This window comes from Chaetodon auriga, chromosome 17 (genome assembly GCF_051107435.1).
Source record: "Chaetodon auriga isolate fChaAug3 chromosome 17, fChaAug3.hap1, whole genome shotgun sequence".
NCBI lineage: Eukaryota > Metazoa > Chordata > Actinopteri > Chaetodontiformes > Chaetodontidae > Chaetodon > Chaetodon auriga.
Genome location: NC_135090.1, coordinates 345,650 through 489,828, shown reverse-complemented (window position 1 = coordinate 489,828; position 144,179 = coordinate 345,650). Strand labels below are relative to the sequence as shown.

At 42.7% G+C, this 144,179-nt stretch overlaps 1 protein-coding gene and 2 long non-coding RNA genes across 3 annotated transcripts; 1 reads left to right on the top strand and 2 right to left on the bottom strand.

The window, feature by feature from the left end:
* Positions 1-3,949: 3,949 nt before the first annotated feature.
* Positions 3,950-50,939, bottom strand: LOC143335633 (tropomyosin alpha-1 chain-like). Its single transcript, XM_076755191.1, has 10 exons — positions 50,754-50,939; positions 44,152-44,277; positions 38,141-38,274; positions 33,761-33,878; positions 33,202-33,272; positions 32,484-32,559; positions 29,987-30,049; positions 29,488-29,557; positions 6,764-6,842; positions 3,950-4,391 (listed from the first exon to the last, which is right to left on the bottom strand). Exons 1-10 carry the CDS (start codon positions 50,865-50,867, stop codon positions 4,388-4,390), a joined length of 855 nt encoding a protein of 284 aa, XP_076611306.1. The 5' UTR covers positions 50,868-50,939; the 3' UTR covers positions 3,950-4,387.
* Positions 50,940-63,086: 12,147 nt separating this feature from the next.
* On the bottom strand, positions 63,087-127,508 carry LOC143335700 (uncharacterized). Its single transcript, XR_013078444.1, has 5 exons — positions 127,410-127,508; positions 126,358-126,465; positions 125,564-125,665; positions 125,369-125,472; positions 63,087-63,584 (listed from the first exon to the last, which is right to left on the bottom strand). It is a non-coding gene; the product is annotated as an uncharacterized LOC143335700 (long non-coding RNA).
* Positions 95,999-101,050, top strand: LOC143335743 (uncharacterized). The gene is made up of 3 exons (XR_013078447.1): positions 95,999-96,304; positions 99,666-99,693; positions 99,789-101,050. It is a non-coding gene; the product is annotated as an uncharacterized LOC143335743 (long non-coding RNA).
* Positions 127,509-144,179: the final 16,671 nt, after the last annotated feature.

The window sequence follows — 144,179 nt, the reverse complement described above, 5'->3', positions numbered from 1 at the left end:
ATAGGATAAGAACTAAAGCGTAAGATAAACCCCTCTTACAAGAACTGCCATCCCATGTGAAGATTAAATGGTGAGTGAGAAGGAGTGCAGTCTTTAAATAAGGAGTAATCAGGTGTACTCCATCAGGTAAATGAGGATTGACAAAGGGAGTAAACAAGATCCAAATAGTGGTGTGGAAAGGAAAGGAACTGAGGTAAAGGAAGTGGGAAAAAATGAAAGAAAATAGGGATCTTTACTTCATCTGTCAATTTCTCTAGTGAAATATACAATCAAAAACTAAACCATAATAAACCAGGGACTTCAGGGGGAGCAGGAAGTGGGATCAAATTAGATACAGGCCTGTCTGGAATCCTGTCTTTTTTTTACAATTTCAGCTGTCCTGATGAAGCCATTGTTGCTTTGTAGGAGGCGGGCCACTTTTCCGACAGGCCAAAGTCCATATCCGTGTTATTGAGGTCAAGATTGTGTTGTGAGGCATTTCAATATAATACCCCAGCTCTTCTCAGATTCGTGGTCATGCTGCAATGCTGACATTGTATGGTCCAAAGGGGTTTATCCCTGTTGAGTGGAAAGGAGAATTAAGTAACCTGAGACGAGCAGCAGCTGGTTTCACTCCGCACTTTTGACATGAAAGCAGTTATGCTGATGATAGGGTACCACCACTCATCCTCTCAAGATCCCAAATTTCTGACATATTTAAGCATTGAGTCTTTCTGATTCATTGTGCAATATTTATCACAATCCTGAATGATCAATTTTGTTACATGAAGTAACAAGGATCAAGTACAACTGGACAGACTGATTTAGATTTCACTTGATGGCTTTGCCACAATCTACCTCAAACATGAATGAGTCCAGAGCTACTGCACTGTTCTGGGGATAGGCAGAGTAAGTCACTGTGGTGGAGGTGCTTTATGTAATTGGAGGCAAGCTAGGTCCTCATCAAAGCTGTCACCTGTGCTTGTCGGAGGATTCTCCTGTTCTTTCTGTACTTTCAGGTATTCTGGAAGATTAAGAAGTTTAGAAGGTTTTCCACTGGTCAGTCTTGAAACTGTTGGCATTTGGAATATTAGCAATGGCATTGATGACACCGCAGAAGTAAGACTTTTACAACTCTGATCATTATCAGGCGCAACAGACTGGTTTGGGCCAGGTATCTCATAAACAGAAATAATAAATGGAGACTCATAAATAATAGTAGTGCAAAACAGCAGGTTGTGATGTAATGGAAAATAACATCAGCACAGTGCTACATTAAATGATGCTGGTGTTAAACAGTCAGTCCCTAACCCTACCCCAGCTGTTGGAATGAAGGTTCTTTCTAACACAATGGATACAGCAGTCTGTTACTGAAAGAGCTGCTTAAGCCTTCCACCATCTCATGCAGGGGGTGAGAGGGGTTGTCAATGATTGATGTCAGCCTGGCGAACATCCTCATCTCCTCGATGGTGTCCAGAGGGCAGTCCAGGACAGAGCCAGCTCTCCTAACCAGTTTGTTTAGTCTTTTTCTGTCCCTCTCTGAGCTCCCACAGCCCCAGAAGACCACTGCGTGGAAAATTGCAGATACCACCACAGTGTCCTACATACTGCAAAGAACCTCAGTCTTCTTTGCTGGTGTCTTCCACACCAATGCCTGGTTGGTATGCGAAGAGGGCGAGCTCACTGCTCACCAGGTGACAGAGCTGGTTCAGTATGATCCTGTCCAAGGTCTTCATCAGGTGGGAAGCTAAGTCTACCGGCCTGAAGTGGTTAGACTCTCTGGGAACCACACAGGAAGTGTTAAAGTTATATACAAATAAAACTGAATTGAACTGAATTGAAAACTCTCACAACATGGTGGAAATAAGTCACATTAAGACAACAGGTATATGCTAATTTCCATCTGCTGTTCCTGGATTGCGCACATGAGGATAACACACTACCACAATAGTAGGAGCCTTTGATTATGGTAAAGCTAACTAGGTAAGTTACTTTGCTAGCATTAGCTGAGGTTGTTAGCTCCTAACTTTATTCAAGCATTAGGTAGCATTAGCTTCCTAAGCATGAGGGTGTAGATTAACACAAAATGCCAATAACGGCAATTACTGTAATAAACTAGTGCTAAACTCTAGGTTGAACATGTGGAAGTTATCTGAGGTAAAAAAAAAAAAGCAACTTACCGATCAAAAACAGGCTGTTACCCAATCAATGAATGACCGAACATGGAAGTGACGTCTTAACTGCACACAGACTTTGATGAGACTAACAGAATAAAATTTCCCAGAGTGTGGTAAATGCAATAGATGGGGGGCATTGTCTTTTGAAGACAAGAAAAAAAAGAACCTACAGCAATATGAAATGCAACTGATTTAAATTGCCACTTTGCATATTGAACGGCCAAAATGCAATATGCAATATGCATTTTGAAATAGCTCGACCAAATTGTGCATTGTGATGATTTTGTTATTAGTTTTACTTCCAGTTTTATGTTGAAGATTGTCCTCATATTATCTTTGCTTTACTTCCTGTGTTTTCCCACCTTTGTAATTGTTGATTTGTTTCATTCTATCCTCATTAGTCTTCTCTTCCTAGTATATTTAAGCCTGTGTTTTCCCTCAGTCTGTGCCAGTTCGTTGTTGTATATTGTGTGTCAAGATTTCTTGTGGTCTGTAGTGTTTCCCAGTGTTTCCAGTGTTTTTGTAAATTACTTTGTTGGTTTTTTCCCCTGGACCTTGCCTGTCTTTGGATTTGACATTTGCCTGCTTCACCACACCCGTAAACCTCTTGTTATTGCCTTTTTTGTGAATAAATTATGTGAACTGCACCAACTCTGACTTGATAGTTTGTATCTGGGTCCAACCCCTTGCTTCATTGTTCTCCCGGTCTGCACAATTGCCAATGGCCAATTGATTTATCTTTCATCCTAATTTTTTATCAAAATAATTTAAGATGAACTGAGGATTGTATTGTCACTTTGCATATTGAATTGGCAGTTGCAAAATGCACTTTCAAATTGCACACTGAAGTGCCAATTGCAAAATTCATGTTGGGCATTTTAATATCAATGTCTATGAGGACTGACTTGCTTTTGGAACCACCCTGAAGTGGCACTTTGACGAAATGTAGTTTTTGGCTCCATTTTTCAGCTCTGGAGGTAGCCACTTGAGTTACAATCAAGTGATCCTACCCCATGTATATTAAGGGAAGACAAAATACTTCTTGACAAAAAACATCAGTATAACGCTGAGTGCATTTTGGAGATTTAAATCAAATAAGTCAATTGACTGTTTAATATTACTGATGTATTAATTCCACCTTCTTTGAAGAATTGGGATTGGAAGCTCCCTACATCTATTTTTGGAGTTGTGCGAGATAAACAATTTTGTCTTACTTTATGAAGACCATGCATTATAGTGCATTATGGGGGCACACTTACTACTCTTGATGGCTGATATGCATATAAGTAGTGTATTGTATATATATCTCAATGTATTATAAGACCCATCAGTCAACCTCTAGTTTCTGAGTAGTCAAGAGCACCCAATAGACACTTGAAGTTATAATTCATTTTAAGTAACTATACTAAATCTATAATGTTTTATGACTGCTCATATAGTGCATCAGAAAGAATTATGTGTTTATGAGTATAGTCATAAAGGCATCATGAATGCATTATAATTCACTGTGAATGCCCCCATAATACACTACGGATGTGGTCCGCATGGAAAATGTTATTTAGGTAATAGACTTTTATTTCAATGCTGTTTTCAATCATTATGATGAGCAGTGAAACTTCACCAGGAACTCACAGGAACATGTTGCATATTGGGATTAGTTCTCTAAACAATTTTCTAGAGCTGACTTGCAGTTTCACATAAACAACATCTAAAGAGCTACTCCAAATTGAGTCATTTTGTGCCTAAATAATCACAAAAAGTTCTGCAAGATTCTGTAAGGACTGAGCACTTTAAACTGTTATAGTGCTATTATAACTTTAACATAGAAATATTAAAAACATGGGTGTAACATAAACAGCCACAGACACAGATGCATTAATTCAAGAATTTCTCCCCTCTACTGTTTAACACTGGTACAGAGCAGAGCTGAGACAGAAGTACAGTGAAATCAGACAAAGCATCCTTAAACAGAAAACCTCCAATGAACAATGGCTATTAGATGACTAGAGACTGACTGAAAAGACATAAGTTCAGCAGGTACACTGAGAAAGTACTGAGAAGAAATTACAATATTTCAACAGTTGAGGAATGGGGACAGATTGATGGACAGAAAAAAGGGGATGGGGATGGGGGAAGGACAGAGAAAAAAGTAGAGCCAAGAGACGATGTTCAGCAGCAAAAGGGAGAGTCTTGACACCACAACCTGACAGGATGTTTGAGCTTCTGGACATTTAGCTGAAAGTACAAAAAGTGAGACAATGTGTTCATGTTGTTGTATGTTTTAACTAACATGCCTCAGCAGTGCAAGTACAATCGTACAGTTGAAGGTCATTAAAGTTTTCAGACCCATTTCACAAAAGTGAAAGTCTTTTTGTTTTGATTAGCCATGGTTTCTCTCTCTCTCTCCCTCTCACTAGATTTTCCTCTTAGTGATATTGGTGCATGTACTAAATGTAGTATAGTTGTCATGTTTAAGGTGAGACTTAGTGAATTGGAAGCATTGCTGCACACCATGAAAACTCAATTGTTAGCTAGCTTACTTAGCCAGGCCTCAGTAGCTGGTGCAGAACAACCAAGTGTAGCTCCTGCTAGCCACCCCTCAGCACCTCCTGAGCATTCAAGAAATCAGGGAGGCTGGGTGACTGTCCAAAGGAAGCATACCCCTTCACCACCAACCAGTTCATGTTTCGCACTCAGCGACACACCCCAAGAAACCAACTGTGATAAGGCAGCTCTATTTCTTGAAACACCAGCTACCATCATTAAATGTATTCCTGGAGCAAGAGCGGGTGACTTTGAATCCTATGTGAAACTACTAGCTAAGGATAAGCATAAATAGTTTATTATTCATGTCGTTGATAGTGACAGGTCACTAAAATTTATGTAGAAACAGAAGTAAACAGAAGAGGAGTTATACATAATAATCTAATTAAAATGACCAATATCACTGCAATACTATTGGACAGGAGTATTAAATCATCTAAAGCTGTATTAGTAAATTATTAATATCAAATCATATTATTGATTTAGCTAGTCTTAGTGAAACCAGGCTGTGTCATGTTAGCCTAAATGAATATACTTCCTCAAGACATATCAGTACTCATTCTGGAATAGCCTCTTCCCAGAATCCTCCTTTATCGAATCATCATTTAATAACTTTTGAATTCCTATTACTGGACTATATGCCACTGTGCAAAAATTCCTATATTAATGTCTATCTGATTGATTCCATTGGCATTTATTTCAATACCATGCCTCAATATAATGGATGATTACTATGCTAACATCGGTTCTTCTCAAATTGCTTATCTTGTTGATAGTGCTGCAGGCTGACTGCATGTGACAGTCAACTCAACTGCCTCTACTTAGCTCTATCTTATACCCCCAAATCTGCAGATAAAGGCAAACATGACAAAAACATGAAAGAAAGTGGCATTCCACCAAAAGTGAAGAATTTTGTTAAGCCTGGAGAGACAGTCAGCCCATTACCCATCATCAATAGAAGGAAATAAGAACAACCCCTGGTTTCTATTCAGCATTGTAGCCAGGCTGGTAAAGAGTAATCTCTCTTGAGCCTTGTATTCTTATAGGCCTAGGTAGTAACAACATCATGAGCTAATTTCATTATAAAATTCTAATTATTAGAGACAAATTCATCGCCTCTTGCCCTCACCTGACACCGATTTATCTTCAAACACAGGAACCTTAGAAATAGCTGTTAAACCTGATATATATTACACTACATACATTTTTCTCACATTCACCAACTGGAGCTGCCACGAATAAACACTGCTATCCTTCTAATTTGCAGTTTTCTGTGATTATTCATGGTCATTGCAAAACTCTGGCACATCCTCTCTCAAAAGATCTGGAAAAACTAAAATATGATCTCTGAAAAGAGATCATATTTCTCCCATCGTGGCCTGTATGCACAGGCTCCCTGTAAAATCTAGAATAGAAAAACCTTGTCTTTACCTGCAAGTCCCTAAATGGTCAAGTATCATCATATCTTTGAGCTCATAGCAACCCATCACCCCTTTAGAACACTGCATATTCTGGCAGGATTTAATTGGATTGAATTGAAATAGTTGCTTCATAGGTCTCCCATGTCCTCATGCACTCAGACCGATAATCACCCATCCAAAAAAGATATGGAGAAAGTTGTAAACATCACTTTTCAGCCTGGTGTTAATTTTTTTTTTGAGTGTGCATACTTTTTTTTATATTATGATGTATAAAGATATTATTATTAAATTCAGATGTTCATTTTAACTGTATCATTCATCTCGAAAACAACGAAAACAAGATCAAGGAGCTAAATGGCTTGTCTAGATCTTTTCCTTTTCAGTATATCACAATACTAACGCCTAAAGCTATTTTCACTGTTGCTATAAAGAGATATAATATTAAACATCTGACTAAATAAACATGCTATACATTAAGTATTTTATTTTTGTTAAATCAAAAGGAACATATGGAGATGGTTTTTCCTCTCAAATATTAGAAACTCAGAGACAGATTGGTGTACAATGCAAATGAAGACGAATTTTACACTTGTAGGCTCAATAAGCATGGTTCTCACTTACACATTTTATAACACTACTTACATAGAGGTCATGTCATTAAGGGCATGATCCAGTTCCTCACTGATGGCTTTGTACTTGAGTTTCTGTGCATAAAGCTCATCTGCAGGTCCATACAGGAAAGTTGTGTTGCAAAGGAAAGGGAGAAAAAAAGAGCAGAGAAGCTGAAAATAGTATTGTGGAAAATTAGACATTCATAATCATAAAGAAACCCATGTAATGTATCACAATCTAATAGAATAGAAAGTTAAACCCTGGTTAAAACCTTGGTTAAACTTTTGTCCACATGGGTGACACATGCAGGAAGTGAATATTAGGTAGACCTTTCAATACAATGCAAGTATACAGAGGTCTGTCACAAACAAATACGTCCAATTGTAATGATCAGGCCCTGTAAGGTCATCTCATGTGTTCTCATCCCATGATCTTTAACCTACATGAATGTCCTTCATAGCCTAGAGCCGTAAGGATAACATGACTGGTGAGAGCCACTTCTCCAATTCTCATAACAAAAAGGCAGATGGCACTCTGGTTGTTGACAGTCTTGTCTCCTCTTCTCTGTTTGTGATGTCTATTGCATTTAGATACGTGCTTCACACAACACACACTCATACAGGTTGTTTAACACGTGTCCAGAACAAGATATGGTATGCCCAGGCCTTGGGAACTGACCAATTATATTCTGTAACGTATATCTGATTATTGTACTGGATTTGGTCAAACCCAACATGATAAATGTGAACTTTTGTCTGACAACTATGCTCATTCTGGCGAAGATCCTGCGGGAGCTCTGTCAGTCTGAGACCAGCGCTGTATTACTTTATATGTGACCTCAATAAATACTTTGACTGTGAACTGAAGATTGCTTTGGACCATTCTTGGGCTTTCAACAAAGAACCAGGCTAACACGATAGTCTCTTTCAATTAATATGCCATCTTGACTTAAAGTGATATGATTTGATTTAAAAAATAATTCCTCTTGTATCTTGATGCACCGCAACTTTTGGTTTTCATATGACTACAAAGTCAGATAAATTCACTTACATTATCTGTTATTAACAAAACCGATTTATGCCAAACTGCCATTGGCGTTGTATGTTCACTTATTTAATTCATCGATATCGAAGACTTTCATTTAGCCAGGAAAGATGGTCTTAAAACATGCAGCAAGGCCCTCTGCAATGCCAGGCAGCCTATTACTCATCATTAATAGAGGAAAATAAGAATAACCCTAGGTTTCTTTTCAGCAGTGTAGCCAGACTGACCAGTCATTACTCTATAAACTGTGTTACTGTAGCTCTCAGTGGTAATGACTTCATGAGCTTCTTTAATGATAAAAAGCATCTTTCATCCCCTATTTCTTCCCTAAGTCTCGTTACATCAGACTCATATCAGAGAGTAGTTGTGGTATATAAAGCACCAGTGAACAGATGATCACTCCGTTTGACTCCTGCTCCCGGTGCATGTGGTGGCTGCTATTGTTTGGTGTGTTGGCAGGTATGTGAGGAAGTAGTGATGGTGAGATAAAGCTTCTTGAAGACTTGAAGCCTTCCAGCCAAATGGTTCAGAAAAAGGTTAATTTCTTGAGGCTTCATATCAGAATCAGAATCAGAATCAGAATCAGAAAACTTGCCAAGTACGATTTTACACATATGAGGAATTTGTTGTGGTGAAATTGGGGTATGACACATCTACTAAAATAAGAGCACAAAATATGACAATTTAAATATATATACAGAAGTCTGTTTTTTGTTGTTTGCTATTTGTTTGCTATCACAGTCTGTTTTTCAGAAAGAAGTCCAAGTTGAGCGTTAATGTAACGCATAGAGTTGTATTTATATCAATGTGACAAAATGAGTCCGAGGTGGAATGTGAAGAGTGTCGGGGGGGTTCTGGGCCTTGTTGATAAGGCTGACAGCAGACGGGAAAAAACTGTTCTTGTGGCGTGAGGTTTTGGTCCTGATGGACCGCAGCCTCCTGCCAGAGGGGAGTGACTCAAAGAGTTTGTGTCCAGGGTGAGAGGGATCAGCCACAATCTTTTCTGCACGCCTCAGGGTCCTGGAGGCGTACAGGTCCTGAAGAGATGGGAGATTGCAGCCAATCACCTTCTCTGCAGACCGAATGACATGCTGCAGTCTGCCCTTGTCCTTGGCGGTGGCAGCAGTGTACCAGACAGTGATGGAGGAGGTGAGGATGGACGCAATGATGGCTGTGTAGAAGTGCACCATCATTGTCTTTGGCAGGCTGAATTTCTTCAGCTGCCGTAGGAAGTACATCCTCTGCTGTGCTTTCCTGATGAGGGAGCTGATGTTCGGCTCCCACTTGAGGTCCTGGGAGATGATAGTTCCCAGGAAGGGGAAAGACTCCACAGTGTCAATAGTGGAGTCACAGAGGGTGATGGGGGCAGGTGAGGCTGAGTTCTTCCTGTTGTCCACAACCATCTCCACTGTCTTTAGAGCATTGAGCTCCAGGTTGTTCTGGTTGCACCAGGTCACCAGATGGTCAACCTCCCACCTGTAGGCAGACTCGTCGCCATCAGAGATTAGTCCGATGAGGGTGGTGTCGTCCGCAAACTTCAGGAGCTCCCACATGTGTTCCCACATGACGCACACACAAACCAACAAATTGCCAACACTAACCCACAAAGTGTGAGCGGATCCATTGCGGTATATGTATCGCGCCGATACTCGAGCCAATTCATGAACCAGCGAGGCTTCGAACGTCATCAGTAACGTCATTCACCCTAAACGACACAAGCATCGATACATGCTTCACTAAACACTTCCGGGATTTCTCAACACACGTTCTGAACCGCAGATTGAAGAGGAACCATGCGGGTTCCGTCCTGGCCGTGGAACAACGGACCAGCTCTTTACTCTCACAAGGATCCTGGAGGGGGCCTGGGAGTATGCCCATCCGGTCTTCATGTGTTTTGTGGACTTGGAGAAGGCATATGACTGGGTCCCCTGGGAGATATTGTGGGAGGTGCTGCAGTTGTATGGGGTGAGGGGGTCACTTCTCAGGGCCATCCAATCTTTATATGCCCAAAGCAAGAGCTGTGTTCGGGTACTCGGCAGTAAGTTGGACTTGTTTCCAGTGGGGGTTGGCCTCCGTCAGGGCTACGCTTTGTCCCCAATCCTGTTTGTGATATTCATGGACAGGATATCAAGGTGTAGTTGGGGGGAGGAGGGTCTGTAGTTTGGTGTGCTGAGGGTCTCATCGCTGCTTTTTGCAGAGGACGTGGTCCTGTTGGCATCATCGGTCTGTGACCTCCGGCACTCACTGGATCGGTTCGCAGCCAAATGTGAAGTGGCTGGGATGAGGATCAGTACCTCTAAATCTGAGGCCATGGTTCTCAGTAGGAAACTGATGGATTGCCTACTCCAGGTAGGGAATGAATCCTTACCCTCAAGTGAAGGAGTTCAAGTACCTTGGGGTCTTGTTCATGAGTGAGGGGACAATGGAGCGTGAGATTGGTCGGAGAATCAGAGCAGCAGGGGCACTATTGCGTTCACTCTACCGCACCGTTGTGACGAAAAGAGAGCTGAGCCAGAAGGCAAAGCTCTCGATCTACTGGTCAATCTTTGTTCTGACTCTCACCTATGGTCATGGGGGCTGAATCATGACCGAAAGAATTAGATCACGGGTACAAGTGGCCGAAATGGGTTTCCTCGGGAGGGTGGCTGGCGTCTCCCTTAGAGATAGGGTGAGAAGCTTGGTCATCCGTGAGGGTCTTGGAGTAGAGCCGCTGCTCCTTTGCCTTGAAAGAAGCCAGTTGAGGTGGTTTGGGCATCTGGTAAGGATGCCCCCTGGGCGCCTCCCCAGGGAGGTATTCCAGGCATGTCCAGCTGGGAGGAGACGACGGGGAAGACCCAGGACTAGGTGGAGAGATTATATCTACACACTGGCCTGGGAACGCCTTGGGATTCCCCAGTCAGAGCTGATTAATGTGGCCCGGGAAAGGGAAGTTTGGGGTCCCCTGCTGAAGCTGTTGCCCCCGTGACCCGACCCCGGATAAGTGGTTGAAGATGAGATGTTGAGATGAGACGTTCCAAAGTGTCGACACAGTTCAACCCATCACTATGAGGAAGCCATTTTATTTGTGACAGTAACCCTTTAATTCTGCACTTAGTTGATTCCCCTCTTTCTTCCTAGTTGGATGGCCCACAGTGTAGTGACCCCATATTCAAGGTGGTGAGTAGGGTTATGGGTATGGTAGTGCCTTGTTTTGCCCTTAGGGCCCTGTTTTGCCCTTAGTGCCCTGTTTTGTCTTTGGTGCAGTGTTTTGTCTTTTTTTTTACTCTTTGTTTTTGTATTGTTTTATTTTTGAGTTCTTCTTTTGAATATTAAAATAACTGGATTGCTATAGTTCTTAATTTTGCTCTCAGTTCTTTTCTTTTAGTGGAGTGCCATTTTGTTGGGGAGACTAGGCACTCCTGGTGAGGTTCCTACACCTAATGTCAATGAAAGCACTGGGGCACAATTGTTGACTACACCATAATTGCTGTGAGGATTGCTGTGTTACTGTGTTTCACCAAGGTGAGTAGTAGTCTGCCTCTCCACTAGTGGCCTCTGCCCACTGTACTTTTAGTTTGCTTAGTTTATGTTGGGCTGAGTTTTAGATATGATAGATAGATATAGATATGATTTTTGTAATAAGTATTTCTAAACCCCTTATTGCTATTGTTACGTTGATTTGACTTTATTTTGATTTGTTAATTCTTTCCTCTTTTGCAGCTCCAGTCCCTGCCTGTTTAATTTTGGACTGTGAATAAAGAATATTTGGCTTATTCAGAAAATACGTCTCTGTCCTGTTTCAGAATCGAACCTGTATCCTACCAGTTTTTTTCCAACCATCACATCTCAATGATCAGAGAAAGGAAAGGATTAAAACGGAAATGAACACATACATTGAGGAAAATGACAATGGTGAAATGGACCCAACAATACCTTGGGATGCCATGAAGGTGGTTATCAGGGGAAAATTAATAGCAGAAACAGCACTATTAAAAAAGACTAGATTAGAAACACACAAGAAAAACACTAAAAATTTAAGACGTTTTCAGAATATGAAAGACCAAAATATATACAAAGAAATTAAGGTTTTAAAGACAAAAATAAATGACATTTTACTGGATGAAGTAGAAAAATGAAATACATTTCTGAAACAGAGCTATTATGAAATAGGCCCAAGAGTTACTAAATTACTGGTAAAGTGCATGAGAAAACAGCAAGCAATTAATGGTATTCATAAAATAAGAGACCCCCCCACACAGGAGCTGTTACGCTCACCAGAAGATATAGAGAAAGTTTTTCGGGAATATTATAGCAAATTGTATGCCCAACCTATGTCAGCAGGAGAAGATGAGATGGAGGAACTTCTGAATTCTTTGGACTTCTGGTTCTTCATAAAACAAAATGCTAACAGCTGAAATTACAATGGAGGAGGTGACAGCTGCAATTAAAAAGTTGAAGAATAAAATAAGCCCGGGCAGTGACGGTTATCCTGCAGAATGGTTTAAGGTATTCAGGGAAGAACTGGCACCATTACTTTTGGCATCATTCAATTGGACACTTAAGAAAAACAAAATACCTCCCTCATGGGATGAAGCAATAATTTCTATACTCCCAAAACCTGGGAAGGATAAAGAGCAATGTGGAAATTATAGACCAATTTCATTACTGAACGTAGACTATAAGATATACATATCAATTATCTCAAACAGAATCAACAAATTTGTAACAGACATCATATAAGAAGACCAAACAGGATTCATTAAAAATTGACAAACACAGGGTAACATCAGGAGAATGCTACACATCGTAGGTCAAGCTCAATGGGAAAAGCAGAGCACCTTAGTGTAGACACAGAGAAAGCTTTTGACTCTGTAAATTGGAAATATTCCTATAAAGTATTAGAAAGATTTGGATTTGATAGTAAATCAGTGCAATGTATAAAAACACTTTATCATCAACCCAGTGCCAGAATCAAAATTAGTAGTAGCCTGACCGACAAGATAAGTCTCCAAAGATTAACTAGACAAGGTTGCTGCCTGTTGCCGACTCTATTCGCTTTCTTTATTGAACCATTAGCCCCAGCAGTCCGACAGGAAGATGAAATTAAGTAACTAGAAATGGTATGGAACTAAAGATAGGGCTTTTTGCTGATGACGTCATAGCCTACCTCAGACAGCCAGAGGACTCTCTCCCTGCACTGATGAAACTATTTGAAACATATGGGCATCTCTCAGGATACAGGATAAATATATCAAAAACGCAGGTTCTTACATTACACTATACCCCATCAAGGTTGATACAAGAATCATTCAATTCCAATTGGAATCAAAAAACAATCAAATATTTGGGAGTCTACATTACTAAAAGTTTAACCCAACTGTAGAAGGCAAATTATAATAATATAAATCGAGATATCCAAAAGGACATAGAAAGATGGTCTGCTTTACCATTACATTTCAGTTCACGAACTGAGGTAGTCAGAATGAATATACTGCTGAGGCTTACCTATAGAAGTCCACAAAACTCAAGACGGAGGGGTATGGGTCTCCCAAAACTAAAGGAATATTATCATGCGGTCCAATTTAGATACACAGTATGCTGGTGCAAGCTGGATTACCTGGCTAAGTGGAAAGGTATGGAAAAGGAATTTGATGGGTACCCAATTCAGAGTATCATTGGAGATAAAGAAACCTACAAGAAATACAGGAAAAAATAGACCCAATTACCTCATTCACTTTGGAGTTATGATTCAGAGTAGTCCAAAAACACATGTGCGTGCGCACTCTACTTGCGTTATGTTAGGCAAGTGCTCAGCTGCTGCCATCGTTTGAGTCATTATTTGTTACATATCCTTGAACATTCTCTGTAGCATTTTTGTATGTACAATTTATTTAAGTGTATCAGTCAAGATATAATTTGCCTGTTGAAGTGTTACGCCGTGTTCCCACCAAATGCGATGAAAGCGATTCAATCGCGCGTCAAATGAAATCGCGTCGCGCTACACGCTCCAATTTTGATGCTGGTCCAATATGCAAAGAAACGCCTTGTCGCGGCATCGCGTCGCGCAACGAGCCCGCCCAAACAACAACATTTCTTCCACCATTTCATTCTCTCGTAGACCATGGCTGAGATAACCACCATCGCTAACCACCATAGTCCATACACCTCGCTCACGCTCACCCAGGCCTGGTCTCTCTTGTTCCTGACCCTGTAGAGGGGACAGGAACTGTCATACAGCTCTGGGTGAGCGGTGACGGCAACAATTAGCTGCTCCTCCATTCTTTCTAGCGGTTTGGTTTGCGCAGCGAGGGAACACCAGGACGTCCGTACGTCAGCACGTCGATGGCGATCTCAACACTGATAGGCTGTCGCGAATTCGCTGCAAAAGTTCAATTATTTCAACTCGAGCGATGAAGCGATGACGCGATGGGGTGACGCGATGGGAGCAATTTTCGTGGCCAACGCGTCCATCGCGCCGCGCGATCGCGTCCAGCACATCGCCCGGCGCGATGACGCCTCAAATCGCGTCTTTGCATTGACTTTGTATGTAATCTTGTCGCGCAATCTTGCGACATCGCGTTTGGTTGGAACACGGGGTTAGAGTGACTATAAGAACATTTTTGTTGGTATAGTTTGTGCAGTTCATCCATTCTTTGAGTTTACATTTGTTATATTTTCGAGTTTATATCCTTTATAATTTTGTAGACAAGTCTTTAGAGGTTACCCTTTTCAGTCATAATTTGCTTGTTTTTTCAGTGTCCTTCAAATCCTTTTTTTCCATAGTTGATAGAGTTAATTTCATGTTAAATATCGTTTAATTTATGAGCACCTTTACACTTTATGGAGTTCATCCATGCTTTGAAACAAACTTTGAGTGTGTAAAAATGTAAATGTTCTGAAACTATTCTGCTGTTTGTTGTCCATGCATCACGTATTGTTTGGGGGGGGAACCTAGGGCAGCCAAAGGGTTAGAGTCGGCCTGGGTGTAACTCAACTTCTAATCAAATCATACTCAGGAATTTCGTTTAAAATTATATCGGTATTATACAAAGCATTGATAGCAAATAAAAATACTAGTTATGTAAAAGAAAAATGGGAATCAGACCTCGGGATAGACATTACGGATCAACAATGGCAAGAGATGTGAAAAACACATCAATCATGTAACCACCAGCTCACAGACATGGAGGGAGTTCTCTTGGAAAAATCTGATACGATTCTTTATTACGCCTAAAACCAAGAACAAATATTCCAAGACCAAGTACATGTGTTGGAGAGAATGTGGTGAATTAGAAGCAGACCATGGTCATATTTTTTGGAAATGTAATAAAATAGCAAGGTTTTGGGGAATAGTACACGATGTCCTGCAGAAGATACTGGGTTATAATATCCCCATGAACTGTATGACTCATACAGTTATACATGTGTGACCTTGATGAAGGACGTATACATATTGGAGATAGATATTTGGTAAAAATATTATTGATCGCACGTAAGAAAACTTTAACTAGAAACTGGTGTAAGGTAGACCCACCCAATCCAGGATGGCAATTATGGAGGAAATCTGCATAATGAAGAAGATGACATTTCGTATGAGACTACAAGCAGTGCAGGGAGAACAAAAATGGGAAAAATGGACTATATACAAAACTCAAACAACGATAGACATGAGGATCTGGAAAATGAGGACTGAAACGTTCAAGAATGTGACCTCCCCTGTTGTCTATTGTGGCAGGGACGGCATGGTCCGTCTCCACTTGTTGGTTTTTTAATATAGTGAGAATATAGTGAAATGGCTGGGTGGGCTCGTTTCTTTCCTCCCCCACCCATCGGATGTCACTAGGCTGGGTGCAATTTCACCTTGATGATGGGGCGGGGCTGTGCTCAGCTTTATCTGCTGAAGGGCCACGCGCCTCAGATGTGCGTCATTCTCTGTTGCTGGAGCTGGGTTGTATGCGGGAGCATTGTTTGGCGTGGCTGGGTGGATCCACGTGGCTGTCTTAAGACGCTGGTCGCTGAGCTTCCTCCTTCCTATTCATTCATCAGGTATGTTTCAAGGCCACTGCGGCGTCTTGGAGTCGTGGTAGTGGCGTGCCTGATGTACTTTTCCTGCTTTTTTTAGTGGAGTCGGCCGTATTCTTGCCGGAGGTGAGGGGCTGGGAGTGCGCTTGTGGCGCGGAACTGCGCGTAATAATTCACGCACTGCGTTGGATTGCTGAGGTAGGCTGAGGCGCTTCTGTCTGGCGCCCCTCACGCGGAGCCGCGCAGGACTCTTACTCTGGTTTCTGCTTGCAGTGTTAAGCTGGGTCTCTTCACGGCTACCTCGCCTGCTACCTGGGAGGCTGCACCTGTTCTGTCGAAGTGCCTCCACCTCTGGAGCGGCCGCTGCACTACTGCTGTTCTGTCGCTGCGCTTTTGCTACTGCTCGCTTGCAGTTGTTTTAATCTTTTTATCGTTGTTATTGTTAGCGTTAGTTCTTTCTTTCTTTTTCCTTTTGTCTGTTTTTTCTTTTATTTATTATTTTTAAGCTTTATCAATTTAGTTGTCCTTATTTGTACATGTTCTGATTGTTGTAGGGTGCTTATGGTTTGCAGTTCGTTTTGTCATTAGTTATTGTTAAGTAGGTTTTGGGGATTTGGGTTTAGTTATCCCTCAATATATGTTCTTTGTTAATTTTTTTTTTTTTTCTCTGTTTGTTGGGCAGGCGCTGGGACTGACTGAGCCCCCCCGTGGTGGTGGTCCCTTCACTCCTTGTAGCCGTGCACTTGGGTGTCCATTAATAGTGTGTTTCTTTTTTTTCACGTGTGGTGTGCAGTGTCAGGACCCTTCCCTTTCCCCCTCAGCTAGTCATCTCTGCCTGGTGAGCCCTCAGCCCTGTGCCCTTTTTTTGTCTGTTTCTATTAAAAAGTTGTTATTAATACATTTTCATTTGTATATTTTCATGTGGAATCACGTCAGTTTCTGGTGCCTGTCGGACCTGTGTGACCTGTGGTCAGTATTAGCATCTTTCCTGGGGGTGAAATGCCCCTAGGTGGCGTTGTCGGACATTCATACTTAACTAAAGTAAAATATAACCCTCGTCGCATTGCCACACTATGTTTTTTTGTTTTGTTTTGTTTTTTGGATTATTGTCTTTTGTGTCAGTGTTGTTCTTTCACTGATTTGTAAATGAAAACAACAATAAAAACTAAAGTGAAAAAAACTGTAAACACACTACAAAGCACATAGGCCAGGGATCGAACCACTGATAAGTGGTAGTAGTTGTGATTAGTGTATGACTGCTCTACCTCCTAAGCCACAGCCACCCCCAATAAGTTGATAAAGAACAAAAAAACAACAAGAAACAGTGTGAAGAAAATAATTTCGTGTTGTTTGGAGAACTGTTAATCATTAATTGATTATTGATCACTGATCACATTATGATATGATGACAACTGATAAAGTATTTATTGTAGGTGACTTTAATGTACATGTTGACGTTGATAATGACAGCTTTAGCAGTTTATCTCAGTATTAGACTCAGCTGCCTTCCGTCAGAATGTACATGAACCTACTCACTGTTTTAACCACACCCTCAACCTCGTTCTGACTTATGGTATTGAAGAAATTGAAGACTTAATAGTCTCCTCACAGAATCCTCTTTTACTGGACCATCATTTAATAACTTTTGAATTCATATTACCAGACTACCCACCAGTACGCAGAAATTCTTATACCCGGCTCCTGTCTGATAGTGCTGTAGCTAAATTTAAGGATATGATCCCATCAGCATTTAATTCAATGCCATGTCTCAATACAACAGAGGACTCCTACGCTAACCTTAGTCCCTCCCAAATTGACTAACTGGTTGATAGTGCTGCAGGTTCATTGTGTATGACACTTGACTCTGTTGCCCCCTAAAATGAAGATAATAAAACAGAGGAGGCTAGCTCCATGGTATACTCCTCAAACCCACAAATTAAAACAAACTTCACGAAAAAATAGAAAGGAAATGGCATTCTACCCATTTGGAAGAATTTCGGTTCGCCAGGCAAGAAAGACACAGGAAAGCCCTCTGCAGTGCTCGGGCAGCCTATTACTCTGCACTAATAGAGGAAAATAAGAACAATCCCAGGTTTCTCTTCAGCATGTAGCCAGGCTGACAGAGAGCCATAATGCTGTTGAACCATGTATTCCTTTAGCTCTGAACAGTAATGACTTCATGAGCTTCTTTAATGATAAAAGACAGAATTCATCAGCACCTGCCGTCACCAGGTACTGTTTTGTCTTCAAACACAGAAACCATAGAAACTGTTATTAAACCTGTCGCAGTTTTAGACTGTTTTTAACCTGTTGACCTTTACCAAATAATTTCAATAATTTCGTCATCAAAATCATCAACCTGTATTCTAGACCCCATCCCAACTAAGCTGCTTAAAGAAATGTTACCTTGAATTGACTCTTCCTTATTAGACATGATCAATCTGTCTTCAACAGGCTAGGTGCCACAGTCCTTTAAAGTAGCTGTGATAAAAATCTCTACTTAAAAAGCCTACTCTTGATTCAACCTTCCCTTTCTCTCAAAAATTCTTGAGAAAGCAGCTGCTAATCAGCTGTGCGACTTTCTACACAACAATAGTTTATTTGAGGATTTCCAGTCAGGATTTAGAGTGCATCATAAACACAGCACTGGTTGAAGTTACAAATGACCTTCTAATTGCATCAGATAAAGGACTTGTCTCTGTACTAGTCTTATTAAATCTTAGTGCTGCATTGGACACCATTGACCATGGTATCCTATTGCAGAGACTGAAACACTCCATTGACATTAAGGGAACTGGGTTAAGCTGGTAGCTGAGAGCTACTTGTCAGATAGCTCTCAGTTTGTACACATTAATGATGACTCCTCTGTGCTCTCTAAAGTCAGTTATGGAGTTCCGCAGGGTTCTGTGCTTGGACCAATTCTATTCACCGTATACATGTGTAGGAGAACCAAGACCTCTAACTGACCATTTTTCCTTGCATTCCTTCAGGAGAGCTGGAGTGAAAAAAACAGTTCAACTACAAAAGAGTTACTTATCATTTAAACTGTTTGCAGAGAGGTGCTAATGTAGAGAGACGAGATGTCTGGCCCTGAAGCTTTCCTTCCCCCATTCCTTCAGGGGAACTGAAGGAGAAAGACACTCAACTTCAAAGGGTTACCTATCACTTAAACTGTTGCCACGAAGATGCTAATGTTTATAGCTCCACACCAGATAAAGGCGTTAAAACCATCTAAATGGACAATCAACAAACCTCGAGAGGCCCCCAAGAACCAGGTAGTACTGACAAGTTGTAAATCAGACATTCCTGTTGCAAACTGTTTTGTGTATCTGTGTGCTTTCTTTTCTACCACATCAGGATAATGCAAATGATATGTTTGAGCCATCTTTGGATGTTCCCACAGCACTAAACTGCACTAAACAGTATGGTATCAATGTTTTTCCCGTGTTTCTAGCTTGTAAGATGACAAAACTATGACCTTAATTCTCATAAGCATTCTTGCCCAGGTTTCTACCATGGAACCATACTGCCATCTAGAGACAAGAAGCAGTTAGGTTTCAGATACGTAACATGAGACAGTTATAATTAGTGGGGCTTAAATCACCAAATATAATCTGCCTTTCCCTGTTCCTTTGTTCTATTAGCAGTTATACTATTAGTCATCATAAAAGTTAGTCTCAGTATTGAAGAATGTTGGCATTAATCAATGAAATCTGTTTGATGCATGTATATTGGTGTCAACATACTGAAACGGGTGTGTTTTGGACCCAAATGCAGTACAACGGAGAGCAGGTATAGTCGGTAATGACCTTTATTTATTACCACCAGAAACAAGGTATGGACCAGAGCAAGTAACTCGGAATAAAGTTCGTTGTCCGGGCTGAGCGTTCTCACAGTGTCTCTGAGGCTCAAGCGAGGGAAAGAGAAGTGGCTTACCAACGCCGCTGATGATGAGGAGGAAGCTCCGCAGTCGAAGAAACAGCTGATCGCGCAGCGGTGCCGGCGGGCAGCGGAGTAACTTGCTTCAGCTGCTGATGGCGAGGAGGAAGCTCCGCAGCCTGAAGAAACAGCTGATCGAGCAGCGGTGCCGGCGAGGACAGAGCAGAGGCGTAGTCGGAGCCAGGCGGGGGGGTCGAAGCCAGGTGAGCAGTCCACGGGAGCAGAAGTACTGATGGGGAGCAGGCAAGAGGAAAGTCGAAGCCAGGCGGATGAATCGCTTCCAGCAGAGCAGACAGACACCAGAGACGCTGAGGCAGAGCACGAGGTCAGGGACGGAAGGCAGGTGAGTTTACCGGGAGGCAGACGAGGAGAGCAGGTCGGGGACAGGCAGAGTCGGCAACGGGTGATCAAACAGGACAACGCTGGAAAGTCTCGCATACTGCAGAAGAACAATCTGGCAAGGAGTGAATGTGCTGGAGAGATTTATATGCAGGGCTGATTGTGATGAGCTGCAGCTGTGTCGGCAGGTGAGCAGAGTGGAGCTGATGAGGTGGGCGCGGCTGGCAGGTAGAGTGGAGCAGAGGGAGTGAGAGTGGAAAAACGCTGCAGCTGAGTGATCGGAGGTGGATGAGAAACCGAGATTGTGACAGAACCCCCCCCTCAAGGGACGGCCCCCAACGTCCCAACCAGTGCTAGTGGAGCCGGGTGGGTGGAGGGGACCTGGAGGAGGGCTAAAATTCTTCTGAGGCTTCCGTCCCAGCCTCCTCGCCCTCCAAGAGCGAACCGTCCTCTTCCGAAGCTGACCCCCCATCTTCCTCCTCAGACCCAGATGTCCCAGATGCAGGAGGGGACTGAGGGTTGGCGTTGGGCCCCCCTTGTGCCGAGACGATGTTGGAGGGCTGGTCAGGGTGTTGCCGATGGAACTCCCGAATGAGCCGTGCATCCAGGATCTGACGGGCCGGGACCCATGTCCGCTCCTCCGGACCGTACCCCTCCCAGTCAACGAGGTACTGCAGGCCTCTACCACGACGACGAGAGCGCAGCAGGCGGTGTACCGTGTAAGCAGGCGCCCCGTCAATGATGCGAGGAGGTGGGGGTGGCTGAGAGGCAGGCAGCAGAGGACTCTCCCGGAAGGGCTTGACCCTTGAGACGTGAAAGGTGGGATGGATCCGCATGGTACGAGGCAACTTGAGCCGAACCGCCACAGGGTTGACGACCCTCTCAATGGGGAATGGTCCGATGAACTTGGGAGCAAGCTTCTTTGACTCCACCCTCAGTGGAAGGTCCCGTGTCGACAGCCACACTTTCTGGCCCACCTGGTAAGGGGGAGCCTGGGAGCGGCGACGGTTGGCGGCTGTCGAATACTGATCTGCGGTCCGAAGGAGTGCGGACCTGGCCTGTGTCCAGGTTCGGCGACAGCGACGGATGAAGGCTTCCACAGATGGGCAGGCGGTCTCCCTCTCCTGGGCTGGGAACAGGGGAGGCTCAAAACCGTAGGCACACTGGAAGGGAGAGAGCCCAGTGGCAGAGCTGGTGAGGGTATTGTGGGCGTATTCAACCCACAGCAGTTGCTTTGACCAGGTGGCAGGGTGCTTGGAGGCCATGCAGCGAAGCCCCGTCTCCAACTCCTGATTCATCCTCTCAGACTGACCATTGGACTGAGGATGAAACCCAGAGGACAAGCTGGTGGAGGCTCCCATGAGCCGACAGAACTCCCTCCAGAATGCTGAGGTGAACTGGGGGCCTCGATCTGAGACCACGTCAGATGGAAGGCCGTGGAGCCGGAACACATGCTGCAAGACCAGCTCAGCAGTCTCCTTGGCCGATGGGAGCTTGGGCAGGGGCACAAAGTGAGCCATCTTGCTAAATCTGTCTACTACTGTCAGAATGGCAGTATAGACTCCTGACCGTGGCAGCCCGGTGACGAAGTCCAGCGAGATGTGGGACCAGGGTCGATGAGGCACAGGCAGAGGTTGCAAGTGACCAGCAGGGGCCCGTCGTGGGGCCTTGTTCTGGTTACAGACTGGGCAGGCATTTACAAAGTCTCTGGTGTCCTCGTCCAGTGTGGCCCACCAGAACCGTCGTTGCAGGACCTCCTTGGTTCGCTGAATCCCCGGGTGACAGGTGAGTCGGGAGCCGTGGGCCCACTGCAGGACCTCAGACCTCAACTCCTGAGAGAAGAACAGGCGGTCTTGGGGACAAGAGCTGGGCCCCGGCTGATCCTCCAAGGCAGCCTTCACCCGCTCCTCCACCTCCCAGGTAAGGGCGGCCAACAGGCGGGGAGTGGGAAGGATGTTGTCCGAACGGGAGGGGTTCTCCTCCCAGACCATGTACTGTCGGGACAGGGCGTCAGGCTTGATGTTGCGGGAGCCTGGTCGGTAGGAGAGGGTGAAGTTGAACCTGGCAAAGAACAGGGCCCACTTGGCCTGGCGAGAGTTCAGTCTTTTAGCAGAGCGGATGTACTCCAGGTTCTTGTGGTCGGTCCATACGAGGAAAGGGGTCTTGGTTCCTTCCAACCAATGGCGCCATTCCTCCAACGCCAGCTTCACTGCCAACAGTTCACGGTTACCGATGTCATAGTTCCTCTCCGCTGGGGACAGACGCCTGGAGAAGAAGGCGCAGGGATGCAGTTTTTGATCCTCCGCAGAACGTTGAGAGAGGACGGCCCCCACCCCCACATCAGAAGCGTCCACCTCCACCACAAACTGTCTCTCGGGGTCAGGGATCAGGAGAATGGGGGCCGAGCTGAACCGCCCCTTAAGGTGCTGGAACGCCTCCTCGGCAGCTGGGGTCCATCGGAAGTGAACCTTGGAGGAGGTGAGAGCAGAGAGGGGAGCAGCCACCGTGCTGTAGCCCCGGATGAACCTTCTGTAAAAATTGGCGAACCCCAGAAAACGTTGCAACTGCTTGCGGGAGTCAGGGACCGGCCAGGAGGTGACAGCAGAGACTTTGGCAGGGTCCATCTCCATGCGGTTCTGGCCGATGATGTACCCCAGGAAAGAGACAGAGGAGGCATGGAACTCGCATTTCTCTGCCTTGACGAACAGGGAGTTCTCCAGCAGGCGATGCAGAACAGTCTGGACGTGATGTATGTGCTCTTGCTTGGACCGGAAGATCAGGATGTCATCCAGGTAGACGAACACATACTTGTTGAGCATGTCCCTTAGAACGTCATTGATGAGGGCCTGGAAAACAGCTGGAGCGTTGGTGAGTCCAAACGGCATCACCAAGTACTCATAGTGTCCTGTGGGGGTGTTAAAGGCCGTCTTCCACTCATCCCCCTCGCGAATGCGTACCAGATGATAGGCGTTGCGGAGGTCCAACTTGGTGTAGATGGTGGCCCCTTGGAGCAGTTCGAAAGCTGAGGTGATGAGGGGGAGAGGATAGCGGTTCTTCACCGTGATTTCATTCAGGCCTCTGTAGTCGATGCAGGGCCTCAGGGAACCATCCTTTTTGTCGACAAAGAAGAACCCTGCACCAGCAGGAGACGAAGAGGGTCGGATGATCCCAGCAGCCAAGGCGTCACTGATGTAGGTCTCCATGGCCTCCCTCTCAGGTGCAGACAGGGAGTAGAGACGACCCTTGGGAGGTGTGGAGCCGGGCAGGAGGTCGATGGCGCAGTCGTAGGGCCGATGGGGGGGCAGAGAGGTGGCCCTCGCCTTACTGAACACCTCCCGGAAATCGTGGTAGTCAGGGGGTACCATGGAGAGGTCTGGGGTAGCACAGGGACTGGCAGGCGGAGTGGGAGCCACTGCCTGTCTGAGGCAGACCTGGCGACAGGAGGGGCTCCATCCCAGGATGGACCCCGTAGACCAGTCAATATGGGGGTTATGGCGGCAGAGCCAGGGGTAGCCGAGGATCAGCGGTAGGTTGGGAGACCTCAGGATATGGAAGCGGATGGTTTCTTGGTGGATGCCAGACAGGAGCATGGTGACCGGTGTGGTTTGATGGGTGACGGTCCCCAGAAGATGACCATCCAAGGCGCTGGCCGGCACAGGACGAGGAAGAGGGTCCTGCCCAATCTCCAGCTGACGGGCGAGTTCCTCGTCGATCAGGCTGACATCTGCCCCAGAGTCAATGAAGGTGGCGAGGGTATGGGATCCCCCTGCGAGCAGAAGCTGAACATGGAACAGTGGTCGTGAGTTGGGGACAGAGTTCTGGGACCGGCTCAGCAGGATGTCCCTCTTTACTGCTGAGCCCTCCCTTTTACTGGACACCTGGAAACGAAGTGACCGGCTTGGCCACAATAGAGGCAGAGATTCCCTCGGCGTCGTCGCTCTCGTTCCTCAGGCGTTAGGCTGGTGCGTCCCACCTGCATAGGCTCCACCCCCCCATGAGCAGGTTCCGAGGGAAGGACGGGGGCAACAGGATACCCACGCTGGCGGACGAAAGGTCGATGGTCTGCTGCCTCTTGCCGTTGCTCCCTCCTCCTCATCTGTATACGCCTGTCCAGCCTCGTGGTCAACTCAATGAGTCCATCCAGGGAACTGGGGAGGTCAAATGAGACCAGCTCATCCTTAATGTAAGGAGCTAGTCCGTTGAGGAAAGCGTCACACTGGGCAGCAGTGTTCCAGTCACTGAGACGAGCCCGGGTTCTGAAGTCTATGGCATAGTCGGCCACAGTCCGATTCCCCTGCCTCTGGCTCATGAGTCCCCCTGTAGCATCAGGACCCGAGGAAACGGGTCCGAACACCTTGCGTAGCTCCCCTGCGAAGGCCTGGAAAGAGGCGCAGGCTGGCGTGCCTCTCTCCCACTCTGCCGTTCCCCACAAACGTGCCTTTCCAGTGAGGTGGTTGATGGCGAAGGCGACTCCTGCTCCCTCTGTGGCGAAGGTGTGGGGTTGCAGGGCGAACAGAATAGAGCAGTTAGTAAGGAAAGGACTGCAGCCCTCAGGGTCCCCGGCATAGCGTTCTGGCGCCCCCACCCGGGGTTCGGAAGTGATGCTCGAAGATGGCCCCGGGGGAGGAGCAGGAGGGGCTGGAGCTGAGGCAGCGGCGGCGTGTTGAGTCATTGAGGCGGCCATCTGTTGTACCTGGGTGGCTAGCGAAGTTAGCGCTCGTTCCAGAGCCGAAGCTGACTGACGAGCCTCCGCCGCGTTGGAGGCGAGCTGAGCCTCATGCTGCTGGAGCATTCCTTCCACCCGGGCTAGGCGAGACTGAGGAGAGGCGGGATCTGCTGGGTCCATTTCTGGCCAGATTGTACTGAAACGGGTGTGTTTTGGACCCAAATGCAGTACAACGGAGAGCAGGTATAGTCGGTAATGACCTTTATTTATTACCACCAGAAACAAGGTATGGACCAGAGCAAGTAACTCGGAATAAAGTTCGTTGTCCGGGCTGAGCGTTCTCACAGTGTCTCTGAGGCTCAAGCGAGGGAAAGAGAAGTGGCTTACCAACGCCGCTGATGATGAGGAGGAAGCTCCGCAGTCGAAGAAACAGCTGATCGCGCAGCGGTGCTGGCGGGCAGCGGAGTAACTTGCTTCAGCTGCTGATGGCGAGGAGGAAGCTCCGCAGCCTGAAAAAACAGCTGATCGAGCAGCGGTGCCGGCGAGCTATTTTTGGATGAAATAACAGTGTTCACCTATAAATCATTCTAAAGCAAGCAAAATCCTGTTTGTCACAGACACACTCCGGAGCGCCAGAGGGTATATCCCCCCGCAGCCCATGGCAAGTGCTTATTTCTTTGTTCTTTACTGACACTCTTGTTCTTTACTCACGCCACTTCTTCGCCATTTTAGTTTTTCTTTAGTTCTTGCAACTTCAATTTTTGCTTGTCGGTTGTCTTTTACCCGCCTATTGGCGCATTATTGTAATCTTTTGTCTACTTTTGCTTGCCACATTAAACTGCATAACTTTTTCAGAGTTAAGGCAGAACTCTTCTTTTCCTTAACCATGAAAGCCAAATCACGTGATAATATTTTTGTAGATATTTTCGATCGGCCATCGAAAGTACTCTCAACTTTATTATCAACCAAGAAGTTTTGCCATATGGTCGTCAACCTCTTTGAACCAAAGTCCTGCAGCCAGCGTCAACCCATCTGTCTGGCTCAAATAGCCACCAAAAGAGCTGCTCCTCATCTGTTACTGACACCAAAGGCCTTTCAGCCCCTGAAGCATCTCTGTCTAACACTGGCTCTCCACCGCAGTTCAACTGGTTCCCCTGTTGGACTGCAGCGCAGATTGGAGCCAAGAGCGACAGACTAGGGCCCCCCCTTCATGTCTGTTCAGGACAGGCCATAGGGTAGGGTTAGGTGTCGTAGTGTAACGATTTGGTCCTTTAGGGTGATTTTGTGTGTTCTCATCCTGTGATCTTTTACTGCACTTGTGTAACCCAATGAATGTCCTTGTACCGTTCAGCCTTGTAAGATAACAGAACTGGCAAAAACCAGTCAGGATAACAGGAGACAGATGACAACTCTGTGATGACTCTTCTCTTGTCTGTCAGTGACGTCTGTTGCATTAGATCCACGCCTAAACAACACTCACACACAGTTTGCTTATCACATTCCAAGGACAAGATGTGGACAGTAGTTGGGCTGTCCACATCTTATCACATTCCAAGGACAAGATGTGGACAGTAGTTGGGCTGTCCACATCTTGGTAACTGGCCAATTACATTCGGTCGCGCAAGTCCAACTTCTGTACGGGGCTGTCTTAAGCCCAAGAAGATAAATGTGAACTTTAATCAGAAATCTGTGCTCATTCTGACAGAGATCCTGCGAGAGCTCTGTCATTCTGAGACCAGCGCTGCTATGCTTTACCTGTGACCTGTGAACTGAAGATTTCTCCGGACTGTTCTTGCACTTCCAATAAAAGAATTGGGGCTAACAGTAGGCTATGACAATCTCAATTTTCATTAGACTTGCTTAGTCATTAATTCAAGAAATTGAATTTTTTCAACTTTTTCCAGCTGAGGAAAAAAAAAACCTTTCAAAAGTAGAAATGACACTCAATGCGAGATGGAATTGGTTGAAAACGCTTATGGTTGTCTTGTTGAAACTTAACTGCAGAACCTGTGTATCCTGTGCCATAATGTAGAGAGATCTGTTGCTGTTCTAAGATGGATTTTACCCACTGTTTTCTTTAGCTTCAGCTCCACTGTGTAGACCTTGTGGTATATGTGTACTCATAAATGAAACAAAACATTCACGTCCGCATTTTTCTTTAACACTACCTCTCACTATTGCTAAACTCATTCCTTTTATTATTTTGCTATACCTTCTTCATTTAGTTGTTTGTGTTAGATCATATAATCCATATTATTCATCATATCATTCATTATTCATATCCATTCTCATTACTGTGTCAAATAAATAACACTTTTGTTAGGATCCTGTTTTATTTTGGTAGCATTCCCTTGTGTGTCTTAGTTTCTTTACTTCCTGTGTGTTTCCCGCCTTTGTTATTGTGATTGTGTCCACCTGTGTCTGTTTAGTTCCCCCCTCTATTTAAGTCTGTGTGTTTCTTTTGTCTTTGTGGGATCATCCCCTTGCGTGTGGTTTTCTTGTTCCCTGAAGTTCTGTGAGTATTCTGGCCTAGTCCTTGTTTTCCTATTTTGGTATATGTCTCATCTCATCTCATCTTCAACTGCTTATCCAGGGTCGGGTTGCTGGGGCAACAGCTTCAGCAGGGGACTCCAAACTTCCCTTTCCCGGGCCACATTAACCAGCTCTGACGGGGGGATCCCGAGGCGTTCCCGGGCAAGTGTGGAGATAAAATCTCTCCACCTAGTCCTGGGTCTTCCCCGTGGTCTCCTCCCAGCTGGATGTGCCTGGAACACCTCCCCGGGGAGGCGCCCAGGGGACATCCTTACCAGATGCCCGAACCACCTCAACTGGCTCCTTTCAAGGCAAAGGAGCAGCGGCTTTACTCCGAGTCCCTCATGCATGACCGAGCTTCTCACCCTATCTCTAAGGGAGAGGAAACCCATTTCAGCCGCTTGTACCCGCGATCTAGTTCTTTCGGTCATGATCCAGCCCTCATGAACATAGGTGAGAGTCGGAACAAAGATTGACCAGTAGATCGAGAGCTTTCCCTTCTGGCTCAGCTCTCTTTTCAGTGCGGTAGAGCAAACTCAATATCGCCCCTATGCTGCTCCGATTCTCTGACCAATCTCATGCTCCATTGTCCCCTCACTCGTGAACAAGACCCTGAGGTACTTGAACTCCTTCACTACCCAGAGTAGGCAATCCATTGGTTTCCTGCTGAGAACCATGGCCTCGGATTTAGAGGTACTGATCCTCATCCCAGCCGCTTCACACTTGGCTGCCAACCGATCCAGTGAGTGCTGGAGGTCACAGACCGATGATGCCAACAGGACCACATCATCTGCAAAAAGCAGCAATGAGACCCTCAGCACACCGAACTACGGACCCTGCAGATACCCCCGTAGTTGGCACACACTCTCTGGTCCCGTTATTTAAACAAGGGGACCACCACCCCAATTTGCCACTCCTTAGGCACTGTCCCAGACTTCCATGCAATGTTGAAGAGATGTGTCATCCAAGACAGCCCCTCAACACCCAGAGCCTTCAGCATTTCTGGACAGATCTCATCAATACCCGGGGCTTTGCCACTGTGGAGTTGTTTAACTACCTCAGTTACTTCCACCAGGGTAATTGATGCTGATTCCCCATCAGCTTCCAGCTCTGCTTCTACCATAGAGGGCGTATCGGTCTGATGCAGGAGTTCCTCAAAGTGCTCCTTCCACCGCCCGACTACATCCTCTGTTGAGGTCAACAGTGTCCCATCCTTACTCTATAGAGCTTGGATGGTTCCCCGTCTCCCTCTCCTGAAGTTCCGGACGGTTTTCCAGAAACACCTTGGTGCCGACCGAAAGTCCTTCTCCATGGCTACTCTGAACTCCTCCCACACCCGCTGTTTTGCCTCCCCTATATTGGAAGGTGCTGCTCGTCGGGCCTGTCAGTACCTTGCAACTGTACCTTGCAATCCATTTTGGTATATGGATTTTGGTTTTGCTGGCCTTACCTTTTGTGTTTTTTGAATTCTTTGAACTGGTGGATTTTTGCTTGCCTTCTTTTGTTAATAAATCACTTTGAACCGTTTTTACTAAACATCTTTTGTCAAGACTGCACTTTTGGGTTCACACCTTATTTTTTCTTGCTTGACAACCACAAATCGTAACAACTTTTCATCTTTAAGTCATTGTCATTTTCCTTTTGAGCTGGAAATAGATGATCACTGTATCAAGAGCTTATGCTTCAGATGATGAGACTTACCTACCATTAATTCATTAATTACTATTAAATCAGCATTGCCATGGCCGAACATCCACTGCCACTGCTACTATTATTACATCCACTGTCACTGTTACGATGATTGCATTTCTGTCTGTCTCTGTCTCACTCTCTTTCTCTTGCTCTCTTTTTCTCATCCAACCAGTCAAGGCAGATGGCCGCCCACCCGGAGCCTGGTTCTGCCTGAGGTTTCTGTCTGTTAAAAGGAAGTTTTCCTTGCCACTGTCGCCAAATGTTTGCTCATGAGGGAACTGTTGGGTCTCTGTAGATAAAAGAGCTCGGCCTGTACCAGCTGTATATGGAAAGTGTCCTGAGACATTTCTGTTGTGATTTGGCTCGATCCAAATAAAATTGAATTGAAATGAACTGAATGGAATCATGAGTGTTTAGAATTTGCAAAATAGTGGACAGCATGACTTTGTGCATGTGCTTTCTTTTTCTGGACAGTAAGTGAATTTAATATGTATTTAAAGGGTGCATGTAAGAACGCTGGGAAAAACTGTAATAAATGTACCTTCCAGATCATCAATAGTCTTCTCCAGCTTGGCCACAGATCTCTCAGCAAACTCAGCTCTGGTCTCAGCCTGAGATGACAAAGCACAAACAAACCTCTGATCAGATAACATCTAAGGCCAACAAATTATAATAAACAGAATATTCAGAGGTATGAACCTTTTGTGTCTCAACACACACTGAAATCATTAAGCATGCGTCCCGTGCATGCGTGGGTTCTCTCCGGGAACTCCGGCTTCCTCCCACAGACCAAAAACATGCTCATTAGGTTAACTGGTGACTCTAAATTGTCCTTAGGTGTGAGTGTGAATGGTTGTTTGTCTCTATATGTTGCCCTGCAATCGGCCGGCGACCGGTTCAGGGTGTACCCTGCCTCTCGCCCGTTGACAGATGGGATTGGCTCCAGCCCCCGCAACCCCGAAAGGGATAGTCGGTATAGAAGATGAATGAACAAATTCATTGTTGACAATATTGTACGGTTGTAATTCCTTCTTACTCACCTCTTTCAGCTTGTCAGTCAATATCTTGATCTCTTCCTCATACTTGTCCTCCTTCTGAGAATACTGTGGTGAGAAATATTATTCAGTTGCAGATCCATATGAAAGCAGTTTGACATGTGACTCCCTATCAACTTCTTAAAGAAGAAAAAGAAAATTACTTTACTGTAACCTGTGTTGAATACAAACTAGACCAGTGTTTTGAAAAAGATATTTGTTTCCACAATACCTGCGCAAAGCAGCTACAGTAAGGTCAGTGTTAAGGAAGGATCATGGTTATGGTAAAAAACAAAAACAAGCAAATATTAATGAACACCACACAAACTCAGGCTTCCAACAGGAATGTCAGTTCACTACACACCCATCCATTATGTGAACTTGCACACCTTTAAATCTTGCTTCTGAAAAACTGAAATTTGCCACTTAACATAAATTGTGCATGGCATAAAAATGGAGTATGAATGCAATTCCTATTGCCCATTGCTGTCACCAAATTTTGGTATAGATTCTCCAAGTAGTCAACCTGATTAGTAACTAATCCTTTGGAATGAGTTGAGCTACTGGAACTGCTACTGGAACTGAACAGATCTTTAATATTATACTTTATTGCTAGGTATAGGACTTTGTTTGTGTCACTTTTGGAAATACAGTACATCTCACCAAGAATTCCTTCAACTATCACAAAATTAAGTAAATTCAAGATCACTCAATTCAAGATGACGTAATCGAGATCTACCATGAATACCATGAATGGTGATTACCATTGTCCCATACGTGTATTCAGAAAGACAAGGTCTATTGTTATGTCTGGTAATCTAGATATTTTGTAGGACCCAAAAATTGGCAGAACAACGCACTTGAACCGGGAGCCGTGAACAACTAACAGTTTATTATAATCACAAAAATAAAGATAACAAACACAACCAAACAATCCTGAAACTTGTGAACACAAAATCAGCCCTAAACTAAACAATCAACTACACCGTGGCGAGTGGGTAGGAAAACAGATAACACTGGGAACAACTAACTAAGGTAGGAACCGCAAGGGAAAAATACACTAACAAACCAAATCAATAATCACTGAGATAACCACTAACAAAGGAAGCCTGCACAAGGTGACAAGAGCACAACAAGAGATCAATAGACTAGAGAGAAGGCTGGAAAGTCAGGCAAGGACAATGACAATCTGGCAGCGAGGCGAAGCCGCCACGCTGCTTAAGAACAGGTGAAATTAGGGAGATGAGCCTCAGGTGCGCTGTCTGCCTGCAGCACCACCAGGCCACACCTCCACTGCCGAAACAGGAGGAGAAAACAAGGAAACGTAAGCACAAGCATAAAAAATAAAACACATAGAAAACCAACTCATAACAACTATTTTGTTGCTAAAACTGTTAAAATACTTTTACAATAAAAGAGAATTCCAAACCAAGGTTAAAACATAAGCCTTTTGAAGAAATTTCATTATTCAAATTTTATTAGCAGATAACCTTTGTAGCCTAATTAATTTTCCTCAACAGCTGTCAACAACTCTCACTCTCTGTTGACACCCCTACTTCCCCTCTTTTTCTTTATTTATAAATCATATCAATCAATACATTTCACACAAGTTACATAAATCAAATGGGGATCTTACAAACATACAGTCAGGTAAATGCTCCCCACAGAATAACAGAGCCACCAGACTCCTCACAGGCAAAGAATACAAGACTCAACTGTTCCCATAGACCTGAACAGAGATGCCACTTCACTCACAGTTATTCAAGTACTCTTAATGGCTGATGTTCCTACCATTTGTGCCATTACAATAATCCCGCAAGTCAAACTCAGCATTTTTATACTTTCTGTAGGTGTGGTAGTTTGGAAAACTTGGGCTTTCATTATGTGCTGTGGAGATGTGTGGGGGTTGTGTTTCCTGTGTTTCCTTTTTTGGCAACGACTGGGCGCCTGGTGGCTGGGAGTTGGCTCCTACTCACCTGGGACTGGCACACAATCACAGTCAGCACAGTATAAAGACTGTGGACTGCTGACAACTTGTCGTCAGATTGTTTCTGCTGCTTGGTGGTATTGTTGGCTGTTTACCAGCGTTACTAGTGTTTGTCTCCAGTGTTTCATCTTGTATATCTTTTTCCCTTTTGGATCAGTGAATTCACAAGCGCCATTCTCCAGCTTCAGCGTCTCTGTCACCACAACACCCAGCCTCTTGCCTCCACCTGCCTCAAGCCTCCAACCCTCTATCACCACCACCTTGCTTCACCTGTGCCTTCATCACCACGTGCCCTCCACGCAAGTACTCACACCACCTGAGCGCTGTGTACTCCCCTGCTGTTCCCAGGACTTCCCAGCTACAAGTTTGTTCTTTGTACATTCTTCTTTAACCTTACTCCCTGTCTTGAATTGAGTCCAATTCCCTCCTGAGATGCAAAAGGCATCTCCATTTATTGTGTGTTTCTCCACTAATTTATGCTGTCATGCTATTTGAGTGCACTACCCTTGCTCCTACCTTTTCAGCCTGGGCCTCCAGAGACTTCAGGTTGTTGGTGACGTTCTTCAGCTCTTCCTCCAGTTCAGCGCATTTACTTGTGCGGTTTTAATTTTGGGGATAGATGAGGAGAAACATGTGATGGTAAGTACCTAAGATTAGTTTGGTGAAAAGTTTGACCAGTGGTGACAAGTGCACATTCTAAATGTCCAATGTGTAGGACTGAGATGCATTGAGATTGCAGGTTACCAAATGAATACCCCTCTCCTCAGCCTCCCCCACAGTGGCTGCTAAAAATGTGAAAAATGCAACAGGCCCTTTTTGGAGCCAGTGTTTGATTTGCCCGTTCTGGGCTATCGTAGAAACATGGCAGTGCAACATGTCATACTCCAAGGAAGAGGACCTGCTCCCTATGCAGATAAGAAAGGCAATTAAAGCACAATCATTCTAATTTTCAGGTGATTATACAATAATGAAAACATAGTCATGATTATTATAGTCCATTTCTAGCATCAGACCCCCTTAAATCCTACACACTGGACCTTTAAGCGACCATTATAAAGAGAGATAGTGGTGGACGCAGTATTTAGGGCCCTCACTGAAGTAAAAGTAGCAATACCACAGTGTAAGTATACTCCATTACATCTAAAAGTCCTGATACTAAAATAGAATTACAAAATTATTATTAGCAGCAACTGAGTGGATTATATATTTTCTGTCTGGAACCTTCGATACTCACGCCTCAGCCAGCTCTGCCCTCTCCTCTGTACGCTCCAACTCTCCTTCTACAATCACCAGCTTCCGAGCTACCTGAACAAATTAATTTTATATATATATGACATAAAAGCACAATGAACTGCTAGTTACCAGTAAAAATGATTTTTATGCAGGACTAGTCAGTTTGAGTGCTGATCTCAGTGTCACAACATTCTTCCATGGTACCTATGGCTCATTGTAAATTAATTACATTTCGAACACCGGCTATGACATTTTCATCATTACTGCTGTAATAATAATAATTTTAAAAAAAAACAAAAACAAAAACAAACAAACACCACTGTAGAGGTACTCACAGTAAGAGTATGACGCTACTTTATAATTTGTATAAATGCAGATATACATAGTTGTTTTTTCTTCTGTATCTTCTGTATCTTGTATAGTTTTATATTTTTATTTTGACCTCTTTATGTCACTGTGCTTGCTCTTTGTAACTTGCCGGCTGTAATGACTAAATTTCCCCAGTGTGGGATCAATGAAGTCTTATCTTACCTTCCAGTGGCCAACAGCAGAAAACTCACCTCTTCATACTTGCGGTCCGCCTCCTCAGCGATGTGTTTAGCCTCCTTCAGTTGAATCTCCTGTAGCTCCATCTTCTCTTCATCCTTTAGAGCCCTGTTCTCGATCACCTTCATACCCCTGAACACACAAACCATCACTTTTTTCTTACAAATTTTCTATTGTGTGAAGCTCAGAACAAAAAGTAAATTACATACTAGACTTACTGCAAAGTTACAGATGAAATACTAATTGTTAAGACATCACACAACAGATATCTTACTGTAACTCAAGGTAGCACAGTTGAAAATAAAACAAATAAAACTTCGGTCATATGTTTTGGAGAGGTTTAGCTTTGTCAAGCAACTAAGACTGTAACCAAATCCCAGGAAAAAGTTAGGGACTGTATCCATCAAAGCATTTTCCCCAGCTGAATATGCCAGGCATTCTTCTGAAAATGCTCAGCTTTGTGCGCTTTTTCAGCTGAGATGTTTTCTGATGTTATCTGAGAAAGTACCTCATTTTGCAGTTTGTGTTTCAACAAATACTGAATGTAAACATGGTGACACAAGGTAGAGTTTTTGCTCTGGGCCTTGCTGTGGATGAAGGGAAGGCTGGGGTAGAAAACATCTCGGTGAGTTGGGTTTCATGACGCAAATAGGTCCTCTTATACCCACCAGAGATTCGCCAAAATCATTTCCACAAGCTTTGGGTAATCTGCCATTACAGGTTCCATGCTGCCTGTTTCAGCCTTCCCAGGGACTGCAGTCGTATCCACATCAGAATCTGCCCAACTAAATGCCTGTTGAAAAGTTAAGGGTTCTGGGCCAGAACAATATTATCTCAACATTAACGTGTGACAGATCTTTTACAGACTGAACTTGCTGGCTTGTAAACCAGTACTGCAGAGGTCTCATGTTGGCCAATGTGTTTTTGGAAACACGGTGAGCTGTTGGCAAAGACTGCTGAGCAGGAGCGTAGCAGAGGGCCGAAAACCCCCTTAGCGTGGTATAATGAGCGCATATCACGGACTGGAGTGATGTATTGCTTTTATAAAACGGTTACCAATAATGGCAATATGAAAGAGGAATACACAATAATTTTCAGAAATACATATTATCTAATAAAATAGCCCCGCTGTGAAAAAAATAGTCATAGTCACTGTCAAGGTGACTATGACTATTTTATATTTCCTGTGACTGACCATGAACATGTTTGAATGTTGTTAACACCTTAAAAAAAATAGACATCAAAAACAGCTTCTTTTTGCTGCGTACTGTAACAGTTGGTTGTTGTCATGGAAATATTGTTGCTTCCCTGAAGTGGAGTGATATGCTGTGATAAGGCTTTTAGAATAGTAGCTGTGGTATACGCTCATTATATCACAGTTAACAGCCAATCAGATTGCCGGATTTCACCTTTCCGTTTTAAAAAGTATGTTTGAATTGTAGCAGAACTGACCTGTAACTGACCATCTTCCCCCTTTCTTGCATTCCTTCAGGAGAAATGGAGTCAACAACATCCCAGCTTTTAAGAGTTATTAACCATTTGGACTGTTTACAGGGAGGTGTGATTTCGGAGAGACAAGATGTCTGACTTAGAAACACCTCTTCCACATTCTTTCAGGGGAGCAGAAGATACAACCAGTTCAACTTCAAAGGTTATCTTTAACCCAGGATGTTTCTCATGGAGATGCCAATTCTTTCTTGATAGCCCCATGGGAGACAAGGACAATAAAACTGTCTGAATGAAAAGTGCCAGGTCCCAGACGAACCTACAAAATCAGATAATGCTGAGAGGTTGTAAATTAGACATTCCTGAAGCAAACTGTTTTGTATGTCTGTGTGCCTTGTTTTCTATCACACCAGGATAACGAAATCTATATGTTTGAGTTAAATTTTGATGTTCTTACAGTACTAAGCCCATAATCTGTGTGATATCAATGCTTTTCCTGTGTTTTTGGCTCATACGATGACAAAACTGTGATTTTGATTCTCCTAAAACGTTTGTCTTGTTAGGTGGCACGGTGGCACAGTGGCAACACTGTCGCCTCACAGCAAGAAGGTCCCGGGTTCGAATCTCGCTGCGGGCACTGGGTGTGTCCTCCACCATGCTTCGGTGCCTGCTGCTCGAGGAGGGCCTTTCTGTGTGGAGTTTGCATGTTCTCCCTGTGTTCACCTGGGGTATCCTCCGTAAAAATATACCCCCACTAAAAACATGCAAGAAGATCACCACCTGACCAATGGTGACACAGAAGAATGGGTCCCCGGGCGCCGGTCTGGCTGCCCACCGCTCCTGGTCTGCCGCGGAGGAAGGACGACCAGGATGGGTCAAAGGCGGAAGACAAATTTCACCTCCGTGTGCTGTGTGCATGTGTGTGTGACAATAAAGGGGAATGTCTCCCCCTGATTCTTCTTCTTAGATTCTCTTCTTCTTCTTCGTCTGAGTTTCTACCATGGAACCATACTGCCATCTAGAGGTTCGTAGCAGTTAAGTTGTCATATTAATATAGTTATACCCTTAGTCATCATGTTTATTAGGATGAGTATTAGGAAATGTTATCATGTTTATCGTTGAATGTTGTCATTATTTATCCAAGGTGTGTGACGCATGCTGTGAACAATGTTGACATGCCATTGAAAATTGATTATTTAAAATATATTCGATTGACCATAGTGAGAAGCAGATGAGCCCCTCGTATCAATCATTAGTTAATTCTCGCTCTGTGAGGTGAAATCACGTCGCATGCCACCATCCGACATGCATGACGGCCTATTGATTAGACACGCCCTGGAGCGAGTATACCGTCTGCAGCATGTAGTGGACACTCAGGTTAGTCTAGTTTCTCTTGTTAGTCAGTTTTCATCTTTTGTTAGTCTTCAGTCTTCTTTTTGTCTTTGTCTTAATTCATCTTCATTCGTCCGTCTTACTTCTTTATTCAGAAAAATGTTTTTTTCTAGTTTTTTTAATCTTCATGAAACTTTCATTTTTGCTCGCCACGGTAAGCCACATGATTTGTTTTGTTTTTGTGTTAAAATTCTAGTAACATAATAATAATTTTGGAGACATTTTTGACCGGCCATTGAAGAGATTCTCTATTATTAATCTAAAGTTTGCCATATAGTTGCCAACTATCCGCACCGAAGACCTGTAGCCAGCTGACCCACTTGTCTGGGTTAAATAATCATCAGATGTCGTTCCTCATCTGTGACCGACACCGGAGGTCTTCCAGCTCCTGAACATCCCTGTCCAACATCGGCTCTCAATCGTGGTTTGCTTGATTCGTCTGGCAGAACGCAGTGCAGATCGGAGCCCCGGACTACAGCCTGGAGCCCCCTTCGTGTCAGTTCGGAGCAGACATCCAAAGGAGTGTCAGTGGCAAAGTAGGCATACTTATGTGGGTTTGAATAACGAGTTGGGTCCGTATGGTTATGATATTGTCAGTTGTCTTAAATTTTCTCAACCATTCATTCAAGAAATTAACTTTACATTCATGTCCCATTTTCCTCAAAACTACTTCTCACTATCAGCAAACTCATTCTGCCATTATCTGCCATAAGTTTCTCTCTGCAGTGGTTTGTGTTACTTCGTATCATCCATATCATTTGTCGTATTATCCATTATTCATATTCATTCCTTTATTGTGTTTAATAAATAGTACTTTTCATACAAGTCGTGGTCAGACGGTGTCCTTTTGAGCTGGATATAAGCAATCCCTGTGTCGAGAACTTATGCTTCAGATAATCAGACTGATCTACTGTTGGTTCATTCGTTGTCACTACATCAGCATTATAAGACATGATAAATAAAATCTTTCTTTGCTGAGGAAAGTTGGTGCCCCGTATTTTATTGACGAATGCAACATTAAGTTAGAGGTTTAATAAACTAATTCCCCTACAGAAATGTCACGTGTAATCCTCCAGGTATTGGTGAGAATGTGTGTGCTTTCTTTTATGAGGAGTTTGCTATGTTTAAGGTTTGAGCACATGCCTTTTCAGGACTGGGGCTTCTTAAAGAGTAACTTAACACCTTCTGAAAATCTTGTTTTCGCTGAACTCTAGTGGTTAATAGTGATGTGCAGGTGTACACCTGGACTTGTGACCAGTGACTTGGGTGTGGTTACAAGTGCAACAGAGCATACTTCTGAGGTGAAATAGGCTTGAAACATTCAACCAGATTTGGCAGTAAAGCATTGCTTTTCAGCCTGCTGTCAACTTACTCTTTAATTTTACTATCCCAGTGGCATGTAAATGACCCATGGAAAAGAGGCAAACCATTCTGAATCATGGTATTAGTGTCAGCCATCTCAAAGGTACACATCACTCACCTTGTAATGCTGATCATATATGATCATATATATGCACAAAGCTGTTAACAATTATTAAATTACAGTAAGAATTCACCTTTCACTCTCATCAGCAGCCTTCTCAGCCTCCTCCAGCTTCTGCAGTGCCGTTGCCAGTCTCTCCTGAGCTCGGTCCAACTCCTCCTCCACTAGTTGGATACGCCTGTTCAGGGAGGCTACTTCTGCTTCAGCCTGAACACAGATAAACATGCAGCAAAGCAGACTGAGTCAGAAAAACCAGTGTCCTGTCTACGGCTGCACAGGTCTGATGTGCCAACAGGGCAACATAGCTTTTCCTGATCTTGTTCTGAATACCAATGCTAACATCAATTATACGTTTATTCTGAATCCAATATAAAAGAAAATGTGTTTTCTTTGAAGATGTAGATAACTACTCTTTCATAATTTCAGCTACAAATTTCATTCAACCTTTAAATGGGTCACAATAAGTGCTACTTTAAATGTTGTAGACATCGTTTTGGTATTTGTCATAGTTTCAGAGATATCATTTTTTAAGGTATATGCTGTTTTCCGAACGCTTGGATCTGTATAATGAGTGTGTATTGTAGTGATGTGTCGTTCGCGAACGTAACGGCTCTTAGAGCCGGCTCTTTGAAGTGAACGACGTCTCGGAGCCGGCTCCCCACCAATCAGGAGCCGGCTCCGAGACGCTTTTTTTTTTCTCTCGCTTTTTTTCTCTTGAAGCCGCACGTGATTGGTCAATATGCGTGGTGTCGTCTCTGTGTCTGCGCCGCTTAGTGCACTGAGCAGAGGGGGGAGGGGCGGCAGTTACACACACACACACACACACACACACACACAGCAGCAGCAGCAGCACACGAACGGGTCAAGAGAGGAGAGAGAGTGCAAAACGGAGGACATTTACCCACAAAAAGTAAGTCCAGAAATGAGTGAAAGCAGGAAAAGGAGCCAAATCTGGACTCACTTTAATTATATTGATGGCTCCAAAGCAGAGTGCATTGTCTGCATGTATGTATCTGAGTATATAAAAAGCTAAATTTGTTTTGTATTTTATAATTTGTTTTTTGTAGAGAGAGATCTGTAGAGTAAATATTTTAATTTATATTTCGTTGTGTGTTTTTCAGGGATCCTGTGTTTCACTTTTAATTTGTTAAGTATAAAAAAAGCTAAAAGTTTGTTCTTGTATTTCATAGTTTATTTATTGTTGCACTGAAAAGTAAATTTTTTAAATTTACATTTTGTTGTGTCGTGTGTTTTTCAGGGATTCTGTGTTGCTTGACTTTAAAGTTGCTTAGTATAAAAAAGTTAAAAGTTTAAAATAGTTAAAAGTTCACTGTAGAGTGAAAAAATAAAGGCATATTTATAATATAGTAGTATAATACATTTTTTTTTTACATTATTCATTCATTTTGTGCATAATGTTACATTATTATTGGTAATATATCGATTAAAGCAACAAAAAAATCTGAAGAGCCGTTTGGGAGCCGAAAGAACCGGCTCTTTTTAGTGAGCCGAGCCGAAAGAGCCGGTTCTCTAAAAAGAGCCGGAATTCCCATCACTAGTGTATTGCATGGAACGTTGAAGCTCGAGCGGGTGACGTCATCGGTTAGAGTGGGAGAGAGCCGAAAAACCTTCCAGATTTTTGCTCTTTCCACACTCCTCCCAGCCACAATTTACACTCTACACGCATGATTTTTTCCACTGTTGTAGACAAATTTGTTCTGTCTCTCACAATGTGCTCCAAAAATCTGAGCGATTTACCGAAGTTGAATTAGCAGCCTCTAAGTGCGGCCATGTCTGTCTCTGCTCTCCATTGACTCCCATACAAAGATTTTCTGAGACAAGCGGACCGGACCCCTGTTTTTAAATCGCACGTGTCGACAAAATATTTTGTGTAGAAACACCGAAATCGCACCCAATTGTTCAGGAAGTCCTTACAGCGATGATGGTCTGTGTATTTTTCTGATAGGAGCTACCGTTTTGTCAGAATCAGCCCAAATGTGAGACCAGTGCAGAGGCAGCAAATCGCTGTGTTTCTCCGTCTGAATGCGTGTGTGTCTGTTGCGCTGAGAGCGCACGCGTGCCTGTGCACCTGTTTCAGTGTGTGTGTGTGTGTGTGTGTGAGGTCGTTCATTGAACGATGGTTTATGAACTCGTTCATATTTTGGCCGAACGTGAACTGGCCGTACTGGATTACTGCCTGATGACTGTTATTATGAACTCGTTCATTCTGGTGTCTGTGAACGGCGCGCTCTCTCAGTTTAACTTCGTTCAATACGGTGCCAGATTTCTATTTCTATTTCTATATCCCAAGCCATAAGCCGGCAAAAACACACCGTAAACAGGCGTTAATATTTGGCGGAAAAAACACCCTATCTCTCAACACCGGCCACCAGTCTCGTACCGTCGCGTGCGTCATCAAAACAGAAGGCGACAGCGGCAAGGAGCCGACACAGCAATACGGAGGCGTCGTATGATCATTTCAACGAGTTTTATGACAAGGTCAGTGTTGTGCCTGAACGCGTTCATTGAACAATACTTCATGAACGCATTCATATTTTAGGCGAACGTGAACTGAACGTACTGATGCACGTTACTATGAACTCGTCCATTCTGGTCTCTGTGAACGGCGCGCTCTCTCAGTTTAACTTCGTTCAATAGGGTGCCAGATTTCTATAGAGCTTCCAGGCGAAAAGCCGGCAAAAACACATCGTAAACGGGCCTTAATATGTAGCAAAAAAAACACCCTATCTCTCGACACCAGCCAACAGCGTCGGACCGCCGCGTGCGTCACATGGGATGAAAGCTGCAGCTGTTACTAGTGTGGACTGAATGGACAGCAACAAAGCATTAAAGCAGCAATGGGGAAATGCTGTCCCCTCAATGCTATTCTAAATCATGGTTGGATAAGAATTCAAAATTGACTATGAAGATGAAATCTGACGCATAGTTACAGTGTTAAAACTGATAAAATAATTGCTGTGTGTGGGTCTATATGGGCTGTGTCCACAATTTTGAAAAATATAGCTCACAGCAGCATATGGAAAAAAAACAACAACGATGAACTAATTCATTTTTCGAACGGTGAACATAGTTGAAAATGTTTAATTAAGAACTATGAACTGAACTACCTCATTTTAAAATATATGTACTGAATTTTGAACTAGTTCATGTAGAAAGCGAACTTTCCCACCACTGGCTCCTTGTATATTACATCATAATGTAGCCCCCGTGGCCCTTCCAAAATTTCCCCAGGGGAAATTGTCTAGTTATTATTTATTTGTTTGTTTGTTTGTTTGTTTGTTTGTTTGTTTGTTTTATTTTTGTACATACAAGGGCATTTATTTTCTTGTTAAGTAAGTATGGTACACAGTAATTTTACTCAGTACCAGAAGAGGAAATGTAAGAAAAATGGGTAACAATGCAGATATTCTTTTAAATTGTTAATTTATTTAAAACTGTGAAATGCTTTCAAAACTGCTGCAGTACTTTAGGCTAAAAATAGAAGCTTTAAAAGGATTGTACTGTAAGTAGTTTATAAAGTATCTACTGCATATAGAGTCCTTGGTATCCTTGGAAAATATATATTAGCATAAAATTATGTGCATTTTTTCAAATGATATACTTACTAAAAATCCTGGGGCACTGTAATTTAAAAGTGAGAGAAAGATTAAGAAAGCTGAATTGTTAGGTATTTCAAGGTTGGCCCACAGTAAATACAGCTTAGACAGAAAGTCAGCTGTGGTTCACTCCAAAACTGACACAGAGGACCAGACCCAAGAGCAGTTAGGGTATATGCTAATTTATTTAAAATTTCCGAGTTAGAAAAACATCTGGGGTATAAAAGTGAAAGAAAAAGACAAGCTTTAGGAAAATTACATGGTAACATGGGGACATTTAAGGAACAAATGAAATAGTCACCACACTATGAAATGCATACATTCACCAATATATTTTTATTTGAAATTCATTCAAATATGGAAGAAAATCAGTTTTTGATCTGTAATGATTTGTTAAAATTTTACATTCAGTAAATTAGTATGTAAGATTTGCTTTTCTTTTTGTTAATGCAAAATGGAGGAAAATAGCTGTGCTGAACAGAAAATTATAACACCAAACCATCTAAGAACTAATGTGTGGAAGCTTTTGGATTCTACAGAGGTGGAAAAACTGTGGATAATTTGTAAATTATGGATAACTCACTGACTTTGTAAAATCCAACTTATTTTAAAAAGTGGGAGCCCTAGTCATGATATTGTTCCGAATCCTCCCTAATGTCTTGGTCATTAGTAACTTTCATGTCATTGTAGAGACAGCCATGCCATATTATTCTTTCATAACCCTGTTCCCACCAGTTTCATTACTGACTTACCTGCTCCCAATTCTCTCTAATACTCCAGTGCGCCCACTTCCACAAGTCCCCTGCCAGATTGTCCTTTGCACTTTTGAAGTATTCCAGCATTCTTGCTTTCCTGATTGCCTGATCCTTCCATTACAAATATATGATGATGTGAATGGTATAAGTCAGTGCTGATTGTCGTTGATAAACTAGAGTTTGGAGCTTGCTAGGTCTGGAACAACACAGTAACACTGGGGCAGTTGTGGCTCAGGAGTTCAGAGCTGTCCTCCACTTGTCAGAAGGTTCAGTGGTTCAGTCCCTGGTCCCTGCAGTTTGCATGTCGAAATATCCTTGTTATATTGTGCGTGGTTATTGTTTTGTTGTGTTATTGTCTTCTCTCCGTTTCTGCAGTGGAGGTGTGGTCTGGCGGTGCTGCAAGCAGACGGTGCACCTTAGGCTGATTCCACTGATTCCCTCCTAATATAAGCAGCGTGGTGGAGAAGTCTCGCTGCCAGATTGTCGAAGCTCCATGCTAGACCTTCCAGCCATTTTTCCCTGTGATCACATTGTATCGTGTCCTAGTCGTGAGTGCAACTCTTGTCTCTGTTTGTGATTAGTCATTGTGTAACTTCCTAGTTTTGGTTTTTCTTCCTCGCCATGGTGTAGTGGATGTTTTGTTTTTGGGCTGATTTTGTGTTTTTCTGAGATTGTATTTTGTTGGTTCACGTTTTGTACGAGTTTGGTTTAGTTGTTCATTATGGTAAATAGACCACTTGTGTTAAACAGCTCACCTCGTTCTCGTGCTGAGTTGTCTGCCTCTTGGGTCCTACAAAATTTATTTTGATTCGCTAATCATAACACTGATGGTGTGTGTGTGTGTGTGTCTGGTTATTGCTCATGATGTGCAGGTGGCATCTTGCCAGCAGTGTGTGCATGGGTGAATAGTGGCTTATGTTGTAAAGTTCAGAAAAAATGACTTTGCTGACAGCTGCAATTTCTATATGTAGACTCTGAAATGGAGGACTGGTGGAGGACTATAGGTTTCTTTTCCTTTGTTTTATGATTTTATATCAACATGTTTGATGGTCCACAGCAGCCAATGTCATAATCATAGAAGTTGATCGTGCATATCTTGTAGTAGTAGTAGTAGTGGTGCTGTAATCTGTGTATGAAATGTGTAAAACATTAAACTGTACTTATTTAATTGCATTAAGTAGCAAAATCCTCCAAAAAGAAAAAGATAAAAAAATTGTCAGATACTGTGACCTAGGAGGAATGGATGATGTACCTAAAATGGACTTGGACCATTGTTTCGTCAAGGTTGTGTGGCTGGCATCATGGCCAAAATAGGGTTCTGAATCACCCTGACAGCTGTGGGGAGTCCATGCAGGGCATGATGGGAATGTAATGCAAAGGAGAAGCAGCAAATCAGCCAGGCTTGGTTTACACTGGCAGCATCACAGCTTTTATCAGAACCTCAGTTCAGGGCTCCCATTGTATGTCAGTATGAGAAGGCACAAGATCTGTTATATTGAGAAATATATTTGTTCTTGTAAGGTGTGCAACCAACTTCTCTATCTTCCAAAGAGGCACTCCAACACTTGCCTTGAATATCTGGTCCTTTGTTTTGGTACAGAGAATGTTTTTATTATCTGCAAATACTGGTCAAGTATAGACAACATGACATATAGACAAACTGAATTAATCACATTAACTGCTATTTGCACTTTGGGAATTGTATTACTTACATCAGCAGCCTTCTTATCAGCCACCTCAAGCTTCTCCTGAGCATCCTTCAAGGCCTCAGAGTATTTATCAAGTTCGTCCTCTGTCCCTTTCAGCTTCTTTTGCATTTGCAGAAGTTCATCTTCATGCTGATGTGGGAGATCAAACTTAGAGTTATCAGGTTTGCAATATAATGTTCAAAATGTATTTATCAGAAATTTGTTTACATGCATAATACAGTGGTTAAAATAAAACTTCAGATAAACTTTGGAATACATTTTGCATAGACTGTGGATTTTCTCATCTATGACATTTTGGAAGTGCATTAGGAAGGGATCTTTTAATGGCCAGTAAGAACAGGGAGAATGATTATAGCAAGAAAAACCTGTTTCAGTGTACATACAGTATTGGCATCTGAATATTGTTTGAAAACAGACAGGTTTCTAAACATATCATTTTAATATGAACTGAAGAGCTACCTACAGATATCATGCACAAGTTGTTGCAATTTAATTTGAATATCAAATATAACATGAATATTAAAACTTGTCTGTGCACAATTTGAAAAGAATTGACATAATGGCTGGCAGCAATCCGTGTCCAGTGCACCACTGATTGGTCTGGGTATTTTTGAAGCAAATTGCAGCATGTCAGAGTGTCTGTTTCTGAAAGGCACAAAAGTTTTTGGACACAGCCCTCCCCAATTTTTTGTTTATAGATAGTTTATAGACAACATGGACATTTTTATCCAAGATTGTAATATTTTTCTTTGATGATGCCAAAATTATATATAAATCTTATGCTTTGAGGCTTTCACATTAATAGGTTATAGTTTTATAATCATCCATATGCTACCTGTTTTGCTACCCAGAGGCACTACTGTGAATGTTGATACTGAGCTCTGCTACTCTTGTTATACCTCTCTGTGTGACTGTATAGAGTAGAGGAAGATAACACAGTAACATAGTTGAACTAGCATGTAACAAGGAGATACAGTGAGTGCAAAAATATGTATGTGTTGCACTTAACAATGTAACACTACCTAAGATGTTCTAAAAGTTAGATAGATCTGCAAAAATTACATAGCTCTGATTTACAATTTGCTACATATTTGTAAGTGATAAAAATGTTCTCATAAAGAGATGAAGCAAAGTTTGCTCTAGGTTGATTTTATAGCTGTATAAGAATGGTCTAAAAAAGATGAGGAAGATAAGTATCAGGTCTTTAAACTTAATACAATTTGTTGGCAACCTGTCCACAATAAACCCATCTAAGCTGATCATTGTCACTCCGGGAGATGTTATGCTTACTAATAAATACACTGCAATATGTGCATTGGCAAATGGCTTGAATGACCACTTTTTGGTGGCTCTGGCTCAGGAGGTAGAGCGATCGTTCACTTATCAGAAGGTCAGTGGCTTGATTCCTGGCCTCAGCAGTCTTGACGTCGAGGTACCCTTGGACAAGATACTGAAATCTTGCCAAAGTGCCACTGATGTGCAAGTGTGTGTAAATGGTTAATGCTCGTAAAGAGCAGGTGACTTAGTCACCATTGAATGAATTGTTGAAAGCAGACTTGTGTTGCAGAAGCACTTTGAGTGGTCAGCAGACTACAAAAGTGCTATATAAATACAGTCCATTTACCATTGTGGAACTGGTAATGGGAGATACACCAAAGCACTAAAATCCAGTGGTCTCACTGTTTTGAGATGCTGTTTTAAACTCTACTCAGAACAGGTCTTTCAACATGACCTGGCAGGACTACACTGGCATCAAATTGCACTTATTCTTGTTTACTTTCAGGCTTCAAGCTGATGTTACACCTGTTTTTAATGATGCTAAGTGTTCTGATATTAATAATTTCTAATCTCTGTCTTTTAAAAACTCTCAGGTCGCTTTCACACCAGAGCTGTTTGGTCTGCTTTAAACGGACCAGAGTTCGTTTCCTCGGATAGTCGGCTTCGTTTGGGCAGGTGTCAAACAAGTGAACTCTGGTCCGCCTGAAAACGAGGGTCTCGGTTCGCTTGCAAGTGAACCCTGGTTCGGTTTGTATGCAGTGTGAAAGCTCACTGGACCAAACGCAGGACCAAATGTACGTAGTGACGCTATATGCAGTGCATATGCAGTGCATCTAGGGTCGAGGAAGTACAGCGCGCAATCCAAACCAAAACAAACATGGCGAGAGGACAGACGTGGACAGACTACTTTGTCCAATTGACGAGCACTCCTTTCAACCACGTGATGCTGCTCAGAAAGTTCAGTGTGCTTTAGAAATCACAGTGTGAAAGCAGAACCGAAACAAGTGGTAAATACAACAATGTTGCGACTTTCAGCTCCCCAATCGAACCGAGTCCACTTGGTCAGGTGTGAAAACGACCTTAGAATCATTACTTTATTCATCATTTACTACATACCAACTGAAATTACTTTTGGATTCATACAAAATTTTAAATGATATGCAGTTCAGTTACTGATCAAGGGACAGCACTGTAACCACCGCTCTTCTGTGGATGATATCAACAATGCTATAGACAACAAACTTATATGTACAGTGGGGAAAAAAGTAAGCAGCTGAAATCTGTCATTGTTTAGAATGCAATCCTGCAATCCTGTTTCTTCATACAGGAGGTGTCTTGAAGCTGTCTTTACCAACCAAGGCTTTTCTACCAAGTATTAAATCATTTTCAATTTGTGTGTTCAATAGTTTTTGCCTGTGTCATTCCACTTTATTTCACATAATTTATGGACTTATTTGTTTTGATTTCTTTGTATTTGTGGATTACTTGGGTTGTTACTGACATCTGGTGAAAAATTCATTTCAATAGCCCTATTAGAAATATGTTTACTGACAAAAGTGTTGACACATTCAATACTTATTTCCCCCACTGTACATCTCTGCTTGCAGAACTTCCAAAGGCTTTACATACTGTGGACTGCCCATTACTTATTAACACCTTGTTGTGCACTGGATGTAAAGAGGCAAAGACTTTCCATAGCTATCGGACTAATCGTTCTCATATTGTTAAACATGGTAATGTATTGTCTGACCCAGTCTTTGTCACAAAGGGTGTTATGATCACATTTTGGAACCCTGTTTTTTTTTTTTTTTTTTATAGAGTATATTAACAACATTTGTGATGTAAGGACCAAATGTATGCAGATGATACAGTCATTAGTCATGAGTAAGGTCTCAATCCTACCACCATGTGTTCAGTATTAGCTGTGCAAATGCATTCCTTGCAATTAGATGTGCAGATTGCTAAAAGTTAAGAAAGACACAAAGAACTCTGGTGCACTTGTTCACCAAAGCGGTTAGTTCATCTGCTTTGTGTGTGAGTGATTTGTTCATCTCTCATTCCTCCCAGTAGTGGTAATATTTGCTTTAACTGTATTTAGTGTAAAGATCAGAATTTCCATAAACTTTCCTACCACATGTTCCATTAGCACATGGTCCTAATGAATTTTTAAGATCGTTACATTCGTTTTATTGGTCTTTCTGAAAAATTGAGATATGATGCTGTGTTTTCTGTCCACACTCTATCCTAAAACAAAGCTTTATTAGCATTTGACAATTACATTTAACAACAGTTAACAACCCCCTCTGGCACAACAACTAGTAGGGACATAACAATACCAAAAACTCACAGTAGGATAATGCCTCAATAAAAAGTCCATGATATGATATTTATTGCAATATTTAACAAAAAGTAGGAAAGAAAACTATTTGAAAAATGCCCGTTATTAATAACTTCATGTCAAGCATGTACAACATTTTTTATTCATATAAAATTTGTTTTTAGCTTGAAGTACTTCTGCATTCCTTCTTTCATAAAATAAGATAAAAGCAGCTAGTCATGACATAAGCATGTCCAAAAAATTGGCATGAACTGTCTTTGAACTATGTGCAATGTCCAAACAAAAACAATGCAGCTATCAGTAGCAGTCCTTTTCTAAAATAATTAAAAGAATTGTTCCATCAGGTGACAGCATCCATGATCAGTTTATGTGCTAGCAGGTTTAACAGTCTGTGTTTGGTGGTCAATATGTGTGGCAGTTGAACTGCAGTAAAAGAAATGCTGCTAGATGCCTAAAGCCTGATTTATGCTTCTGCGTCGCGTCGACGCCGTACCTACGCCGTCGACGCAGACCCCTACGCGGACCCTACGCCGTAGCCTGACGCGCACCTCCAAAAAATCCTGACTACGCGTCACATCGACGCGTCGTAACGTGAACGTCGAGGACTGTGATTGGTCTGCTCAGAACGTAATTTTCGGTTCAGTCGCAGCCCTTTGGTCGCAGCACAACAACACCGCCATTTTCAAAGTTTCTGTGGTGAGAGCTACAAGAAAAAATGGACCAAGCCGAAGAAAGAATTATCGAGGAAGTATGCAAGTACGACCACCTCTACAACCCCTCTTCGCGGCAGTATAAAGACTGCCAAATGGCCAACAATTTGTGGAGGGAAATCTCGCGAACCACGGGGATCAGACAAGAGCCCCCCGAAACCATACAAAGACACAGCCACACCCCCCTAGCGGCTTGCCGGTGAATTGCGGATCAACGCGTTCCCTCGACGCAGAACTATGAATGCTCAGTGACGGCATCGGGTGTACGCCGTAGGTACGGCGTCGCCGCGGCGCAGAAGCATAAACTAGGCTTTACACGACCAAGCAGACGGCTGGCATGGCCTATGTTCAAGCTTGCCTGCAGATTTAATGTATGTGCAAAACACTTGAAAACAGTCTGGCCTCTCTCAACGCTACATCCATTTTTTGTGCATTGTAATGACAACATTACCATGATAATTATTGTTCCTAATGTCAAGCTCCCACTCCAAATCAGCATATTTCAAAACCTCACCTATGTTGAGCCCAGCAGGACAAAACTTTTCATTTCCCATTCATTGGTCATAACATGGACTGTGACTGTAATATCACTCGTAGTATATAATATATAATGATAAATAATATAATATTGTTGTTGACCACAGAAAATGGCCTGAAGACTATGGCTATGTATTCACAGATGCATTGTATTATTTCTTCAGCTCACAGTGGAAGCGGGGCTCCAAATGCTTCTTTCAGTCTCCTCTGGCCTGGCTGAAGCTTTTTCTCACAGTTTGTTGTTGGTGTGTTTTGAGCTTTTCTGGATGGCAATGTGCCAAATGGTTTCTTATGTATGATATGTTTTCTGCAGTGTAGTTGACTAATAGTCGACGAAGCATTGTCAGTCTCTTTTTCGTTATCGGCACATTCATCCATCCTTTTCTCATTGGGTTTATTTTTAGCTGTGCTTGGCTTGCAAAGAAAGGATGACAGGAGTCTGTCTTCATGACTACTATGATTGTGCCCTCTGCTGTTCAAACAAAAACAATACATTTTTTTGACAAGGATAGTCAATAACCATGTACTTTCACAGTAGATAGCGTCACTGTCCCACGACAGCATCGAGACATATTTTTATCACAATATTGGAAGATTGGATATATCATTACATACATACCTAACAACTAGTGCACAGTTTTAAAATATCTGCTCCTATTGTTTTTTATGTAATAACATATCATGTCACATTGTCATGGTACATAACGCTGTTGCTATTTTACCCTTGACCACTGATGTAGGAACAGTAGTTATTCACCACTAATGATATAATTGTTTTTTTCTTTGTAATAATTAGGTGCTAAATTTCAACAAGCCAGCAAAGTTGTGGATCAGGGGTATCAAACTCATTTTCATTATGGTTGTCCTCAAAGGGCAGGTTGTAACTATAAGGCTGTATAAATGTAACTACTCCTTAACATATTGTTAAATAACTGTCTAAGCATTGGATTATTATTTATTAAAGTGTACAAATATACATGCGTTTATATAAATGTAAATGCATATGTAACCACATTGGTCTTTGTTATTATTACATAAATCCCTTTCATTTATCAGGTTAAGAAACCCACATAAATTGTATTCCCTCGTCACCGACATTACCTTGTAACACAGAAGATATACTGTTTTGTCTCCTTAAAGCACAAACATGTATTCACTCTCCCATCTATCATTAAATTGCCTTCCCTTTGCATTGATTATTCTCCTCTTGGACATTTTGGAATTATCTGTAGATCTTTTTCAACTCCATCACTTGTTAGAAAACTGCTGTAAATGACAACATGGAAACACTGCACTCGTCATTTTGTGGGTCACAAAATAGACATGAATTGTGGGAGATGTCGTTTATGGTCACAATACGCTGTAAGGCAGCATAGCCTTTTATTTTAAGACAATCATATGCCTTTTAAGCTCTTGCAGGCCACATAAAGTGATGTGGCGGGCTGGATCCAGCCTGCAGGCCTTGAGTTGACGCAAGTACTGTAGATACTTATTTTTCTCAGAATATGAACTGAAAGCCGCAGTTGGAATTGTTATCAAATTTCTAGTTGGATTCAGCTTGTTCTGGTTGGGCTGGGTCTTCAAGATGCAGATATAGACTAAACAGTGGGGTTTCTGTGAGAGGAGATGCGAAGGAGTGACAGATTACTACTACTTGAACCAATTTGATAAGACTAATTGGAAGTATCTATTTGATGAAACATGCTATTCTGTGTTTTTAATATGTGATTTGCATCACCTACCTGCTTGCTTCTCTCTTCAGCTGCTTTCTTGTCTGCTTCAGCTTGTTCAGCCTGGTCCAGTGCATTCTCCTTGTCCAACTTCAGCATAAGCATCTTCTTTTTGATGGCCTCCATTTTGACAAAGGTTTAATTGGATTTTATGATCACACAGTGAATAGAAAGAGCAAATTGATGACGTGAGAGCCTGGCAAACTGGTGGAGACACTAAGAGATAGAGGGACACCCTTTATATGACAGACGAGGAAACACTCCCACTCCTAAGGCAGTCACTTTACCCACATGACCACACCCTCCTCTTGACTCCAGTCATAACTCAAATGAAAAGTGAATCTGTATACTAAAAACATATGTTTGCATATACAGTATAAGTACTTAAATACTTCAGAAATCCCCAATTTGATCAACTGTAAGTCAAGCCTTTTCCATGTCGGTTCTAAAGTGAAGAAATCATTGGAGTGATATAGTTTATCTCTTTTGAAATAAAAGGAGGCTAACAAGAGCATAAATGCCATTAACAAGACATGACAATGGATAATGCTGTTGTCTTCTTATGTCTGCACATGCACAAATTATTGATGAGACAATTAGTTAGTCATAGGAATAAAAGTATCTATAAATTGTGGCTTTATGATTGCCCGACCACAGTTGATATGTTACATTGAAAATGTTTCAGGGTCCTATAAGTACTCTAATCTAATCTAAAAGGTAGGTTGTAACATCTTTCCATATTTAATTTTTTTTATGGCCACCATCCAGTTAAGCAGCTGTTGGTGTCATTAATTGAGCAGATTATTACAATCTCATATCTATTTGACACTATTTAAATTTACAGTGAAATACATGTGATGTGGGTTTAAGGTGTATTGGTGCTTGTTAATAGTGTTTACCAATATGAACTGCATCCTTCTTACCACAACATATATAACAGACCGGAGGAGGAACAATTAATATAGGTAAAAAATAATCGGATGGTCCATTTAGTAGCTACTCTGAAGTCTTTTGAACAAATCACCTGATCTTCATTGGGTCTGGGATATTAAGAAAATGGGTTTAATTCTGTTCACATTGACGATGATTACCATGATTTTTGGAAGATGATGATATAATAAGAAAACTCCTTTACCTTAATGTATTAGCTGGGTTAAAAAATACAAAATGACCCAAAGGGGGCATTAACACACTTTAGTATTAGTACATAATGAATACAATAGATGTCTCTGAGACTGTTTCTAATTTTAATAATTCATGAAGTATAATATTTATCAACAAGAAAGGTCAAAGCACAACAACAATTTGATATCTGACATGCATAGACTTTTAGATGAAATTGGAATATGGATAATCAAACCCAAAAATATGTTCACTTATTTAGAAGGACAGATGAATGGAACGTTCAAAGAGAGGTCACGTTGAGTTAAATAAGTTAGTAGCTAGATGGGAAGTGAGACTTTGTCTCATGTTATTCCTTATGAAGCTGATGTGGGAAATATGTTAGCAAATGAGGACACAAAATTGACTGTTCCAAACAGTACCAAAACAATGACATGACAGCTGCTAAGAGATTACTTAGAGCTGGGGGATACTGCATTTTACATAAGATCATTTGATCAATTGTTCATCTAAAAATATAAACTAGTGCAGATTTAATACTGATCTATTATGCATCTAATTTCCAACAAAGTACTGGTATTTTCAGTGTTTTTCAGGTTAGAGCCTTTTCAGGACCAGACAAGTCCATGGAATGGTTGAGATTTCGGTTCTCTAAATGTTTCAGTTGACTTCAAAGCCAATTAGCTTTGTCTGAAAAATATGCTTTAATTCATAACTAAAATAATATACTTTCATATATGAAATATTATGTTTCTTTATGTTTAAAGAGTATTTCATGAATTTATCATACTAGAACTGCCTTGGTGATGGGGTGAGAAGTTCTGAGATAGAACACACACAATACAAACACTGACACTAGGGAGGAATGGCTGTCCTGTAACCCTATTCCATCACCTGGCCTGTAATGCCTATAATTGGAAATCTCCTGGGGATGGATAGGGTACAGGGGCAATGGGGTGACTATGTCAGTTATTCCCCTCTCTAGGCCCCAGTTGGTTATTAATAAACATCTTTTGGCTGACATTGTCTAGAGGATTAAAATAAGAGACTGGATCTGCAGCTGTGCACACAAATACATAGGCAGACACAAACACAGAGAAAATAGAACAGAATTACCACTGAAGTTTTAAAGGACTGGTAAATGACTGAACTCAGTGACATTCTACAAAATATGCTTGTTTGACATCATACAACAACCAGACAAGACCCATATGTTTCCCCTTTGTGTGTCTGTGGGTTGGTGCGTTGTCCAGAGACCTTTTTGATTATGGGGTCTGAGGGAATTCATATACACTGACCAGAGCAGCCTTATTGTGCTTACATACAGTACACTGACAGTTATCCAGTGTGACATTACTGGGAAATATAATTGTTGTTGTTTAGCATTCATTGTTAAATCTGAAACAGAAATGGTTATTCTATGACAAATCTGCTGTTGTACTGCCATCAGGAAAACTGTGCTCTGCTTTGTTTTGCAATTTGCAGTGCTGAAATTTTCACGACACAATTTTATGCAAGAGACATAGAGTAAATATAACACAATAAAGACAAAACTTTAAAAAAAGGACTGGAGAAACTAATGATCAGGATAGACAATATTTAATTTAATTAGTTTTCAAATTTATTGCCATAAAAAAAAAAAAAAAAAATTTTCATTCATTTTCAGTTGGCAAATAGTTTACTGCTGGTGGAATTTGAACTAAAACTAGACAAGTTGGCCTTATACCAAGCTTTAGCTTCCCTTCATTGGCTGTCCACATTTGATCGTACTTAAGGTGCCACTAATGACCTATTCAATATTATAACAAGTATATAGTACTGTCTCAGAAAACGGAGTATAGAAGGAGTCAGTAGACTGCAGGGTGTTTTTCTATCGTGCCGCCTTCCTCTGCAATAATTTTGCTGCTGACATCAGATGGGCTTAACGATGCTGGCAATGATGCCTTGTTGCCAGCCTCCAGTCCGGGAGGGACCCGCCTCCATAAAGGTTTCACCTTTGCTGCTGGCTTCCAGAAGGGCTCCGTCTTCACCGGTGGCCTCTAGAGGGGTACTGCCTTTGCCGGCATCCTCCAGAGGCGCATCACAGTGTTTCCCCTACCACGCCCCCCCTTGAAGGTCAAGTTAATTTAATTTCATTTTCTATATGGTGCCAGATCACAACAGAAGTCATTTAAAGCTGCAGTAGGTAAGATCGAGAAGAGAGCAGACTTTGCCTGAAAATTTGAACCAACACAAGTTCCATGTCACTCCCCCTCCCTCTCCGCTGCACTCATGCCCTGCCTCCAAGCCCTTCCTCCCTGCGGTGTCTGCACGGCTGCTGTGACAACCAGTAACATTAGCCTTAAAATCAGAATCAGAATCAGAAATCAGAATCAGAAAAAGCTTTATTGCCAAGTACAATTTTACACATACAAGGAATTTGTTGTGGTGAAATTGGTGTATGACACATATACTAAAATAAGAGCACAAAATATAACAATTTAAATATATATACACAAGTCTGTTTTTTGTTGTTTGCTATTTTCCGGAAACACAGTCTGTTTTTCAGAAAGAAGTCCAAGTTGAGCATTAATGTAACGCATAGAGTTGTATTTATATCAATGTGACAAAAAGAGTCCGAGGTGGAATGTGAAGAGTGTCGGGGGGGTTCCGGGCCTTGTTGATAAGGCTGACAGCAGACGGGAAAAAACTGTTCTTGTGGCATGAGGTTTTGGTCACGATGGACCGCAGCCTCCTGCCAAGGAGGCATTGGAAACAAGCTAACTCTGCCCAGCCGCTATATCACAGTCGCTAACATACCGTATGCGCTGCATGGTGTTACTGTAACAATCATCATATTAGCTTAATGGTTGTTTGTTGTCTTAGCCATATATGCTGTTGTTGGCAGCGGTAGTATGGGCAGTTTCTTCTTTGCGGGTGGCTGTTGCTCCACCAAAGCTTTCACTAGCCTCCTGACGCCGCTCACAGAGCTGTTTGACTGAGTGGCAGCCGGCAGCATGAGTGGGGGGAGGGAGAAGTTCACAGCTTGTGTGAGTAGTGATTGATAGATGTCAAACAGTCCCTCAGACGCTCCTCTGGCTCTGATTGGTTGTTTTGTGTCGGGTGCGGTGGATTCTTGCACATCATTATATTTCGCTTGTTTAATATGTTAAAAACGTTATTTAAATTAGGCACGCTGTTTGTTGTTATCTCCTACTAATGAAGTGCATGAAATCCGCCCCTAACGTGTTAGTCTACATAGCCTACGAAGACGGTTTATCTATCATAGTTAGGCTGACCAGATGTCCCGCTTTGTGCAGGACAGTCATGCATTTCCATTACTTTCACACTTCCTGCAAATTGTGATCTTGTCGCGAATTATTATTGACAGTGCCGCTAACAATTCGCGACAAAGGCACAATTTGCGGGACTGTCCAGACTGTCCCTGATCATCAAAACATTATTTTGACACCTCAGTCAGATGCTAAGAGATACACAGAGAGAGAGATGTTAAAGCAGAGACGGAGAGAGTTTGAGGTAGCTGGTCGTGTTCTGATTTAGAATCCTTGTCTTTAAACCTGTTTTTCTCAAAATTGTGCTCCAACAAATCCTACTCATCAGCTGACTTTGAGTGATCATAACACTTGATACAAACCAGATTTATTTACAAACCAGAGCGTATTTCAAACTCTTTTCAAATTTGAAAAGAGTTTGAAATAAGCTTCTAGGTGATATTAAAATCTCCAAAAGGTAAAATTTTGACATGTGACTGGTTTTCCCAGATCCCATTACATATGACAAAAAAATACTTTTATACAAGTTACCTGCACTGAAAGAAATGGAAAATTGATGCAGTACACCTTATGTAATGTATTTATGTTGAAAATACTAAATAAATTCACTTTTAGTAATAAAAACAAGAGAGTTACGTTTCATATAAATGATAATAAAAGTTTTGGGAATATTCAAAATTGTTTAATAAAATTTAGTCGACAGTTATTTAAAAAAAAAAAAAGAAGTTTGTCCATACGCATTTTCCGTCCATCTGGCACATGCGCACTGCACAGTAACACTCGGCAAGAAGAGAGTGGCAGCCATTTCTGGACGATTCACCTGTCTGCATGGTGTGCCCCTGTAATCTTTCGTCGATTTTCTGGTAAGTACATTAATTAACATAGCCATACTAATGAAAACGATGTATAAACTACATAAAATGGTGATTATTACTTGTGTACAATCAATCGTAGTTATATACAGTGTGCAATTTGTAAAAAAACCAGAGGGCGGGATATTTTTGAAACATTTTTATTCATGAAAATACATCATGAATAACAGTGTGCCTATATTTAAGCAGCTACAAAGAACTTTCATTTTGTGGGGAGTTTGAGTTTGTGAACAAAAGCGGTAGTGTTTTGCAGGAATGAAGACTGCATTTCGCATTAAATTGAGTTTTTACTGGCTAGCAGCTAGCATAGCAACAACTCAATGCTAATTGATAACCTCGCATGCGCCAGATGACGTGTGCTGTCTCCTCCGGTCGTCCGGTGGACCGACCCGACCACTGCCTCACGAAGGTATAGAGTTACACTATTCAGAAATAGCTTATCTTCCCTCTTTGTGATGATGTCAGGCAAGCACTTCAAGTAGTGGTGACTGGTGAGTCTGTCATTGCTATAGACTGGTGTGGGCTAGTATATCAGCTATGTTAGCCGGATGGCAAAGTATAAATGAGGCTTTAGGTGGAGATGTTGGTTAAGAGAAGAAGAAGAAGAAGAAGAAGAAGAAGAAGAAGAAGAATAGGATAAGATTAGATTATATAAGAATAATAAGATTAGGGTATATTAATGTTTGTGGTCCATGTTTCTTCTAATATAATGTGGCGAGGAGGTGGTAAAAAGGATAGATGCAACTCCTAATATTACTAAAGAACTCGACAACGCCACCCTGGGAATTTCACCCAGGGAATTACTCTTGTCAGACACAAGGCACACAGGTTCATGGTTACTCAGAGCATGAGACGTGGTTCAAAATTTATAATACAATTTTTTAAATATTCATATTTTCTAAAAAAACAGTACTAAAAGTCATTCACACAAAGAAAGGGGCGAACCTAATCAGGGCTGAGGCCGAAGTGGATGGGCGAAGGCTTGTGCAGGGGAGGGATCCACCAAAAAAAAGATAAAGAAACTCAAATCACCGGGCACATGTGGCAGACACTCTCAGTGAAGAAAACCCACTCCCAGGGACACAGCAAGACAAGACGAGGGATGCCACCACCAGGTCACCAGCACCGCCACCACCGGCCAACAGCAACTGAAGAGGGAGAAAATAAAACAGGTTAATGGGGTTGCACGCACCAAAAAGACAGAAAACCTAACAGAAAAACAATTACTGGACAGGTCACAGACTTAAACAATATATCAAATAATGACTGCCCAGTATAACCAAAGAAAGGAAAAATAAAGAAAACAAAATGGTCCAATGAGGTGGTTACAATAACACCTTTTTAGCAGCAACAGACTCTCACACACTCACAAGGGGGGGGGGGGGGGGGGGGTGAAAGGACTCTAGGCAGCCGCCACGGCCAGATAATCAGGGCACACACAGGGAGCTCGGAGCAGCACACAAACAGTCGCCCTGTCGGGCACACAACCTCTGACCCGGAAGTGACACAGGTGACGATGGGAGCGCAGAGGAAGAGACAGTGGACGGACTATCGCTTTCAGACCGGCGCACCTCAATGCGTAACAGAAACCATGGTAACCAAAATGCTCATCCTGCTGCAATAAGTAAAATACAATAAAAAAAAATGAAAAAGGTCTAAATTAGGGGTCCTTGGAATTTATACGTTGAGAACCACTGGGCCTGTCAACAGTAATTTTAGTGTTGTTTTAGGTGAAGGTTCAAAAACCTTGCACTCATGAATAGCATGTTATTTAGGCAGTGCCAGTAGAATTATGTATTGGCAGTTTAATACATTTTACAACACTAAACTTCCATGTTCTGTTCTCCTCCTGAACTCTATAATGGGTGAAAAGCCAGTGATTCAAAAGTAGTAGTTGATAGGACAGTGGTTCTCAGTGTGTTTGGCCACAGTGGAGCAGTTACCTCAGAAATGTAAAGAAGCAACAAAATATGCTAAATATGTATTAATTACTCTTTTCTTTTTTCTTTAGGTTATGTGGAGATGCAAAGAGTGTTTGGAAACTGTATGTAAAAGGTACGAGCTACTGAGGCACTGTAAGTTAGCACATGGCCATTTTGGCCAGAGACACCCATATCCATGCACATACTATGAATGCCCATGCTCATTCAAAACTTGAAATGCTTTGAAGACTCACTTAAGTAAATCTCATGTTTCACCAAAAAGTGCAGAGTTAGAAATATACACATGCTTTTTGTATCCAGGAAGTGCCATACCATCTAATAGAGAGTACTTTGCCCATATACACCCACTTGAAGTGCTTTGAGACTGTCACGTTTATGTATCAGAATTGTTCTTATCAATCTATTATATATGCTTCTTTCAAATCTCATAAAAACAGGAAGCACAGCACTTGCACAGTGAACAACTTAAAAGTTGGAGTAGTGACAAACTGTAATGTAAATGAGGATCATTCACCTGAAGATCATTCAGAAACAGGTTCTGATTTAGATTCTGTCCAATTAATTGAAACAGACAAAAATGAGAGTCTGGAAGATGCAATTATTCATAAATTGGCATCTGTTCTTCTAAAGTTGGAGATTAACTCACATGTCCCAAGCTCAGCAATTGATATGTTACTGGAAGACTTGCATTTTATTTTCACCCCTGCTGTTGTGCCAATAACAAACAGTATAGCTGTTGATGTTTTCAAAAAGCATGACCTCCATGTTGATCAGTTAATAATTGATGAGCTGAGCATTGCTATTTCTACTCAAAATCCTTTGCAAAAAGCAATAGCCAAGAATGGTCCACTAGCTACAGCATTCAAATGTAAACAGTACTACAAAGAGCATTTTAAGATTATGGAACATGTTGAATATGTTCTTGATGCAAGGGCAAAAAAAACTATCAATAAGTTCCCTTACTCAAGTCTCTACAACAGCTGCTGGAGCATAAGGACATAGTTGATAAGGCTGTTGATAGTCATGCAGCCTGTAATGTAAATCAACAGCTGTATTGTTCATTTCAGGATGCTGAACACTACAAAAACAATCTGTTTCTTTCAGGGGAAGATTTAAGAATGTCCCTGTGCTTGTATGTAGATGACTTTGAATTGTGTAATCCCTTGTCCTTGTCCTCAATTTACCTGGCATTCTTGTGCAAAAGTAGCCATGTCAGAGAGTTTGGCTATGATAAAATATTAGAGCCTCTTTTGCATGACCTAGTGACCTTGGAGCAGCACGGGTTGTTTATACCACAGCTGGGGTCATTTATTAAGGGCACAGTACAGTGTGTTATTCAGTCAGTGAAATTAAGGAAAAAGAAGTGAGATCAGGAGCATTTCAGCACAGAACCAATGACATTCATCAGAGTCATGTCACAAAAGCTCAGGAAAAAGGGGAAAACTGCTTTGCTGTTAAAGGACCTTGGGTTTTAACTCAAAGTCTATCTCACTTCAATGTCATTAGTGGTTACTCCCCAGACATTGTCCATGATCTTTTCAAGGGCATAGTTCCAGTTGAACTAGCACTGTGCATTGCTGTGTTTCTATCAAAGAAGTTTTTCCACTCTTGATTGTATCAAAAATCTCATTACATTGTTCCCATACAAGTGGGGGGATAAGACAAACCGGCCTCATTCGCTACCCAAAACTTTGCTGCAAAAAAAAACAAAAAAAAAAAAAACAAAGACTCAAACGATTGGTGGCAATGCCCACGAAAACTGGTGTCCCCTTAGGCTACTTCCTTTGATGGTTGGCACACTTGTTCCTGATGATGAACCTGCATGGCAGTTGATTTTGGATCTAAAAGATATTGTCAAATTAGTTGTTGCTCCCATTCATTGTGCAGAGACCATCGACTATTTAGAGCTTAAAATCTCAGAGCACCAACAACATTTAAAGGAAGTCTTTCCTGGTAAAAAGTTGTTGCCGAAACATAATTTTCTGGAACATTATCCAGAAATGATAAAATGCTTTGGTCCCCTAGTAGCGCTATGGACCATGAGATATGAGGCAAAACACAGCTTTTTTAAGCAGATTGTTAGGCATGCAAAGAACTTCCGGAAGATAACTATTGTCAATGGCATACCTGAGAGTGAACAATCTCCCTTGAAAATAACACAAATCTCAAAGGTCCCCAGTGATGTCCTAAATGAAGACATTATGCATATTCTCACTCTGAAGTACCCTGAAGTCACTGCTGTGAACCTTAGGTCGTTTTCACACCTGACCAAGCGGACTCAGTTCAATTGGGGAGCTGAAAGTCTCAACATTGTTGTATTTATCACTTGTTTCGGTTCTGCTTTCATACTGTGATTTCTTAAGCGCACCGTACTTTCTGAGCAGCATCACGTGATTGAAAGGGGTGCTCGTCGATTGGACAAAGTAGGAGGGGAAATCCCTCCCTCCCGACCTGGAAAAACAACAGTAAACATGGAGCATCATGTGAAGTTCGTTCGTTTAAAATCCAGTCCCCCCATTTTCTCACTAAACTGTTTAAAAATGTCATTGTTTTTGTGAGTGGATGTCAGAAGTAGGTTTATGTGGTCATTTGACCACATTTCAAGGAGAGCTTTGAACTCTTCATTTGTCCACGTCTGTCCTCTTGCCATGTTTGTTTTGGTTTAGAGTGCACGTTGTACTTCCTCTACCCTAGATGCACTGCGTATGTACTGCGAATAGCATCACTACCTACATTTGGTCCTGTGTTTGGTCCGTTGAGCTTTCACATTGCATACGAACTGAACCAGGGTTCACTTGCAAGCGAACCGAGACCCTCGTTTTCAAGCGGACCAGAGTTTGCTTGTTTGGTCCGCACCAGAGTTCGGATGAGCTTTCACACCTGCCCAAACGAAGCAGACTATCCGAGGAAACGAACTCTGGTCCGTTTAAAGTGGACCAAACAGCTCTGGTGTGAAAGCAACCTTAGTAATAGCGTCACCATTAATGGCATTGAGTACAAAAAGGGCATGATAGTTGTGCATGGACCTTGCGGGGCCTCCCAGAATTCTCCGAAGTAATTCAGCTCTGTATCTTAAAAGGTGATTTAATCCTCATCGTCAAAAAGTTTTCTGCATGGTATTGGGAGCACTACAGAGCGTAGGCTGGTAGCAGTTGCAGCCAACGAGACAAGTGACATTGGTTGGTTGGAAGGACCTTGCTGACCAGTACCCACTGGCTGACTATAAAGTTGGATTCAAGCGGATGGTCTTTAAAAAGATTTCTATATTTTAGAGGTAAAATGAATAAGATCAATAACGTAAATGTGTAAATGAACATGACTGCAAATTGTGTAGCAGGAGAAATAGGTTCCCCATATACCCACATGACATTTTTGGGTAACTTTTTAGGAACATAATGCTGTGTAGTTCTATTTTTCATGTTGCCATGGTCAACTAATGTTTCACGGGCTTTGATGCTGACCTTGAATTGGTGTTCATGTTAAAGCTCCCAGCACACTTATCGCAAAGGGTAGCGATAAGTGTCACCTAAACATATCTGTGGTCTAATTGGCTAATTCTGCACACTCCCAGATGTCTGTCTGTCTGTGTCTCTCCCTCTCTCTGTATGTCTGTCTGTGTCTCTTTCTCTCTCTGTGTCTCTCTCTGTGTCTGTCTGTGTCTCTGTGTCTGTCTGTCTCTCTCTCTTTGTCCATCTGTATCTGTCTGTCTGTCTGTCTGTCTGTCTGTGTGTCTCTCTCTGTCTGTGTCTCTGTGTCTGTCTCTCTCTGTCTGTCTGTCTGTCTGTGTCTTTCTCTCTGTCTGTCTGTTTACGCCGGTGTTTTCTTTGGTTAGTCCAGTAAAGAAGGTTATCGTTAGCTAGACATGGTCAGATCATGTCCCCCATGAGGCTGATTCCTCTCAGCTGTAAGTCTCTGCTGCTCAAACACATGTCCATGGTCCTAAATGGAAACAAGGATGAGCTAAATATAGCTCTCCATTTCCGTATCGATAACTTCGATTACACAGTCCATGTTATGACTGATACGGTCAAATGTTTTGGATGTGGAGCAGAGGGTCACCTGATCCGTTCATGCCCCGACAGAGCGGGAGAAAAGCAGGCAGCAGAGCCGCCTGTCAGAGCTGACAGCCGACCTACGGCTCAGGGCGAAGCGCAGCGCGAGGCACAGAGTGAAGCACAACACGAAGCACAGGGTGCACAGAACTGTACACACGACACACACAGAACTGCAGACAGTGAGGAACAGGTGAAGAGTCGGACAGAGGAAGAGGTCACCTTCAGAGTCCAGACTCTGGTGAAGGAGCTGGCTGGACAGACTGCCACCAGGGTGGCTGAGTCAGTGTTGGATGGGGTGGAGGAGGAGGATGGTGTGATGGAGGAGGATTTTTTAAAAGTAGCAGTAAAAAGGAAAACTCCAGAAACCAAAGCCACCAGTGAAAAGATACCAAAAGTGTCAAAGAAAGACCCACAGTGCTCCTCTCAGTCAGAGGAACACACACAGGACACACACAGCTCACACACTGACACACAGCTCACAGGTGAGCACACAGGACAGTGAATCTGACACGGAGAACATGCAGGCAGAAACACACTCTAGTTACTCCTTCTCAAGAATTCAATCTTTTCTAAAGAACACAGAGGGCTGAGAGCTGTGAAGGTGGAGGAACACTTTCCAGACCTTCAGCTGTTTCACGACTCCATCAAGTTTTTCTTGAGGAAGTCAGGAGAGCTCGGGCAGCCTTCCTTCACCGACCCGGAGACTTACCAGCTGAAAAAACTGTTGATGAAAGTGCGGGCACAGATAGAGAAGGATGACGAAGATGAAGATGTTTTCCCTCTTCTTCTACCCCCATAGTAAAATTGGTCTGGCCCGGTTCTGGCCTACACAATGCACTTACACTTGGCCCACATACCGCAAAGAATGACGGCCCTTTGGTGGCCCAGATGTGGTTTGCCAGAGATGGCCCACACATGGGCCAGCACGAGGCCAGCTGCAAACACACTGGTGGCCCTGTCCTGGCCCAGAACAGTTTCAGCACTGGCACCAGATGTCAGCCTAATGTATACCTTAATCAAGCCATGTAATAACGACGTGCCGTATTCGACCCAGATTAAAAATTCCTCAACGACGGTGATTCAATTATACAAATAACATTTATTTTGAATTGAATATCTCATTCTAAATAACGATATATATTAAATTAAAATCAATCAATCAATCAAAATCAATTAACAAAATAAATCAAATAAAAAAATATTTAACTGTAAACTGAAAAATGACTGGAACGTACATAGTGCAAGAGTATTTTGCATTGGCGCACTGTCAGTCCTTGACAGTTCAAACACTGATATTTGTGGGAAAAAAAACCCATCAAAACACTGCATTGAATTTAAGAGTGCAATATTGGAACAGTCTTTTCTTCAAACAGCTGCAACATTTGTTCGAACAGTGGCAACATCAGTAAACAGTTTGGCATAGCCTTTCAGCATTCTTAAATGCATCACTGCTCCCTTCTTCTCATTGGTTCACTTCACCCACCATTCCTATCTGGTGCATTTTGAAGCCATTTGGTAATCCTGGTCTCAATGTCTTGGTCCGTGGAAGCAGATGTCAGACGATTACGCCGCACAGCCACTAAAACACACAGATGCAATATTTAAAAAAATCGGAAAAATTCAGAATATGGCATCAAGACCTGCAGTGTAAATCCAGCCATACAAAATGCATAGTCAAAGTGAGTCTGTGAGGGAGTCAGTAATCAGAATCAGAATCAGAAAATCAGAAAAAGCTTTATTGCCAAGTACGCTTTTACACATACGAGGAATTTTTTCTGGTGAAATTGGTGCATGACACATCTACTAAAATAAGAGCATAAAATATAACAATTTAAATATATATACACAAGTATGTTTTTTGTTGTTGCTATTTACCGGAAACACAGTCTGTTTTTCAGAAAGAAGTCCAAGTTGAGCGTTAATGTAACACATAGAGTTATATTTATATCAATCAATGTGACAGAATGAGTCCGAGGTGGAATGTGAAGAGTGTCAGGGGGGGTTCCGGGCCTTGTTGGTAAGGCTGACAGCAGATGGGAAAAAACTGTTCTTGTGGCGTGAGGTTTTGGTCCTGATGGACCGCAGCCTCCTGCCAGAGGGGAGCGACTCAAAGAGTTTGTGTCCGGGGTGAGAGGGATCAGCCACAATCTTTTCTGCACGCCTCAGGGTCCTGGAGGCGTACAGGTCCTGAAGAGATGGGAGATTGCAGCCAATCACCTTCTCTGCAGACCGAATGACACGCTGCAGTCTGCCCTTGTCCTTAGCGGTGGCAGCAGCGTACCAGACAGTGATGGAGGAGGTGAGGATGGACTCAATGATGGCTGTGTAGAAGTGCACCATCATTGTCTTTAGCAGGCTGAATTTCTTCAGCTGCCGTAGGAAGTACATCCTCTGCTGTGCTTTCCTGATGAGGGAGCTGATGTTCGGCTCCCACTTGAGGTCCTGGGAGATGATAGTTCCCAGGAAGCGGAAAGACTCCACAGTGTCAATAGTGGAGTCGCAGAGGGTGATGGGCGGGTGAGGCTGAGTTCTTCCTGTAGTCCACAACCATCTCCACTGTCTTTAGAGCATTGAGCTCCAGGTTGTTCTGATTGCACCAGGTCACCAGATGGTCAACCTCCCACCTGTAGGCGGACTCGTCGCCATCAGAGATGAGTCCGATGAGGGTGGTGTCGTCCGCAAACTTCAGGAGCTTGACAGACTGGTGACTGGAGGTGCAGCTGTTCGTGTACAGGGAGAAGAGCAGAGGAGAAAGAACACAGCCCTGGGGGGATCCGGTGCTGATGGTCTTAGCGTCGGAGAAGTGTTTCCCCAGCTTCACGCACTGTTTCCTGTCAGACAGGAAGTCTGTAATCCACCTGCAGGTGGAGTCAGGCAGGAACCAGGACGCTGACGCGCTGACGCGCTGAGCGCCTGCGCTGCGCGCGCTATTCGTTGCAGCTTGCCTACCAACGAGCCAACAACTTGCAAGCGTCTTCACACCGTGACCGTGTACCATGTTGCTGTTTGAAAGAAACTACAAGGTAAGGAAATAAGCTGCTTTTTTCCATAAGCTGTTGACGTTGCGAGTTGGGTTGGTAAAAATTAAAACAAAAACTCGAAACTGGGAATAGTCAAAGCTTTTCTCTCCCTCCCCTACCCTTCTAAGTGTAGGCCTACATACCTCTACCTTTTACTTTTTATTTGGTTTTGTTTTTTTTTCTTGCAGTATAATTGAATGCTATTTTCAGCATAGTACAGTGTTCTACCTGTATGTTTAATGTTATATGAGTTAACAAAAAGATCTCTATGTGAACAATCTTAGGCTTTCTTGGGGTAATTCATTAGGTTAACCTTGTAACAGTGAATTTGTACTGTCATGAAAAGGTACATTTTGCTACGCAAACAATAAATTCAATATTGATATAATCGATACACATTAATTTAAAGTGTAACTGACGGAGCACATGCTGTTGACCATGATTACAGTGTTGTTTGAAGTGGCTGGGCCTACAAAGAAAGGGGAAGCAGCGGTTTTAATTCGTTTTTAGGGACTAAAGTTTTGGCTTTTAATTAATGGCACCAGTTTTGCACACATTAATCGTGTGCACTAATGCAGTGCATTTCACTGAAAGCTACGTTACAAAATCTTTTCTTTAGCTAACGCCATTATACAGGGTCATCATTAGTCCTGAAACATGACGAACAGTGGTGATGATCTGACGGTACAACCACCGACCGTCATGTTTCAGGGTTAGGTCATCATTATGTCTATACTCGGACAAATGAGTCTTTGGCAAACAATTATTAAATTATGTCTTTAAAACATCATAATAATTATATTGATCATAAGACCCAATTACTGAATGTCAAGGCTTTGGGGTTTTCTTCAGATTCTGTATGACACTGGTTTACTATGACACTATGGCACATTGGGAGTCCAACTAGTACTAATGGTTCCAAATGTTTTATTTGCAAGGGTTCCATTTGCACGATCAGAGTTACAGACCTGGCTGTGAAAATGTTTCTTGTCTACTCATTTTCTGTCCATGGAGAAAAATAATTTTGACAAATATCCACCACTTGCCAACATGACCCCTGTTACTGCATGCATATGTGTGTATGTATACTGAGAGCATGTTACTATACCATTTATCATGTTCTACAGCCCCATCCGGCCACTAAGATCAGTTAATATAGGGACACTGACAGTGCCCTCGCTAAAAACTCAAGGACGAAAATCCACTCCTGGACAATTCGCCCTGCTGGCACCCAAACTGTGGAGTAATCTCCCTGTTGTACTTAAAACAGCAGACTCACTCCCTAACTTCAGTTAGAACAGCAGACTCACTCCCTAGCTTCTGCCGTGGTATGAACACCCACCTCTTCAGACTCCATCATAGCCCATAGCACCTGCTCACTGACCTTTGTCACCTTACATGTAAGCTAGATTGCATTGTATACTTTTTTTTATTGTAGTATTTTTTCTTTCTTTCTTAGATTACAATTCCTATGCTTTTTGATGTATTGATCTTGATTTATTAACTTGCTTAATGTAAGTTACTCTGGATTAAGAGCGTCAGCTAAGTCACTAAATTATAAATTGAGCAGCTTAATTTCCAGGCCTACTTCAGCCAGCTCATCCACCTGCTCCGTGCCGGAAGATTTCCTAGCTCTGCACACATGTGCCTCGCCACGCTGTTTTGCCTTGCCTCCTTCCTCGCTTCCAGCTCCAGTGTGTTTTCGAGTGTTTTGTTATTTTTTGTATTTCGAGCCGTTTTTCCCTGTCCAGGTGATTTTTGGTTTCTTATATTTTTCGAGTATTCCCCGCAGTGGTGACTTTGTGTTTGCCTTAGATAGCTTTGAGATCCTCAGTTCCTGTTTTTGAGCCTGCCTTGCCTTTTTCCCAAGTAGTGGAGATTTTCGTTGTTTTTTGCTTTGTACTTTGTGAGTTCAATAAACTGTGTTCAACCTGTCTCTGCATCCGGGGTCCTAGCCGTGTTTTTGACTCACGTACCGTAACATTATATTTAGGGCCACGGGGCAAGCCACGAGCACTACTGCCTACAGCAAAGCTGTAGACAGTAGTGCTCGGGGCGAAGCCCCGAGCACTATTGTTATCCTGCGGGTTTTTTCTTATTATTATTAGGGCCACGGGGCAAGCCACGAGCACTACTGCCTACAGCAAAGCTGTAGACAGTAGTGCTCGGGGCGAAGCCCCGAGCACTATTGTTATCCTGCGTGTTTTTTCTTATTATTATTATTAGGGCCACGGGGCAAGCCACGAGCACTACTGCCTACAGCAAAGCTGTAGACAGTAGTGCTCGGGGCGAAGCCCCGAGCACTATTGTTATCCTGCGTGTTTTTTCTTATTAGGGCCACGGGGCAAGCCACGAGCACTACTGCCTACAGCAAAGCTGTAGACAGTAGTGCTCGGGGCGAAGCCCCGAGCACTATTGTTATCCTGCGTGTTTTTTCTTATTATTAGGGCCACGGGGCAAGCCACGAGCACTACTGCCTACAGCAAAGCTGTAGACAGTAGTGCTCGGGGCAAAGCCCCGAGCACTATTGTTATCCTGCGTGTTTTTTCTTCTTCTTATTAGGGCCACGGGGCAAGCCACGAGCACTACTGCCTACAGCAAAGCTGTAGACAGTAGTGCTCGGGGCAAAGCCCCGAGCACTATTGTTATCCTGCGTGTTTTTTCTTCTTCTTATTAGGGCCACGGGGCAAGCCACGAGCACTATTGTTATACTGCGTGTTTTTTCTTCTTATTATTAGGGCCACGGGGCAAGCCACGAGCACTACTGCCTACAGCAAAGCTGTAGACAGTAGTGCTCGGGGCGAAGCCCCGAGCACTATTGTTATCCTGCGTGTTTTTTCTTATTATTATTATTATTATTATTCTTCCTCTTCCGTGTCAAATTTTGGACCGCTACTCCTCCTACAGTTTTGGGAGCACCCACGCAAATGTTATATCAAAACGTGCGTCTCGATCGGGATCGGCGTGCTATTATTTTTCTCTACAGAATACGCGTTTTTCGCGACGTAAGTCGCGAAAAACGCGTTTTCGTTTCCCATAAGAAATGAATGGGAGGAGCTCGAAAAACGAATTTTTTTTTTCCCTTTTTCTAATGGCTACTGCTCCGGCATACTTTCACCTAGAGACTCCAATTAAACTTTAAATTGTAGACACAAGTCTTGTCTATTGCTGTATTAAGCCACGTTTTGATAACTTGTGTAGTTTTTGAGTAATCCCTCATCAATGACCATGAGCGTTTTTGGAGAAATTCTCTGATTTCAATGGGTGTGTATTGCGTGGACAGTTAGAGGCTAGAGTGGGTGACATCATCGCTAGAGTGGGAGAGAGCCGATTAAAAACGTCTAGGTTTTTGCTCTTTCCACGCTCCTCCCGGCCACAGTTTACACTCTACAGGCATGATTTTTTCCACAGTTGTAGACAAACTTGTCCTCTCTCTCACAATGTGCTCGAAAAATCTGTGAGATGAACAGAATTTGAATTAGCAGCCTCTAAGCGCGGCCACGTCTGTCTCTGCTCTCCATGCACTCCAATACAAAGATTTTCGGAGAGAGCATAAAGGAGCCCTGTTTTCAACTCGCGACTGTGTCCACAAAATATTCTGTAGAAACACAAAATTACACCAAATCGTTCAGGAAGTCCTCAAGGCGCTCACGGTGTCTTTGTTTTTCTGATAGGAGCTACCGTTCTCTCAGGAGAAGCCCAAACGTGAGAGGAGTGCAGAGGCAGAAAATGGCTCGTTTTCTCCGCTTTTCTGTCGCCCCTGTCTGTCTGCCCTTATCGTCATGGGCAACCAGCTCAAGTTGCCGTGACAACCACTGAGCCTCAGTGCTCAGAGTGGCAGAGAGCCGTTTTTTAACTCCAGATTTGTTGTCTTTCCACACTCCTCCCAGCCACAATTTAAGCTCTAGACGCATGAATTTTTCCACAGTTGTAGAGAAACTTGTCCTCTCTCACACAATGTGCTGTAAAAATGTGTGAGACTTACAGAATTTGAATTAGCGGCCTCTAAGCCCGGCCACGTCTGTCTCTGTCTCTTTTTCTCTCTCTGAGTGCATGTGTGCCTGAGTGCTGAGAGGGGGCGTGTGTGTGCGTGCGCAGCTGTGTCTCATAGAGCATGATTGGGAGGGGCTCTGAAGTTGCTGTGGCAACCTCTGAGGCTCAGTACCTCTGTGAGCACTTCTCTCTCATGCTCCCTCACACACAATGAGCCATAATGGGCATATAATGTAATGTATATGTACGCGGTCGGGCAGTAGACCCCGTGGCCCTTTCAAAATTTCCCGCAGGGAAATTGTCTAGTTATTATTCTTCCTCTTCCGTGTCAAATTTTGGACCGCTACTCCTCCTACAGTTTTGGGAGCACCCACGCAAATGTTATATCAAAACGTGCGTCTCGATCGGGATCGGCGTGCTATTATTTTTGGGAAATTTATCGCAGTTTTTCGCGACGTAAGTCGCGAAAAACTGCGATAAATTTCCCATAAGAAATGAATGGGAGGAGGTAAAAATCATTCCACTTTTTCTACTGGCTACTGCTCCGGCATACTTTCACCTAGAGACTCCATTTAAACTTTAAATTGTAGACACAAGTCTTGTCTATTGCTGTATTAAGCCACGTTTTGATAACTCATGTAGTTTTTGAATAATCCCTCATCAATGACCATGAGCGTTTTTGGAGAAATTCTCAGATTTCAATGGGTGTGTATTGCGCGGACAGTTAGAGGCTAGAGTGGGTGACATCATCGCTAGAGTGGGGGAGAGACGATTAAAAACGACTAGGTTTTTGCTCTTTCCACACTCCTCCCGGCCACAGTTTACACTCTACAGGCATGATTTTTTCCACAGTTGTAGACAAACTTGTCCTCTCTCTCACAATGTGCTCGAAAAATCTGTGAGACAAACAGAATTTGAATTAGCAGCCTCTAAGCGCGGCCACGTCTGTCTCTGCTCTCCATGCACTCCAATACAAAGATTTTCGGAGAGAGCAGAAAGGAGCCCCGTTTTCAACTCGCGACTGTGTCCACAAAATATTCTGTAGAAACACAAAATTACACCAAATCGTTCAGGAAGTCCTCAAGGCGCTCACGGTGTCTTTGTTTTTCTGATAGGAGCTACCGTTCTCTCAGGAGAAGCCCAAATGTGAGAGGAGTGCAGAGGCAGAAAATCGCTCGTTTTCTCCGCTTTTCTGTCGCCCCTGTCTGTCTGCCCTTATCGTCATGGCCAACCAGCTCAAGTTGCCGTGACAACCTCTGAGCCTAAGTAGTCAGAGTGGCAGAGAGACTTTTTTTAACTCCAGATTTTCTGTCTTTCCAGGCTCCTCCCGGCCACAGTTTACACACTACAGGCATGATTTTTTCCACAGTTGCAGACAAACTTGTCCTCTCTCTCACAATGTGCTGGAAAAATGTGTGAGACTTACAGAATTTGAATTAGAGGCCTCTAAGCCCGGCCATGTCTGTCTTTGTCTCTTTTTCTCTCTCTGAGTGCATGTGTGCCTGAGTGCTTAGAGGGGGCGTGTGTGTGCGTGCGCAGCTGGGTCTCATAGAGCATGATTGGGAGGGGCTCTGAAGTTGCTGTGGCAACCTCTGAGGCTCAGTACCTCTGTGAGCACTTCTCTCTCATGCTCCCTCACACACAATGAGCCATAATGGGCATATAATGTAATGTATATGTACGCGGTCGGGCAGTAGACCCCGTGGCCCTTTCAAAATTTCCCGCAGGGAAATTGTCTAGTTATTAGGGCCACGGGGCAAGCCACGAGCACTACTGCCTACAGCAAAGCTGTAGACAGTAGTGCTCGGGGCGAAGCCCCGAGCACTATTGTTATCCTGCGGGTTTTTTCTTATTATTATTATTATTATTATTATTATTCTTCCTCTTCCGGACGTTTTTCGATTCGCTACTCCTCCTACAGTTTTGGGAGCACCCACGCAAATGTTATATCAAAACGTGCGTCTCGATCGGGATCGCTATGCTATTATTTTTCTTAAATTTATCGCAGTTTTTCGCGACGTAAGTCGCGAAAAACTGCGATAAATTTTCCATAAGAAATGAATGGGAGGCGGTAAAAATTGTCGCACTTTTTCTACTGGCTACTGCTCCGGCATACTTTCACCTAGAGACTCCGTTTAAACTTTAAATTGTAGACACAAGTCTTGTCTATTGGTGTATTAAGCCACGTTTTGATAACTCGTGTAGTTTTTGAGTAATCCCTCATCAATGACCATGAGCGTTTTTGGAGAAATTCTCTGATTTCAATGGGTGTGTATTGCGCGGACAGTTAGAGGCTAGAGTGGGTGACATCATCGCTAGAGTGGGAGAGAGCCGAAAAAAACGCCTGGATTTTTGCTCTTTCCACGCTCCTCCCGGCCACAGTTTACACTCTACAGGCATGATTTTTTCCACAGTTGTAGACAAACTTGTCCTCTCTCTCACAATGTGATCGAAAAATCTGTGAGAGTTACAGAATTTGAATTAGCAGCCTCTAAGCGCGGCCATGTCTGTCTCTGCTCCCCATGCACTCCAATACAAAGATTTTCGGAGAGAAGCAGAAAGGAGCCCCGTTTTCAACTCGCGACTGTGTCCACAATATATGCTGTAGAAGCATAAAATTACACCAAAACGTTCAGGAAGTCCTCAAGGCGCTCACGGTGTCTTTGTTTTTCTGATAGGAGCTTCCGTTCTCTCAGGAGAAGCCCAAACGTGAGAGGAGTGCAGAGGCAGAAAATCGCTCGTTTTCTCCGCTTTTCTGTCGCCCCTCTCTGTCTGCCCCTATCGTCATGGGCAACCAAGCCAAATTGCCATGACAACCACTGGGCCTCAGTGGCAGAGAGCCTAAAAAAAACTCCAGATTTTCTGTCTTTCCAGGCTCCTCCCGGCCACAGTTTACACACTACAGGCATGATTTTTTCCACAGTTGCAGACAAACTTGTCCTCTCTCTCACAATGTGCTGGAAAAATGTGTGAGACTTACAGAATTTGAATTAGAGGCCTCTAAGCCCGGCCACGTCTGTCTGTGTCTCTTTTTCTCTCTCTGAGTGCATGTGTGCCTGAGTGCTGAGAGGGGGCGTATGTGTGCGTGCGCAGCTGGGTCTCATAGAGCATGATTGGGAGGGGCTCTCAAGTTGCTGTGGCAACCTCTGAGGCTCAGTACCTGTGTGAGCACTTCTCTCTCATGCTCCCTCACACAAATAAACAGACATATGGGCATATAATGTAATGTATATGTACGCGGTCGGGCAGTAGACCCCGTGGCCCTTTCAAAATTTCCCGCAGGGAAATTGTCTAGTTATTATTCTTCCTCTTCCGTGTCAAATTTCGGACCGCTACTCCTCCTACAGTTTTGGGAGCACCCACGCAAATGTTATATCAAAACGTGCGTCTCGATCGGGATCGGTGTGCTATTATTTTTCTTGAATTTATCGCAGTTTTTCGCGACGTAAGTCGCGAAAAACTGCGATAAATTTCCCATAAGAAATGAATGGGAGGCGGTAAAAATTGTCGCACTTCTTCTACTGGCTACTGCTCCGGCATACTTTCACCTAGAGACTCCATTTAAACTTTAAATTGTAGACACAAGTCTTGTCTATTGCTGTATTAAGCCACGTTTTGATAACTCGTGTAGTTTTTGAGTAATCCCTGATCAATGACCATGAGCGTTTTTGGAGAAATTCTCTGATTTCAATGGGTGTGTATTGCGCGGACAGTTAGAGGCTAGAGTGGGTGACATCATCGCTAGAGTGGGAGAGAGCCGATTAAAAACGACTAGGTTTTTGCTCTTTCCACGCTCCTCCCGGCCACAGTTTACACTCTACAGGCATGATTTTTTCCACAGTTGTAGACAAACTTGTCCTCTCTCTCACAATGTGCTCGAAAAATCTGTGAGACTTACAGAATTTGAATTAGCAGCCTCTAAGCGCGGCCACGTCTGTCTCTGCTCTCCATGCACTCCAATACAAAGATTTTGGGAGAGAGCAGAAAGGAGCCCTGTTTTCAACTCGCGACTGTGTCCACAAAATATTCTGTAGAAACACAAAATTACACCAAATCGTTCAGGAAGTCCTCAAGGCGCTCACGGTGTCTTTGTTTTTCTGATAGGAGCTTCCGTTCTCTCAGGAGAAGCCCAAATGTGAGAGGAGTGCAGAGGCAGAAAATCGCTCGTTTTCTCCGCTTTTCTGTCGCCCCTCTCTGTCTGCCCCTATCGTCATGGGCAACCAAGTCAAATTGCCGTGACAACCACTGAGCCTCAGTGGCAGAGAGCCTTTTTTTAACTCCAGATTTTCTGTCTTTCCAGGCTCCTCCCAGCCACAGTTTACACACTACAGGCATGATTTTTTCCACAGTTGCAGACAAACTTGTCCTCTCTCTCACAATGTGCTGGAAAAATGTGTGAGACTTACAGAATTTGAATTAGCAGCCTCTAAGCCCGGCCACGGTCTCTTTTTCTCTCTCTGAGTGCATGTGTGCCTGAGTGCTGAGAGGGGGCGTGTGTGTGCGTGCGCAGCTGGGTCTCATAGAGCATGATTGGGAGGGGCTCTGAAGTTGCTGTGGCAACCTCTGAGGCTCAGTACCTCTGTGAGCACTTCTCTCTCATGCTCCCACATGGAAATAAACAGACATATGGGCATATAATGTAATGTATATGTACGCGGTCGGGCAATAGACCCCGTGGCCCTTTCAAAATTTCCCGCAGGGAAATTGTCTAGTTATTAGGGCCACGGGGCAAGCCACGAGCACTACTGCCTACAGCAAAGCTGTAGACAGTAGTGCTCGGGGCGAAGCCCCGAGCACTATTGTTATCCTGCGTGTTTTTTCTTCTTCTTCTTATTATTAGGGCCACGGGGCAAGCCACGAGCACTACTGCCTACAGCAAAGCTGTAGACAGTAGTGCTCGGGGCGAAGCCCCGAGCACTATTGTTATCCTGCGGGTTTTTTCTTATTATTATTATTATTATTCTTCCTCTTCCGTGCTTTTTTCGATTCGCTACTCCTCCTACAGTTTTGGGAGCACCCACGCAAAAGTTATATCAAAACGTGCGTCTTGATCGGGATCGCTATGCTATTATTTTTCTTAAATTTATCGCAGTTTTTCGCGACGTAAGTCGCGAAAAACTGCGATAAATTTCCCATAAGAAATGAATGGGAGGTGGTAAAAATTGTCGCACTTTTTCTACTGGCTACTGCTCCGGCATACTTTCACCTAGAGACTCCATTTAAACTTTAAATTGTAGACACAAGTCTTGTCTATTGGTGTATTAAGCCACGTTTTAATAACTCGTGTAGTTTTTGAGTAATCCCTCATCAATGACCATGAGCGTTTTTGGAGAAATTCTCAGATTTCAATGGGTGTGTATTGCGTGGACAGTTAGAGGCTAGAGTGGGTGACATCATCGCTAGAGTGGGAGAGAGCCGATTAAAAACGACTAGGTTTTTGCTCTTTCCACGCTCCTCCCGGCCACAGTTTACACTCTACAGGCATGATTTTTTCCACAGTTGTAGACAAACTTGTCCTCTCTCTCACAATGTGCTCGAAAAATCTGTGAGACTTACAGAATTTGAATTAGCAGCCTCTAAGCGCGGCCACGTCTGTCTCTGCTCTCCATGCACTCCAATACAAAGATTTTCGGAGAGAGCAGAAAGGAGCCCTGTTTTCGACTCGCGACTGTGTCCACAAAATATTCTGTAGAAACACAAAATTACACCAAAACGTTCAGGAAGTCCTCAAGGCGCTCACGGTGTCTTTGTTTTTCTGATAGGAGCTTCCGTTCTCTCAGGAGAAGCCCAAATGTGAGAGGAGTGCAGAGGCAGAAAATGGCTCGTTTTCTCCGCTTTTCTGTCGCCCCTCTCTGTCTGCCCCTATCGTCATGGGCAACCAAGCCAAATTGCCGTGACAACCACTGAGCCTCAGTGGCAGAGAGCCTTTTTTTAACTCCAGATTTTCTGTCTTTCCACGCTCCTCCCGGCCACAGTTTACACATTACAGGCATGATTTTTTCCACAGTTGCAGACAAACTTGTCCTCTCTCTCACAATGTGCTGGAAAAATGTGTGAGACTTACAGAATTTGAATTAGCGGCCTCTAAGCCCGGCCACTTCTGTCTCTCTCTCTTTTTCTCTCTCTGAGTGCATGTGTGCCTGAGTGCTGAGAGGGGGCGTGTGTGTGCGTGCGCAGCTGTGTCTCATAGAGCATGATTGGGAGGGGCTCTGAAGTTGCTGTGGCAACCTCTGAGGCTCAGTACCTCTGTGAGCACTTCTCTCTCATGCTCCCACATGGAAATAAACAGACATATGGGCATATAATGTAATGTATATGTACGCGGTCGGGCAGTAGACCCCGTGGCCCTTTCAAAATTTCCCGCAGGGAAATTGTCTAGTTATTCTTCCTCTTCCGTGTCAAATTTCGGACCGCTACTCCTCCTACAGTTTTGGGAGCACCCACGCAAATGTTATATCAAAACGTGCGTCTCGATCGGGATCGGCGTGCTATTATTTTTCTCTACAGAATACGCGTTTTTCGCGACGTAAGTCGCGAAAAACGCGTTTTCGTTTCCCATAAGAAATGAATGGGAGGAGCTCGAAAAACAAAATTTTTTTTTCCCTTTTTCTAATGGCTACTGCTCCGGCATACTTTCACCTAGAGACTCCATTTAAACTTTAAATTGTAGACACAAGTCTTGTCTATTGCTGTATTAAGCCACGTTTTGATAACTCATGTAGTTTTTGAATAATCCCTCATCAATGACCATGAGCGTTTTTGGAGAAATTCTCTGATTTCAATGGGTGTGTATTGCGCGGACAGTTAGAGGCTAGAGTGGGTGACATCATCGCTAGAGTGGGAGAGAGCCGATTAAAAACGACTAGGTTTTTGCTCTTTCCACGCTCCTCCCGGCCACAGTTTACACTCTACAGGCATGATTTTTTCCACAGTTGTAGACAAACTTGTCCTCTCTCTCACAATGTGCTCGAAAAGTCTGTGAGACAAACAGAATTTGAATTAGCAGCCTCTAAGCGCGGCCACGTCTGTCTCTGCTCTCCATGCACTCCAATACAAAGATTTTCGGAGAGAAGCAGAAAGGAGCCCCGTTTTCAACTCGCGACTGTGTCCACAATATTTGCTGTAGAAACACAAAATTACACCAAATCGTTCAGGAAGTCCTCAAGGCGCCCACGGTGTTTTTGTTTTTCTGATAGGAGCTTCCGTTCTCTCAGGAGAAGCCCAAATGTGAGAGGAGTGCAGAGGCAGAAAATCGCTCGTTTTCTCCGCTTTTCTGTCGCCCCTCTCTGTCTGCCCCTATCGTCATGGGCAACCAAGCCAAATTGCCATGACAACCACTGAGCCTCAGTGGCAGAGAGCCTGAAAAAAAGTCTAGATTTTTGCTCTTTCCACGCTCCTCCCGGCCACAGTTTACACACTACAGGCATGATTTTTTCCACAGTTGTAGACAAACTTGTCCTCTCTCTCACAATGTGCTGGAAAAATGTGTGAGACTTACAAAATTTGAATTAGACGCCTCTAAGCCCGGCCACTGTCTCTTTTTCTCTCTCTGAGTGCATGTGTGCCTGAGTGCTGAGAGGGGGCGTGTGTGTGTGTGCGTGCGCAGCTGTGTCTCATAGAGCATGATTGGGAGGGGCTCTGGAGTTGCTGTGGCAACCTCTGAGGCTCAGTACCTCTGTGAGCACTTCTCTCTCATGCTCCCACATGGAAATAAACAGACATATGGGCATATAATGTAATGTATATGTACGCGGTCGGGCAGTAGACCCCGTGGCCCTTTCAAAATTTCCCGCAGGGAAATTGTCTAGTTATTCTTCCTCTTCCGTGTCAAATTTTGGACCGCTACTCCTCCTACAGTTTTGGGAGCACCCACGCAAATGTTATATCAAAACGTGCGTCTCGATCGGGATCGGCGTGCTATTATTTTTCTCTACAGAATATGCGTTTTTCGCGACGTAAGTCGCGAAAAACGCGTTTTCGTTTCCCATAAGAAATGAATGGGAGGAGCTCGAAAAACGAATTTTTTTTTTCCCTTTTTCTAATGGCTACTGCTCCGGCATACTTTCACCTAGAGACTCCATTTAAACTTTAAATTGTAGACACAAGTCTTGTCTGTTGCTGTATTAAGCCACGTTTTGATAACTCGTGTAGTTTTTGAATAATCCCTCATCAATGACCATGAGCGTTTTTGGAGAAATTCTCAGATTTCAATGGGTGTGTATTGCGCGGACAGTTAGAGGCTAGAGTGGGTGACATCATCGCTAGAGTGGGAGAGAGCCGAAAAAAACGCCTAGATTTTTGCTCTTTCCACGCTCCTCCTGGCCACAGTTTACGCTCTACAGGCGTGATTTTTTCCACAGTTGTAGACAAACTTGTCCTCTCTCTCACAATGTGCTCAAAAAATCTGTGAGACTTACAGAATTTGAGTTAGCAGCCTCTAAGCGCGGCCACGTCTGTCTCTGCTCCCTATTCACTCCAATACAAAGATTTTCTGAGAGAAGCAGAAAGGAGCCCCGTTTTCAACTCGCGACTGTGTCCACAATATTTGCTGTAGAAACACAAAATTACACCAAATCGTTCAGGAAGTCCTCAAGGCGCTCACGGTGTCTTTGTTTTTCTGATAGGAGCTACCGTTTTCTCAGGAGAAGCCCAAATGTGAGAGGAGTGCAGAGGCAGAAAATGGCTCGTTTTCTCCGCTTTTCTGTCGCCCCTCTCTGTCTGCCCTTATCGTCATGGGCAACCAAGCCAAATTGCCGTGACAACCACTGAGCCTCAGTGGCAGAGAGCCTAAAAAAACCTCCAGATTTTCTGTCTTTCCACGCTCCTCCCGGCCACAGTTTACACACTACAGGCATGATTTTTTCCACAGTTGTAGACAAACTTGTCCTCTCTCTCACAATGTGCTGGAAAAATGTGTGAGACTTACAGAATTTGAATTCGCAGCCTCTAAGCCCGGCCACGGTCTCTTTTTCTCTCTCTGAGTGCATGTGTGCCTGAGTGCTGAGAGGGGGCGTGTGTGTGCGTGCGCAGCTGTGTCTCATAGAGCATGATTGGGAGGGGCTCTGAAGTTGCTGTGGCAACCTCTGAGGCTCAGTACCTCTGTGAGCACTTCTCTCTCATGCTCCCACACACAAATAAACAGACATATGGGCATATAATGTAATGTATATGTACGCGGTCGGGCAGTAGACCCCGTGGCCCTTTCAAAATTTCCCGCAGGGAAATTGTCTAGTTATTATTAGTGGGCAAGCTGAAGCTTGCACACTTATGTTCTTCCCACTATTTATTATTAGTGGGCAAGCTGAAGCTTGCACACTTATGTTCTTCCCACTATTTATTATTCTTATTATTATTATTATTATTATTATTATTATTATTATTATTATTCCGATCCGTTTTTTGCCGCCTATCTCCTCCCACAGTTCTTAACCTAAAAATTTAATTCAAACGTTAAAAAATGGAACTTTCTTTCCGGTAAGTTGCTATTACTTTTGGTGGTGGTATCTGGAATAGTTTTGGAATTATTCAAGTTTATTCCGACTTTTTCTCTATGGAAAATGAATTGGATGAAGTTTGAAAAATCAGTAATGGTCCAACATTTTTAACTCGTTCATAATTCTTGCCAGAAACCTCAAATAATTTTTTTAATGTTCCCCTTACCTCGCAAAATATTTCCACAATTCAACTTTGTCATATCGTTTGTACTTTTTCAATAATTAATTTTTATCTACAATATTTTTTGAATGGCAGTCAATGAGAGAGCCGTTTGGAAAAGCTCCAACCCAGCCCTCTTTGAACTCTAACTACTCCTTCATCATTTGAGCTACAAATTTCATTCAACCTTTAAATGGCTCACAACAAGTGCTACTGTAAAGGTTGTAAACATCGTGTAGGTATTTGTCATAGTTTCCGAGATATCATTTTTTACGTTTTGTGGTGTTTTTCGACCGTCCAATGAGTGTGTATGGCATCGATCGTTTCAGCTTGAGCGGATGACGTCATCTGTTAGAGTGGGAGAGAGACGAAAAAGCTTTCAGATTTTCGCTCTTTCCACACTGCTCCCAGCCGCAGTTTACACTCTACGCGCATGATTTTTTCCACAGTTGTAGACACATGTGTTCTGTCTCTCACAATGTGCTTGAAAAATGTGAGAGATTTACCGAAGTTGAATTAGCAGCGTCGAAGTGCGGCCACGTCTGTCTCTTCTCCCCATTAACTCCAATACAAAGATTTTCTGAGACAAGCGGACCGGACTCCTGTTTTTAACTCGCAAGTGTCGACGATATATTTGGTGTAGAAACGCCGAACTAACGCCGAATTGTTCAGGAAGTCCTTAGAGCGATGATGGTCGGTGTATTTTTCTGATAGGAGCAACCGTTTTGTCAGAATCAGTTTAAATGTGAGACCAGCGCAGGGGCAGCAAATCGCTGTGTTTCTCCGTCTGAATGCCTGTGTGTCTGCTCCGCTAAGCTCGCGCGCGCGTGCCTGTGCACCGATGTAGCGATAAAAACACAGCGGACAACGTCCCATGGCGGAGTGCGTCTTAAAAACAGAAGCAGACAGCAGCATGCGGATGACAAAGCAACAAGGAGGCGTCGTATGATCATTTCAACGAGTTTCATGACAAGGTCAGTGTTGTGCCTAAACGCGTACATAGTACGATAGTGCGCGAACACGTTTATGTTTTAGACGAACGTGAAATGAACGCGCTGATGCACGTTATTATGAACTCGTTCATCCCGGTGTCTGTGAATTGCGCGCTGTTTCAGTTTAATTTCGTTCAATAGCGTGCCAGATTTCTATAGCGCTTGTCAGCCGAGAAGCCGGTAAAACCACAGCGTAAACGGGCCTTAATGTGTAGCGATAAACGCACCCTATTTCTCAACACCAGCAATCGTGCGTCATGAAAACAGAATACGACAGCAGCACGGAGCCGACAGAGCAACAAGGAGGCGGCGTATGATCATTTCAGCGTGTTTTATGACAAGGTCAGTGTTGTGCCTGAACGCGTTGATAGAACGATAGTTCGTGAAGGCGTTCATATTTTAAATGAACGTGAATTGGCCGCGCTGATGCACGTTCCTATGAACTCGTTCATTGCGGTGTCTGTGAACTGCGCGCTGTTTCAATTTAATTTCGTTCTATAGCGTGCCAGATTTCTATAGCGCTTTCCAGGCGAGAAGCCGGCAAAATCACAGCGTAAACTGGCCTTAATATGAAGCGAAAAAAATACTTTATCTCTCAGCACCAGCCGCGTGCGTCACATGAAGTGAAAGCTGCAGCTGTTAGTAATGTGGACTGAATGGACAGCAGCATTTAAAGCAGCAATGAGGACATGTTGTCCCCTAAATGTTATTGTAAATCATGATTGGATAAGAATTCAAACGTGAAGATGAAGATGAAATCTGACGCATAGTTACAGTGGTCAAACTGATCAAATAATTGCTGTCTATGGTTCTATAGGCTGTGTCAATCATTTTGAAAAATAATAGCTCACAACAACATATGGGAAAAAATAACTATGAATTAATTCATTTTTACAACGGTGAACTTAGTTGAAAATGTTGAATTATGAATTATGAACTGAACTACTTCATTTTGAAATGTGTGAACTGAACTGTGCAGTAGTTCATGTAGACAGTGAACTTTCCCAACACTGGCTCCTTGTGTATAATGTCATAATGTCACTACTATTAATTGTTTGACATTCCAGAAAGAGCAGATACTGTGTGTGGAGCACACAAACCCGAACTCTTGAGTTGTCTTTGGGGACTTTAACAAAGGTAATCTCACCCACGCACTCCCTAAATACACACCGCTTATTAAACGCCCGCCCAGAGAAGAGAATATTCTGGATCGCTATTACAGCACAATCAGAGATGTTTGTCAGGCCGTCGCCCGTTCTGCACTATCAAACCGTTGTACATATGAAATTGGCTTGTCTGACATCCAGAAAATGCTGATCGACTTGCGTGAAGACAATCACTTATGACGGTGCAGAGCCGGTATGTCTTTTGAGGCGACGAGGCGCAGTGTTGCATTGATTTCATATGTCCAACGGTCTAATCCTTGTGACATCTGTTCTCTGTTTTCGCCACAAGGTGGAGCTTCTCCTTGTGAGACGGGAGTTGAGTGAGTTCACTGTGTCTGTGCCAACTGAGGACTCTTGTGTTGCTGCGGCTTTTGGCTGAAATTTTCTGCTTTCTTCAGCTTGCCCACGCATTTTCTTCAGGAAATGCAATCTTTCTAGTTCTTATTAGTGGGCAAGCTGAAGCTTGCACACTTATGTTCTTCCCACTATTTATTATTCTTATTATTAGTGGGCAAGCTGAAGCTTGCACACTTATGTTCTTCCCACTATTTATTATTCTTATTATTATTATTATTATTATTATTATTATTAGTGGGCAAGCTGAAGCTTGCACACTTATGTTCTTCCCACTATTTATTATTCTTATTATTATTATTATTATTCCGATCGTTTTTTTGCCGCCTATCTCCTCCTACAGTTCGTAACCTAAAAATTTAATTCAAACGTTAAAAAATGGAACTTTTTTTCCGGTAAGTTGCTATTACTGTTGATGGTGGTATCTGGAATAGGTTTGGAATTATTCAAGTTTATTCCGACTTTTTCTCTATGGAAAATGAATTGGATGAAGTTTGAAAAATCAGTCATGGTCCAACATTTTTAAGTCGTTCATAATTCTTGCCAGAAACCTCAAATAATTTTTTTCATGTTCCCCTTACCTCGCAAAATATTTCCACAATTCAACTTTGTGATATCGTTTGTACTTTTTCAATAATTAATTTTTATCCACAATATTTTTTGAATGGCAGTCAATGAGAAAGACGTTTGGAAAAGCTCCAACCCAGCCCTCTTTGAACTCTAACTACTCCTTCATAATATGAGCTACAAATTTCATTCAACCTTTAAATGGCTCACAACAAGTGCTACTATAAAGGTTGTAAACATCGTGTAGGTATTTGTCATAGTTTCCGAGATATCATTTTTTAAGTTTTATCTTGTTTTTCGACCGTCCAATGAGTGTGTATGGCATCGATCGTTTCAGCTTGAGCGGGTGACGTCATCTGTTAGAGTGGGAGAGAGACGAAAAACCTTTCAGATTTTCGGTCTTTCCACACTCCTCACAGCCGCAGTTTACACTCTACGCGCATGATTTTTTCCACAGTTGTAGACACATATGTTGTGTCTCTCACAATGTGCTTGAAAAATGTGAGAGATTTACCGAAGTTGAATTAGCAGCGTCGAAGTGCGGCCACGTCTGTCTCTTCTCCCCATTAACTCCAATACAAAGATTTTCTGAGACAAGCGGACCGGACTCCTGTTTTTAACTCGCAAGTGTCGACGAAATATTTGGTGTAGAAACGCCGAACTAACGCCGAATTGTTCAGGAAGTCCTTAGAGCGATGATGGTCGGTGTATTTTTCTGATAAGAGCTACCGTTTTGTCAGAATCAGTTTATATGTGAGACCAGCGCAGGGGCAGCAAATCGCTGTGTTTCTCCGTCTGAATGCCTGTGTGTCTGCTCCGCTGAGCTGCCTGTGCACCCGTTTCAGTGTGTGTGTGTGTGTGTGTGTGTGTGTGTGTGTGTGTGTGTGTGTGTGTATGGTCGTTCACTGTACGATACTTCGTGAAGTCGTTCATATTTTAGACGAACGTGAATTGAACGCGCTGATGCACGTTATTTTGAACTCGTTCATCCTGGTGTCTGTGAAGTGGAACCGGACTCCTGTTTTTAACTCGCAAGTGTCCACGAAATATTTGGTGTAGAAACGCCGAACTAACGCCGAATTGTTCAGGAAGTGCTTAGAGCGATGATGGTCGGTGTATTTTTCTGATAGGAGCTACCGTTTTGTCAGAATCAGTTTAAATGTGAGACCAGCGCAGGGGCAGCAAATCGCTGTGTTTCTCCGTCTGAATGCCTGTGTGTCTGCTCCGCTGAGCTGCCTGTGCACCTGTTTCAGTCTGTGTGTGTGTGTGTGTGTGTGTGTGTGTGTGTGTGTGTATGGTCGTTCACTGTACGATACTTGGTGAAGTCGTTCATATTTTAGACGAACGTGAATTGAACGCGCTGATGCACGTTATTTTGAACTCGTTCATCCTGGTGTCTGTGAACTGCGCGCTGTTTCAGTTTAACTTCGTTCAATAGCGTGCCAGATTTCTATAGCGCCTGTCAGGCGAGAAGCTGGCAAAACCACAGCGTAAACGGGGCTTGATGTGTAGCGATAAACACACCCTATTTCTCAACACCAGCAATCAGCGTGGCACCGCCGCATGCGTCATGAAAACAGAATACGACAGCAGCACGGAGCCGACAGAGCAACAAGGAGGCGGCGTATCATCATTTCAGCGAGTTTTATGACAAGGTCAGTGTTGTGCCTGAACGCGTTGATAGAACAATAGTTCGTGAAGGCGTTCATATTTTAGATGAACGTGAATTGGCCGCGCTGATGCACGTTCCTATGAACTCGTTCATTGCGGTGTCTGTGAACTACGCGCTGTTTCAGTTTAATTTCGATCTATAGCGTGCCAGATTTCTATAGCGCTTTCCAGGCGAGAAGCCGGCAAAAGCACAGCGTAAACTGGCATTAATGTGAAGCGAAAAAAATACTTTATCTCTCAGCACCAGCCGCGTGCGTCACATGGGGTGAAAGCTGCAGCTGTTAGTAATGTGGACTGAATGGACAGAAGCATTTAAAGCAGCAATGAGGACATGTTGTTCCTTAAACGTTATTGTAAATCATGATTGGATAAAAATTCAAACGTGAAGATGAAGATGAAATCTGACGCGTAGTTACAGTGGTAAAACTGATCAAATAATTGCTGTCTGTGGTTCTATAGGCTGTGTCAATCATTTTGAAAAAATAATAGCTCACAGCAACATATGGAAAAAAATTAACTAGGAATTAATTCATTTGTACAACGGTGAACTTAGTTGAAAATGTTGACTTATGCATGATGTAGTGAACTACTTCATTTTGCAATGTGTGAACTGAACTGTGCAGTAGTTCATGTAGACAGTGAACTTTCCCAACACTGGCTCCTTGTGTATAATGTCATAATGTCACTAGTATTAATTGTTTGACATTCCAGAAAGAGCAGATACTGTGTGTGGAGCGGACCAACCCGGACTCTTTGGTTATTGTCCTTAAGGACTTTAACAAAGGTAATCTCACCCACGCACTTCCAAAATACACACCGCTTATTAAACGCCCGCCCAGTGAGGAGAATATTCTGGATCGCTGTTACAGCACAATCAGAGATGTTTGTCACACCGTCCCCCCGTGCTGCACTATCAAACCGTTGTACATGTGAAATCGGCTTGTCTGACATCCAGAAAATGATGATCGCCTTGCGTTAAGACAATCACTTATGACGGTGCAGAGCTGGTATGTCTTTTGAGGCGACGAGGCGCAGTGTTGCATTGATTTCATATGTCCAACGGTCTAATCCTTGTGACATCTGTTCTCTCTTTTCGCCACAAGGTGGAGTTTCCCCTTGTGAGACGGGAGTTGAGTGAGTTCACTGTGTGTGTGCCAACTGAGGACTCTGTGTTGCTGCGGCTTTTGGCTGAAATTTTCTGCTTTCTTCAGCTTGCCCACGCATTTTCTTCAGGAAATGCAATCTTTCTAGTTATTATTATTATTCCGATCCGTTTTTTGCCGCCTATCTCCTCCCACAGTTCTTAACCTAAAAATTTAATTCAAACGTTAAAAAATGGAACTTTCTTTCCGGTAAGTTGCTATTACTTTTGGTGGTGGTATCTGGAATAGTTTTGGAATTATTCAAGTTTATTCCGACTTTTTCTCTATGGAAAATGAATTGGATGAAGTTTGAAAAATCAGTAATGGTCCAACATTTTTAACTCGTTCATAATTCTTGCCAGAAACCTCAAATAATTTTTTTAATGTTCCCCTTACCTCGCAAAATATTTCCACAATTCAACTTTGTCATATCGTTTGTACTTTTTCAATAATTAATTTTTATCTACAATATTTTTTGAATGGCAGTCAATGAGAGAGCCGTTTGGAAAAGCTCCAACCCAGCCCTCTTTGAACTCTAACTACTCCTTCATCATTTGAGCTACAAATTTCATTCAACCTTTAAATGGCTCACAACAAGTGCTACTGTAAAGGTTGTAAACATCGTGTAGGTATTTGTCATAGTTTCCGAGATATCATTTTTTACGTTTTGTGGTGTTTTTCGACCGTCCAATGAGTGTGTATGGCATCGATCGTTTCAGCTTGAGCGGATGACGTCATCTGTTAGAGTGGGAGAGAGACGAAAAAGCTTTCAGATTTTCGCTCTTTCCACACTGCTCCCAGCCGCAGTTTACACTCTACGCGCATGATTTTTTCCACAGTTGTAGACACATGTGTTCTGTCTCTCACAATGTGCTTGAAAAATGTGAGAGATTTACCGAAGTTGAATTAGCAGCGTCGAAGTGCGGCCACGTCTGTCTCTTCTCCCCATTAACTCCAATACAAAGATTTTCTGAGACAAGCGGACCGGACTCCTGTTTTTAACTCGCAAGTGTCGACGATATATTTGGTGTAGAAACGCCGAACTAACGCCGAATTGTTCAGGAAGTCCTTAGAGCGATGATGGTCGGTGTATTTTTCTGATAGGAGCAACCGTTTTGTCAGAATCAGTTTAAATGTGAGACCAGCGCAGGGGCAGCAAATCGCTGTGTTTCTCCGTCTGAATGCCTGTGTGTCTGCTCCGCTAAGCTCGCGCGCGCGTGCCTGTGCACCGATGTAGCGATAAAAACACAGCGGACAACGTCCCATGGCGGAGTGCGTCTTAAAAACAGAAGCAGACAGCAGCATGCGGATGACAAAGCAACAAGGAGGCGTCGTATGATCATTTCAACGAGTTTCATGACAAGGTCAGTGTTGTGCCTAAACGCGTACATAGTACGATAGTGCGCGAACACGTTTATGTTTTAGACGAACGTGAAATGAACGCGCTGATGCACGTTATTATGAACTCGTTCATCCCGGTGTCTGTGAATTGCGCGCTGTTTCAGTTTAATTTCGTTCAATAGCGTGCCAGATTTCTATAGCGCTTGTCAGCCGAGAAGCCGGTAAAACCACAGCGTAAACGGGCCTTAATGTGTAGCGATAAACGCACCCTATTTCTCAACACCAGCAATCGTGCGTCATGAAAACAGAATACGACAGCAGCACGGAGCCGACAGAGCAACAAGGAGGCGGCGTATGATCATTTCAGCGTGTTTTATGACAAGGTCAGTGTTGTGCCTGAACGCGTTGATAGAACGATAGTTCGTGAAGGCGTTCATATTTTAAATGAACGTGAATTGGCCGCGCTGATGCACGTTCCTATGAACTCGTTCATTGCGGTGTCTGTGAACTGCGCGCTGTTTCAATTTAATTTCGTTCTATAGCGTGCCAGATTTCTATAGCGCTTTCCAGGCGAGAAGCCGGCAAAAGCACAGCGTAAACTGGCCTTAATATGAAGCGAAAAAAATACTTTATCTCTCAGCACCAGCCGCGTGCGTCACATGAAGTGAAAGCTGCAGCTGTTAGTAATGTGGACTGAATGGACAGCAGCATTTAAAGCAGCAATGAGGACATGTTGTCCCCTAAATGTTATTGTAAATCATGATTGGATAAGAATTCAAACGTGAAGATGAAGATGAAATCTGACGCATAGTTACAGTGGTCAAACTGATCAAATAATTGCTGTCTATGGTTCTATAGGCTGTGTCAATCATTTTGAAAAATAATAGCTCACAACAACATATGGGAAAAAATAACTATGAATTAATTCATTTTTACAACGGTGAACTTAGTTGAAAATGTTGAATTATGAATTATGAACTGAACTACTTCATTTTGAAATGTGTGAACTGAACTGTGCAGTAGTTCATGTAGACAGTGAACTTTCCCAACACTGGCTCCTTGTGTATAATGTCATAATGTCACTACTATTAATTGTTTGACATTCCAGAAAGAGCAGATACTGTGTGTGGAGCACACAAACCCGAACTCTTGAGTTGTCTTTGGGGACTTTAACAAAGGTAATCTCACCCACGCACTCCCTAAATACACACCGCTTATTAAACGCCCGCCCAGAGAAGAGAATATTCTGGATCGCTATTACAGCACAATCAGAGATGTTTGTCAGGCCGTCGCCCGTTCTGCACTATCAAACCGTTGTACATATGAAATTGGCTTGTCTGACATCCAGAAAATGCTGATCGACTTGCGTGAAGACAATCACTTATGACGGTGCAGAGCCGGTATGTCTTTTGAGGCGACGAGGCGCAGTGTTGCATTGATTTCATATGTCCAACGGTCTAATCCTTGTGACATCTGTTCTCTGTTTTCGCCACAAGGTGGAGCTTCTCCTTGTGAGACGGGAGTTGAGTGAGTTCACTGTGTCTGTGCCAACTGAGGACTCTTGTGTTGCTGCGGCTTTTGGCTGAAATTTTCTGCTTTCTTCAGCTTGCCCACGCATTTTCTTCAGGAAATGCAATCTTTCTAGTTATTAGTGGGCAAGCTGAAGCTTGCACACTCATGTTCTTCCCACTATTTATTATTCTTATTATTATTATTATTATTATTATTATTATTCCGTTGCTTTTTTTGGAACCTATCTCCTCCTACAGTTCTTAACCTAAAAATTTAATTGAAATGTTAAAAAATGGAACTTTCTGTCCGGTAAGTTGCTATTACTTTTGGTGGTGGTATCTGGAATAGGTTTGGAATTATTCAAGTTTATTCCGACTTTTTCTCTATGGAAAATGAATTGGATGAAGTTTGAAAAATCAGTAATGGTCCAACATTTTTAACTCGTTCATAATTCTTGCCAGAAACCTCAAGTAATTTTTTTAATGTTCCCCTTACCTCGCAAAATATTTCCACAATTCAACTTTGTGATATCGTTTGCACTTTTTCAATAATTAATTTTTATCCACAATATTTTTTGAATGGCAGTCAATGAGAAAGCCGTTTGGAAAAGCTCCAACCCAGCCCTCTTTGAACTCTAACTACTCCTTCATAATTTGAGCTACAAATTTCATTCAACCTTTAAATGGCTCACAACAAGTGCTACTTTAAAGGTTGTAAACATCGTGTACGTATTTGTCATAGTTTCCGACATATCATTTTTTAAGTTTTATGCTGTTTTTCGACCGTCCAATGAGTGTGTATGGCATCGATCGTTTCAGCTTGAGCGGGTGACGTCATCTGTTAGAGTGGGAGAGAGACGAAAAAGCTTTCAGATTTTCGCTCTTTCCACACTCCTCCCAGCCGCAGTTTACACTCTACGCGCATGATTTTTTCCACAGTTGTAGACACATGTGTTCTGTCTCTCACAATGTGCTTGAAAAATGTGAGAGATTTACCGAAGTTGAATTAGCAGCGTCGAAGTGCGGCCACGTCTGTCTCTTCTCCCCATTAACTCCAATACAAAGATTTTCTGAGACAAGCGGACCGGACTCCTGTTTTTAACTCGCAAGTGTCGACGAAATATTTGGTGTAGAAACGCCGAACTAACGCCGAATTGTTCAGGAAGTCCTTAGAGCGATGATGGTCGGTTTATTTTTCTGATAGGAGCTACCGTTTTGTCAGAATCAGTTTACATGTGAGACCAGCGCAGGGGCAGCAAATCGCTGTGTTTCTCCGTCTGAATGCCTGTGTGTCTGCTCCGCTGAGCTGCCTGTGCACCTGTTTCAGTGTGTGTGTGTGTGTGTGTGTGTGTGTGTGTGTGTGTGTGTATGGTCGTTCACTGTACGATACTTCGTGAAGTCGTTCATATTTTAGACGAACGTGAATTGAAGGCGCTGATGCACGTTATTTTGAACTCGTTCATCCTGGTGTCTGTGAACTGGAACCGGACTCCTGTTTTTAACTCGCAAGTGTCGACGAAATATTTGGTGTGGAAACGCCGAACTAACGCCGAATTGTTCAGGAAGTCCTTAGAGCGATGATGGTCGGTGTATTTTTCTGATAGGAGCTACCGTTTTGTCAGAATCAGTTTAAATGTGAGACCAGCGCAGGGGCAGCAAAGCGCTGTGTTTCTCCGTCTGAATGCCTGTGTGTCTGCTCCGCTGAGCTGCCTGTGCACCTGTTTCAGTGTGTGTGTGTGTGTGTGTGTGTGTGTATGGTCGTTCACTGTACGATACTGCGTGAAGTCGTTCATATTTTAGACGAACGTGAATTGAACGCGCTGATGCACGTTATTTTGAACTCGTTCATTCTGGTGTCTGTGAACTGCGCGCTGTTTCAGTTTAACTTCGTTCAATAGCGTGCCAGATTTCTATAGCGCCTGTCAGGCGAGAAGCTGGCAAAACCACAGCGTAAACGGGGCTTAATGTGTAGCGATAAACACACCCTATTTCTCGACACCAGCAATCAGCGTGGCACCGCCGCATGCGTCATGAAAACAGAATACGACAGCAGCACGGAGCCGACAGAGCAACAAGGAGGCGGCGTATCATCATTTCAGCGAGTTTTATGACAAGGTCAGTGTTGTGCCTGAACGCGTTGATAGAACGATAGTTCGTGAAGGCGTTCATATTTTAGATGAACGTGAATTGGCCGCGCTGATGCACGTTCCTATGAACTCGTTCATTGCGGTGTCTGTGAACTGCGCGCTGTTTCAGTTTAATTTCGATCTATAGCGTGCCAGATTTCTATAGCGCTTTCCAGGCGAGAAGCCGGCAAAAGCACAGCGTAAACTGGCCTTAATGTGAAGCGAAAAAAATACTTTATCTCTCAGCACCAGCCGCGTGCGTCACATGGGGTGAAAGGTGCAGCTGTTAGTAATGTGGACTGAATGGACAGAAGCATTTAAAGCAGCAATGAGGACATGTTGTCCCTTAAATGTTATTGTAAATCATGATTGGATAAGAATTCAAACGTGAAGATGAAGATGAAATCTGACGCATAGTTACAGTGGTAAAACTGATCAAATAATTGCTGTCTGTGGTTCTATAGGCTGTGTCAATCATTTTGAAAAATAATAGCTCACAACAACATATGGAAAAAAAATAACTATGAATTAATTCATTTTTACAACGGTGAACTCAGTTGAAAATGTTGAATTATGAATTATGAACTGAACTACTTCATTTTGAAATGTGTGCACTGAACTGTGCAGTAGTTCATGTAGACAATGAACTTTCCCAACACTGGCTCCTTGTGTATAATGTCATAATGTCACTAGTATTAATTGTTTGACATTCCAGAAAGAGTAGATACTGTGTGTGGAGCGGACCAACCCGGACTCTTGAGTTATTGTCTTTGGGGACTTTAACAAAGGTAATCTCACCCACGCACTCCCTAAATACACACCGTTTATTAAACGCCCGTCCAGAGAGGAGAATATTCTGGATCGCTGTTACAGCACAATCAGAGATGTTTGTCAGGCCGTCCCCCCCGTGCTGCACTATCAAACCGTTGTACATATGAAATCGGCTTGTCTAACATCCAGAAAATGATGCTCGCCTTGCGTTAAGACAATCACTTATGACGGTGCAGAGCCGGTATGTCTTTTGAGGCGACGAGGCGCAGTGTTGCATTGACTTCATATGTCCAACGGTCTAATCCTTGTGACATCTGTTCTCTGTTTTCGCCACAAGGTGGAGCTTCCCCTTGTGAGACGGGAGTTGAGTGAGTTCACTGTGTGTGTGCCAACTGAGGACTCTGTGTTGCTGCGGCTTTTGGCTGAAATTTTCTGCTTTCTTCAGCTTGCCCACGCATTTTCTTCAGGAAATGCAATCTTTCTAGTTATTATTATTATTATTATTATTATACCGCTGCTTTTTTGGAACCTATCTCCTCCTACAGTTCTTAACCTAAAAATTTAATTCAAGCGTTAAAAAATGGAACTTTCTTTCCGGTAAGTTGCTATTACTTTTGGTGGTGGTATCTGGAATAGTATTGGAATTATTCAAGTTTATTCCGACTTTTTCTCTATGGAAAATGAATTGGATGAAGTTTGAAAAATCAGTAATGGTCCAACATTTTTAACTCGTTCATAATTCTTGCCAGAAACCTCAAGTAATTTTTTTAATGTTCCCCTTACCTCGCAAAATATTTCCACAATTCAACTTTGTGATATCGTTTGCACTTTTTCAATAATTAATTTTTATCCACAATATTTTTTGAATGGCAGTCAATGAGAAAGCCGTTTGGAAAAGCTCCAACCCAGCCCTCTTTGAACTCTAACTACTCCTTCATAATTTGAGCTACAAATTTCATTCAACCTTTAAATGGCTTACAACAAGTGCTACTTTAAAGGTTGTAAACATCGTGTAGGTATGTGTCATAGTTTCCGAGATATCATTTTTTAAGTTTTATCCTGTTTTTCGACCGTCCAATGAGTGTGTATGGCATCGATCGTTTCAGCTTGAGCGGGTGACGTCATCTGTTAGAGTGGGAGAGAGACGAAAAAGCTTTCAGATTTTCGCTCTTTCCACACTCCTCCCAGCCGCAGTTTACACTCTACACGCATGATTTTTTCCACAGTTGTAGACACATGTGTTCTGTCTCTCACAATGTGCTTGAAAAATGTGAGAGATTTACCGAAGTTGAATTAGCAGCGTCGAAGTGCGGCCACGTCTGTCTCTTCTCCCCATTAACTCCAATACAAAGATTTTCTGAGACAAGCGGACCGGACTCCTGTTTTTAACTCGCAAGTGTCGACGAAATATTTGGTGTAGAAACGCCGAACTAACGCCGAATTGTTCAGGAAGTCCTTAGAGCGATGATGGTCGGTGTATTTTTCTGATAGGAGCTACCGTTTTGTCAGAATCAGTTTAAATGTGAGACCAGCGCAGGGGCAGCAAAGCGCTGTGTTTCTCCGTCTGAATGCCTGTGTGTCTGCTCCGCTGAGCTGCCTGTGCACCCGTTTCAGTGTGTGTGTGTGTGTGTGTGTGTGTGTGTGTGTGTGTGTGTGTGTGTGTGTGTGTATGGTCGTTCACTGTACGATACTTCGTGAAGTCGTTCATATTTTAGACGAACGTGAATTGAACGCGCTGATGCACGTTATTTTGAACTCGTTCATTCTGGTGTCTGTGAACTGCGCGCTGTTTCAGTTTAACTTCGTTCAATAGCGTGCCAGATTTCTATAGCGCCTGTCAGGCGAGAAGCTGGCAAAACCACAGCGTAAACGGGGCTTAATGTGTAGCGATAAACACACCCTATTTCTCAACACCAGCAATCAGCGTGGCACCGCCGCATGCGTCATGAAAACAGAATACGACAGCAGCACGGAGCCGACAGAGCAACAAGGAGGCGGCGTATCATCATTTCAGCGAGTTTTATGACAAGGTCAGTGTTGTGCCTGAACGCGTTGATAGAACGATAGTTCGTGGAGGCGTTCATATTTTAGATGAACGTGAATTGGCCGCGCTGATGCACGTTATTATGAACTCGTTCATTGCGGTGTCTGTGAACTGCGCGCTGTTTCAGTTTAATTTCGTTCTATAGCGTGCCAGATTTCTATAGCGCTTGTCAGCCGAGAAGCCGGCAAAACCACAGCGTAAACGGGGCTTAATGTGTAGCGATAAACGCACCCTATTTCTCAACACCAGCAATCGTGCGTCATGAAAACAGAATACGACAGCAGCACGGAGCCGACAGAGCAACAAGGAGGCGGCGTATGATCATTTCAGCGAGTTTTATGACAAGGTCAGTGTTGTGCCTGAACGCGTTGATAGAACGATAGTTCGTGACGGCGTTCATATTTTAGATGAACGTGAATTGGCCGCGCTGATGCACGTTACTATGAACTCGTTCATTGCGGTGTCTGTGAACTGCGCGCTGTTTCAGTTTAATTTCGTTCTATAGCGTGCCAGATTTCTATAGCGCTTTCCAGGCGAGAAGCCGGCAAAAGCACAGCGTAAACTGGCCTTAATATGAAGCGAAAAAAATACTTTATCTCTCAGCACCAGCCGCGTGCGTCACATGAAGTGAAAGCTGCAGCTGTTAGTAATGTGGACTGAATGGACAGCAGCATTTAAAGCAGCAATGAGGACATGTTGTCCCCTAAATGTTATTGTAAATCATGATTGGATAAGAATTCAAACGTGAAGATGAAGATGAAATCTGACGCATAGTTACAGTGGTCAAACTGATCAAATAATTGCTATCTATGGTTCTATAGGCTGTGTCAATCATTTTGAAAAATAATAGCTCACAACAACATATGGGGAAAAAATAACTATGAATTAATTCATTTTTACAACGGTGAACTTAGTTGAAAATGTTGAATTATGAATTATGAACTGAACTACTTCATTTTGAAATGTGTGAACTGAACTGTGCAGTAGTTCATGTAGACAGTGAACTTTCCCAACACTGGCTCCTTGTGTATAATGTCATAATGTCACTAGTATTAATTGTTTGACATTCCAGAAAGAGCAGATACTGTGTGTGGAGCGGACCAACCCGGACTCTTTGGTTATTGTCCTTGGGGACTTTAACAAAGGTAATCTCACCCACGCACTTCCAAAATACACACCGCTTATTAAACGCCCGCCCAGTGAGGAGAATATTCTGGATCGCTGTTACAGCACAATCAGAGATGTTTGTCACACCGTCCCCCCGTGCTGTACTATCAAACCGTTGTACATATGAAATCGGCTTGTCTGACATCCAGAAAATGATGATCGCCTTGCGTTAAGACAATCACTTATGACGGTGCAGAGCCGGTATGTCTTTTGAGGAGACGAGGCGCAGTGTTGCATTGATTTCATATGTCCAACGGTCTAATCATTGTGACATCTGTTCTCTGTTTTCGCCACAAGGTGGAGCTTCCCCTTGTGAGACGGGAGTTGAGTGAGTTCACTGTGTCTGTGCCAACTGAGGACTCTGTGTTGCTGCGGCTTTTGGCTGAAATTTTCTGCTTTCTTCAGCTTGCCCACGCATTTTCTTCAGGAAATGCAATCTTTCTAGTTATTATTATTATTATTATTATTCCGATGCCTTTTTTGGAACCTATCTCTTCCTACAGTTCTTAACCTAAAAATTTAATTCAAACGTTAAAAAATGGAACTTTCTCTCCGGTAAGTTGCTATTACTGTTGGTGGTGGTATCTGGAATAGGTTTGGAATTATTCAAGTTTATTCCGACTTTTTCTCTATGGAAAATGAATTGGATGAAGTTTGAAAAATCAGTAATGGTTTAACATTTTTAACTCGTTCATAATTCTTGCCAGAAAGCTCAAGTAATTTTTTTCATGTTCCCCTTACCTCGCAAAATATTTCCACAATTCAACTTTGTGATATCGTTTGTACTTTTCCAATAATTAATTTTTATCCACAATATTTTTTGAATGGCAGTCAATGAGAGAGCCGTTTGGAAAAGCTCCAACCCAGCCCTCTTTGAACTCTAACTACTCTTTCATAATTTGAGCTACAAATTTCATTCAACTTTTAAATGGCTCACAACAAGTGCTACTTTAAAGGTTGTAAACATCGTGTAGGTATTTGTCATAGTTTCCGAGATATCATTTTTTAAGTTTTATGGTGTTTTTCGACCGTCCAATGAGTGTGTATGGCATCGATCGTTTCAGCTTGAGCGGATGACGTCATCTGTTAGAGTGGGAGAGAGACGAAAAACCTTTCAGATTTTCGCTCTTTCCACACTCCTCCCAGCCGCAGTTTACACTCTACGCGCATGATTTTTTCCACAGTTGTAGACACATGTGTTCTGTCTCTCACAATGTGCTTGAAAAATGTGAGAGATTTACCGAAGTTGAATTAGCAGCGTCGAAGTGCGGCCACGTCTGTCTCTTTTCCCCATTAACTCCAATACAAAGATTTTCTGAGACAAGCGGACCGGACTCCTGTTTTTAACTCGCAAGTGTCGACGATATATTTGGTGTAGAAACGCCGAACTAACGCCGAATTGTTCAGGAAGTCCTTAGAGCGATGATGGTCGGTGTATTTTTCTGATAAGAGCTACCGTTTTGTCAGAATCAGTTCATATGTGAGACCAGCGCAGGGGCAGCAAATCGCTGTGTTTCTCCGTCTGAATGCCTGTGTGTCTGCTCCGCTGAGCTGCCTGTGCACCCGTTTCAGTGTGTGTGTGTGTGTGTGTGTGTGTGTGTGTGTGTGTGTGTGTGTGTGTGTGTGTATGGTCGTTCACTGTACGATACTTCGTGAAGTCGTTCATATTTTAGACGAACGTGAATTGAACGCGCTGATGCACGTTATTTTGAACTCGTTCATTCTGGTGTCTGTGAACTGCGCGCTGTTTCAGTTTAACTTCGTTCAATAGCGTGCCAGATTTCTATAGCGCCTGTCAGGCGAGAAGCTGGCAAAACCACAGCGTAAACGGGGCTTTATGTGTAGCGATAAACACACCCTATTTCTCAACACCAGCAATCAGCGTGGCACCGCCGCATGCGTCATGAAAACAGAATACGACAGCAGCACGGAGCCGACAGAGCAACAAGGACGCGTCGTATGATCATTTCAGCGAGTTTTATGACAAGGTCAGTGTTGTGCGTGAACGCGTACATAGAACGATAGTTCGTGCAGGCGTTCATATTTTAGACGAAGGTGAAATGGCCGCGCTGATGCAAGTTACTATGAAGTCGTTCATTCTGGTGTCTGTGAACTGCGCGCTGTTTCAGTTTAATTTCGATCTATAGCGTGCCAGATTTCTATAGCGCTTTCCAGGCGAGAAGCCGGCAAAAGCACAGCGTAAACTGGCCTTAATGTGAAGCGAAAAAAATACTTTATCTCTCAGCACCAGCCGCGTGCGTCACATGGGGTGAAAGCTGCAGCTGTTAGTAATGTGGACTGAATGGACAGCAGTATTTAAAGCAGCAATGAGGACATGTTGTCCCCTAAATGTTATTGTAAATCATAATTGGATAAGAATTCAAACGTGAAGATGAAATCTGACGCATAGTTACAGTGGTAAAACTGATCAAATAATTGCTGTCTGTGGTTCTATAGGCTGTGTCAATCATTTTGAAAAATAATAGCTCACAACAACATATGGAAAAAAATTATTATGAATTAATTCATTTGTACAACGGTGAACTTAGTTGAAAATGTTGAATTATGAATTATGAACTGAACTACTTCATTTTGAAACGTGTGAACAGAACTGTGCAGTAGTTCATGTAGACAGTGAACTTTCCCAACACTGGCTCCTTGTGTATAATGTCATAATGTCACTAGTATTAATTGTTTGACATTCCAGAAAGAGCAGATACTGTGTGTGGAGCGGACCAACCCGGACTCTTGAATTATTGTCTTTGGGGATTTTAACAAAGGTAATCTCACCCACGCACTCCCTAAATACACACCGCTTATTAAACGCCCGCCCAGAGAGGAGAATATTCTGGATCGCTATTACAGCACAATCAGAGATGTTTGTCAGGCCGTCGCCCGTTCTGCACTATGAAACCGTTTTACATATGAAATCGGCTTGTTTGACATCCAGACAATGATGACCGACTTGCGTGAAGCCAATCATTTATTACGGTGCAGAGCCGGTATGTCTTTTGAGGCGACGAGGCGCAGTGTTGCATTGATTTCATATGATGAACGCGCTGATGCACGTTACTATGAACTCGTTCATTCTGGTGTCTGTGAATGGCGCGCTCCAATACAAAGATTTTCTGAGAAAAGTGGACCGGAGTCCTGTCTTTTACTCGCAAGTGTCTACAAAATATTTGGTGTAAAAACATTGAAATCACACCCAATTGTTTAGGAACTTTTTAGAGCGATGATGGTCGGTGTATTGTCAGAATTAGCCCAAATGTGAAATCGGCGCAGAGGCAGCAAATCGCTGTGTTTCTTCGTCTGAACGCGTGTGCGTTTGTTGCGCGGCGCGCGCGCGTGCGTGTGCACTTATGTAGCACACTTTAAGTATTATGCTGTTTGCCAATCGTTCGGATTTGTACAATCGGTGTGTATTGCATGGATTTCTGCCGTTTAAAGCGCGTCACGTTATTCACGCCGTGGCTGACAGCCCTGTACATGTTCGCCTAAAATCTGTTTCAATTATTTGTATGTTCTCTATTTTTCAACTTTCATGAACCATTTTTAGTTAGCACGTAGAGAAATTTGTCTTCTGTCACACAGCGTGGCTTTCATTGTAATATGAGTTACGGTTTCGGAATAAATAGCTTTTGTCCGCAGACAGTGTCGGTCACAAGTGCCATAGACAGCCATATTCAAGTGGGCTGTGAAGCTCTCCTTGAAAACGGGGATGATGGGAGTTTTTAAATTGTGGTATTGTAAGAATTGTACATGATGTGCATTCATATGGTGGTAGTATAGAGGTTATCATGTTCGTCTGATGTGCCAGTGTTGTCGGTTTGAGGCTGGACGTAAACACTGTGCTTTTGTGAATTTGCTCGTGAAGGTACATACAGTATTTATTTATTTATTCATTTACACACGTTTATTTTAGGTGTCCTCGTGTCTTCGCTCCTTTGATTCGTAACGCGTATGATGTTTATCATTTTGTATTTGCATCGAATAGTGTAAAAAGGCTGTGATTCTGAAGACGTGTGTATAGGTCCCTCCCTCCTTCTTCAGGGCTGTGGCGCGTCACGTGAGCCTATACTTTCGTACAGCCGCGCTGTAGACTTGTTTGTTCGTAGTTTTGTGTTTGGAAATTTGTTTGAGCGACTACAGTGAATGCACGACGTGAGTATCATTTGTGTGTTGTGTTTATGACACACATTGTTTATTTTCATATGTGTGTTTCTCTGCTGCTGGACATTGGCGTTCTGGTGTTTAACGGCGTCACAGATACTGTGGTTCATGCAGTGGCTAAGGAGTCATTGTGTGTGTGGTTAGCTCACAATGGCGATTGCTTTCGCGATCGGTAGTTATTACCTTAGCGTTGGGCCGATATGTTGGTGTGTTCATTGCAGGCTTAGCTTAACCAACAGAAGTATTGGTTATGCACAGGAACATTGTTAATTTCCATATGTGTTTCTTTGTTGTTAGACATTTGCGTTCTGTAATTTTACGTCGTTAAAAATAATGTGGCTTCTGCAGTGGTTTACGAGTAATTGTGTGTGTGGTTAGTTAAACCATGCTAGTGGTTTTTCAATCGTTAGTGACTTGGTCAGCGAACAGCCGACGTGCGCGTGTTCATTGCATGCTTGGTTTAACCAGCAGAGTTATTATATCAGTTAACATGGTGTAATGGTTGAAACGTTTACATCGTGGTTGGTATGTCGATATAACTGTTCTATATGTGTAATGGAGGGTTGTGTTTTTGTTTTTGAAAGGAAAGTTCAGCATAACTAAACCCTGTTACTAGATGAAAGTGTTTGTCATTTCAGGTCAGACGTCACTGGTTGCGCTTGTGTGCCATCCAAAAATTTAGTGTCAGGTTGTGAGAAGCGAGTCGTTTATTACTGTGCAGACAAAGTCCGTGTTTTGAGGTGAGGAGCCGCAGTTTTGCATCGATTTCATATGTACAACGGTTTAAGTTGCGTAACGTGTGTTCTTAGTTTTTACCACAAGGTGGCGTTTCTTCTTTGTAAGCCGGTAGGTGTGTTAGTTCAATTTCTTTGTAAAAACAGGGGATTGTCTTTTGTTGGGGCTTTGGTTAATGACACTGAAGTGTGTGTAGGTGTGTGTACATGTCATACGTGTCGGAGTTGCAAATTATAAACATTGGTTTTATGTCATCGGTGGTCTGCATTGCTTGCCCACGTGACACCATAACGAGTTAAAGCTTGGTTTAGGCTTCGGCGTCGCGGCGACGCCGTACCTACGGCGTACACCCTACGCCGTCACTGAGCATTCGTAGTTCTGCGTCGACGGAACGCGTTGCTCCGCAATTCACCGCCAAGCCGCTAGGGGGGTGCGGCTGTGTCTTTGTATGGTTTCGGGGGCTCTTGCTGCCGCGAAGAGGAGTTGTAGAGGTGGTCGTACTTGCGTACCTCCTCGATAATTCTTTCTTCGGCTTGGTCCGGTTTTTCTTGTAGCTCTCACCACAGAAACTTTGAAAATGGCGGTGTTGTTGTGTTGCGACCATCGGGCTGCGACTGAACCGAAAATTACGTTCTGAACGGACCAATCACAGTCCTCGACGTTCACGTCACTACGCGTCGACGCGACGCGTAGTCAGGATTTTTTGGAGGTGCGCGTCAGGCTACGGCGTAGGGTCCGCGTAGGGGTCTGCGTCGACGGCGTAGGTACGGCGTCGCCGCGACGCAGAAGCCTAAACCAAGCTTTTTTAACTTGTAATGTAGAAATTTCGCACTTTATCGTTTCTTCTTACTGGTATTGCATTTACGTACTACTCGTTAGTTTTGACATTTCACTGTGAGTTGCAAATTTAACTTGTAGTTGAAAGTATGGTACGTAGGACTGGCATTGACAAATTGGTGAAACTACAACGCAGAATACAACTTTATAGGTCTTGCACGTTATTATGAGAGGTGTAAAAAAAACCATATCGTGTTATTATGAAAGTGTGGCAGGACAAATTAAACTGTAGTTGCCTGCCTTTTCAAGGGAATAAATGGAAGAGTTAGTTTTTGTTTGCTCAGTCTTTGACCTTACATTTATGTATTTACAAAGAAGAGACTGTATATTGTGAATTTGTGTGTTTTGGAGTAATATTGTTCTGAAATACATTAATAATGGAATTTTTGTTCACAGGTTTGCTGTTTGGAGAGATATTTATATGGCAAGTGTTGTGCACACTATAACTACAATTTCAGAAAATATGTGCTATTTTATCAAGATTGTTTTGTTTTAATGTTGTTTGTTTCTGTGTTTTAGGTAGCCATAATCTAGTCTGGACAGTTCTGGACTGCTGACTGCCACCTCCTGCTGTGGTTTCCAAGGCAGTATTTGAAGAAAATTTTCGCTGACAAAGAGTTGGAACATCTTTTGAAGAACTATTGAAAACTTGTTGAAATTGTGTTGCGAAAGACTTGCAAAGTCTTTTTAAACACTGTTGAAAACTTGTTGAAATCTTGTTGAATAACACTTGACAACTGTTTTGAAAGACTGTTGAAATTTTGTTGAAACCCTATTAAAACATCTTTTGAAAGACTGTTGAAATCTTGTTGAAACCCTGTTAAAAAATCTTTTGAAATACGGTTGAAACCTTGTTGAAATTCTGTTGAAACATCTTTTGAACTATGGTTGAAATCTTGTTGAAACCCTGTTGAAACATTTTTTGAACTACGGTTGAAACCTTGTTGAAACCCTGTTGAAACCTCTTTTGAACTACGGTTGAAACCTTGTTTGAACTACGGTTGAAACCTTGTTGAAACCCTGTTGAAACCTCTTTTGAACTACGGTTGAAACCCTGTTGAAACCTCTTTTGAACTACGGTTGAAACCTTGTTGAAACCCTGTTGAAACCTCTTTTGAACTACAATTGAAACCTTGTTGAAACCCTGTTGAAACCTCTTTTGCACTACGGTTGAAACCTTGTTGAAACCCTGTTGAAACATCTTTTGAACTACGGTTGAAACCTTGTTGAAACCCTGTTGAAACATCTTTTGAAATACGGTTGAAACCTTGTTGAAACCCTGTTGAAACATCTTTTGAACTACGGTTGAAACCTTGTTGAAACCCTGTTGAAACCATTTTTGAACTACGGTTGAAACCTTGTTGAAACCCTGTTGAAACCTCTTTTGAACTACGGTTGAAACCTTGTTGAAACCCTGTTGAAACCTCTTTTGAAATACGGTTGAAACCTTGTTGAAACCCTGTTGAAACATCTTTTGAAATACAGTTGAAACCTTGTTGAAACCCTGTTGAAACATCTTTTGAAATACGGTTGAAACCTTGTTGAAATTTGTTGAAATATCTTTTGAAATACGGTTGAAACCTTGTTGAAATTCTGTTTACCGTTCAACATTTTGAATTCTTCAAACTCTGTGAATTGTTGAAACTTGGTTAAACATTTAAAACTTTCAAACTGTTCTAATCTGTGTGCCAACTTCACATTACACAACTACACATTATTGATTTAGTACATTTTGCATATTTTTCTAAAGTGATACATCACTATCTCTTAAGCTAATATTAAAGCTATATTAAATATTGGTTTGTGAAAGGATTACAACTTTTTGTGGTGATTTGTTTTATTATATAGTACATTAACCTTAGTATTAGTGTGGAAAACATATACAATACAATAATTGTTTTGAACATATTTGTTGGAAGTTTCTTTGCACATTGAATTTGATTGTTATATTGTGGTTAACAAAATCTGTTTTACTTGCTTTGAAAATACAGTACTGGAAGACAAATTTTTGTTCTTCAGTGAAACATGCCAAAAAAAGGTAAGAGGTCTCAAGCTGCAAAAGTGCGATGGCAGAAGGTGTGTCTATCTGATTATGTGTCACCGAATCCACAGGCACAGTCTCTTGGTCCAGAGAGTGGCAGACAGGTAAAGGTGTCAGAATGTTCAGAGTATGTAAAAGAGGGATATGAGTCTCCTGATGTTGTTTCTGTGTCACAGCTGTCTTATGCTGATGCTGTAAAGAGTGGAAGTCACATTGATGTTCACAATGTACCAGGGCCATCTCACTTCCACACTGTATCTCAAGGGGGCAGGTCTGATGTTACACGTGTTTTAGCATCTCGCAGTCAAGCTTCCAGCAGATATTCCACCTTCTCCAGGAACAAGCAGTGTACATGCAATTCTCTAACTTTTCTTGCATTCCTCTATGAGAATGAAGACATGTCAAGAGCAGACCTGGATCTGGTGCTGGATAAAGGTAATGTGATGTATACACAGGTTGTAAGACAATTAGCTCTGGAGCAAAGGCATGCTAATAATTTTCTAAGCACTGATGAGCTCCCAGACAGAGTACCAGCACGCAGACATGTATACAATGTGACAAAGCAGTTTTCCAGGTATGGCACGTTCAGGGAAACTTCAAGTGAAGGTGGACACAGTTTACTGGACCTAGAGGCAGGACTTTGCTGTTTGTTGTCAGATGTGAAGTATGCACTCCTAATGATGACTACTTTATGTATTGCTGTATTCAGAGATAATTCAGGCAGATATGGTTTCTTTGACTCACATTCCAGAAGCCATGACGGTTTACCACAGAGAGCTGGCACAGCTGTAATGCTGACTTTCACATGTTTGGGTGACATGATAAACAGACTAATCCAATGTCACAATATCTTTGGCACATCAGCAAACTGTGTTTATGAGCTGACACCTGTGCTGTTTCACAGTGATGACATGCTTTGTCAGAATGACAATGTTTTACACACAGGCAATACTATTGAGACTTCTGTATCACTTGTGAGTGAGCACAAAGATCACATCATTTCCGGTGATATTCAGGCTGAACAGCACATGCAAAGTTCACCAAACATGATCTCTTTCCCCACACAGTATCCTACTAACAATAACTCACCTTTAACATTGACTTTCAACACACATGCAACTACAAGTGAATCTTCTGAAAAAGATCAGATGATGCAAAGCAACGTAACTGACATTATGGTGGAACATTCTACAGCAGACATAGCAAAAAAAGGTAAGACACATATGCCAGATCTGTCAAAATTAAACAAACAGCAAAGAAAGAAAGCTATGAGAAGGGCCAAACATTTGGAAAAGGGAAAGATTTCAACCAAAGACATAATAGACAGAAAAGAAACTGTAAAAATGAAGCATAGAAAGATGTATGCAACAAATAAAGTTTATCAAGAAAAGAAGAAATCTTACATGACTAGTCGTTACAGCAAAGACAAATTGTTCCAAGACAGGCAAAAATCTTACATTACTAACCGTTACAGCCAAGACACATTGTTTCGACTCAGACAAAAATCTTACATTACTGACAGTTACAGGCAAAATAAAGTATTCCAACAGAGGCAAAAGTCTTACATTACTGACCGTTACAAGCAAGATAAATCATTCCAACAGAGGCAGAAATCTTACATTACTGACCGTTATAAGCAACACAAATCATTCCAACAGAAGCAAAAATCTTACATTGCTGACCGTTACAGGCAAGATAAATCATTCCAACAGAGGCAGAAATCTTACATTACTGACCGTTATAAGCAAGATAAAGTGTTCCAAAAGAGGCAAAAGTCTTACATTACACACCGTTACAAGCAAGATACAGTATTCCAACAAAAGCAAAAGTCTTACACAACCAGACGCTACCAACAAGATACTGAGTTTCAGGAAAAGAAGAAGTCCTATATTACTAGTTGTTATAAACATGATTTGGCCTTCCAAAATAGACAGAAAGCTTACATTAAGAGTCGTTATGCAAACAATCCTGAGTTCAGACTGAAACAGATACAAATCATGAAACAACACCAGAAATACAAGTACAGGAAAAATGTTGTATTTAAATTGCTACATAACATGCAATGTGCTATGAAAATTAAGACAAAATACAGACAAATGAATATGTACAACACACACAATGTGCAAAGTGCCGACAGTGTAATTAGGCACGCTGTGTTGATGTTTCAGTCACAGATAAAAAATGGTCCCACTTATGTGTGTACTGTTTGTCATCGGGCTTTGTTTGCAAATCAAGTAAGACCCTGCATTAGAGATAATTACGTCAACAATTCACGTGTGGTTGAAGCTTTCTTGACAGGGAAATATGTTCATGTTTGTAACAAAGATTGTCAAGGTCCACAACGTTGCACAATACCTCATGAGAGAACAAAAGAGTGGATTTGTTACACATGCAATGACTACCTTAAGAGAGGAAGCATGCCCAGCCTTGCTGTAGCCAATAAGTTAGAGCTGGCAGAAATACCTCCTGAATTGTCTGATCTGAACATACTGGAAAGGCATCTCATAGCCAAATGCATTACCTTTGCTAAAATTGTTCCTCTTCCTAAAGGTCAACAAAGAGCAATACATGGCAATGTGGTATGTGTGCCATCAGAAGTGCAAGAGATTGCTGATGCTTTACCCAGACTTAGAAGTGAGTCTCAAGTGATGAGAGTGAAGTTGAAAAGAAGGTTGTGTTACAAAGGACATCAGGTTTTCCAGACAGTTAGTTGGCCTAAACTTATGAGATCCTTGCATAAGCTCAAAGATATCCATCCCCAGTACAATGATATAACGATACGAGATGAAGCTGCATTTTGTGATCCAACTATTGCTGATGAAGATAGTGATGATGATCACACAGAAGAAAATATGAAGAGTGATGAGTATGATGACAATGATTTGATGGAGATTGACAGGTGTGAGAGCAGAGCAATGTCAGAAGCACAAAAGGAACATGAAGATGAACAACATGATAATATGTCATGTAATAACCAATTGGAGGACCAGTCAGTTGCTACAGAGCAGGATAATGATGACTCCAGTGGTGGCATTGTCTTAGAATCATGCCTTCAGCCGTCAGACATTGCAGAGGACATATTAACTTTCAGTGAGGGAATTTATTGCCTGGCACCCTGTGAGGGGAAACGTCCTGTAAGCTTTTTTAAAACTCCAAAACTGGAGGCAATTGCTTTTCCTGTTCAATATCCCACTGGTGAAAATACACTTGATGATGACAGACCTATCCATTTATCACCCAGTAGTTATTTCAAAGCAAGGCTTTTCTGTGTTGATGATCGTTTTGCTAGAGATACAAATTATTTGTTTTTTGCACAATTTGTAACAGAAGTACACATAGCCACTTCCAGCATGAAAATACAGCTGCGCAAAGGAAAGCCTGTGACTCGAGATGGACGGAAAATAAACTCCAGAATGCTGCAAGACAAAGGTGAGGTTGAAAAACTAGTACGGAATAAAGATGCAGTCAGATTTATGGAACCACTGAGAGGCACACCTGCATACTGGGCAAAAACAACAAGAGATCTGTTTGCTATGATCAGGCAATTAGGAACTCCAACATTTTTCTGTACATTTAGTGCAGCAGAAATGAGATGGCCTGAAGTGATAGAGGCAATAAAGACTCAACAAGGTGAACATGTTAACTTTGAAGAACTTGACTGGGCAACAAAGTGTGAGATTCTACGAAGTAACCCTGTGACAACCATGCGCATGTTTGAACATCGGGTGAATGCACTATTCACACATCTGATCCTGTCTCCTGCACAACCCATTGGTAAGGTTGTTGACTACTTTTATCGCCTTGAATTCCAGGCTAGAGGCTCCGGACACATACACTGTTTGTTTTGGGTAGAAAAAGCACCTGTGTTTGAGGAGGACTCTGATAAGACTGTGTGTAATTTCATTGATAAGTACATAACAGCCCAGTTGCCTGACCCAAACACTCAGCCAGAACTGCACAGAAAGGTAAAAGAACTGCAGATGCACAGTAAAAACCACTCCAAATCATGTCATAAAAATAAGACGCCTGGTTGCCGATTTGGCTTTCCTAAGCCTTCTGCCAATCACACCATGGTCACACGACCTGAAGAAAATACTGACTCTGCACTATTGACAGCAGCAAAAGAGAAACTTAAACCAGTGACAGACTTGCTTAATGACCCTCAAACTCAGTTTGTGGACTTACCTGAGTTGCTGACTAGGTGTCATTTGAGTTATGAAGAGTATAAACACTGCCTTGAGTTAATGACCAGTTCCAGTGTTGTGATACTGAAGCGTGATCCAAAAGACTGCTGGATAAATGGATACAATCCATACCTTCTCGATGCTTGGGATGCCAATATTGATATTCAATACATTCTGAACCCATATTCATGCATAATGTACATAACATCCTACATCACTAAAGCAGAACATGGAATGAGTGAATACCTGAAAACACTGATTCAAAACACTGATACCAACAAGACTGATGATGAAGAAATGAAGCAAATCATGCAGGCCTATTCCAAAAAAAGAGAAGTAAGTGCTCAAGAGTGTGTAACTCGTGTATGCGGCATACACATGAAGAAATGCTCTCGTAAAGTCGTATTTATACCAACAGATGATAATGCACTGAAAATGAGCTATCCTATGTCATTGCTGGAAAACAAAACAGATGAGTCAGTAGATGTGTGGATGACAGGTTTAAGAGAAAAATACAGAGCCAGACCTGAAACACAGGACTTTGAAACTATGTGCTTGGCAGATTTTGCTTCAAGCTGCAGGATTGTCTATGGCAGGCAAAAAAATGGTAAAAATGTTGTGCCCCTTCTAAATGACATGGGATTTGTTCAAAGAAGAACAAAAGGACATGCCGTAATCAGATATCACCGCTACTCACAAGAAAAAAATCCTGAAGAATTTTACGGCACACTACTAAAACTTTACCTTCCACACCGTTCAGAGACACAGCTGAAAAGTCAGTGGTATCCAACATATGAGTCCTTCTTGACTTGTGCCTGTGTTCAGCTACCTGGGTCAGACGTAGTCCAACCTGTGCGCCAAATTGTGCAAGAAAACAGAGCCAAGTATGAGAAACACAATGAGGAGATTGACAAAGCCATTGAGGAATTTGAGCAGCATGGACCCCTGCGTGATGAATGGTGTCATCTTGCTCCTGAATCAGAACTAGTGAGGCTGGAGTGTATAGAAGAACTAGATAAAGTATGTTCAAATGAGCCAATTGAGCAGGAGGATGTCCCAGACTACAGTTTTCACTCTGAAGCTAGAACTACAACCATAGCTATGATGGAAGGCCCTCAAATAAATCCTGCAGTCTTACGCCAAATGTATCAAAACTTGAACCAGAAGCAAGCATCTGTGTTCTACAAAATTAGAGAATGGTGTATAAAGCATGTCTGTGGCCTAAATCCACCTCAGTTTTTCTATTACATAAATGGCGGTGCTGGTACTGGAAAGTCACACCTTATCAAGTGCATCTACTCAGAGGCATCCAAAATACTGTGTAAATTGTCAAGAAATAGTGAGGACAGAGATATATCAAAGCCCACCGTGCTGTTAACTGCATTCACTGGCACAGCAGCATTCAACATTTCAGGCCAAACACTACACTCTATACTCAAACTACCAAGAAGCCTAAAACCTCCCTTCCAAGGACTTGGCAATGCACTGGATGATGTAAGGGCAGAGCTTTCACATGCAGAAATTATTGTCATTGATGAAGTGTCAATGATATCCAAACAGCTTTTTGCCTATGTGGATGCAAGACTTAAACAAATCAAAGGAAATCAAAAGCCTTTTGGAGGAATGTCAGTTCTTGCTGTTGGAGATTTCTACCAGCTTCCACCAGTAGGACAAGCTAAACCCCTTTGTGTGTATGAGCCATGCCACCTTGACCTCTGGCAAGACCATTTTCAAATGATCACACTGACAGAAATCATGCGACAGAAAGATGATGTTGCCTTTGCTGAAATGCTGAACAGGATCCGAGTAAAACAGAAAGAAGACCTCTTATCTGAAGCTGACAGAACTTTGCTTTCGCAGACCATCACTACACCAGCACTTTGCCCAAATGATGTATTGCACATTTTCGCAACTAATAAACAAGTGCATGAACACAACACAGCAACATTAGCTCTGCTTCATTCTGATATTACAACTATTGATGCAGATGACTACAAAAAGGACCCACGAACAGGGAGAATGGCAAGACAAGCTAAACCTTATCAAGGAGCAAAAAAGGAATTGCCTGACACACTACAAATAGCAAAGGGTGCACGTGTTATGCTCATCAGGAATATTGATGTCAGTGATGGATTAGTTAATGGCACATTTGGTACAATTGCACAAATAGTGACCTGTACAAAAGATGGTGCTACACGTGTTAAGATGCTTGGACTTATTTTGGATAATGAAAATGCTGGACAAACACACCATAATACAGCTGTTGGAGGGTCTGCTAATATTGTGTACATAGAAAGAGTGGAGGAGAATATGACACAGAAAGGAGTGGTACGCAGACAGTTTCCTTTGAAGTTGGCTTTTGCATGTACAACACACAAAGTGCAAGGTATGACAACCTCATCTGCTGTAATTTCGCTGAAAAATATTTTTGAGCCTGGGATGGCTTATGTAGCTTTAAGCAGAGTGACTTCTCTTAGTGGAATGCACATCATTGACATGGATGAGAAGAAAATATATGCCAATCCTGAAATCACTGCAGCCCTAAAGATTATGAGACATGTTTGTTTTGATGACACAATGCCACTTCTGAACACTGTGCAAACAATAAACAATTCTGACACTCTTACAATTATCCATCACAACACAGAAGGACTTCCATCTCACATTAGTGATATTAGAACGCATCATGAGCTGTGCCTATCTGATGTTTTGTGTCTAACAGAAACTCACTTGCAAGGCTCTTTTGTACCTGACAGTCTGCATTTGGAAGGCTATACAATGTTCAAACGTAACAGACACATGTCGTACACAAACTATCCTCAGTTGAATAATAGAAACGGTGGTGGAGTTGCACTTTATGTGAAAAACCACATTCAAGCCTCTGAAAAGCACTACATCCAGAATGTAACTGACCTGGAGTTTTTGGTGGTAAAAATTGAAGGCCCAGTAAAAGCACTGATTGCTGTTGTGTACAGACCACCTGACTACTCTGTAGAATTATTCCTCTCAAACCTTGGTAGCTTGTTGGAGTCTTTGGAGATCATGGATTATCACCCAACCATTGTCTGTGGAGACTTTAATGAAGATCTCCTGTCCAACAAAAAGAAGCCAATATTTGAGTTCTTCCAAAACAGAAGATATACACAACTGATTACAAACGCCACCACAGAAAAGCAAACACTTCTGGACCACATTTTCATTTCACAACCACAGCACTGTCTCCATTCTGGTGTTTTACAGACCTATTACAGTTATCACAATCCCATCTTTTGTATTATAACCTGCAATATGTGTTAAACATCAGCGTATTTGTGTAGATTCTGATTAAATATTATTATGTATATTATAACAGACAATATAATGTGATATATTTAAAGAATGCCCACAAACAGCTTACACTATTTACATAGCATAATATCCTAAAAGTTCTCACAATAAGTAAAGTTTCATGCAATGTAGTTTTGTGAAACATATTATAATCTAGCCTTGGTTGAACCTTTGCACACTTGTAATACAATAGTCCACCAATGTCTACATTAATATCTTTAGGTATTACAATGGTAATTTTTGGAATATTGGCAAATACTTCATATCACAAAAATCTTTACAACATTAGCTACAATTTTACATAAGTACAGGTTAGCAAGTAATGTAATCGTTTCACTATTATATTGCTTTCTGATAAACTCTTGTATGATTTTTTGATCTGCTTGCTCTACTCCTTTGAACCTTCCAAGGCTGGCCAACCACAACCAGTTTCCACTTGCCTGTAAAAAGTTTGTATTTTATAGCCTACTATTACAATAATAACATACAAAATAACCTTTCACAAAGCACATTTTAACACAGATCACAGTTTATCTAGGCACAGTGGAAGAGGTCACAATTTTACAGGTATTTACATTACACAACCAATATTGTCAATACAGTCATTGCAAGGGAACTTTTTCTGCAGCAAACTGACACCAACTGGGCTTGCTACACCAGCCAATCTAAGGCTGGTGTAGCAAGCAGAGGGACTACAAGTCCTCTTTGCACAGAAAATTCTTCATTTGTTAGCCTTACAAAGCAACACAGCCATGCAGCTCTCCAGCAATTGAAGACGCCAGTTACTGTGAGAAAAAGACACTTAAAATCTGAGTACTTGTCGTCAATTTACTGAACCTCAACAACGTATAGGTAAGTGTTCCATGTTAATTACATGTCAAGAAGAAGAATTATTTAGAAGAACCAATTTTACAAAGCATAATGTCAGCACTTACCTGTTAAACAATTATTGCATTTTGTACTGCTTAATTTTTTCTTGCACCATTGTACCGTAAGTGTAGGCACAGTCACAGTGACAAATTTATAATATTATCTTTGCATCCATGTCTTATTTTTTATTTCTTAGGTATCCAGCACAATTCCATTCAACATGTCTCTCAGCTCAACAGACTACAACTCCACATTATTCTACTATGGACCTACACACCAAACTGAAACATCTGTGATTGCACATTCTGTCTCTTTGGACATGTGAGACGTCAGCTCCTGTGTTCTTCCTTGGTGCTGGTGGATAACATCAACTACACTGCATTTCACTTGGACTATTCCCTGCACTGAAACCACTTACAAACAGATAAAAGGTACTCTTTTCCATTTACCATGACCACAAAGTGTCACACTAAGTTTTATTATGATTTGGTTTTCTTTCCTGCCATTGACTCTTATCATAATGTCAGCACATACTGGTTAAACAAATATTGCATTTTGTACTGTTACATTTTTTCTTGTACTATTGTACAGTAAGTCCAGGTCATGATCACAATGACAAATTTATGTTATTATGTTTGCATTCATGTCTTATTTTGTATTTCTTACAAATCCAGCACAATCCAATTGAACATGTCTTTCAACTCAACACACTACAACTCCAAGTTATTCTATTGTGAACCTACATATCAAACTGAAACATCTGTGATTGCACATTCAGTTACCCTGGACATGTGAGACTTCACCTCTTCGGTTCTTCCTCACTGCTGGTGGACAACCTCAGCTACACTGAACCTTTCATCTGACTATTCCCTGCAGTGAAACCATTTCAAACAAATAAAAGGTACTCTTTTCCATTTACCATAACAACACCACACTCTGTGTTATTATTGTTTGGTTTTCTTTCCTACCATTGAGTCTTTATAATTGTTTTGTTTTCCTGTCCTTGTTTGCAGTAAAAGTGTAACCTGGTACTGCAACAACCTGACAACACATTTGAAGCAGATCGCCACTGATGCAACATATTTCAACAGCATGGCAATGTTAACATGCTGCAAAATTGTCCAAACTGTTTCGGTAAAATTGCCCAACTGTTTTGTCTCTGCTATTTTCTTTTTTTTTTAACAGAGTACTTTTTCTCTCCTTTGTACTCCAATGAAGTTGTAGTCATAGCAGTCAGTATTGTTGGTTTGTTTGCTTGCACAGTTGCAACTTTCTTTTTTTCCTACCCACTTGCCACATTGTAGAGATTGTAGTGTTTCCATGAACTGTTATTGTGGTATCATTATCTAAAATTTAGCTACTATCTAGTCTTATTTATATTATTCAAAGTCTTTTGGTTCATATTGTACTCATGGTGTGTTCTTCCAACCCGCTCACCACAACCTTATGAAACAATTTGTTTTCTTGGTATGATTTTGGGCTACTGATTGTATTTTTCCCAATTAATAAAATGTTAGTTTGATGTCAAACATGTCCACATATATTAATGATATGTAAATGACAATTATGCTTACAAATACTACACATAACTGCCAATGGCACACAATGTCTCATAAAAGTCACTAGCAAGCCTCAATGCAGACAATCTTTTCATTACTATTAAAAATGTGTTAGAAATTGCAAAATACAACTTACATGGTGTTCTCATACATTACTTAAAACCCACTGCAATAATAAAAACAATGCAATTTATGTCCTCCTGTCGGTCTACTGTGCCACACTTAATGTCCAATAGATGGCGTTAACCCGCAAATGTATTGCTTTGCCTACTGCCAATACCACTCTACGCAGAAGAAAACAACAACGCAAAAACACATTTTGGAAAACTTCTGAGAAGACGACATTTCGGTCATGGCAACTCCGACCAAACTTCAGAAACTGCAGGACGTGGAAGACAGTGACAACGTGGTCAGTGCTTATATTCACAGCGTCAGTCCTATCAAACTGTCGGCTAAAAACACCAAGTATTTTCTTTGCACGCTGCAAAACGCACGCGACGAATACCACAAAGGAGTCGTCTTCGCACCTGAAAAACACGAAAACTTTGAACAAGCGGCTGTTCACAAGACTGCAATGAAGCTCGCAAATGTGAAGAAAAATTTAAGTAAGTGCACATCAGCTTTTTACTTAATGCATGCCTTATTCATCTGTAATTACGCATAAAATTGAAAAGTCCGGTTATCACATTGAACATACATTAAAACATGTACATTGCTTTCACTTGCATACAACCACACTCTGTTCATTTGTGATACCGTTTTCATGAACACAACAAAAACGATTACTGACGAAAACCTCTCTATGCTACCGTACGTTGTTTACTGACAACGCTATGTATAACACTCCTCAATGATCGGGTTTCTCCCCACCACGACCTCCATTAACTTAACGACTGCTCAGCGTCAGGCTGCGAGTAGCTACAACTGCTCAGTAAACGGCAGTCACAAAATGGAGGAGGCCGCAGTGGCAGAGAAACCCAACCATTGCAAACTGCATGTAAACGGCATTTTCAGTCATCACCATACGGTAACATAACCCGCTGTTTCTTAGTGATCACATCCCTTGTGTGCATGTAAACTCACCACAACACAAAAATAACAAAAGCTATTGTCCAACAATGTGAACTGTTATAATAATACTTTTCAATCATATGACAATCCGTCATTATTCTTTCAAGTGGCTATAGACAATCTTAATGTAACAAATACATCTTATTCATATGCTATAATTTATAATATAACATTTCAATATGACTTACTTCACATGGACATTTATGAAACAAGTTAATTTACAATAACTATTACCATTTCATGCATATTTTTTAGCATTATTCCTATGATGTTAAATAAACATTTCCAAAGTATTGCCCCACACTCTACCCAATTTATGGTCATATAGAGCTAAACTTCCCATACTTTATCATTAATACAAAATCTGTTATTACTACCAATTACTTTTGCTTATGACATAGAAAATAATATTATTTACATATTCTGGACAAGTTGTGAAATACATTTAACTGTACCACTATAACATGGAAAAATTCATACATCAATATTTCTTTTCTTTTACAGGCTTCGGTGGACCACACACACAAAACGAGAACTATGACCTCCTTATCTACCGTCACAGTGCCCTCTCTGTGACACAGCTTGACTTCCCCAACAAGAAACCAGCAACACACCAAAAAGTCACCCTGAAAGAAGTTGGAACACTTCAGCCTTTCCAAAGCGTACGTTCTGTTCTGTATCCTCATAAGAATATCACTTACTAAACAATAAATGTTTAATATTACATCAGTTCTTTCACCATATGGATAACATGGTAAAATATACATTACATGACAAAACATAGTAAACTCTGAAAACAATTATACATCTTTGATTTACTACACTTGTAACATTTTGTAAGTCACACAAATATCTTTTTATTAAATGACTACATTTTCTACATTACACAAATGTTTTGTCATTTTATAAAAGTCCCATTCAGCGAAATATATTGCATTTGTACTAAACTGGTACACTAACCATAAAGTTACTAGAACCTAAACAGTTCATACATGCATATCATATTGTTACATAACAAAATCTAACAACATTCTAATAATACTGTTATCCACCTTTACAAATTTATTTCACAACAATCTTTTACTTATTTGCATAGCTTTACAAGTTTCAAACCAACTGACTGCAACAACTCAAAGCCACCATCTGCTGACTGCAGTTCCATACTTCAAGCAATACTATGCCGTTGCTGAACACATTCAAACTTAAGACAAGAATAACACAATCCTTATTATGAAAACTCATCACTACTTGAACATATTGTACATATGTCTGCCAAGTTCTACTAATGAACTTGTACAATCATGTAAAACTACATTATACATACCCATTCAACTCCTCTAGCATAACACATTTTACATGCATACTGTACTGTGCACCATAGTACACTATTAACAATTATCACAGTACTACATTGTATATAGTATAATCATAGCCTTTGCACCACACAAGTTACAACACATAAATATTAACACAGAACCACATATACATGATGTTAACACACCTTTTTATATGTATTATCATCTACTTCTGTTGCAGGTTGGTGAAATCCATGTTAGGATACTGACACAAAGCGACAACACGGAAATGGTACCAGTGTATGGCACAGAGATGGAAGTCCGTACAGCATATGTGGCAGACTCCACAAGCAAAATGAAGATCCTCTTGTATGACAACCACGTCAACAACATCAGCACTGGACAGTCATACAAAATAACAAATTTGGCAACCCGAAAATCAGACTTGCTGTACCTAACCACCACAAGAAGCACTACCATAACAACCATCAGCAGTGTCAGTGTGCCCACATCTGTGTCTAAACTCCCTGAACACCACAAACCTGTGTCTCTGCACACCATTCAAGGGGAAATCACACGCATCAAACTGGATGACAAAAGACGGTGCAAGCACTGTAACAGCAACCAAATGTCTTTCACCGCTACAAACAAATACCACAGATGTGAGAAATGCCACTTCATGCAAAAAAACTCCACTTATGTACAGACTGTGTCTGGCACGTTGGTTGTGCAATCTGATGATGGAGAAGAAACCCATGTCACTCTGCCGCCATCTGTGCTTGCAACTTATTTATCACCACTGGATAAGGAGCACTTCAAAGATACAGAAGATGTGGAATGTCACTTCATTGACAATGGACCATTTAAACTCATTATTACCCCATCAAACATTGCCACCTCATTGCACCAAGTGAACAACTCCTGCACAAACATTGCTCCGCACGAACCCACAAATAATACTGCACATGACAACACCACCTCTGAACCTCTTCCCACAACATCCATGTCCTGTGTGACACAACAATCACCAGAAATATCTGACATCTTCGAAGAAGAGCTTGCTGACCTTCTCAACAATGACACTGATTAAGACAACTGTCAATCATTGTTCCATATTGGCTGCAACAACTTAGACTTTATTGTGTGTGTTATTTTCATTTCTATACCAACATGCTGCATTTTCTCAAACATATTCAAATGTCACTATTTCAACTGTAACAAATCCTGGCCTGTTGTTTAACATGTTCTTTGGCACACTTTACAATTGCACATTATTAGCTTATTACACTCATTTAAACAAATAACTTTGGTTGACAAATTTCATTAAGACAATTCAGTATCACTTTGCTATTTTGTTCATTCTCATGCAGCATTATACTTATTTATGTTTACCGTTTTGATGTGCTTTACAGCTCAGACAGAAATACACATTCCACTGGACAAATGGTAGCTATTTGTAATGGCACATCTTGCGTTTACAATATTCAAATATGAACCCTAGTGTATATTTACTTGTAAGTATAATATAATTATTGTATAGTAAATATTTCCAAATGTTTGTATTGATATAACTTTTTCACGAACCTTTCAAATGTTTGCCTAAATTATGACAATGGAAATTTCAATAAATATGTTCCGTGATATTTCCCAAAACTGGCTCCTTGTGTATAATGTCATAATGTCACTAGTACTAATTGTTTGACATTCCAGAAAGAGCAGATACTGTGTGTGGAGCGGACCAACCCGGACTCTTGAGTTATTGTCTTTGGGGACTTGAACAAAGGTAATCTCACCCACGCACTCCCTAAATACACACCGTTTCTTAAACGCCCGTCCAGAGAGGAGAATATTCTGGATCGCTGTTACAGCACAATCAGAGATGTTTGTCAGGCCGTCGCACGTTCTGCACTATGAACCCATTGTGCATATGAAATCGGCTTGTCTGACATCCAGACAATGATGATCAACTTGCGTGAAGCCAATCATTTATTACGGTGCAGAGCCGGTATGTCGTTTGAGGCGACGAGGCGCAGTGTTGCATTGATTTCATATGTCCAACGGTCTAATCCTTGTCACATCTGTTCTCTCTTTTCGCCACAAGGTGGAGCTCCCCCTTTGTGAGACGGTAGTTGAGTGAGTTCACTGTGTCTGTGCCAACTGAGGACTCTGTGTTGCTGCGGCTTCTGGCTGAAATTTTCTGCTTTCTTCAGCTTGCCCACGCATTTTGTTCAGGAAATGCAATCTTTCTAGTTAGGGCCACGGGGCAGCCACGAGCACTACTGCCTACAGCAAAGCTGTAGACAGTAGTGCTCGGGGCGAAGCCCCGAGCACTATTGTTATCCTGCGTGTTTTTTCTTCTTCTTATTATTATTAGGGCCACGGGGCAAGCCACGAGCACTACTGCCTACAGCAAAGCTGTAGACAGTAGTGCTCGGGGCGAAGCCCCGAGCACTATTGTTATCCTGCGGGTTTTTTCTTATTATTAGGGCCACGGGGCAAGCCACGAGCACTACTGCCTACAGCAAAGCTGTAGACAGTAGTGCTCGGGGCGAAGCCCCGAGCACTATTGTTATCCTGCGGGTTTTTTCTTATTATTAGGGCCACGGGGCAAGCCACGAGCACTACTGCCTACAGCAAAGCTGTAGACAGTAGTGCTCGGGGCGAAGCCCCGAGCACTATTGTTATCCTGCGGGTTTTTTCTTATTATTAGGGCCACGGGGCAAGCCACGAGCACTACTGCCTACAGCAAAGCTGTAGACAGTAGTGCTCGGGGCGAAGCCCCGAGCACTATTGTTATCCTGCGTGTTTTTTCTTCTTCTTCTTATTATTAGGGCCACGGGGCAAGCCACGAGCACTACTGCCTACAGCAAAGCTGTAGACAGTAGTGCTCGGGGCGAAGCCCCGAGCACTATTGTTATACTGCGTGTTTTTTCTTCTTCTTCTTATTATTATTATTCTTCCTCTTCCGTGTCAAATTTCGGACCGCTACTCCTCCTACAGTTTTGGGAGCACCCACGCAAATGTTATATCAAAACGTGCGTCTCGATCGGGATCGGCGTGCTATTATTTTTCTCAAATTTATTGCAGTTTTTCGCGACGTAAGTCGCGAAAAACTGCGATAAATTTCCCATAAGAAATGAATGGGAGGCGGTAAAAATTGTCACACTTTTTCTACTGGCTACTGCTCCGGCATACTTTCACCTAGAGACTCCATTTAAACTTTAAATTGTAGACACAAGTCTTGTCTATTGCTGTATTAAGCCACGTTTTGATAACTCATGTAGTTTTTGAGTAATCCCTCATCAATGACCATGAGCGTTTTTGGGGAAATTCTCAGATTTCAATGGGTGTGTATTGCGCGGACAGTTAGAGGCTAGAGTGGGTGACATCATCGCTAGAGTGGGAGAGAGCCGATTAAAAACGACTAGGTTTTTGCTCTTTCCACGCTCCTCCCGGCCACAGTTTACACTCTACAGGCATGATTTTTTCCACAGTTGTAGACAAACTTGTCCTCTCTCTCACAATGTGCTCGAAAAATCTGTGAGATGAACAGAATTTGAATTAGCAGCCTCTAAGCGCGGCCACGTCTGTCTCTGCTCTCCATGCACTCCAATACAAAGATTTTCGGAGAGAGCAGAAAGGAGCCCTGTTTTCAACTCGCGACTGTGTCCACAAAATATTCTGTAGAAACACAAAATTACACCAAAACGTTCAGGAAGTCCTCAAGGCGCTCACGGTGTCTTTGTTTTTCTGATAGGAGCTTCCGTTCTCTCAGGAGAAGCCCAAATGTGAGAGGAGTGCAGAGGCAGAAAATCGCTCGTTTTCTCCGCTTTTCTGTCGCCCCTCTCTGTCTGCCCCTATCGTCATGGGCAACCAAGTCAAATTGCCATGACAACCACTGGGCCTCAGTGGCAGAGAGCCTAAAAAAAACTCCAGATTTTCTGTCTTTCCAGGCTCCTCCCGGCCACAGTTTACACACTACAGGCATGATTTTTTCCACAGTTGCAGACAAACTTGTCCTCTCTCTCACAATGTTCTGGAAAAATGTGTGAGACTTACAGAATTTGAATTAGCGGCCTCTAAGCCCGGCAACTTCTGTCTCTGTCTCTTTTTCTCTCTCTGAGTGCATGTGTGCCTGAGTGCTGAGAGGGGGCATGTGTGTGCGTGCGCAGCTGGGTCTCATAGAGCATGATTGGGAGGGGCTCTGAAGTTGCTGTGGCAACCTCTGAGGCTCAGTACCTCTGTGAGCACTTCTCTCTCATGCTCCCTCACACACAGAGAGACATAATGGGCATATAATGTAATGTATATGTACGCGGTCGGGCAGTAGACCCCGTGGCCCTTTCAAAATTTCCCGCAGGGAAATTGTCTAGTTATTCTTCCTCTTCCGTGTCAAATTTCGGACCGCTACTCCTCCTACAGTTTTGGGAGCACCCACGCAAATGTTATATCAAAACGTGCGTCTCGATCGGGATCGGCGTGCTATTATTTTTCTCTACAGAATACGCGTTTTTCGCGACGTAAGTCGCGAAAAACGCGTTTTCGTTTCCCATAAGAAATGAATGGGAGGAGCTCGAAAAACGAATTTTTTTTTTCCCTTTTTCTAATGGCTACTGCTCCGGCATACTTTCACCTAGAGACTCCATTTAAACTTTAAATTGTAGACACAAGTCTTGTCTATTGCTGTATTAAGCCACGTTTTGATAACTCATGTAGTTTTTGAATAATCCCTCATCAATGACCATGAGCGTTTTTGGAGAAATTCTCAGATTTCAATGGGTGTGTATTGCGTGGACAGTTAGAGGCTAGAGTGGGTGACATCATCGCTAGAGTGGGAGAGAGCCGATTAAAAACGACTAGGTTTTTGCTCTTTCCACGCTCCTCCCGGCCACAGTTTACGCTCTACAGGCGTGATTTTTTCCACAGTTGTAGACAAACTTGTCCTCTCTCTCACAATGTGCTCGAAAAATCTGTGAGACAAACAGAATTTGAATTAGCAGCCTCTAAGCGCGGCCACGTCTGTCTCTGCTCTCCATGCACTCCAATACAAAGATTTTCGGAGAGAAGCAGAAAGGAGCCCTGTTTTCAACTCGCGACTGTGTCCACAAAATATTCTGTAGAAACACAAAATTACACCAAAACGTTCAGGAAGTTCTCAAGGCGCTCACGGTGTCTTTGTTTTTCTGATAGGAGCTTCCGTTCTCTCAGGAGAAGCCCAAATGTGAGAGGAGTGCAGAGGCAGAAAATCGCTCGTTTTCTCCGCTTTTCTGTCGCCCCTCTCTGTCTGCCCCTATCGTCATGGGCAACCAAGCCAAATTGCCGTGACAACCACTGAGCCTCAGTGCTCAGAGTGGCAGAGAGCCGTTTTTTAACTCCAGATTTGTTGTCTTTCCACACTCCTCCCAGCCACAATTTAAGCTCTAGACGCATGATTTTTTCCACAGTTGTGGAGAAACTTGTCCTCTCTCACACAATGTGCTGGAAAAATGTGTGAGACTTACAGAATTTGAATAAGCAGCCTCTAAGCCCGGCCACTTCTGTCTCTGTCTCTTTTTCTCTCTCTGAGTGCATGTGTGCCTGAGTGCTGAGAGGGGGCGTGTGTGTGCGTGAGCAGCTGTGTCTCATAGAGCATGATTGGGAGGGGCTGTGGCAACCTCTGAGGCTCAGTACCTCTGTGAGCACTTCTCTCTCATGCTCCCACACAGACACAAACTCTCATATGGGCATATAATGTAATGTATATGTACGCGGTCGGGCAGTAGACCCCGTGGCCCTTTCAAAATTTCCCGCAGGGAAATTGTCTAGTTATTATTATTATTCTTCCTCTTCCGTGCTTTTTTCGATTCGCTACTCCTCCTACAGTTTTGGGAGCACCCACGCAAATGTTATATCAAAACGTGCGTCTCGATCGGGATCGGTGTGCTATTATTTTTGGGAAATTTATCGTAGTTTTTCGCGACGTAAGTCGCGAAAAACTGCGATAAATTTTCCATAAGAAATGAATGGGAGGCGGTAAAAATTGTCGCACTTTTTCTACTGGCTACTGCTCCGGCATACTTTCACCTAGAGACTCCATTTAAACTTTAAATTGTAGACACAAGTCTTGTCTATTGCTGTATTAAGCCACGTTTTGATAACTCGTGTAGTTTTTGAGTAATCCCTCATCAATGACCATGAGCGTTTTTGGAGAAATTCTCAGATTTCAATGGGTGTGTATTGCACGGACAGTTAGAGGCTAGAGTGGGTGACATCATCGCTAGAGTGTGAGAGAGCCGAAAAAAACGCCTAGATTTTTGCTCTTTCCACGCTCCTCCCGGCCACAGTTTACACTCTACAGGCGTGATTTTTTCCACAGTTGTAGACAAACTTGTCCTCTCTCTCACAATGTGCTCGAAAAATCTGTGAGAGTTACAGAATTTGAATTAGCAGCCTCTAAGCGCGGCCACGTCTGTCTCTGCTCTCCATGCACTCCAATACAAAGATTTTCGGAGAGAAGCAGAAAGGAGCCCCGTTTTCAACTCGCGACTGTGTCCACAATATTTGCTGTAGAAACACAAAATTACACCAAATCGTTCAGGAAGTCCTCAAGGCACCCACGGTGTTTTTGTTTTTCTGATAGGAGCTACCGTTCTCTCAGGAGAAGCCCAAACGTGAGAGGAGTGCAGAGGCAGAAAATCGCTCGTTTTCTCCGCTTTTCTGTCTGCCCCAGTCTGTCTGCCCCTGTCGTCAACGGCAACCGGCTTAAGTTGCCATGACAACCTCTGAGCCTAAGTAGTCAGAGTGGCAGAGAGCCTTTTTTTAACTCCAGATTTTCTGTCTTTCCACGCTCCTCCCGGCCACAGTTTACACACTACAGGCATGATTTTTTCCACAGTTGCAGACAAACTTGTCCTCTCTCTCACAATGTGCTGGAAAAATGTGTGAGACTTACAGAATTTGAATTAGAGGCCTCTAAGCCCGGCCATGTCTGTCTGTGTCTCTTTTTCTCTCTCTGAGTGCATGTGTGCCTGAGTGCTGAGAGGGGGCGTGTGTGTGCGTGCGCAGCTGGGTCTCATAGAGCATGATTGGGAGGGGCTCTGAAGTTGCTGTGGCAACCTCTGAGGCTCAGTACCTCTGTGAGCACTTCTCTCTCATGCTCCCACATGGAAATAAACAGACATACGGGCATATAATGTAATGTATATGTACGCGGTCGGGCAGTAGACCCCGTGGCCCTTTCAAAATTTCCCGCAGGGAAATTGTCTAGTTAGGGCCACGGGGCAAGCCACGAGCACTACTGCCTACAGCAAAGCTGTAGACAGTAGTGCTCGGGGCGAAGCCCCGAGCACTATTGTTATCCTGCGGGTTTTTTCTTATTATTATTATTATTATTCTTCCTCTTCCGTGCTTTTTTCGATTCGCTACTCCTCCTACAGTTTTGGGAGCACCCACGCAAAAGTTATATCAAAACGTGCGTCTTGATCGGGATCGCTATGCTATTATTTTTCTTAAATTTATCGCAGTTTTTCGCGACGTAAGTCGCGAAAAACTGCGATAAATTTCCCATAAGAAATGAATGGGAGGTGGTAAAAATTGTCGCACTTTTTCTACTGGCTACTGCTCCGGCATACTTTCACCTAGAGACTCCATTTAAACTTTAAATTGTAGACACAAGTCTTGTCTATTGGTGTATTAAGCCACGTTTTAATAACTCGTGTAGTTTTTGAGTAATCCCTCATCAATGACCATGAGCGTTTTTGGAGAAATTCTCAGATTTCAATGGGTGTGTATTGCGTGGACAGTTAGAGGCTAGAGTGGGTGACATCATCGCTAGAGTGGGAGAGAGCCGATTAAAAACGACTAGGTTTTTGCTCTTTCCACGCTCCTCCCGGCCACAGTTTACACTCTACAGGCATGATTTTTTCCACAGTTGTAGACAAACTTGTCCTCTCTCTCACAATGTGCTCGAAAAATCTGTGAGACTTACAGAATTTGAATTAGCAGCCTCTAAGCGCGGCCACGTCTGTCTCTGCTCTCCATGCACTCCAATACAAAGATTTTCGGAGAGAGCAGAAAGGAGCCCTGTTTTCGACTCGCGACTGTGTCCACAAAATATTCTGTAGAAACACAAAATTACACCAAAACGTTCAGGAAGTCCTCAAGGCGCTCACGGTGTCTTTGTTTTTCTGATAGGAGCTTCCGTTCTCTCAGGAGAAGCCCAAATGTGAGAGGAGTGCAGAGGCAGAAAATGGCTCGTTTTCTCCGCTTTTCTGTCGCCCCTCTCTGTCTGCCCCTATCGTCATGGGCAACCAAGCCAAATTGCCGTGACAACCACTGAGCCTCAGTGGCAGAGAGCCTTTTTTTAACTCCAGATTTTCTGTCTTTCCACGCTCCTCCCGGCCACAGTTTACACATTACAGGCATGATTTTTTCCACAGTTGCAGACAAACTTGTCCTCTCTCTCACAATGTGCTGGAAAAATGTGTGAGACTTACAGAATTTGAATTAGCGGCCTCTAAGCCCGGCCACTTCTGTCTCTCTCTCTTTTTCTCTCTCTGAGTGCATGTGTGCCTGAGTGCTGAGAGGGGGCGTGTGTGTGCGTGCGCAGCTGTGTCTCATAGAGCATGATTGGGAGGGGCTCTGAAGTTGCTGTGGCAACCTCTGAGGCTCAGTACCTCTGTGAGCACTTCTCTCTCATGCTCCCACATGGAAATAAACAGACATATGGGCATATAATGTAATGTATATGTACGCGGTCGGGCAGTAGACCCCGTGGCCCTTTCAAAATTTCCCGCAGGGAAATTGTCTAGTTATTATTATTATTATTATTCTTCCTCTTCCGGACGTTTTTCGATTCGCTACTCCTCCTACAGTTTTGGGAGCACCCACGCAAATGTTATATCAAAACGTGCGTCTCGATCGGGATCGCTATGCTATTATTTTTCTTAAATTTATCGCAGTTTTTCGCGACTTACGTCGCGAAAAACTGCGATAAATTTCCCATAAGAAATGAATGGGAGGCCGTAAAAATTGTCGCACTTTTTCTACTGGCTACTGCTCCGGCATACTTTCACCTAGAGACTCCATTTAAACTTTAAATTGTAGACACAAGTCTTGTCTATTGGTGTATTAAGCCACGTTTTGATAACTTGTGTAGTTTTTGAGTAATCCCTCATCAATGACCATGAGCGTTTTTGGAGAAATTCTCTGATTTCAATGGGTGTGTATTGCGTGGACAGTTAGAGGCTAGAGTGGGTGACATCATCGCTAGAGTGGGAGAGAGCTGATTAAAAATGTCTGGATTTTTGCTCTTTCCACGCTCCTCCCGGCCACAGTTTACACTCTACGGGCATGATTTTTTCCACAGTTGTAGACAAACTTGTCCTCTCTCTCACAATGTGCTCGAAAAATCTGTGAGACAAACAGAATTTGAATTAGCAGCCTCTAAGCGCGGCCACGTCTGTCTCTGCTCTCCATGCACTCCAATACAAAGATTTTCGGAGAGAAGCAGAAAGGAGCCCTGTTTTCAACTCGCGACTGTGTCCACAAAATATTCTGTAGAAACACAAAATTACACCAAAACGTTCAGGAAGTCCTCAAGGCGCTCACGGTGTCTTTGTTTTTCTGATAGGAGCTACCGTTCTCTCAGGAGAAGCCCAAATGTGAGAGGAGTGCAGAGGCAGAAAATGGCTCGTTTTCTCCGCTTTTCTGTCGCCCCTCTCTGTCTGCCCCTATCGTCATGGGCAACCAAGTCAAATTGCCGTGACAACCACTGAGCCTCAGTGGCAGAGAGCCTTTTTTTAACTCCAGATTTTCTGTCTTTCCAGGCTCCTCCCGGCCACAGTTTACACACTACAGGCATGATTTTTTCCACAGTTGTAGACAAACTAGTCCTCTCTCTCACAATGTGCTGGAAAAATGTGTGAGACTTACAGAATTTGAATTAGCAGCCTCTAAGCCCGGCCACTTCTGTCTCTGTCTCTTTTTCTCTCTCTGAGTGCATGTGTGCCTGAGTGCTGAGAGGGGGCGTGTGTGTGCGTGCGCAGCTGTGTCTCATAGAGCATGATTGGGAGGGGCTCTGAAGTTGCTGTGGCAACCTCTGAGGCTCAGTACCTCTGTGAGCACTTCTCTCTCATGCTCCCACACACAAATAAACAGACATATGGGCATATAATGTAATGTATATGTACGCGGTCGGGCAGTAGACCCCGTGGCCCTTTCAAAATTTCCCGCAGGGAAATTGTCTAGTTTATATTTATATTTCCTTACTCGTTTGTAAGGAAATATTGAACAGGAGTTTAAAACAATTTGTTTTCTTTCTGTTCTGAATGTGTTGTATACAGCTAGAAACACCAAGGGAATCGTTGCACGTTACAAAATGGCCCTGGACGCCTTCAACAGAGGAGGTTCCATGAAGGCAGCCTTTGACCTCATCGGCGCTGACCGAAACACTGTGGCCAGGACCGCACCAATTGTTGAACTGAGCTTGGCTGCTCCTACTGTCTTCGAAACTCTGGGATCCTGGAATGAACGCAAGGAGAAAATGTCATCGTTCGTTGCCTGATGCCGTGATGCTATGACTCCAGAGATCAAGGAAGAGATCAGTAGGATGAAAGTTGAGGGGCTTCTCCTTCCCATTGCCAGTTCCACCCCAGTGTAGGAAAGATGGTTTTCTGTGTTCACCCACATGGGTGGGGTTCATTGTCTGAGTGATGTTTTACAGGGTTGTTTTATAATGTAATGGTCACATGTTTACATACTGTACAGTATATATTTACAATTATATTTGATTATATATTTAACTATATAAAAAAGCTATATAAGCTATATAAAGGTGTTCCTTTGTTTGAAGCCCCCCTAGGGGTAGGGCGTTCCTCTGTTACATTTTTGTATTTTATCTCTTGTTGTAGTGGCTAGTTTGTTCAAGCACCCTGAATAAACTTGTAAAAATGTATTTGGCCTTTTTCTTACTTTCAATCTTTATATATACTTTAAGTTTCCATTCCGCTTTATCGTGTCTTGCTTAATAATCACTAAAGATGCAGCATATATCCTTATAAACGCATCCACATGCATCCCACTTTACTTACCCCCTACAATAAAGCCTTATGATGAATTATACATTATTATAAATGCACCCTTATGTATGTCACTTTACTTAACACATACAATGATGACTCATGATACCGCATAGATTATTATAGCATACTATGAGTCCTTACTACAATTGACTCAAGTTTGTGTATAGGTAATTATAATGTAATATAAACAGTCAGTGAAGAGTGTATTATAATGCACTCTGAGTGACCTCATGAAGCATAATATACATGTTCATGAGTATTCAAGAGCATCCATATAACTAGTCATTATGCATTATGAATGTAGTTATGAAGCATTATGAACGCCCCCATAGTGCTTTATGGTTGTGGGGGCTTCATACCTCATAAAGCATAATAGATGTGGTGTTCATGAGTATTCATGAGAATCCATTGTACAAGTCATTATAATTCATTATAAATATCATTATGATATGTTATGACCGTTGATATAATGCATCATGAAGCATTATGTGTGTTTATAAGTGTAGTTATGAGGCATTATGAATGCATTATAATGCACTATAAATGCTGTCATAATGCATTATAAGTATGGGCTTCATGGAAAGTGTGACCGAAAGTCCTTCTTGTATGCAAAGAAAGAGCAAAGCAGTCCAGAAATGTTTCAGATTAAATTAATAGCTTTTCAAATTCAAAAATCAACAGTAGGGGTTTACCGTGGTTTTCCTGTTGGTAAGACAGCTTCCCCCCAGAATCATTCCCTTGGGGATCAGGGCCAAATGCATGAAGAATCTTTGGTGCACTAGGCAGTTCAGCTGGTCTGCAATGACATAGCAAACCAAGTATTGTATCATCATTTTACATACCAATAGCAGAAGATTAAACTCAAATGAACAATTCAAACTTCTTACTTCTTTCATGGCTTAGCTTTTGGAAAGACATGTGCCACCTCATCTTCATCTTCATCTTCACCAGGGAAGAGGATGTTCTTTGGTCTAATTGAATACTTGATGCTATTAAAATTGAAAATGCACATAAATACAGGCATGTAAAAATAAAACATAACAACTTACATTCTTCGCCTTTTGGGTTTAATTGGAGAATCCTCCCCATCTGTCCCAAGGTCAGTGTGTTTAACAGCTTCTGGAAGCCTTAGCCTTGCCTCACTGTAATCATCTACAAAATAAGAAGTACTTAATTTATAATTTTTTGGTCAGAAAGATTCAGTTGTAGTCTAAAGGTGTGTCTATCTGGGAGAACAGACCACACATTATCCAGAATCCTATGAAATGCATTCAGTATTGTGAAATATTCCACCTGTTAAAGTCTTAATTTTGTATGTTGTTTTTCTTCTGAGCAATGTTCTTCCATCTTTGGGCAGAAAGGGATGGTGATATTTCAGGATGGAGAGCAGGGCTGATAAAGCCATCAGGGAAATGCCAAACTCAATGGCCCAGTCTGCCAGAGAAGCCCTTAAATCAGAGGTGCTCTCACTGCATGCATCTGTGTGATTCATGTCCATCTCATCAGAATCATCAAATCTATGTTCTGCCACCATAGTTAGACTAAGCTCACTTTCTTCTTCACTATCAGTGTGCATCTCTTCACACCCACCTGATGCCTCAATATTTAAGCCTACCTCCATGTTTCTATCATATTTTACATTTTCCTGCTCATTTTCTAATGATTCCATAAGTTTTTGTACCTTTTTCATTGCTCGTCTTCTCATATTGCTCCGCTCATTGTAAGCCCAGTTCCCTTCCATATCACTTACACTCCTGTTCTGCTTAAAGTGACAAGCCCAAACACAGCCCTGCAAGAAAGGAAAATTTAAGATTAATTGTAATAAAGAAATAACCGATAAATATTGTGATAAATATTGATTCTGTTTACAGTTGACATATTTTTATTTTTATTTTTTTTAAAAAGACTATATTAGATCAGTGGTTCTCAAACATTTTCATGTCAACAACCCCCACATTGATATGCATGTGGCAGTAGACCCCCATTTGAAAAGGTTTCGTGCCAGGGACCCCATGACGATTTGTGTTGTTAACGACTTTCAAAACAGTTCCACATTTTAAGATTTTTGCAAAAGATAGCAGATCTACAAGCTCACAAAGCATCCAGTGTGATGTGCTGTGAGCTTGAACATCTGCTGATTATTGATTATCCAAAGTATAAAATAGGGTTAAAGTGGATCAACTGATTTTGATGCTACAACTTTTGCTGTGGACCCCCTGACCCCACTTTGAGAACTGCTGCATTAGATTAGAGATGTCTGTACCATTTTTAATGATTTGCCATCATGATCATTAACCTTAAATGTTCTTTTTGTTCACACCAGCCTGCACAGCCCTGCAATATAAATAAAATAGATATAAAATACTAAGGTAACTTCAAAATGAACTAGTTAAGAAGCCACATATATGTTTTAAATATAAACCCAATTATGTTTTTTTTTTTTTTTTTTAACAGTTTACGCTAGCTACTTAGCCTCGTAGTTATAACTCGACATCCTGTGCAACTAGCCCATTGAATTAGCTTCACTCCTTTCCATAACCCGGTAACTAAACCAATATTGTTTTTACATATAAATATAGAGGCTATCTATGTCCCACAGACTATTACAACCCAAAATATGAAAAAGCCATAGCTCGCTCACTGTTCCGTTTGCAATTGTACATTGCACCGAGTGAGTGACGTTTTCCTTTAACAGACATGGGAAACTCGGAAAATTTAATTAAATAAACTCACCTCAACTTTGTTGTTCTCTTTCTGCTTCTTCTTCTTTCTTTTTTCCGTTCTCTTTCTGCTCTAAGCAGCGCATCCGGTTCTGTTCGCGCTCCATACAATAGGAAGTAGCTAGATCCAATGACAGCGTAGGAAACAGGGTCACATGTTGAGTGCTGGCCAATGGGAGTGAAGGACAAGATTGGTTGGTTGCTTAGTTGGTTGGTTGTCAGGTGGATGGCCATTCTGTAGTTTTATTGGCTTGTTGTCAGGGAGACGTCAGTGGACTGTCTTTTTAGAATAGTGAGAGATTTAATTTCTCAACACACAACAGCGAATTCTCCTGTAACTCAATGGGTGAGGCTAGGGCCATCTGTTTTAATTATTACTCATTCAATTCTGACAAATAAAGGTTTTCTGTCAGTGTTCTAGCACGTGATGTGGATGTGTTTATGAATCTGAATGCACTTAAGCTCTGAAAGAAATTGAATTAGAAGTGGGGTGGTGGTGTGTGAGACACCAGTAAAGGCAGAAAAACATGTTAAAGGTAAGACTTAGCAATTCTTTGTGGTTCACACTTAAGAGAACACATGCATGCCTGTTCATATGAGACAGATATGGGCAACATAAGCTCAACCACAATCGGCCCATCTGTGGCACGCCATCATATAAACAGTGCCATCATTGCCAGACCTGGCCCACATCCAACTGACATACCACTTGTCATGCCAGCAGTCAGCCAGCAGTGCTGGCTTAATGCCAGATCTGACCTGTCTGCTATGTGAGTATCTGTTGCCCTTTGTGCTATTGTTTACACGCAGCCTTATCATCATGTGTGATGTAAACATTGGCTCTTTGAATATTAACGGTGCGAGAGAGGATTTGAAGAGAGCTGCTCTCTTCTCTCTTCTACAGCGTAAAGGACTACATGTGGTTTTCCTTCAGGAGACCCACAGCACTCCTGATAACGAGTCAGACTGGAGGAGGGAGTGGAGAGGGGAGCTCTTCCTCAGCCACAGGAGCAGTAACAGTGGAGATGTTGGGATCCTCCTCTCTAGAGACTTTTTACCTGTTTCCTGTTCTGTGGAAGAGTTTGTTCCCGGCCAGATCTTAAAAGTCTGTGCTGTTTTTGAGAGTGTGAGGATGGTCTTTATAAATGTCTACGGTCCGTTGTCTTAGACAGACTGGTGTTTTTCGATGTTTCAAAGACTATTCTTACTACTGTGCCCCCCCTACAGGAGCTTAGTTTGGGAGTTGCTTTTTTTTACCCTCTTCTTCCCTCTTGTTTTTCCTCTTTCTCATCTAAGTAAACAGGGCGCTCTCCATGTGTGCGACCCGCAGTTCTCCCGCTCCTGTCTTCCACTGTTATGTGTCACTGTCTTTTTTGTATTTCTTGGACAGGATGTAACTGAAATGGAATTTCTCCTTCGGGGGACTAATAAAGGCATTCTGATTCTGATTCTGATTCTGATACCCGCAGCAGTGAGGAGTACCTGTTCCTGGAAGGTGATTTTAATTGCATGGAGAACCCTTAGTTAGACAGGAACCATCAGGAACCTCACACTGCTTCTAGGCGCGCCCTGTTGAAATTAATTAAAATGTTTGAACTCTGTGACATGTGGAGACATTTCCATCCTGCTCAGAGACAGTTCACCTGGGTTCACAGCAGAGATAACTGCCTGTCTCTAGCCAGACTGGACAGAGTGTACGTTTTTAAACATCACTCCAGTGTTTTTAAAGGTGTTTCCATCAGCCTGGTGGGTTTCTCTGACCACTCTCTGGTGCACTGTGTGCTGTCTGACGCTAAATGTAAGAGTGTACTGGCACTTTAAAACCCCTCTGTTAACTGACAACAGGTTTCAAAAGGCCTTTAAATCATTCTGGAGTAATTTCAGAGAAACGAAGGCTGATTTTAGCTCTTTACAGCAGTGGTGGGACGTAGGCAAAGCTCAGATCAAGCAGCTTCATCTGCAGTACACTCTCAATGTCACAAAGGACATGGCCCAGTCTATGAGAGCTCTGGAGAGAGACGCGGTGGAGCTTCAACACCTAGCAGACTCCACAGGAGGTCGAGAACATTTTCAAGTTCTCAAAGATAAAAAAAATCAGCTCTGTCTGACCTGCTGGGTATCTCTGCTCAGGGAGCTCTGGTCCGCTCATGTTTCCGGCAAATCGTGGAGATGGACGCTCCGTCTCACTTCTTCTTCAGTCTAGAGCGTAAAAATGGACAGAAGAGACTGATGCACGCTCTGTGGTCTGACACCGGACAGCTGCTGTATGACTCTTCTGAGATCTGTCAATGTGCAGCAGACTTCTACAAAGGACTTTATAAGGCTGAGCACCAGGAGGAGCCTGAGGTGGTCATGTCCTTCCTTGAGGGTCTGCCTCAGGTCTGTGAGGAGGACAATGTGGAGCTGGAGGCTCCAGTGTCTGCTCAGGAGCTGCAGGAGGCCCTGCAGAGCCTGCAGAATGGGAAGGCACCGGGGATAGATGGCCTCCCCGCTAATTTTTATAAGGCTTTCTGGCCAGTGCTGGGTGAGGATTGGTTGGTTGTCCTCAGAGACAGTCTGAGTAAGGGGCAACTGCCTCTGGGTTGCAGGAGAGCCGTCTTCACCCTGCTCCCAAAGAAAGGATGTGCTGGGGTGGGTGTGCTCTGTCAGGTGTAACCGGTCTGGTCTGACACTCAAGTTTGCAGCTCTGCGTTGTGTTGTGGGTGGTAAGGAAGGGGTCAAGGACAACCTCTGCCTTGCTGAACGGGGGGATTTATTCTCTGCGTTACGGTACGTGAGTCAAAAACACAGCCAGGACCCCGGATGCAGAGACAGGATAAAAACAGTTTATTGAAACACACAAAGTACAAAGCAAAACCAACGAAAATCTCCACTACGTGGGAAAAAGGCAAGGCAGGCTCAAAAACGACAACTGAGGATCTCGAAACTATCTCCTACAAAAAACTAAGGCAAACACAAAATCATCACTGCGGGGAATACTCGAAAAATATAAGAAACCAAACCTAGACAGGGAAAAACGGCTCGAAACAGAAAAATGACAAAAGCACTCGAAAACACACTGGAGCTGGAAGCGAGGAAGGAGGCTAGGCAGAACAGCGTGGCGAGGCATGTGTGCGCAGGGCTAGGAAAATCTTCCAGCACTGAGCAGGTGGATGGGCTGGCTGAAGTAGGCCGCGGCTGATCACCTGATGCCGCTCAGGTGTGTCTCCTGGATAGGGCACGGAGATCGGCCCCACCTCCTTCCACACTCCAGCGCTGCAGAGGAGGAGAGTGAGAGGAGAAAGGGAGAACGGGGGGGGGGGGGGAATACTGGCAGGAGACAAAACATGCACAGAACTCGAGACCACAACACTCTGCGCAAAACACATAAAAAATCATTACAGCAGCTTCTCATGACCAGCTTTCCACAGCTACACCTCTCCTCACAATGTCTGGAAAACGACTGAGGAGGGTAGCGTGAATTTAAAAATTAAAAATTAAAAAGTTAAAAATTTAAAAAGAGGGAGCGTAACTGAAAGGTCGAAGGTCACACAACAAAAATACATCACCACAAAATAAAAGCTCCCAAAAATAAATACAGAAACAAGCATAAACACACAAAAAAACCCAACAAAGTATGAACAAACATGAAACAGAATTTGGTGAAATATAAACCTATTACAATTATACATTCGCTACACAGGCATGTTATATTCTCTGGCCATAGACCCTCTTTTGCATAGGCTGAGATCACAGCTGTCTGGTTTCTCTTTTCCAGGTCTTAAAACACGGTTATATATGTCTGCATATGCTGATGATGTCACTATTTTTGTTACAAATCAGGAGGACATTTAGAGGTTATATCAAACTGTAATGGACTTTTGGAAATTCTCCTCAGCTAAGGTCAACTGGCCGAAAAGCGAGGCTTTAGCTGTGGGTGGCGAGCTGAGCAGGAAGCTGGTATTACCAGGAGGCCTGTTGTGGAAGAGAGGAGGACTCAAATACCTGGGAGTTCACCTCAGAGATGAATCCTTTCTTTCCAAGAACTGGGAGAACATTCCGGAAAAGGTCCAGGCCAAGCTGGACAAATGGAAATAGATTCTTCCAAAAATGTCTTTTAAAGGTCGTGTTCTGGTGATAAATAACCTTGTGTCCTCCAGTTTGTGGCATCGTTTGGCGTGTGTGGACCCTCCCCCGAACCTGCTGTCCAAGGTGCAGGCAGTCATGGTGGACTTTTGTCCGCCCGGAACCGCCTGCACTGGGTCCTGCAGAGTGTCCTCTTCCTGCCTAAAGATATAGGAGGCCATGGGCTGGTACACCTGGCAAGCAGAGGAGCTGCTTTCAGGCTCCAGTTCATCCAGAGAGTTGATCCATCCAGAGTTCATCCATCTGGACCGGCAGACCTGGTCTGGAGACCTGTGTCTAGAGCCATTCTGGAACACTGTGGTGGACTGGGACTAGCAGAGTCCCTGTTTTTAATGGACTTGAGTAGTTTTAGGCTGGACAATCTGCCATTTTTCTACAGAGGACTGTTCAAAGTGTGGAGTCTGTTTAAAAAAGACAGACAGACTCCCTGTGACTCTCTTTTGGCTTCTGAAGGAGCTGGTGGTCTACAGGACTCAGCTCAGGTGTGAAGCAGGACCCTCCCTGCTTTAGAGACTGTATGAGGCCAGGATTGTAACACTGGGCCAGGTGATGGACTTGTGCGGCCCCTCTCTGGACAATGCTGCAGATCTGGCCTCCTGTATCAGGGTCAGGTCTGCCAGGGTCATCAGCCACCTGCTGGGAGTCTGGAAACTGAGAGGTTTTTAGCTGCTGCACATGGTGCAGGACTGAAGACAGCCGATGACTCTGATCCCTTCCCTGATGTCAAAATGACTCGTGTGTTTGAGTGTGCTGAGGACTTCATGTTGAAGGTGAACAGTCAGTACACACTGAGGACCACAGCAGGTGAAAGTATTTATTATTTACTGGTTAAGGTGCTGAACCAGCGTAAACTGGCGGGTCGAGTGGACACTCCTTGTCAGGTCCTGCTGGGCTGCAAGTCTCCCAAGCTGAAGCGTGTTGTTTGTCACAGGAGACAAGTTTTTTGATCCTGAAAGACAGCACGAAGGAGCTCAACCTGACCTTCAGCTTTAAGGAGGAAGGCTTTAATTACATTGTGTTCGCTACCTCTGAAAATATGAAATGTTTTGGTTGCGGTGCTGAGGGACATTTGGTGCGGTCTTGCCCTGAGGCCAGGCTGACCGGGCTGTCGGTCCGGCGGCCGACTGGGCTGCAGAGTGCTCGGCCTCGGTTGATGGGCCGCGGCCTGGGTCAGACTCACTGGGTGAACAGAGGTCTGGTGAGAAAACAAAGGAGACACAGGCAGACATGCAGGACAGGGAGCAGAATGTGGACCAGTGTGAAACTGAGACTGGAAACACAGTAGAAAACCAAAGAAATGTCTAGACCAGTGAAAAACCAGAGTATAAGAAAGGGAACAGAATAAAGGATGCTGCAGTCAGATTGTTGACAGTGTGATCAGTGAGGTGCTGATGGAGGAAAACGTTTCTGACGTTCAGTCTGTCTAATAATCCTGGCTAAAGAAAGAACAGCAGTGATAAAGAACAGAATGGAGCTAAAAATAAGAGAGCGATGGAGGAGCTCTCTGACAATGAGGATGAATGTGAGTGGAAGCCCCCACAGGAGGACGAGACAGGAAAAAATAAAAAGATTCCTGGTCGAAACTGAAAGCCAAAGAGCAAATAAACCTGACACGGTTTTCCCAGATTAAGAGGTTTTGTCAGGTCTATGACTCAGCTTAGGAAAGAAAGTGATGCCCTCAGTGACCAAGAGGTTTACCAGCTGAAGAAAATGGTGACCAGAGTCCACATACAGCTGGTATGTGTGCTAGTTGCAGTGACAGTTTTTTCCCTCCTCATGTATGACCTAAATCTTGGTTCTTTAAACATCAATGGAGCCAGAAGTGTCCTGAAAAGAGCTTCTCTGTTCAAACTAATTGAAACTAAGAAATTAGATGTGGTTTTTGTGCAGTCTTTCTCAGCCACAAACTGTCCAACAGTGGTGGAGTCGGGCTACTCTTCTCAAGGGGCTTCACTTCCTGTTCTGTGGAGGTGGAGGAAATCATGTGTGGTCACATTTTAGAAGTCAAAGCACAGTATGAAAATGTCAAAATGTTTTTTGTTGTTGTTTATGTTCCAGTTCTGAGCATTGACAGAATTAGTTTTTTAAACGTCCTTTGTATTTTGACGACCTTCATGATTGCACTGATGAGTTCTTGTTTCTGTTGATTTAACTGCACAGAAAATGCTAAACTAGACAGGAATCACCTGGAGCCTCATCCTGCTTCATCTGCCAAACTCAAGCATCTCATTGAAACCTGCAAGCTGAAAGATGTTTGGAAAGGTTTTAACAGGACGAACTGGCAGTACACCTGGAGACACTCCAGAGACAACTCACTATCATTGGCCAGGCTTGATCGATTTTATTGTTTTAAACATCATTTTAACATTTTTAAATCATGTCAAATTGTTCCTGTTCGCTTCTTTGACCATTGTCTTGTTCAGTGCTCCTTTTATATCCAGAATGTGAAGGTACACAGCACATATTGACATTTTAATACTGGGCTTTTAGATGATAAATCTTTTAGAGAGGCTTTTGAGTATTTATGGGTTTTACACAGAGGAAACAAATCCTCCTTTCCCTCAGTGCAGCAGTGTTGGGATGTCGGAAAGACTTGGATAAACCAGTTTTGTCAGCAGTATACTTGCAATGTCACCAAGCACATTACCAGATCTCTTCAGGACCTGGAGACTGATGTAATGAAGTTACAGAGTCTAGTGGATTCTACGGGAAATTAAGGGCATATTGAAGCCCTTAAATCCAAAAGGGCTGCCTTAGCCAACCTGTTGGGCCTTACAGCACAGGGCACTCTGATCTGGTCACGGTTCATGAGTGCCTCTGAAATTGATGCCCCATCTGGTTTTTTTTTTGGTCTGGAGTGGAAGAATGGTCAGAGAAAGGTCATCCACTCTCTACGATCCGATGACTGATCCCCAGTGACAGAAACTCCGGAGCTACACAGATATGCCACCAATTTCTACAAAGAACTTTTTAAAAGAATTTGTAGAAGACGTGGAGCTGGCTGGAGAATTTTATGCTGGACTGCCTCAGGTGGAGGCTGACAGCAATGCAGTGTTGGACGCAGAGCTGTCCCTGAATGAACTGTACACTGCTCTCATTGGCCTGGCAAACGGCAAAGCACCTGGCATTGACGGACTACAGACAGAATTTTATAAGTCTTTCTGGTCAGTGATTGGTGAGGATCTGTTGGAGGTTTTTAGTGACAGTTTGAATGAAGGACAGCTGCCGCTGAGCTGCAGGAGGGCAGTGATTACCTTGTTGCCAAAAATGGTGATCTACAAGAGCTGAGGAACTGGAGACCTGTCTCTCTGCTGTCTGGAGATTATAAAATCCTCCCCAAGGCTCTGGCCTCCAGACTCAGAGGGGCGATGAGTGGAGTCATCAATGTTGACCAAACTTACTGTGTGCCCGGCAGGTTGAAAAGTGATAATATCATGCTCATTCGGCATGTTTTGGACATCTCTGGCTCATTGGGTATCGATGTTGGTCTTATTTCCATAGACCAAGAAAAGGCTTTTGACCGGGTTGAACACTAGTATCTGTGGCAGACGCTGAGTGCTTTTGGGTTCAGTTTAGGTTTTAGAGCCAAGATCCAGGTACTGTACCGTGATATTGTGAGTATACGGGGAAAAAAAAAAATAAAAAAAATATGGTGGCTTGACCTTTTAGTGTGCAGAGGGGGATACGGCAGGGCTGCTCTCTTTCTGGCATGTTGTACACAATCGCTGTTGAACCTCTTCTTCATAACCTCAGAAAGGAGCTTACTGGTGTTTACTTTCCAGGTTGTGCCTCAGCTGTTAAAATTTCAGCCTATGCTGACAATGTCATTGTGATTAGCAATAATCAGAAAGACATTGATGTTCTGGAGAATAATGTGGCACTTTTTAACAAAATCTCCTCTGCAAAGGTGAATTAGGGAAAAAGCGAAGCAGTGATGGGTGGAAAGAAGCAACTGGACAGTTTAGTTCTACCAGGAGGGCTGGCTTGGAAAAAAGGAGAGATAAAATACTTGGGAGTGTTTTTAGGTGAAGAATTGTTTTTAGAAAAGAACTGGGAAAATGTTTTAGAGAAAATTAAGGGTCGTCTAAAAAGGTGGAATTGGCTCTTGCCGAGCATGTCCTATAGAGGGAGGACGCTCATGATAAATAATCTGGTGTCCTCCTCTTTGTGACACAGAATTGGCTTGTGTGGATCCTCCTTCAAACCTGCTGTCTAAAATTCAATCTGTTTTAGTTGATTTCTTTTGGTAGAAACTGCATTGGTTTCCACAGGCTGTTCTGTTTCTTCCAAAAGAAGAAAGAGGACAAGGACTGCTACACCTGGCCAGCAGAGGAGCTGCTTTCCGCCTCCAGCACATCCAAAGACTCCTGTTTGGACCGAAAGACTTGGTGTGGCGACCACTGGCGTGGGTGCTCCTTAGACGGTTCGGCAATCTAGGACTGCATGATTCTCTTATCCTAATGGATTTAAAGACTGTGAAGGTCCAGACCTTGCCTCCTTTCTACCGTGGAGTCTTCGCAGGTTGGAGGATGTTGGAAATAGACAGAACCGCTGAGAATGACTCTTTACACTGGCTGCTGCAGGAGCTGGTGGTACACGGTGGATACTGGGACACTGCCTACTCTCTCTCTCTCAGCTGGCACCTTAATTAGTAAGCGGCGCTGCGAGAGTGGTGTACATATATATGCACTGGCACACACCTGTCACACATCTGCTCAAAGCCAGTGCAGTGACGTGGCTTGGTCGAGGTGAGGTGGCAGTGTGGGATACTTGTGTCTGCTTTTGGCACCTGCTTTGATATCAGGAGTCTGGCATTGCTTTAACAGTAAGCACGTTCCCCTCTTTGCTCGTCCGACCACCAGCATACACAGCTCATTCTTCCGTGTTGTGTGTCTGCAGCACGCTGCGTTGTTTGACTGGCGGCTAGTGGTGTCGCTCGCCCTCCACTTCGGACCAGCTCATCATGGTCGCGTTGTCCGTGAGGTAGGCCTGCTTTCTTTTATTGCCGCTGCTTCCTTTAAAATGGGTTTCAGTGCAAGCAATGACTGAGTTTCTGTTTGCTCCTAGCTGTCTGTGCAACGGTAGAGCTGCCCACATCGTGACTTCCATCCCCCCCCCCCGTTCTGACTCACTATCCGGCTCAGAGCCTCAGTGTGCGGCCCTGCTAAAGCTGGCCGCCACTCCCACAGAGCTGCTGTTTTGTTTTACTCGTGTTTGTATCTTTACACTGTTTTATTACACTGTTCCAGCCCTGCTGGCCGCTGCACCCACAGTAGGCCTGGTTTTACTCTTTTTGGCCACAGTCGGTTTTTTTTCTATGTGCACATTGTCCACTGTATAGTAATTTCTTTGTGTTTATTTTACACCCCTCTTTGGTTATGTAAATTGGGTATTCCTTTTTGTTTGTTTTACCAACATATTGTCTATTGCTGGATTTCTAATTGATTTTGTGTTTGTGTTGAACAGGAGCTGTGGGCACCCGGTGCATGGCAGCCCGATCCCCTGGTGGCGGTATTCCTTTGCAGTGAAGTGCACTCTGGGTGTCCTTATTTTCTCATGTGGTGATTAGAGTGGAGTCCCTTCCCCGCTGGCTGCCCTAGTAAGCCCCAGTCCAAGTTCCGTTTTGATGTATATGGTTTAGGTTTATTTTTTGGTTTATTCCAGCAATAGACAACTACACAGACTATGTGCACCTGTTTTTAAGAAAAAATAACAGTTAATTACCATTTTAATTTATTAAAATAAAATTTGTTAATTGTGGAATCACGTCTCTAGCCACTTATTGTGTTCCCAACCTGTGCGACCTTAGGTGTTGTTTGACTCCACATATTAAATCTATTTCCTGGGGCGAAATACCCCAGGTGGCGTTCTCCGCACACTCAAACCTACCGCCCTGCCACAAAAAGTAAATTGCAGTATCGTGTTGACACACCTTGGCGAGGTCACCTGGTCCTGGGAGACGACATCAAACCTGCTTGGAGGGTTTTAAAGAAGTCTCCGTTAACGAAGAAGGTGGCAGATCTACAGTGGAGAGTTCTACACGGGATAGTGGCAGTCAATGCTTTTCTGTGTGTCACTGATCCAAGTTTGAGTGTCAGATGTCCTTTTTGTCCCGACAGAGAGACGGTGTTCCACTGTTACTCAGAGTGTCTTCGCCTTGTGCCTCTGTTTGCATTGTTGGAGAGTCTGTTCAGAAAGTTGGGAGAAGGTTTCTTCAAGCAGAGTTTTATTCAGTGTTTCAAATACAAAAAGTTTGATGACACAAATGTCAGCTAATGAATTTCATCTTGGGGCAGTCAACGATGTCTATTTATGTCAGCAGGAAGAGGAAGATTGATGATTCAGTAGACGCTGATGTGAAGCTGCTGTTTACTAGGATGGTGAAAGCCAGAATGATGACTGAGTTTAACTATTACAGAGAAATGAAAGATGTGGATCAGTTCAGTGTGAAATGGACTCATGGTGATGTTTTGTGTTCGCTGAAAGAAAACTAGCTGATCTTCTCTAAGGAGATGATGTGACTTATTTTTTCTTTTAGGGTTATTTTTATTTATTTATTTTGTTATTTATTTATTTTTATTTGTTTTTATATATTTTGCTTATTAAATTATTTTTGTGTGTGTGTGTTTTTTTTAGGATGGTTGGATTTTTTTTTTTTTTTTGCAAATGTTTTGTTGGTGAAAACTGATAAAATAAAGTCAGTTTCAAAAATCAAATCAAATCTCTCTCTCTGATTGTATTTCTGTCTGTCTGGTCTCTGTAGATAAAAGAGCTTCTGTTGTGATTTGGCGCTATACAAATAAAATTGAATTGAATTGAATAATCTGCTGCCATCCACCAGGATGCTGAAGCTGAAGCGAGGGTGCATATTGCAGGAAGACAATGATCCCAAACACGCAGCCATGAAAACTCTCAGTTGGTTTCAAAGAAAGAAAATAAAGCTGCTAGAGTGGCCCAGTCAATCACCCAACTTATATCAGATTGAAAATCTATGGAAAGAACTGAAGATCAGAGTTCATAGAAGAAACCCCTGGAACCTTCAAGATTTAAAGAGAGTTTGTGTGAAAGAATGGGCCAACATCTGAGTAATGCTAGTTAAGACTAGTTTCTTCATACAGGAGGCGTCTTGAAGCTGTCATTACCAACAAAGGCTGTTCAACCAAGTATAAAATCATTTTCAGTTTGCGTGTTCAATACTTACGTGTGTCATTCCACTTTATTTCACATAACTTAATTTACAGACTTATTTGTTTTGATTTCTTTGTATTTGTGGATTACTTGGGTTGTTATTGACATCTGGTGAAAAATTGTCTCCAACTGTAAGACTGCCAAATGGCCAACAATTCCTAGCGGTCCCCTAACAGCTTGGTGGTGAATTGCGGAGCAATGCGTTCCCTCGACGCAGAACTATGAATGCTCAGTGACGGCATCGGGTGTACGCCGTAGGTACGGCGTTGCCGCGACGCAGAAGCATAAACCAGGCTTTACACTACCTCCTCTGTTTAGTGATGTTCTTCCCAGTTTGACATGGATGGCTTCTTTCACTCCTCTTTCAAACCATTGGTTTTCCCTGGCCAAAATATGAACATTATTGTCCTCATAGGAATGTCCCTTGATCTTGAGATGTAGGTCGTGGTGCTGGGCATGAACAAAATCCTTCTGAATATTTCAAATACTCCTGCAATGTTAGGGATGACAATGTTGTTATGTTTATGGTTCTTTTCTTCTCTTTCTGTGTCTTTTTGAGGTGTTGATGAAGGCCCAGTTTGGGTAGCCACTCATTCTGAGTGCTTCCCTGATGTGTTTCTTTCCTATTTGTCAAATTTGATGTATTTTGTCCTTTTTGATGTATTTGTGGACTATGAGGTTGTACTCTGAGGTTGTGTGGGATTTTAGTGTGTATGTATTTGTCAAATCTAACGTATTCTGTCTGGTTTAAAGTATTTGTGTTCTCTGAGGTTGTACGGAAAGTGGAAACAATTTTCCTTGCAGAGGAACAAAGAAATCTAAATGTAATCTAAATCTCCACTCACAATACTGCATCACTGGCTAAGGAAGTCCAGCAGTGCCTTTACTTCTGCTGTAAATTAAAGAGAGCGAGAGCACCGGCGTTCTTCGTGTGCTCTTTCTGCAGAGGTGCGTGTGTGGTATGGAAGCTGCACTGCCTCCAACTGTAAAACTCTGCAGTGCATAATGAATACAGCTGGAAACATAATTGGTGCCTCACTCTCTTCCCTCCTGAACATATACAACACCCGCCTTATCCGCAGTGGCGGAGCCATGAAATTTTCTGGGGGGTGGCCAGGATGGGCATGGTGGCACGGTGGCAAAACTGTCGCTTCACAGCAAGAAGGTCCCTGGTTCGATTCTTGCTGCGGGCACCGGGGGTGTGTCCTCCACCATGCCTTCGGTGCCTGCTGCTTGAGGAAAAAAAAAAGGGCCTTTCTGTGTGAGTGTCTGAGTTTGCATGTTCTCCCCGTGTTCACCTGGCAGTTAAAAAAAAAATATATATATATACCCCCACTAAAAACATGCAAGATGATCACCACCTGACTAATGGTGACAACGAGATGGGTCCCCGGGCGCCGGTCCCCTGGTCTGCTGCGGAGGAAGGACGACCAGGATGAGTGAAACGCGGAAGACAAATTTCATCTTCATGTGCATGATGTGTGACAATAAAGGGGAATGTCTCCCCTGGATTTTTCTTCTTCTTGTCTCCCCCCGATCATTTTGGGGTGGCAATATCTCACTGGAAAATATAGGGGTATTTAGGGCACCTAAACCACACACCTCCACAATATTTGGAATGCAGGTGATGGTGGAAAAGATCAAATAATATTCAGTGTATGTAACTTTTTCTTATTCTTGCAAGTAACAAAGATGCTTATGTAACCCAGGTGACAAATCTTGTTTATCATGGTATCGCTGTCCATCTCGTGGTACTTCTGTCTATCTTGCGGGATGGTCACCTGAGCCAGCTGGCCAATCGTTGGCGATCTTCTTGGCGACGTCATACGGTCACGTGGGTCGGCGCAGCCAATCGTGTGCAATTAATGTGCTGCTGTAGCTCAGTCCGAGTAGGAGCAGTGGGGAGGCTGCACATGAGATGAGCTACAGGTCGGTTCAAACTTATTTTCCGGCACTTTTTCCACTTGAACAATAGTTCTTTTAGGAGCCTTCTGCCGTGACCAAACCCGCGACCAAGCCATGAGGAACGAGTGTGTGTGAATTAATTGTTGCGTATGCTAGCGTTAGCTTAGCCAACGCCATTCATTTTTAATGACACGGTTAGTCTGGTTGTTTGACAGACAGCGTGCCTGGTTTCTCTAAGATTTCTAACTCATAAGTGACATATGTAAAGACAAGTGTCCTTGAATACTGACTGAATACTATGGAAATATATTGTTGTTATTGGTGCAATAGGGATTGTAAACCTGCTGTTTGCTAAATGATATTGTACATGTATTTATGACTCGTGATTAAATGTAGTAGTATTTATTTTTCTACTGTTACGATATGAATAGGATGAATATGAATGAATGAATGAATATGAATCTTAGGAAGCTAACCATAGTGCAACTAATGCTGTGGGTAAAGTATGTACACACTAGAATTTCTACTTATCAATGTACATTGTGATTTATATGAGCTGTGGTCCTGTTCTTCAGGCCAGGTTCCAGACTGATGGCGAGCTAAAAGGAGCAGGCCTAGAGCCTATGAACTGGCACATCGCCAAAGAGTCGCACTTCTCCTGCTGGACCGGTAGGGGGCTCTCTGTAGCCCACAATGATCATCTACTCGCTTTGCCCATTGCCACAACCCACATACATTTTCCCCTACACACACACTCTTTCACCAATATACCCCCTGGACTCAACTTCAAATCCAGATGTGGGTTTCAAGGAACTGCGGGTGGCTGGTGGGTTAAGATTGTGTTTACTCAGAACTTGGGATATCAGAGATTTGGAAGCGCGTGCGATTCTCGAGCTGTGCTGTCAGATCTGAAATTTCTTATTGTGCCTCATGATTATTTAATGTGCATAAGACATTGAACAAGCACTGCATTACCTTAATGGCCATTCTTATTCCGGGTTTCATATTAATTGATTGTTATGCACTGTATATACTTTCACTTTGTTGTTGTATGTCATTTACTATTTTTTCCACAATATATGGTACCATCCAAAAGCAACCTCAGTCTCTTGTCCACTCTCTCCTTGAGCGACACCTAGACTTCTGGTTACAACTCAATACTGTGTTAGACCACATATATGCCTATTTGGTACTTATATGGTACTTATGAGTCTTAGCATTATTATATGACTGCCACAGTTGCTACACTTACACTAAACAAATGTAGCACAATATACAGACAACTGTAACACGTACCGACAAAGATGCTAGTCAATTTCCCTGTTATTAAAATAATTCAAAAGTAATGTGACTTTAGTTGGATTTGACTAATGTGAAGATACATCGCTTTTTGCCTCATGTAACTTACTTAACAGTTAGGATGACTTCACCGATGCATAAAGAAGTTAGACAATGCTTGTACTTTTTGCTATCTTTTCCTGTTAGTTAGCCTGCTAGCGTCGAAACGCGAATCTCCCCACTGATATTATAGCTTACCTGTAATTATCTGTTGTTCGGTCGCATTTCGAGAGCTCCGCCAGCACTCAGTGGTGACTGGATGTGACTCTGGTCGCGCCTCAAAAAAACACGGGTGTGTACACAGGATGTGTGCGCATCTAAAGTGTCCCTTAGTGCCGTTGCAGTGCAGGAAAGGTTCCGCATGCCGGTGACAGCTCTGTAATGCGGTGGATGCATCGGGTTGGGGTCAGGCCAGGGTGGCCAATAGGGTGGCCAGGATTCAGCGTGAGGTGACCACAGCCACCCCCTGTCACCCCACGCCATCGCCATTACTCATCCGCAAAGCATTCAGCATTGTGGGCAACTCAATCCATCGCTCACACAGCCTCTTGAGCCTCTCAACATCTGGGAGAAGATACAGGAGTCTCCGTGTGAGCTCCACCAGAGTCGCGGCTTCAGCTACCAGGCTTTTAGGATACTGAACTTTCTCCCCTCTCTCCCACCTCTCCCCCCTATAGGCACCCCCCACCCCCTGCCTCTCCTCATTACACACACACCCAAATGAAACAAAGTATTCAAAGTATTTCAATCCCTCCATATGTCCTGCACATATGGTATAATCAACAATAAAGTTGGTTTTAATTTGGACTTTTTGACTTTGATCCTTTGGCCCATTTCTGGACTTATTTTTTTAATCATGGAAATATAACAATAACAATTAATATAATGAATTGTTCACATTTTAAAATTCAATCAAGACAATTCTGTGAAGTCAAACTTTCACGTTGCAGTTTTAATAAACACAGAACTGTTTTACAATACACTGACTCCCAATTGTTGATTGTATACCATTTGTATTCACTAAAGACCAAAGTTGCCTTGCCCTCAGAAGTAGTTAATTCCAGGCCTGCAACTAAACTTCTACTATGGCTTTTTCACCTGGGGTATCCTCCATAAAATATACCCCCACTAAAAACATGGAAGATCACCACCTGACCAATCGTGACGAAAAGAACTGGGTCCCTGAGTGCCACTGTCAGCTGGCAGCCCACTGCTCCTAGTCTGCTGCGGAGGAAGGACAGATGATGGATGGGTCAAAAGCAGAGAAATAATTTCACGAAACATGGCGTGTGCATGTTTATGCATGTAACGTGTTAAGTATGTTCCATCTTCTTCTTCCTCTTTATATAAAATGATAATGGCCACAGTCTTTTCAGTGATGTAGAGGCATTACAATCTTCAGCTTTCATTTTTCACTGAGTACATGTTGTCTATATATATGTGTGTGTATATATGTACATACATGGAGAAGTACAGAGAACAAAACACTGCTGGAATGCTACTACACCAGCAACCCCAGTGAGAGAGGGTATATGAAGAGGATGTGGGACCTATGGATGCTTTGAAACCCCACATCCATGAAGACTGCAAAGCAACTTGTGACCCAGTGCTCTAATATCCGTAAGAACAACCTACTGTCGCAATTAGAGACTGATGAGGTACAATGTGCCTCATCCATAGTACAAAGATGCTATGGCAAGGGGTAGCCAGAGACAAATGGCAATCATGAGGAGGCAACAAGGAGATCAGCCACAGCCAAATACCTTCAGAGGGTCAGAGTAAGAGTCAGCTGAATGGCAAGAACAAGATCCAGGCAATAAACACCTACGCCCTGCCAGTAATCAGATACCCTGCTGGTATAATATCCTGGCCACAGGAAGAAATACAAAACACTGATATCAAGACAAGGAATCTCCTTATGGAGGGTTTCACCCTAAGTCCAGCGTCCTGAGGCTATACACTAAGCGGAAGACAGGAGGCCGTGGACTAGTGAGTGTCAGAGCCTCTATCCAGGAGGAAACAGCAAGCTTCTGGGAGTTCATCAGGAAGATGGCCCCAAATGATGACCTACTGAGTGAATGCCTCGTGCAGCAGAAGCCCAGTAAGGAGGAGCCAGAAGGGTAGGCATGGACAGACAAGCCCCTGCATGGCATGTACCATCAACAGCTTGAGAAAGTGGCTGACATAGTGAAAACATACCAGTGGCTGGAACAGGCTGGACTGAAAG

What these genes read in the sequence shown, in the direction of transcription:
- LOC143335633 (XM_076755191.1), bottom strand. Translation starts at nt 50,867, where the DNA reads ATGGAGGCCATCAAAAAGAAGATGCTTATGCTGAAGTTGGACAAGGAG. An exon ending in CTGAAGAGAGAAGCAAGCAG is followed by an intron (nt 44,278 to 50,753) that starts GTAGGTGATGCA and finishes CTCCCACATCAG; the next exon opens with CATGAAGATGAACTTCTGCA. An exon ending in CGGACCGCAAGTATGAAGAG is followed by an intron (nt 33,273 to 33,760) that starts GTGAGTTTTCTG and finishes TAATTTGTTCAG; the next exon opens with GTAGCTCGGAAGCTGGTGAT.